We start from the raw sequence: 144,179 nt of genomic DNA on the forward strand, positions 1-144,179 counted from the left end.
TAGATAGATATTTACTAGTATTTATTTATTCATACTATTGAAATAATAGATCAATAGGTTGGGGTGGGGGTTGATATTGAATGTTGTTGGGGTGGGGGTTATTGTTGGTCTTTAGGCTGTATAGATTTGTTGTGCATGAAGATGTAGTTATTGTTGCCGTATCTGTTCTCTCTTTCTGTATCATTCCCCCTCTCTCTAATTCTCTCTGTGTCTCTTAATCTCTCTTTCTTTGTCTTTTTCTCGAAACATATGGCTGCTTTTAACATGGAATTGCAAATGTTGGGGATAGTGTTTGATAATGTAGAATTTAATTCAAAACATTTCATTTTAGATAACATGTAAAGAGAAATGGAACTTCTTCAAAGACTGTAACACAACAATGAGCCAGTAAAATTTATTTTTGTAACTACACTCGTCCAAGTTTAAAAGAAGGAACCTGTAAAAACTATAAACACTGGCCAGTATTTTACATGCAGATAATTTAAAATATTAGATACTAGGAAACTTCCACCGGATATGTCTTTTGATAATTTTTGTTAAATTTGTTACCATGGTAACAATATACAAGAGTAAAAGAAAAAATCCTTATTATCAAGTTTCTTTTCCCTATGACATATCTTTAATGAGTTAAGTCATGGTGCATTTGTTCCGAAATTAGGCTTAAATAAAAGTTCAGCAAATATTTTACTTTTGTGAGTAAAAACAACTCATGACTATGACGTCATTATGACGTCATAGGTGAGGTAATCTCAAGCTAGCATCAAAATGGAGCAAAAACTGAATTGAAGGCCTCACATTAAAGAGTCATATAACTTTATTATTTATAAACCCATACCTACGGAAAATACCTTTGCTCTTCTATTTTACCCTTTTCGTGGTATTTGAAAACAATTTTTTAAGGCGTCGAGCTAATGCTCGGCAGCCTTCTACCGATTGTCTGGATTGGCAATCGTCCAAAAAATTAACGCTCTGCACCGCCTTTTAAATGCGCATAAGAAATAAGTTCCTTAAAGTATTAAACGTTACAAGATTTTTTTTCTCCATTTATTCAACTAAATTGTGTACAAAAAAACCAACTTTGCCTCCCTGGTGATTGACAACTCATTGCATAAGAATAAATTTGCTTAATCAAGAAATGGCGGATGAATACAATCAGGCCTAAGTGTAAAGATTCACTAAATGTTATTTTAGGTTATCGCTTACATTTTAATTGGAGACCGTGCCCGATAGAAATAACATTTTAGATGTAAATTTATTTGTTAACGGACACGGTCTCCAAATTAAATGTAAGCGATAAACGTATTTAGTAATTTTGTTGCAAAAAGTAAACTCGATAATGCAGTTGGATTGGTCAAACATTTTAGAATCACGTGTTGTGGATTTGTTTGTAAACAACCATACATAAGAAATCTTGTTTCAAACGGGAATTGAAATAAATAAATGTATGTTTTATTATTATAATTAGGAACACACTGTTAAATAATGTATTCAAATTATGAACCTGTGAAAGTTGTTCAAAGACTGTGCAAGGCAGAAAGAAATGATTTATTTTTTAACTTTGAAATTTCTTTGATTTTTGCAATTATTATGAGTAATTGTATTAAAAAAGCACCACTACTTATTTTATAAGAAAATATACTGATTTCTGTTTTTAAAGCAGCAGAAAACATAATTCATATACTTTTCTATTCAAAGTCTAATATCATTTGATATGACAATTAGTACAGAAAATTCAAATTATTGGTATCATTCTATATAAAAGAAAAAAATGTCAGCTCGACGCCTTTGTGGCCGTTCCGGCCTTTGATTTTTGTAACTAAAAAAAAACTCATGATTTTTACAACAAAAATTTTATAAAATCAGACATAATTGAGCTTTTTCATAAGAATATGAACAAAATAAATTTAGTAAGATATTGATTGTTTATGTTTTACATGTATTTTAATCCTTGAGATTAAAGTTTCCTCAATTTATGCAATTTGAAGAGCATCAAGTGCAAATAACCTATATGTTGTTTAGGTAAATTATGACTGGACTGTTTCTTCTGATTTCATGCATGTGTATCAATGCTGCAAAATCCATAATTATGAATTATTGAATTTTTCCAAATTTGGATTCATGGTTCTGTATAGTGTCTAGAGTGAATATATAAGCTAAGAATTGTAAATAACCACAATGACTGTTTTATATTAGCTACCATGCAAGTAAATGATATTTACAAAAACTTGCAATTTATGACGCACGAAATATACGCTAGTTTTATAAAGATTGACAAACATGTGATGTACCACATTCTGTGAAAAATAATCTATTAAAAATTCTTCATTAAGTTTACTCATACATGTTTTATGCTTATTACACATTGTTTTTAAAACATGTAATTTATAAGAAAAGAAACCAAAACCCTCGCTAAATTTATTTGCAAAAAAAAAAAACCCAGTAGAATTGATAAAACATGGTACATTGTATATACCAGAAGCTAATTCATGTACTTTGACGCTGTTCGGATGGGTAATATTCCTTTGTAATTTACGAATTGAAATATATTGAATGTTACACTACAAGAAATAAACTCTCTCTCTCTCTCTCTCTCTCTCTCTCAATTTGATAAGTGTCTAAACCTAAGAAATTTTTTTAATATTATGACTTGATATGCAAATTTTTTATCTTTACATGTACTACCTAAATGTTATGTCATGTATTGGGATATGTCATACTTATTACACTGCATGGTCAGTGTATTTTTTCCAGAAATACTATATATATGTTAATGTAAACACAGCTATTACTAGTACATGTATGTAAACACAGCTAATTTTTTTTTTATTTCAGCTCAAAACGGACTCTTGTTCCCACATGGCACCACATTGCTTTTACCTGTTGATTCTTGTGGGTCAGCTCTTGAGATTAATCTGTCACCTCTATCCACATGCATATTCTTTGTGTTCTACAGACTTTAGACTGGTAATTCAAATTAAATCGGATAATACATGAACAATAATGGAACTTGAAGAAAGCATCATCCCATGTTGTGGTTTGTGTTTGATAAGAAATTATGAAAAACAAAATTAAGACAGTTTAAAGAAATTCATAATTGTTGTGAAAATTTGTTTTTCAATAAAAGTATGCAATAATGTTTCCTTTATTTTTTATTTTATAAAGATATTTAGATGTGTTTACATATTTGAAAAATCACACCCCCCCCCCCCCCCCCCCCCCCCCACAAATCATACAATAAACAAATAAAGATCAAATTTTAGAATCATTGATGATTGTTTTTAAAAATGTGTGAGAAATGACTCAAGGAAATTGCCATAAGTTTCATAAAATTAGGTAAAACAGTTCAAACCAATAGACTTTTTATGAAAATCAAAAGTTAGAGGGGGGGATACATGTAAGGGTATTTCTAAGTGATGTGAAGCTTTTATCATGATTATATAATGTAGATGAATGTTGTATTGAATAAGGTTTCTTTTTAAAGGTGGTTGAACAACAATTGACCTCTAAAAGGTCAGGTAAAGATGTTTTACTATGGAGAACCCTGTAAATCTGTGAATTATTGAAGGATATTGGAAATGGTGGGTTCACTTAAATGGCCATATTTTTTAGTAAACCTCAATGGAATTGGCAATATTTGGTATTCTTTTCCTCAGAATTGCATTAGCTTTCTTATTCTAAGACAAACTGTCTTTTCATAAAATGTTAGTGTACTAAGTTCAAGGTACAAGGAACAGTTTCCGATAAAGTACTGTCAATATTTTTGTAAAATTGAGAGTGACTGTACTTGAAGGTTTATCAGTGTTGCGTAGATTCATGAAATGAATTTTAATGATTATCAATAGGTAGAGGGATGTCTCTTGTTGGAATTGGTAAGCAATATTAAGGCCCCTAATTTTAAGTACATGAGAAGCAGTAATAAATTGTGAAACTTGCAGCTTTGACCGTTGTGTTGACTTTACCCAGTGATATTGAAGGTTACAAACGGGAGGTTATATTACATGAAATGGAGGTGGATGGGATATTATATGCCTATTTAGTATCTACTGGGTATGAGGACAATAGTAAGTTTATTGTCCCCCAAGACAGCAAATATTTAATGAGGCAAAGCCAAGGGAAATAGTAGCTGTGGGTTGGGACAATAAACTTGCTATTGTCCAAATAGTCAGTTAATTGGTATATTATTATACCGAAGAAAACTTTATTTGTCAGCGATGCAGAATTTCTTGATGATAAACAAATTAGAGTTATCAAACTTTGTATTTAATGCGTAATCTGATTAGGTCAGAGGTGTTCCGAGTTTAAAAGGAGGGAAATCAAATTCTGCTGATGAATGGTTTTGATGACTATTCACCATGGGCAGATAGCATGGATACTATTTCAAATTAGATAGAAAAGCAAGTTTGTGTGGGCGCCTTCTAGTGATCAGTTTGTCTGTCTGTCCATCCGAGATCGCTTGACCGGAGCATAGCTTCTCTCCCCTTGGCCCAATCTGGCTCATACCTCATTCACAGGGTTCCTTTGGGTTAAGGATGTGCAGTGACCTTGAACCATGTTGTTAGGTATAAGGTTAAGGTCATAGTAGAATTACATATATAAAATCCTTGTCTGGGGCATATCTTCTCTTCCTTTGGTCCAATCTGGCTAATACTCACAGACTGTCTCTATCGTTAATCAATGTGCAGTGACCTTGCATGAAATTTCTAGGTAAAGGGTGAAATATCATATCGGATCATGCAAAAATCCTTTTTTCAGAGCATATATACTTTCTACTAACCCCTATTTGGCTCAGACTTCACAGAAGCAGAGCTTTTGAGTAAAGGGTGTGTAGTGACCTTGAATCTATTTTCAAGGTAAACTGTGAAGGTCATAGCAGAATTATATTAAAAAAATCCTTGTCTGGAGTACATCTCCTCTCCCTTTGCTCCAATCAGGCTCATACTTCACCCACATGATGCCTTTGATCAAAGGATATGCAATGACCTCGAATGATATTTGTAGATCAAGTGTCAAGGTCATATCAGATCACACAAAAATCCATATTTTAAGAGCATATATATATACTCTCCTTTTAGCCCCTAATTGGCTAATATTTTGCCTAAACAGAGCTTATTGGTTAATGGCGTGCAGTGACCTTGAACCATGTCAATGTGAAGGTCATAGCAGATCTTAATAAAATTAGTTTTAGACAGTAGATTATTTCCCGGATATGCTTAATCTTGGTCAGATTGAACAAAAATGCCTGTATGTTAGGGGCAATGAAATTGAATTAGAAGTTCTATGCCAGCTGGAAAAATTTCAAGTTATTGGTCAAGATCAAAGCAAAATTCTCTAAAATAACATCAGCGGGGCCGTTTGAAATGTTCACCATTTCAATGTTGTCTGGTTCATAGTAATTTTAAATAAAAATATTCACAGAGGAATAATAAAATTAAGTAAACTATACATCGATAAGTTTCTGACAATTGATGATGCAACAAGCACATAGTACGAAAGGTCAACCCTTTGAAAAGCAGTGTAGAGGAAATGTTGCTCAGATGTATGTTTTAAACAAAATTGATTTTTTACGGAAATTTTAATTTTGCATTCTGGGTTAAGAAATTAGATCTTAGTTCCAGGTAAAGTTAACCTTTACCTAAAATAAAGTCAAATTTGTTAAGTCGTACTTAAACACATTCGGATTTGTTTGTTAACTCGGTCTTGAAATGGTTATGTTTTTTTGTTAATTTGTACTTAAAACCATTCGGATTTTGTTAAGTCATGCCAAGAATCATTCGATTTTTAAAATCTTTCTGTACTTAAGTTACTTTTGTCATTACATTAAAAACACTACTTCTTAGAGGTAGTTCTAGCATTACTTTCGACATTAGCGGAAAACCCACTCGTTGCTTTGCAACGAGCTTTGCTCTAGTTTTTTTTATTTTTCTAAAAATAAATGAATTGTCAGTTATGAATTAATGGAAATATTCATTCTATCTATTTTAATTGGAATTCTTTTACTTGTATGTGTATTCTCGATAAAATTCGTGTGTTATTTGTGTGTTATTTTTATACCTTGATTTTATCCCCCTTCTACACTTACAACAGTTTCGTCCTGACAAGTACTAGTATGTTATAGATAATCTTTCAGTAAATAACACAATAATTTTATTATTTAAGATTCGAACCGTCTTAAATTCGCCTGCTGACAACAAAGGCAAAAGGAGTGAAAAAAGGGACTAATATTTTCCTAATTACAGTATAAAATATCACATATTCCTCAAGTTTTTGTCGTGCTAATTTATGTTAAGTACAAAATATTTTAACATTAGATTGATAAAAGATAATTCTTAGATTTGCTAGATAGTTAAACATTTAAAATGCACGTTTCCATTGTCTAATGTTACAATTGTAAATATTTATTCTTCTTGTGGCTTGTGAACAGCATACTTTACTCTAACTCTGCAGCGAAAGGTTTTCTTTAAATAACAGAGATATTCTAAAATGTTAATTACGGAATGAATTTAATTTTGACGTATGTTATACGATTTGACATAACTTGGGACTTTTACGCTTTACACCCGCAAAACGTTTATAAAAAAGCGTAAACTGTCTCAAGTTATATTATATCGTATAACAGACGTCAAAATTAAAATTATTCCTTATAACTTGATACATTCAACAAAACTAACTCTCCGTACAATTTTCATGCTTTCGTTTTAATCCTAAAAGACATTTTAAACTACCATTAGAACATCCTAAGTAACAGGTGACCCAGATTAGAACGAAGCTATGAGTGGCGACCATATTTAAATTTGGTGTTTGGACGCTGGTTTGCGACTTTGCGACATTAACAGGTTACTTCTCCAATTTAAAGGTGCATTTGTTAAAAGTTAAATTAGACTTAAACTCAAAAGAGAGTAGGTTTGAAGATTGCAGGGACAGGTCTATTGGGGCCGTAAATGTAGCACATGCGGCAAGTTCATGTTCGGAGATCGACTCGGGATTGAGAGTGGTGTGTGAAATGACCGAACATGTTGAAATGGATTGTTTGTATTTTGCGGTTTTACAGTAAGTCAACTAGGTGTCGTTCATTTGTTTTGTCTGAGCCGGCGAGCAATTCCAATTGTTACTCCTATAACAGAGGATTCATATTAACAGTCTATGCTTAGATCTATTGTCCCGACATCATTCTTCAACAGTCTATAATATAGCTCAATCAGATGGAAATTCTGTTTGCTCGCAAATGTTTTTTACGAAAAGAGGCATCAAAACGCAGAGAGCTTGTTTAGAAAAAAATTGTTCAAAAACTCGGTACCTTGGAGAGCAAATAAATAAATTAAAATATTTTTCCTCCAACGTACATTACCAACTTTTTTAACAGTTTTTTTTTACACAAGCCCCTGTGATCAGAATATTAAAACTACAGCAAAATACCACCATTAATCTAGGAATCGCTCTGAAACGAGAGATATGGGTGCAATTCCCAATTACAATGTGGTGTTTTGGTAAATTATATAGGCGTTTATTTCAACTGTGGTATAAAATTTATTAACATTTTTTTTCAACCCATATCTTTGATATGTGTTATTTCTATAAATACATGTGCATTATTTATTTTATTTTGCCTTTACACTGAAAAAGATTCAACAACCCCACCCACCCCCGTTTTGTGCTTCTTTTCCTAGACATGCAATTTTGTCTGTCTTGAAGTTGTTTCAGTTTCATTTATGAGACATTTTTAATTTCTTTTTAGTTTAGAAATATTGGGGACATTTTTTTTAAATTAAACAAATTAAAGTATTTACATTTAATTTTAAATGCATATAATGCAAATGGAAGGAGATCAAACTTAATCATTTACTATAAAATTATTCACTTTGGTACACACATGCATGCAAGTATACATGTACATGTAAGGTTAACATAATGTAAAAAAGTAGTTCCGGATAGATGTTGTCAAGGAAGTGTGTCCCCATAACAAGGTATCTTATACAATATAATACATGTCCCTCCATATGCATCAGCCAACCAAATGAGGCGTAATTACCAAAATTAAATTATATTAATTTAAGTCGATGTCTTTTAAACTGTAAATCATCATTGATTATATAACAAAATATAACAAAATATCTTGCTTTCCCAAATTGAAAATCCTATTTAGGTATTCTATTGAAGGCGAAATACCTTGAAAAGGGAAACACATATTCAAAAACAAAACAATCTTAACTTTTTTATTATTAAAATGAAATTTAGGTTAATAACATCGTCATTTTATCGCTGTATACAACCAATATCAAATCTAAAAAATGGGATCATGTGTTTATTCTTGATAGTCACTTTCTGTCCCCAGATGGAGGCCTTAGCCTGGGAAAACGACGAATATTCCGTCTCTTCTTCCTGCAGGATAGATTCTATCTATCCAATTTTCCCCTGAAATGTGTTAATGAATGAAATATAGCTTAAACTGTCTTTCAAGAAGTACGATATCGTACATATGCAACTGGTGTTGCATTAAATGGAAAACAACATCGTAACAATGTCAATAAAGATACATTTTCCAAAAATAATCCGCATTAACACATCGTTTTAAAATTCACACGAATGTAAGTTTAGCAGCAGGCAAATGTTTTTAAAGATATCAAATATTGAACTACATGGCTATAAATAATTCATGTCAAAAATTATGAATTCATTTTACTGACACTGTTTTCTTAACAGAAGAAGATCAATGAAAAAAAAAAACGATATCAAGTGTTTCCCTAACAAAATAACGATGGAGCTTAGTGATGTTTTGTCAGTGTTGTATAATGAACGTGTTCCATCTTTAAAAAAAAGAATTATGAATGTTAAATGAGAAAACATCAATTCATGACACGCCCCTCTGTATTTTCAAAACCACATAAAGAGGAGTCAGCAACACCCCCAGCATGAACAAAAGTACAACACTGAATCGCAAAGTTATCATGGCTGAAGGCTAGCGTCAGAATGGAGATCAATGCAAAAATAATGGCGAAAAAGCCCGACTCACGTGACAGTAATGTTCCCTGTAATCTTACCACGAGGTTTACTTGTCAACAGGAAGACACCATTAGACTATCATTAGCAACACTTTTTCTTTTGATGTAAAGTACAATATATTTTGAAGAATGGATTGCCGCTTAAGTGTTTTTGTATAGTTTATTCTGAAAAAAAAAACCCAGTAAGAATAAAAAAAAAAAGTCAAGTAGAACTCCTGTTCATTGGCCATCAGCAAGACACTTTGAATTGCACTATAAAGAACTAATTAATACATACAGTGTTTGTATATATATAGTCAATAACAAAATTATATCTGTCATTTTTTAAGCTTATAACCTAATCCAAATCATACATACATCCTTTTGATATCCCGCTGACACGATAAATGCAAATAAACTTACACAATTTATGTTGAAATAATATAAATTTCATATACGATGAGACAAGGGAGAACCAGTGGCATTATAATAAATGATGCCGCACATTTATACTTCCTATAAATATAAAGTCAAGAAAAAATCTAAAACCGTCACTACCAGAGTTTTGAGACATAACATTAACCTGTCTGTCGATGTTCCGATGATGACTGAAAGTAGCTCGATTCAACACCTTTTTCAACTGAAGAAGTCTGCCACCGATGTAGAAAAAAATTGATATTGGCCTGATGGACACAAAATTGGTCGGTCTACAAAAAATAGAGTTCGATACCGGCCATGACAATCGCTAGTGAATTGCCGACTGTCACCCGAATAATCCCATTTTTGCATCAAATTAAAATGGACTTATAAAGATGATTCATTATCACATTTTCATTCATAAAAACATATTTAACGAAGATATTGTATACATATTCACTCAAAATGTAGACAATATCAAAATAATTGTCCCTCGAGACAGTTACTATTTCCTCGAGCGAAGCCGATAAAAGTTCTTACCATCAATGGAGACATACTACTTTCATTATATCCAGAAAATAGGTACTTTATTATACCAAAATAAAACTGTACTTCTCTGCAATGCAGATTATTTTGGTGGTTAAAAAATTAGAGTTATGTCACTTTGAATTTAACGTAGCGACTTATATTACCCAAAGGTGTTCCAAGCTTAAAAAACGAGGGAAATCGAATGCGGCCGGTGATTGGTTTGACAATGACTTTTCAGCATAGGTAGATACAAGAAAACTAGTTCACGATTAGAATGGCATGTTTATGTTTTGTACTTTTACATAGAAAATATTCACAGACGTATACATGTAATAAACTATTTTATCTCGTTATTTGGGCCATTGTCGATCTCCAATATATGCCATGTTGTACAAATAAATTAATTAAATTAAGCTGACGCACAGAATTCTTTCATGTCTGTGCTTAAGGACCATGTAAAAACAGAATCCAACTATAAATCAGCATTTAATTGCCATAAAATATAAATAAGATGATGCACTTGTTTAATTTTTGTTTTGAAAAAAAAAACCCACACTATTATCTTTGTCAGACAAAAGTTCAAATAACCAAAAGAGTGAAATCTTCTCGACTAAGTTTAAAAGTTCAATGTATGCCACACAGTATTATTCCACCATGTTGTCAGGAAATCCAATATCTTGGATACACTTAAATGGTTAATTGTTTTTCTTCTAATCCCCCCAAAACCATCCTCCTCTCCCTATCTTCGTACAACTTCCATCCCAAAATCTGTTTATGCTTCGTCTATTTCTGGTGAGACTTTTTCGAAGGATATCTTTGAAGACTGAATAAACAGAAAACAAATGTTAAACCTTGCCATTTAAAGTACATATCATGCAGAAATCACCAGTTAAGTGCCAATACTTAAAAACCTATTAAAACACATTTGTGTTTATGGATTCGTCTTCATTTAAATACTCGTTTCAAAAATAACCCCTTTCCTCTTCTTCGTTCAATTCCTAGATTGTCACTCTTACCTCGGGATTGATATAGGTCATTTTCTAAAACTCCTTCCACTTGGTGAAAATTCACCATTATTCCAACAATGCACACAATTAAAAGAATTTTCCAAGTCATAATATCTTAGCGTTAGAAAGTGGAAAACAGACGATTGCTACAGCTTATGTAACAATTTTTTCTTAAGGAACTTGTGTGACATGGATTTACATAGCCAAGCAAAATACCACAAAAGCTGAAAAAACGTCATCAAGACTCTCCACACGTGTTGTGATCTTTGCAAAAATTTTGAGAGCTTTTGTAGTAGTTTTCCTTCTTTCTGACTTCAAATAATCATTGTCGTTAATTGGACACCAAATGACGTAAAGATGTTGAATTGCAAAACAACGTCTGGAATCATCTGTGGACCTTGTACTATATCATCCGTTCTATTTGATCAACTGGCCCAATTTTAGTCATTTTGTCAAACATGTGAACAAGCGAATTTCAGTGAATAAACATTAAATGTTTATGAATAAAGATCATTTTTCACAGTTGCGTACGAACATGGTAACCAAAATCATCAAAATACGTAAGATGTTTTCAACATTTTTTTTCAAAAGTTTTCTCAAATTCAGTCTAATCAAAGAGATTAGTCAATTTAGATACAATTCAGCAGATGGGTCACAACCTGATTTTACCCAAATTATTATATACATCATGGTTTGACAAAACAGAAACCACCGAACAATGTGTTTGATAATCTAAATTACTGTGGAATCATTTTTATTCGTTAGGAGCCAATGCTCGTGGTAGCCAAAATTTTCCTGGTAAGTGGGGACGTAATTTTGTCGGTAACAAGTTCTAATTTGTAAATAAATACTACATCAAAGCTTGTATAAAATTGCATTAGGTTTAGACTGAATAATATAATCAAAGTACTGAAAGTACTGATAGATGGAGGCATCATTTCAGTGGAGATTAAACTAATAATCAAGGTATTGAAGTACTGACAGGAAGTGATTTTATCGATTTCTATTTATTTAAATATCAACGATATGTAATTTGGCATGACAAATAGTTTTTAATCCGGGTTTGAAATACGCACATTTTTAAAAAAATGAATTATTGGGCTTTTCCTACAATTTTAAGAATTCCGGGTAAACACCATATAAATCATGTTGTGTAATATTTAAAGAGAGAATTAATTCAATCAAACTATGTATCATTATTTCTCGAACAGTGTATGGTTCCAAGCAATATTTAACTCCAGTCTACTTCAACCAGACGCACGGTTGACCCGTTAATCTCCGACAAGCAAGAGGGACTCTCTGCTTGACGGAGATTTACGGAGACAAACGAACGTCTGTTTGAACGATACTATATTGAACTCTGGCGTAGATACACATACTATTACAAAAAATTATCTAAATTGTCCTTACCATTTAAAACTGACTGTTTTCAATGTATTCATAAAGAAGTTTCCTTAAAAAACAATAATTCAGAATACATTACATCGAATTTATCGATTATTTCCGAGAACTAACTTAAAGTCTTGTAAACGGCGATGATTTGTGCTTAGGTACAAACACAGTTTCACTTCCGATATGCCAGAGTAACTGCATTGGGGAGTTGATTGAAATAAACTCCAAAAATATATGGAGTATCATAAGAGTTTGCAAAACTACATGTAGATACTACAGGATAAAACTACTTTTGAATTGCTTACATATTCATGCTTTTTTATGGAATATGCAAAAATAAATATTTTACAAGAGAGAAAAATAGTTTTTTATTACGATTATAAATAATGATTCACAATACATACTAAAATTTATGATAAATAATCGGTAAAAACTCATAAACAGCAATTTTTTTTCATAAAAAAAATCGTCCCTGCTCGAAAATCCTTAATGTTACTTAATGCATGCATGCTCTCAATCTCGCAAAGTTGTCGTTGTTTTGCAGAATGTATGGATTCGATTGTAGAGAGTAATCAAATATATTTACAGTTTTCCACTTACACGAATTTTAAAATAACGCTTTGTAAAATTTGAAAATTCTCAATTTACCTTTAAATCAATCATTTCAAACTGTCCAAACAGTAAATATTGATAGCTCAGCCTATTGATCAACATCTTAGCACATCGGTTGCATTTAAACATTTCAGCGTAATTTTCTGCAAGGGAGTTAAAATATTACGAATTTCTACAGATTTGACATATGGTGTAAACAAAATTTTTAAGAAATAAATTTCAAATTCCGGATATATCTATAACACGCAACTGCAAGCTTATTATTGCAGTAAAAAGATGCAATCTTTTATAACATGAATGACTTCTATTCTTTTATTTAACTTTGTTTAAAACGGGAAATAACCAAGATAAAGAGAAGGGGGGGGGGGGGGGTCGTCAAAGTGTAAATGGTGAAATCTGGATGTTAAATGTATTTGTTTCATTATCATCATAGTAGGATTAGTATGCATGCCAAACGCTTTACTGATTACAGTCAAAATTAAAGAAGGTCATCTTAAAAATTAGTAAAGTAAATCTTTAAAAAAAAATACGCAATACTACGATCACGGCTGACGGAACTTAATTGGGGGATATTCAAGCTTCACATAGCAGTGGTTCAACTTGGTGAATAATCAGTTAATTGGATCGATACTGGGATGGGGGGGTAGCTATACATAAAAAGTTACGTCTCTGCAGGAGATTAATTGATAATGAGCAAGTAATATACGATACAGAAAAAGAACCACGCCATATCCATTCAATCACATTATTATTCAATATTCCGTCCACCTTAAACTCATGCTTATTCATATTACTGGGAGTTTCATGTATTGGCCAGAATTAACAAGAAAAATAATTTTCATTGATTGCCACATGTATAGTTCTATTTATTGTATATTTTGTAATTGCAAATACATGTAAATTGTTACTTCAATAATAATATTGAAATATGAATCCTTAACGAATATTGCGAATTTTGGTGCTATTATGTGTCCGTTGAATCCACCAAGTTCATTATCGACGTCACATGCAAGCTGACCGGTAGCAATAGAGGAGGCTCGTAGAGTCTCCGTCTAAAAAGGAACGGCAATCGCTCGATTGCAAATTAAATAAATTTAGTTGCGAATTAAAGTCACATGTGTTTCCGCACGAACCATTCCATGATATTTTACGCGGATGTGCAAAGTCAAACTAGAAATTAAATTAACATGTACATCTTTTTAATCAAATAATAGTTATGCCGTGTTTATGAACCTCTAAAGTAGATACATACAATAAACTTTATGTGCAGTATTGGAACTCGTCGTTAACATTTGTTTACAAACATGTAGTAAGGAATTGTCAGCTCTGTAACTCACTTATAACTCAACGAATAACGCTCAAATTTTGGTTACATATAAAAAATGCCTTACTTAATTAAACATTGGAAATCGGAAAAAGAAAAAATTGACCAAAATCGTGACCATGCCCATTAATCATAGGTAGCATAAACATGTTTAGACATTATAAATTTACCACCACTGAAGTGGGCCAAATAGCATGTCTTATAGCTGTTTCCTAGTTAATGCATTTGCCTAACATGGCTCAGAAGAGGATTGTCACTCATTCATGGCACCTGATTCCACCTTTATTTCTCTTTCAGAGGTCCGAGTTTGCTCTGCTCCTATTATATCGTTGGTATTATCCCCGCCAGTCTGTACAGACAAGCTTCAAAATCTGGTAAATCTCGGTATTATTTTTTTTCCGAGACCGCCATATTTTAGGACCAAAGAGAATGAGAAAGTTGTTTGTTAAACAGTTTCTTTTTTGGAGTTTCAAACAGTTATTGGTAGTTAATAAAAACATTAATAATAATTGATAATAAATCAGATGCTTTATTAAAAAGCTTTTATTGAGGTGATGACAATAATTTTCGTAATTTTCGTATGATTATGTTCCAAATGTATAAATTAGTTAAATCTTCTCTGTGGAATAAAGGTTTTGTTTCTTTATTGTGGTACATTTCGGCTTTATACGTCGTGGAATTAAGCTGGCAAGGTCAGTGTACTCCTAGCCCTGTCTTCTCCCGGGCCTTGTCCTTGGACGCGGGCCCGTGTTTATGATGCCCCCACGTCTTCTACTGACAGAAATCCGTCCGGATTGTATACCTTTTTTTAATAAATTGATAGATCAAACACTTGTTAAAAGTGTGTTTTTTATTGAGTTTTTATTGGAGGTCTACCGAAAAATTTATTTGATTTTAAAATAAACGCTAAAAATCTGTGTTACATGAAAACCTCTTAACCACTTTTATTAACGTTCATTTTACATGATTTTCAGATCACTGCTAAACGTATCTATTGTTGGTAATAATTGAAAAAAAAAATCAACCTGATCCTATTATAGCAGAAAATCTTATTATCATTCCTGCCCCTTTCGATAAAAAAATGAATTTGTAACACGTACCTTTGGACTGGGATCGTACATTTTCCACAGTCCCTTCAACTTGGTAGAGATTCACACATATTGCGACTATAATCATAATGAAAAGAACCTTTTTGGTAGCCATGATGCTCAGCTAACGTTAGAAGAAAGAGGAAAATATAAACATATAAACTCTAAAAATTTTATCACGGGACAATTATGTAATAAGCATTTTAGGCAAAACAAAATACTTGTAAACAGGAAAAACGTCAATAGCTTAGTGTAAAATAGACAAGATCTTTGAAGTATTTTAAAAGGTTACTGCACCAATATAATCTCTCGATGTCGTTGTCGTTTATTTTTCACAATAACGCTGATTATAAAGACAACTCCTTCAATCATTTGTCGATGTTTAAAGTTTCTTATTTTGCTCCTCATTTTGACCACTGTCCAAATTACAACCAAAACTGTCACAAACAACTTTTCTGATAACGGATTTTACATTTTTATGAGTATTAAAGGTATTGTTAATTGCAAAATAAATCGGTATCAAATGATATCAAACTCATTAATATATAAATATGTACGATTTTTAAACATATTTATCATTCAAGTTATCAAGAGTGAAAAATAATTAAATATGCATAACGGGATCAAGTTGATGAAAAGATTTCAGCTATTAAAGGTTTTGGCCATCGAGTGTCACCTATATATGCATTAAAATTTTCTTTATCAAAATATGAACCAAAATGAATCATACACCGCAGATATCTTGAAATTTCGAATTTTCATCCTTCCATATCTCCTCAAAAGAATTTAAGGTGCAAAAAGGCCAGTCTTTTTATCTTGTTAGTCATTTGAATTTGCTTTATTTAATGTTCATCGTTATCTAGCATTACATATTAAACTAATTATATATTATTTAAAATGTTCATTCTTCTTTTATCATGTATGGGCTATGGACTATCTTTGTATTGAGTCTCACTTTTTTTTGTTGGTGAATGTTGTTGATAAGTGTCCTTATTATTCACATATTCTTAAATAGGTGGGTTTTTTCATAAACATTGATAAGACTCTTCTTCAAACGCGATACCGAACCTTCATTTTACAGTTTGTTGAAGATCTTATTAATTTGCTAATCGTTGTGTTTGAAAAAAATATTTGTTCCACTGCTGATATGAATGTAGATATTCTATAGCTTCAAAAGTAGTTGGGAAGGTTTATAAATATCGATCCAATATCCCATTACTTGTAATACTAATTACATGTAACTAATGTTATGTTACAGGCAACTAATGCATGTTTTAAATGCCGTGTTTACTTTACGTTATAGGAGGAACTTATTTCAATCCTGCTTTCAAAGTTCTATCAATACTTTAAATGGTAATTTTTATGAACAAAAGACATGTTTTATAGATTGAAAGAATATGTTCAAACTTATTCTACATTTGATCTTTAGAATATTAAGTCTTATTATCACGTGTCCTTCTCTGTTGAAGAAACACAGTACATTTGTATTTTAAAATGTCTTACTTGAAAAAATATTATGATAAAATAAAATATAAATTCCATTTTTAGGGTAAGTATTATTAGAGAATTATTTTAATGTATTATAAATATAACAATATATTTCAACTGTTTTATGTTTTATATCTATCTCTAAAAAAGTATTTCAAAGAGCGACATGTTATCGATAATTTTGTTAAAAAGATTATGAAGTTAATGAAACTGTTTCAAGTACACCAAAAGATATGCAGTGTGTCTTTATGACAATATTGTAATATACCTTACTACATATCCTGCAGAATACTTATATCTTTTAAATGTCTACATTATAACAAGCCAAGCAAACCAAACCGCTTATGATTGATCTTTTATACTTCAAAATAAGAACACCAACTAGAATTTAAAAATTGTATACAAACAAACGGTTCATGTTATTTCACTGTATCTGTATACATGAACATCTTTTTTTAATGATTATAAAGAAAACATTCCACCTGGTTTAAGGTAAAACTAAATAATTACATTGAAGACACAGACTAAGAATGGACTTATCTTAAAATGCATGCATGAATTAACATAAAATATTAAAAGTATATGTTGTTTATAATGTAATAAATCTAATCTTTAATTTTATTATATGTTAGTTATCATTTTTTTTTTTTGTTGGGGGGGGGGGGGTTCTTTTTCAAAATACCCATGGATGCTTTTCGTCTGGTACAGAATCACTTAATCCTGAATCATATTTTACACCAGGAGTTGTTGCTAAACTATGATGATCATACGTTGGCAACATTGTATCTTTAAAACGTTCAGACTTATGTTGCTTTCCAATCCCATCGCCATGTTCTTTATACATTTTCTTTCGAAGCAATTGGGACTTTCGATAATGATTAATATTCGGGTTATATACTCTTTTCTTTCCCTGAATATACCAGGTTCTATGACTATATCTTGTAAACGTTTTGCCGGAGTGTTGCAAACCAGTATAAGCCTTCTCATTCAATGATACAGATTGTGCTCTACGATGTGGAGAATGGTTTGGACTATATCTATGAGGATTTTCATAATAACGTCGACGCTGTTGAATACTATGCTTCCTGTGTCTCAACTTGGTATATTGCCGTTGGAATCGTTTTATCCAGTTTATGTGTTTCGCTATTCTCTGTGTCTTTCTATGCTGTTTAAGTTCATTTTCCCACCGTTTATCTATTCTACGACGAATTGATATGACTCCCCGTTTTCCAAAACCACGTAACCAGCCAGAAACATGTCGAGTCGTGGCAGAATGCAACAATCTTTGCCTTGCTTTATAAATTGGAGTTGCTTCCATTCTTCTTTGCCTGCTTTGCTTGTGCCAGTTTCTTTTGTAATGTCTGTGGACGTTTTTGAATTGTTTGCGCCTTCTATGGCTAATTTTTTGGAATCTGTATTTTCTTCTATGATAACGGAAACTATGCCGAATCCAAACTTTGTGGTATATCTTACTAGATATTTTTCTATTCCTACGCCCATTGTAATTTCGGAATCTGAATTTACTTCTACGTTTCCAAAATACCTTATTTATTCCTTTTTTGTAGTATTTTCTTCTCAATCTGCTGTTCTTATATGTTTTGATATTTTGAAACGCATATATTTTTCTTCGATGCCAGGTTCTCTTTTTTATCCACAATTTGTGGGATCTGCCTCTAAATCTCCTGTGTCTTCGTCTACTGTAATGTCTGGTCCGGTATTTACGTCTACGATTCACTTTGCGGGAGTATTTTCTATATCTCTTTCTGTATCTTTGTGAACTGTGAAATCGCCTTCTGTACTTCCGTCTACCATTTTTACGATAGAGGTTTATTTTTCTGTTCCGTTTTCGATGGTTTCGTCTTCGACGTCTTCTAAATATACGTCGATGTTTGACAAATTCTTGATGATGCCCTGTTTCTTTTCGTCTTATCTGTTTTTTCCTATGTATAAATGATTGCTTGTCATTGATCGTGTGTTTTCCACTCCAGACATCAAAATGTTTGACTTCTTTAGGAGACTTTATTGGTGAAGTAAAAATTCCCCTTGACTTATCCAACGCTTTAGTGTATTCTTTACTCTCCGCATGCTTCTCAGTATTGCTTACCGTTGGTTCATTTTTTGTTGATACAAAATTATTCTAAATAAAAGGATATCTTATCAAAACGCTCATCTTCGCTAGCCAAGGGTTTACGATCCACTCTGCTCCTCTACAACCCTTGGCAGATTTAGCCGGCAAAATCGAAACTCGCGCAACGGAATCTGATTGGTTGCGAAGCCAGGCGATCGCAGGGAATCTTCTAATTGACGTTGTAGTTCGTTGTGTTTTCATACAGAATTTAAATACAATAATTATTACAATTTTTAGGTGATTGATGAAAAACACGATATATAATTACTAAGATATGTTTTTTAAATTATTCTTATTATTTTTCTATTTTTTCCCGACCATTTCTTCTAATAGCTGTATATCAAAAATACGTATTTTAGCTACTTCAATTTACACCAATCAAAATCCATGGCTCATAAATAACAATGGCTGCGGCCAACTGCAGAACATGTTTTTGTGAGCTGGATAAAAAATCCCGCAGAACTATCTTCTCTAACACATTTGAGGTTGCACAACAGCTGTATGAAGTGCTGGGACATGTGCCGCATGAGGACGACGGTTTGTCAAAGTATGTGTGCAGCCACTGTTATTCTAAATTGAAGAAATTATCAAAAATAGATTTTGATTTAATTAATAAGTTGGAGGAGTTGAGGAAGGAGAAGAACGAACTTATAAAGTCTATGCGTGAAAATTTGAAGAGTATACAAACTACATGTACGAGTAACTGTGTGAGCGATGCAAGTGTGACCAACGATATAAATGTTCAAGAGGATGGGTCAAAGAGAAGTAGGCCTATACTACACTCACCTACTCCAAGGAAAGTCAAGAAGTGTAAGCAAGGTGAGATAAAATAAACATTATATTCAAAATAGCAACTGCATATTCATCTTCACTATAGTTAAGGGTTTAAATTCCTCTGCGCAGAGGAGCAAAGTTGATTGTAAACCCTTGGCTAGTGCTGCATGTAAAAACTGATGTAAATCATTTCGTCATTCATTTTTTAACTACATTTAACACAGTAAACCCTGGCACGGTTCATTATAAGTTTCTTATTAAGTGTATAGACTAAAGTTGCTATTTCGATATGATTGAAACATCGGCAAAGCCGACAAAATCTATATATTTTCAATGTATTTTCAAAGGTTTTGTGAAGACTCCAGAGAAAACTCGCAAACCATGTATTAAATTGTTTACACCTAGCAAAATTAAAGTAAGTTTTTCTGATTTGTTAATATTAGGTGATATAGCTATTAATCAGTGTAAATAGTGCTTTAATAGGCAAGGTATTCTGAAAAGCAATTAAATAGATATTTATTCAATTCAATTAATTCAATTATTTATTTATTTGGATGATTTTTACTGATTTGAAATCCAAGTTTAAAAGAATATTGCCATATTTCTTAAATTCTTCTTCATATAAAATCTGTAACAATTTAGCTAATCAATTTGTAATCACAAAGAATATATTTTTGCTGTTTTATACTTTAGCTTTACTTTTGTTATTTTTTCCTCCACATTATTAACAGTATGCAAAACAATGCAGATATATATGTAGGCTAATGTACATAATAAATTGAATTGTAGGTTTTATTTAATACTGGAAAACAAATCAAGTCTAGAACTGTGAAGGACGCTGAACTTAAACGAGTTATCAAAGCCATATCCAGTGGACAACCAAAGAGGAGCATAGCAAAGTTTGCCTACAATTCTTTACTGAAGGATGAGCTCATAATGTGTGTTATACATGACATTAAAAAAGATATTATGAACCTTGTGTCCAAGAGGTCCAATTGCTGCCTGAGAAGTGCAAAATGTGAAAACTTATCAAATTTCAAATTTGATCAACTGCTTTTTGAAGTACAATTGTATGCTCCTGTGTTTTATAAAACTTTGTCGAACACTGTAAAAGGCTCACATGAAGTAGCAGTAATAGCAGCAATAATTACAAGAAACAATAATATGCACATGTCTGCACTTCATCATATTATTGCTCAGGTTCTGGACCACAGTGGAGCAACAGATGAGGTAAAAATCATTAAATACTGTTGAATTTTATGTTTTTTAAACAAATCCTCATAGATTAATCATTTATGGTTTTGAGAATCTATACCCTGAAGCGTTAATGATATTTTGAGGTTTGTTTACCTGATAGGGTTTTTTTTTCTATGGAATCATCATTGTTTGTGGGGGACCAATGTTTGTGCTTTTGTGGGTAACTTTTGCCCACAAATTTGCATCTCCACGAAATATACAAGCATTTGTGTATTTATTAAAATTATCCCGAACTTGCTACCAACAAGATTGCCAACGAGATTTCATTCCCACATACCAGGAAAATTTTGGCTATCCACAAACATTGACCCCATGAATAAAAATGATTCCACAGTATTGTTATTATTATAAGCAAGAATAAAATTAAGAATTAAACAGGAAAGAAGATAGCTTGAAATAGGGTCAAAGGTGCACCCTTGTTTTGTTTTTTATATTTAATTACATTTCAAAGTCTGCTCACTTTTTTTATCATACATGATACATGTGAATGCTTATAGTAAAAATTTGATAGCCAAAGGGGAACATTTTCATGACTAGACTCTCATTTCAGTGTATATACTTGTTCCAAAAGTTGGGATTAAGTGTGTCCTCCTCAGCAGCAGCAAAGAAGAAGGTAGATCTAGCAGAATACCAAAATGAACACATCAACTCAACAGTTATCAATGAGAAGAGGGTACTTGAAACATCAGGTACGAGAGATCTGAAAACATCAGAAATAATTGGGGATAATTTTGACATTTCCAAATGCCCGTCAAACATGAGCAAAGAAAAGCAAAGGAAGAGTCTGCATTGGTTTTTGTTGATAGGGCTACAGAAACGGATTATTGGCAACAGTTTAAGCAATCAGCCACCTTCTTTGTCCATCAGTGATGTAACTAATGGGGTATTCATTCCAACACATTTAGATTGTGAGTTTTTGGAGCAGAACTGTTTGTTTCATATGATGAAAATAATTGTCAAGTATGTAGCGTGTTTCAAAAAATATGCCCCATATTTACCAGAGGTCATTGATCATCCTCATAGAGCTGAAATGTCTAGGAAGTCTGACTTCGTGGTTCTAGATTTGTTGGACAAAAGTGAAAATAAAAGCGAAGATATGATATCCATTTTAGAGCATATTCATATGAATTATATTGCGCACACATCAGATGAAAATCCAAAGGTTATTCAGAAGAAGGTATTTGGTGGGGATGTTTTGACTAATGAACGGGCTTACAGTGCTCAACTAGCTATGATGAATGGCAGGTCCGAATTTGATCAACTGGCAGGTGTCATTCATAGACCAGAGGGGTTGCATCGTATGATGAATCTGTGTTTGGTAATAGCCAAAAAGTTCTGTTTGTTGCTGTTTATGAATGAAAAGGTATTTGGTTTATGTTGATTCGTTGAGTTATTTAGTAGAGGAATCACAGGTTTCCAATCATTATCATTTGATCTTATCATTATGTATTTGCAACCAATGTCTTTATTTGGAGATCACTATATAAGCTTTAGGATAATAATTTTAGTTTTATATTGCACTGTGAGTCCTTTGCTATTACATTTATAGTCTGTTGGTCGTTACTTGTAGCATTAATATTTGTTTAGAATAGAAATTTATACCATTAAAATTAAACATATTTTGGGAAAATAATTTTATCCATTAATTTATTTACCATATTGACAAAATTTAATAAGTGTAGATCATGAAGCCAAATTATATACAAATATCATATCTACATGGTATTACTACCCCTTTTTGTTTTCCCTGTTTATTATCTACTTTTAGAGTCTTTAGTTTTGTTACTATTTTGTTACTTTGATTCAATTTTCTTTAAACCACTTGTTTTGATTTATGTACAGTAAAACACATAAAATGCAAACTTGTTTGGGCAGCTGAAAACACTTTATTAATAGAATTGCAGATTGTTATATCTTATCAAAATTTTGACTATTTGGGGGAAGAAATATTAATATTATTCTTTAGTTAAAAGTCTGTTTTACTGTATCTTATGTAGTTCAGCTTGGGCCATCTGTAAAAAAAATGTTTTTACCAATTGGGGAAAAAGTACATGTACCAAAATCAAGATTTCTTTTGTTTACAATTGATGAGCATATTATTTATATTTTCAAAGGCAGCCTTAAAACCCTATTAATTTTTTAAAAATATGTATATATATTTAAAGTCTATTTATGGTATATGATTATTAAAAATTTGTATCTTTCATAGCTGTTTGTAAAAAATCAAATTCTCTATCAAAAAAAGTTGTAAAAACATATTATATTCAATTATATTTAAAGAGTAACGTTTCAAATACATGTAGTAATGTCCAAACTTGATTTGTTTATTTCAGCTTGTGTATCAACAATTCTACAAGCCAAGTTCAGCTGCTGAAGTAGGAACTTTAAGCCAGTTACGGAATTTTGTTCACAGAATTGATGTCCATGGTGGAGATGAAGTTATTCAGAAGTACAGGTATGGATAAATGTATTTGTATAACATGATCAAATTTTGGCTGAATAAAACCTTGTGTTATAGTATTATACACAAGACTTTACAGTACATGTAAAGAAAAAATTTCAATGCAAATACATGTAATAAAAGGAGTTCTAATATACGCACACACACATACACAAGTACACATAGTATTGAGAATATTGATTAATCTTTGATACTTATATTCATTTAAGAGCCCACTATGCATTTCTTATGGATTGCCTGGACGGTTTTGTCACAGGAGCATGCCTACATCTCCTGGAAATGGATGACTTGGATGCACCACCAAGTCGAAAACAGGAACTTTTTGATATACTACCTCCAGAGGAGAAGTGCAAGTTCATCAGGCAAATTGCGAAGGACATTCTAGATAAATATATAAACCTTAATCTGGGTGAGATATTGATCATTGGAAATAGTCGTTTCATTTTTTTTTACTAACATGATGCAAAAAACTACACGTACATAAAATTGCCTGTTATTAGATTTTACATATATGTACAATACTAAAGGTCTGTAATGTTACATCCATTTCATTGAATAATTTATTCATTTCATTTAAAGATAATATGAAAGTTTCACAGTATCAAATAAACTTAAAACACCAGTCTAAGTACATGGTTAAATGTAGGTCTGTTGTGTATGAATGATTTCAATGTAGGTGACTGTTTAGTTTTCCATGTCTTTATAGATTTGGGAAGATTTGAGGAGAGAGTACAGGCACTAGACGTCCAAAGTCAGCAAATCCGAGACATGCTTGATCCTGACCTACAAAAGTATATATGTGTATCTTGTGGCAACAAGTATAAGACAGTGGGGCATTTAAGAAGACACCTCAAGGACAAACATCTGTGGGATTTCATTGAAAATGATACTGAAGAAGACAAGAAACCAGATCGAATTGCGATATACAGGGCCTCATTAATGAAATGTCTACTACTGCTTAAGGACACCAATGATGGATACTCTATGGGTGATGGTGACAGGATAATGACCAATGCAAAGTTTCAAATGTTACTTTCAGGTGTAAGTCGCCACACCAAATACCAAATCTGGTTGTTTAGATTCTTGGCATATTACTCTTGCATACTAAGTCCAAAAGATGCTTATGAATATAAGTGGAACTGTACATCAAATCTTTCTGGTGGCACCGGCCGTAACATTCCAAATGATAATCTGGTGGAAATCATGGTCCATAGATTAAAGGAGAAAGTGCGCTCACAAGGAGCAAATGTTACATTTCAAAGTGCGAAAAAAGCAGCCTTATCACTGCAGGTGCAAGATGAAATAAAACAGAACGTGATGAAAGAGATTAACATGAAACCAAAAGGGACAACTCGAGCTGAAACATCCAAGAAGGCTGATGTCGAGTTAATTATTGACCAACTCAAGATGGCTGAAGTTTTTGACAATGTGCCTGGAAGGCAATTCGATGCATTTCCTAATTTTCAGGACCTATTTTCACGTGTTAAAGTTTTTGAATTACATAAATGGATTCAAAGCCAAAAGGAAAGATTATCATACGAGATTGTATAAAAGAAACTGACAAAAAGAATGTAAAATTGCTATCATGGTATTTGAATTTTTGATTTAAATGATAATTATTTTGTTTAGATGCATTTATGTTATAGTATACACAAAAATTTAATTTGTAATGTACCTGGAAATATAATTTCAGTTTATCACAGTGCCAATGGTTTATACTCTTATTAAAGTTAACTCAGTAACACCAAACTATTGAAAATAAAGCATATTTATTCCCAAATATCAATCTGACTCTTCAGTGTCTCCTGCAAAATTATACATATCAGAGTCGCCAACAACTTCAGAGATAATTTTACTGACTTCAGTAGCTGTATCAGTTGACCATATTGGAAACTTTTTCATAACATCATCAGGTGTAAATATTGAATCGCTGCTTTGCACCAATTTGTTGAGAACTTCATTTGTTAGTCCGTGCACTACTTCAAAATCTATTATACAATCTATGGACATTTGTGATTTATAAAACACCAGTTTATCATGTATTAATTTTTTTTCTTTATCGCTAACAGATCTGGTCATTTCATCTTCAGAATCTGAAGCACTATCTTCATTTTCTGTTTTAAAATAATCATGTTTTCGAGGACACAGATCACTTTTACAATCACAACTTTTTTCACAAACTTCACAACAGTCATGAGATGGTAATATTTTTTTATTAGGTGAAAGATATGCTTCACATAGGAGTTCATGTCTACATTTACTATCATCTTTAGCCAATCGAACAAGCTCGCTTTCAACCCTTTTAAGGTGATTTTTGTTACTTTTATACATTATCAGTTCATCAGATAAATGTCCATCCCTCCCTGCTCTTCCCATCTGCTGCACAAATGTATCTAATTTTCTAGGTAGTTTATAATGGACAACATGATGCACATTGTGAAAATTAACGCCCATACCTGCAGCATTTGTACAGATCAAAACCCTGATATTGCCATCTTTACTCATGTCTTTAGAAATAATTTCTTTTACTTTCTCATCAGTCTTGCTATGAAACATTTCAAATAATTCACAGTCATTTCCAAAATGTTTCACAAAGGTTGTGTAGATTTTTGATACATCAGAAATACTTTCACAAAAAACTACATGTCTCTCAGTTTTAACTTTGTTTAACCTCACACTGTCAATTAGCCATTTGAAAACTTTTTCTAAATTGTCAGAATTAGGAATACACACTGAAGTGATTTTAATGTTCTCCCGATCTGGTGAATCTAATATGATATCAGAATTTGAACGAAAGCATAACATTTTCATTATTCTTCTACGCTGACTAGGTCCAGATGTTGCAGTTAACGCAAGTAGAGTTGCCTTTGGACAGATTGACCGTAACTCCCCTATGTTGGCGAATGCCTCTCGAAAGGGCTCTTCATCTTTATCACCTTCACCCCTAAAACAATACAAAAGAATGAAAAATCTTGCTGAAATGTTTATTGTAAGAAACCACATCTTCGCTAGCCAATGGTTTACTATCCACTCTGCTACTTTAACATGTCTAAGTAGCAGAGTAGATCGTAAACCCTTGGCTTGCAAAGATAAAGAAACAAGGGCTTGAGTCTATTCTGTATACTACATATTTCAAAAAATGATAGATTTGCGTGTATAATTATCAGAATTTTTAAGTCGCAGTACTTTACAGATGTACATTTCTAGAAAAATTCTATTTGACAGCATTTTAAAGACTGGTTTTATTTCCAGTAAAATGAAACTCCGAAAGGAAAATTAATAAGATTATATTTGCTTACCATTGTGTAACAGTATGGGCTTCATCAACAGCAATCAACTGTAATTTACTTTGGTAAATTTCGGACTTCAACATCTCTCTCCAATTGCTGTTATTAATGAAGGACTCTGGACTGCCAAACACAAAATCAAACGCACCTTGTTCTAATGCACCGGATTCTCGAAAGTCTTTACCGATAAAAGTAGCTTTAAAACCCAGATTGTTGAGTTTATAACATTGTTCCTGCATGACACTTAACAAGGGGGCCACGACAACAACGCATTTTCCTGGATGTAGCACTGGAAAGTACTCGTAGGTTAACGACTTTCCACTACCTGTTCTGGTACATAGAAACACATCTTTTGCTTGTTCAATCGCACTGATGGTTTTTGATTGTTTATCTGTCAAAGACTGTATTTTAAATCGTTTGCAAATTATTTCTTGATATTCTGTGGAGGCCGCCATTGTTGAATACGTCATATTTTTTTTACCTTATGTTACGAAGATTTTCATTGGTCAAACAATGAAAACATTCAAGGGACATAACTCGATTACGACGATAGGCGGCGCATTTGATTTCTTTACATAATCGGCTAAATCTGCCAAGGGTTGTAGAGGAGCAGAGTGGATCGTAAACCCTTGGCTAGCGAAGATGCAAAACGCTAAGAACATATTGGAATTAGAAAGAAGTAACGGTGTAAGTCTGAATAAACAATCTGGTTAAAAATGCAAGTCTTCAAACTTATGTAACCATTTTGAATTCAGTGAAAATTATTCACATATTATAAATTACAAGGATACTCTTAATATTATTCTGGTTTTTTTTACCAATACATGTACAGTGACATAGCGATAAATGAATTTATATGGAGTATATATTAAAATGTTGTTTTAAAAAATAACTCATCTCCTAATAAATGTTTCAATTAACAGTTTTTCGTTCATTATTTCAAAAATTACAATAACTGTTTTAACAGTAAGAGAGTTTAAAATTCTATAAACTGAAAATTATTAGTGACAAAGCGATAAATTAATTCCATGTGGAGTATTTATCATAATTTTGTTTCAAAAAATTAACTCATCTCTAAAAAAAAGTTTCAATTAATACTTTAACATTCATGATTTCAAAATTACAATAATTATTTTCAGATTATTAGATTTTATTCTAAGAGTGTTTAAAATTCTTTGAACTCATAATTATTAAATTGTAGAACTGGCATTATGATTCCTATTATTGCATGTACTTCTTGAAAGATAGTTTAATTTTTTGATACTTACGTGCAGTTTAGATATATCCTCATCTGTAAAGACAAATATTAAAAGTAGTCATCTTATTTTCCTCGTAGTTTGAACGTCAATTACGTTTAATTTCATTTTAAATCAAATATGATAAATTAAAATACCTTCATTCTTCTTTTTTCCTTCACATGTACCTGAACATAATATTAATATACAGACAGGAATAGTAATTGATAGGGGACCACTAACCATAGTCACCCTATATCATAGAAATGAGGCAGCTGTAGTGAAAGAACAAAACTTCAGTACAATATACAGATAACAATGCCTATTGGTATAGACTGAAAAAGACGTTTCCGCTGTGTAAGGCAAATACCAAAAACAAATGCATTTAAACTCCAGCAACCTCGGATAAAAATATTACGCTTGTATTGTTATTACTGATCGGGAGAGTTGGTTACAGGTATGAATATTTATAAGTATAATGTAAAGCTATGTTAATTCACTGTTCATTACTCTATGATTCAATTTATGTAACATGTGCAGGAAAAATCGATACAGCTACTGATATATTAAGCAAAAGCCTTATAGTTTGCTTTTAAACAATGATGCTCATACTTTTAATGTGATTAAGAAATTTCATTGCGTTTCTCTTCAGTATAAATTTAGCAAGTAAATAATTTGAATCAACAAAAGAACGAAATCGTTAAACATGCTTAAAACCAACTTTGATATTTGAGAGAGAGGACATTTCAAAGTGAACTTCCTGTTACATAACAAATTTTGATGTATTACAAGTTTTTTTAGCTTACACGTTTTAAATACTTGTTAAAGTAAAGAGTCTTAGTGATCTACAAATATTGATTTTTACACGATTTCTCCAAAACGTCAATTATAGCATTGAATGATTTATTTTTGACGTCTTCGTGTCAATAACTGCCGTCAGGTGAGCAGACAAATTGAATAACGCGTGAAAGCGCGTTATTATATTTTGTCTGCTCACCTGACGGCAGTTATTGACACGACGACGTCAAAAATAAATTATTTTATGCTTATATTAATATCCAATACTGATGAAATCAATATAAAAATCGATTTAAATTGCAGATCACAGAGGGAGTAAATTATTTACAGCAAGAACAGCTGTTTAATAAAATCTATTTAAACTGGTTATCACATAGAATGTTGAGTTGAGATCGACCAGAATGACAATATAATCCAAGAAAAATAACTCTTGAAATTTTGCTTTTAACTATAAAGTCATCTTTTTGTTGAATAATTGTAAAACATGATGTTTTGATATAATTCATGAAATATATTCTTTTAACCGATAACTTAGAAATCATTGTCTGAGAACTACTGATGCAAATAACATGTAAATTAATTCATACGCAGTGATTAGGTGTTGCATTTAGAAGCATTTAAAGATCACATATTTTAATGGGAAAACACAGGTAGAATGTAAATATAATATATTAGTATTTCATCTAAAAGGAGGAGTTTTTTAATAATAATGATGTTAAAAATGAATGAATTTAATTATAAAGATAAATGAATTTTCTCATTTTGCCAACAAACAGTCCAGAATGCGAGTTAATTTTTCATTGCGCTTACACAGAAATCCCCATGGAAGCGTATGATAATGTAAATATTGCAGTGGGATAACGATTTTTGGCAAGACGCCTCTTATTAAAACCTGATTACTTCAAAAACTAATATTTTTGTATATTTATAAAAAAAACATTGTTCATGTATATTTCTTACTACAGACATCAAATAACGTTCTTATTGTGTCAATCCCCCTAATATTACTTTAAGACAGCAATTGCAATCACGACGTGACACTCAAATCAATGTCCAAAGCATGATCTTGATTTGTTTTTAAAAATCTTTAAACGACTTGTAAACTGATGTATGATGACTTACCTGATATCCTGCATGAGACCTCCCGTATGATAACATTTTAAATGTATCATCTTATTTCCCTTTTCATAATGAAAAACAAAAAACATCTTTTTGAGTCACCGGTTATTTTAAATAACAAACACTTTGTTGAAAAAACTTAATATAGGGAAATGCATTATGACGGATTTCAAAATGACGTCATTTAATTTGATTAATCAAGTTAATTTACAGTAGTTTGTTTTAAAGAGGGCAGGACCAGGATAGTTACATATACTTTGGTAACCCTCTAGTCTTCTTTAAATATTTATTTTCTTTTGACTCTGGTTGGGTAATAGCTTTACTATTACATTGTTGTCTTAAAAGGGTTGATTTAAGGTCAAAGATAAATGTATTTGTATTTAATGTTAAGGCAATAATGTAAATAAAAGATAGTTAACTTGTTTACACCCTTTAACCAGTTTATATTTTACCTTTAGGGGTTATTTAATTTATCTAATGTTTGACATGGTACTTGCAAACTCCGAGATTCATATTGCATACATTTTTAAAAGACAACTTACAATGATGTACATGTAATTAAGCTTTTAAAATCTGAAAAAAATTGATTAATACTTTTTGGTTTTGTCATATACATTACTACCTATTGAGCACTGGCTTGCGTTTGGTCTATTTTGATACAAACCATACTTGACAAAGCATTCGATTCTTGAAATTTAATGATAATATCTTAATCTAGATTAACGATATGTGTTTCACAATGAACTCTATCAACATCTGATGTGCTTTAACTTTAATGTTGGTCACCATTTTTAGACTTTTAATTTTATATACATGAAGAGCTCAATAATTTTTCTTGATAAATGCCAATTTTGTAATGGAAAAATATATTTTCTCGTTTCGAAATAATATCTAATAGCTACACAAACGATATTTCAAAATTTTATGCAGATCTGATTATTAATTTTTTGGACCATCCAGACTCCTTTAATGAAATAAATGAAGGATGCATCGAGGTATATATATATATATATATATATATATATATATATATATATATATATATATATATATATATATATATATATATATATATATATATATTTCCAGTTAATTGCTGAATACCTGAGATTATTTTGGCTATTCATTCAACTCATTGTCTTTATGATCCAATTAAAATATAGCAAGCGACTTTTTTTTTACAGACTTATGGTATTTCTTTTCATCCTTCTTCAACATTGTTTGCATACAGTATATTTGGTGAACGACCCCAAATAACCCTGTTAACGCCTATAATAACATTTACTGACTTAATACGGATTATCTAGGTGAAACATATGGTATATAAGTACAAAATAGGATTGTACTACCTAACGAAGCGATTGTTTACAATCAGAGAATGAATGTTTCCAGGCGTTCTATTCTCTAGAGGGTTTTTATGGAAATAATAAATAAGGATATATTAGCTGAATGAGTTGGTCTCTGTTTACAACCAGTTTCCAGCTATGGAGACCAGGACTATACTTAGGCTAGTCACCATAGCAATATTTTTCTGTATCTGCATCTTAGTACTTTATCCAACAAGCGCAGAAGGTAAAACTGATTTTGCAAATTTGATCATTTCTTGCATCTTGATCATTTTAGGCAAATTTTACCAAATTTATGGATAGAATATTGATTAAAAAGGAATTTAATGGCTAAAAAATATTAAGGAGAAAAAAATTGTCTTTTTTTCTTGCATCGAGATCCAGATTTTGAAAATGATTATGCACTTTAATCCTTTAAAACTGAAAAACAAATGTGCAAAAACGTGTTCTTAGACGATGATAGAGAAGGAACTGTTTTAACAAAATATGTTACAAATATTCGTGTAATTGCAGGTGATGTTATGGCATACATATAGATATGCAAACTACGGAGTATTGAACCATGTTTTAGCAAAACGTATTCAAAATCTCAGCATAGAATTTGTTAAAAAAAATTCATGTCTCAGAATGCAATTGTTTGCTTCAGGTTTTTTCGTTTAATCTGGTTTCGTGTATCTATTATTTCTATTTAATTGCGATACTGAAACCCCTCCACAATTGTATCTTTTTTTATATAAAACCTGTGTTTTTCGAAGTACCCGTATTTAAATTTTTGAAAATATGTTCAAATGTACCAGTATTTGAATTTCATTTGTATTTATATACATGTTTATGATTTTTCGACAATATTAACGCTATCTTCAAATAGTCCAAAGAACGTCATGTTTTGGAGTGTTTTTTTTATTAAGGAACATACCTTGTCAGAAGAAGAGTATATGTACGCAAAGGATATAATAACCACAGAAATCGCCTTATCATCAAACGAAAATTCAGGCACCGGATAAAACGAAAATTTAGGATCCGGATGAAACGAAAATTTAGGATCCGGATAAAACGAAAATTTAGGTAAGGAAGACGTTGCAAGAGGTGAAAAATGACACATGTAAAGGACTGCGAAATATGTTTGTACATTATTTACCTTAAGTCACATCTAGCCACCTTTCCAAAATTTTGGTTATCATTTAGTTAATTAAATTGCACAGGCTTCTCTTGTATATATACCTAACGCACCCGTAATATATCATTATATATGTAACCTCTTGTGTTGCCCATTTTTTTTATTAAAAAAAATAATTATGCTATTATATTAACGTTTTAAACTATACATTTTACTCAAATTTATCGACATTTTGCTTTATAGAAAAAAATTCTCAGAAACAATTAAGTTACATGTACCGCGTTGTGTACGAAAAACGATATTGTTGAAATGTTTATACACTATGGTCAACCCATCTTAACCATAGCAATTGCATAGATGATTAAAAAGCCCAGTAAATGATTCTGAATAAAAATAGCATTGATAAGTAAACATAAAATAAACATGTTATATATTCTGCTACATACAAGCTTTTTAGCTGATCAAAATTATTGGGGGTTTTCAGGTCTAGTTCGTCTGGGAGCAATAGAGTGAGAAGGCATTACAAAGGCCGCGTTTGGAGAAAATACCAAAGGAGGTTAGAATTTAAAAGTTTAAATGTTTTATCTAACATTATGTTGTGTTCATACAAAAACAAATATTCGTACACGCTGGTCAAACGTTCTGTGCCGTAACAAAGTTTTAAACAGTTAATCCTAGTGAAAGGGAAAAAGAAACACTTTATAAAAATTGACATCAAGTTGTAAACAGGAATCGATTGATTAAATCGGGCATAAGTTAGGAGAACTAATTAAGGAAATATAAGGAGAAATAAAGATGTTTTCTTCATAAAGTTTGTTATATTTATTTGATAATATAGCACAATATTATAATATTGTACAATATTTGCTCACCTATTACAAGCGCCCTCGGTTATTATGAATACACTACAAACGACCCCGCTGGAAAAATATAATGAGATTAGAACCTATTAATGTTAATACATTACTGAATTATGTCCAAAATACATGTAATATCAAATGTACGTTTTACGCTAGTCAAAACTATACGCTACAGCTAATATTAATCAGTTGATTGTAAAATGATATTAAAGAACATTTCATTAATATGGTGATTAAGAAATAAAAAAAGAAACGTTTGAATAGCGAAAACGTTTGTTTAGAGAAGAAAATAAGGAAATGTTTGAATATTAAATCCGTTTTAGTTTTCTTCTGTTTGTTCGCGTGACTTCGCAACATATATTTGATTACATAATGTGTGTAATTTTGTAGGTCTAGGAACAAAAGAGTGAGATTTGGGAGAAGACGTTACAAACGTCCCGTCAGGAGGAAATACCAGGGAAGGTTAGTCATTTCATGAAAGCCACTTATCAATTGGAATGTTGATTTTGGTAATTTTAATCATTTTTTAGCTTGTCTGTTTTATTCAGTTTCAACAACATATTTGAATGGCCAAAGTTTTTCATATCGTAATGTTTCTTCTTTTTTTTTAAATCACAATTCAATGCTTTAGCTATGGCATATTACTAGTAGATTCTGAAGCGTAGCCTTAAATCATTTATAATTTCTAAAATTCATTTTTTCAAATCCTTCTTAAATGAACTTTAGCTATCATAATGGTATATCACTAAATAGATTCTGAAGCGTAGCCTTAAATCATTGACAGTTTCTGGAATTCATTTTTTTAAATGTTTACTTTTTTAGACCAAGACACATTATAGTGCACAATCGTCCTTCAACAACCATACACGTCCACTACTACATCCGGCCGTCGTATTTACCGCCTTACCTCCCACGTGGCTGCGGTGGTCGATGTGGCCGAAACGCTTTCTGTTGGAGAGGTCACACGTGCGTTTGTAGACACGGTTATAAAGGGAATCCATTGAAAAGATGTTACCCAGGTACTTTTCATTAACAGTTATACGTCACACATTAAATTTGTTAATCAGATTTGATTTGTAAGATGGTCTTTCAACACTTTAAGTACTCATCTTGCTTTGAACCGAATAAAGTGTATCATAAAGCACATTTTAAGTTTGGCAACAGTACGTTAATGAAGTTTTTTAAAAAATAATTCTTTTTTTTCAAAATGTGAAGTCATCAGTTGTCTTTGGTTAAAAAAAACTTCGCCACGAAAAGAATCCGTTGAAAAAAGTATTCCGGAAAAAGATATTTAGAGTTTATTAATATTTTATTTTTCCTTGCTACAAGGGGGAGGTCCATGTGGCAACAGATGTGGTAAAAATGCCGTCTGCAGTGCTGGGAAATGCACGTGTAAGAAAGGATACTGTGGAAATCCGTTGGTAGCTTGTTTCCGAGGTAAACTGTAACAGTTGTAAACTACTGGTTTTTCAGTTGTTATCCGTGTTCTGTTGAATTAACGAAAGTTTGCTATATACTCTATATATATATATTAAATACATATAGGATCTCTCATGATTTGCTATGGTATATGATTTTTATCCAACGAGTTGTGTGTTTTCTATCCCCGAGCCTTGGCGAGGGGATAGAAAACACACAACGAGTTGGATAAAAATCATATACCATCGCAAATCATGAGAGATTCTTTTTATCACATGTTTTACCAAGTATTTTGTTAATCCCAACTTTTTCTGTAAAAATTGTGATTGTGAGCCGCACAACACATTATTTACAACACGTCAACAACGTTACGCATGAAAAAAAAGTTCCTTGAAGTTTAACAAACAGACATTCATTTTCGAACATTTTTTTATGAATTCATGACAAATAACTGAAACAACATTAAATGTTTCAAATTTATATCTCAACACCCCTCAACTGAATTAATTATTTACTTTTTCATTCTACGTCAATCAACCGTCTTAACCTACGTAATGATTAACTATGACGTCACGTGGCGTAAGAACACACGGTGGAATATCAAAAATTTATCCCATGAGTGATATCCACCGTATATTGGGATAAACATGTGATACAATAACTTTATATTTCATTTTTACAGAATATAGATGCAAGAAAGGCTGCGGTGCCAATGCTGTATGCGATAAGCGCACAGGAAAATGTCAATGTAAACCCAAGTTTATTGGTAACCCACATGTACGCTGCATCTCGCGTAAGTATAATTAATCCAAAAGAGAGGCAATTACATGTCGTACAAACGTTTTAAAATTATTACGTGTAATAGAGTCACATGAACTTGTGTAGTTGTAGGCATGCGCAGTGACCTCTCGTCGTAATAATTCTCATGTGTTAGTTGATATATAACTGTTTAGAAATAAGAGAACTGTGTAAATGTATAATATTACGTAGTGGTCACGTGACATTCTGAAATTGATGTTAATATGTAAATCTGATTTGCTATATAATTAACAATATGAAGTTTTTTTCCACATATTTGTACAATGTTAACAATTTTGACATTGGTGGTTCACTAAATAGAACAGACGTTGGTTTACGTAACTGTATTGCTCTCTATGACGTTGATGGTTTATGTGTGTGCTTGTCTCTAATATTCATTTTTTTTATCAGTGTACGGGTGTACAGGAGGTTGCGGCCCTAATGCCGTGTGTAAGAATGGTAAATTCTGCGCCTGTAAGCCAGGCTATGGTCCTAACCCTGTCATTGGGTGCAAACCAGGTACTAACTGTTATGCGTATAATTTCTATTTTCAAGCAGATTCAGGAAAATGTCAGCAAAGTTTATAGAAATTGGATCTACATATTTTGGCGATTTTTGAAATCAACCAATCAATATTGCATTCTTGGACTGTTGAATTTTTTAAAAGTGCCCGGATGTGTCAGGAAATGTGGACTCCATGCATATTGTGACGCACCGAACCGGAAGTGCGTGTGCAGACCTGGATACGTGGGAAATGCCTATGTCCGATGTCGACACAGTGAGTAATGTTACATTCGAGCTGCCTTAATAACATTTTTCCACGCTTGCGACATTTTTAAATGGTTTTTAAAGAAGTAATTATGCAGAGGGTAATTTTTTTCAACTTTCAGTTTACTCAATTCCTTGCGGAGGGAAGTGTGGTGAAAACGCCTTCTGTAGAAAAGGCGTGTGTGTCTGTAAACCTAGTTGTCATGGCAACCCATACACAAATTGTGTGAAAGATGCGAAAATAAAAGGTTAATCACGAATCAGAAGAAATACTGTGGTCTGTAAAGATATTAGAGCAAAAATAGTTGTAGCAAAGTTTATTAAGACTGAAAATAGTTTCCTGTTTTTATAAACATATTTATTTATTGTTTTTCATTCGAATTGATAACCTATCTTGAGATGATGTATCTCTACATCATACTGTTGTCTTGAATACGTTAGTTTTAATAACAGTGTAAACCGAATGTTAAGCCAGTAATATAAATATTGCAATTGAAAAAGCATTCATTCTGTTTCAAAATGTATTTAAATAACAATGTCATGTAACATAGTTTTATTTCGCATTCATGGTTTTATTATAAACATAAAGACATCAATATACAAACTCCACTTCAATATACAAATTTCACTATACATTTTATATCAACAGCGACATAAACAAGTTTAAACATATAAACACAAACGTCAATTCCTCAAACATTGTTCTTGAGAACGTACAGCAATAAAAAGACTATTCTGGTGGCGTTTGAGATTAATGTTCCCATAATTAAGCTGATTAGGTGGGTTTTGCAAATAACAAAACAAAAATCTCAAAATTTAAATTCATGAAGAAAAAATAACAAATGCTATCTTTTAAAGATTATTTGTTTGTCCTCTCATATGTCTGAAAAATTAATTTCGTTCTCAGTTTGGGGAAAATATCTAAGGTTGTTCTCAGAATATCTATCAAAATACTTTTATCTTAGTCGTCTACTGTGGTTTCATTAACATTCAAGGGTATCAATTTTCGTGGATAAAGTGAAAATCACAGTTTCAAGGATACGTAAATTCGATGACAATGACCCTTTCAATACAAAATGTTAATAGAAATTGCGTTTCAATGTACATTTTATTTCATGGATCAACTTAACAACGAAATCCACGAAAACTGTTATTCAACGAATCTTGATGAAACCACAGTATTAGAGAACAAAACATTTATAGAGGAAGAGGAAGACATGTCGTATAGAATCATGGTACGTTGAACACAATGCATTATTTTTAAAAATGAGTTGACTACATATACATGTTAATATTTTATACATAGACATAAATAACAATGATGGAATTCTAGAAGAACATGAATATTACATGGTATGGTTGGAGACATGCGTCCAATGGATTTATTTACTTTTGTTTCCCTTTTAGAGGAAAATGTCTGCCCTTGAAAACTACAAAAGGAAAGTGTTTGTAGTTATTAATAAGCTTAATGTTGAAAACACATTCTTTTAAATATTAACCACTCCTGTCGAACTCGTCATCCATTGATTCTGACCCTGGAATCAATTGTATTTGGAATGTCAATAAACTGCGAATCTTTGATTTCGTAACAGACGTCCATTTCACCATTACAAAGATACACAATTGCAATTAAGACTGAATACCCGGTAATCACTAACCACAACACTGCACTTTTTTCCATAAATATTTCTGCGGAAGACAAACGTGATAATCCGCGCGTTCATGCAACCGCTTTGAATAGAACACTTGCATAGTATTGCAATGTTAATCTCACTTGGAAAGTCTTAAAACAACGTGGATACGTCGTATCACCTTTTCACAAGGTAAACAATGCAAAATGTCGATAAAACCAACAAATACGAAACTATCGCGCTGAACTGCGTGCTAGCTGCATTCACTCCTCGAGTGCTCATAGAGTCAGATGACGTAGTAGTCTCTTCTTCCACTTTGAATAAAATTCTATCAATAATGTGAATCATCCCGTTATTTGCCAGGATGTTGGATTGGATGATCCTTGATTGTACGCCGTTCCATTCAAGCACAATATCTATAAAAGTAAAAGAAACATATATTGGAATTCCGCGTTGACAAAATATTTAAAAGTAAATAAATACTGTAAAGGACTATTTTTCATAGCGTGCGTGATCAGGCTATGCCAACACCAACATTTTAAATTACTGCTCAAAGTTCTAACTTTAAGATCTTAGTGCATAAGTTTGAATAATTTATTGAATAAAAACAAAACACTTGAGGCTGTGTACAGAGTTGACAAAGGTTGATATTTTTTTACCTTCTGTGTCGTCATCCTCAAATATGACGTTGACACTTAGAACACATTCGGTAGAATTTTGATTGCCACAGATGGCTCGAATTTTCTCGATACTTAGAGATGTTCCATTGACGGTGTGCCGCTCCAACAGCTAGAGAAAAAAAGAACCTCATTAGATATTTTTCAAAGCATTCTCGTTTTTTTTAATGAAAAAAGACAAGGATCTTTGGATGACACAATATCATAAAATTGTTTTTTTTAATAGCTCTTTTTCAACTCCAACTTAGATAAAAATATATTAAGAATGTCCTTATCAAAGCCAATGTCTGTATATATTTTGCAATCCATAATTAAATGCATATGTTTTGATGATGGTTTTTCCTTCTAAATTGTATCCGAAAAAAATAACTTTTCTGGGTTTTTTTGCATCGTATCCCTAGAACATTACCAATGAAACATTAAACTTTCGAATAAACGCCTTATAATAAAATCAAAGAAGTTAAAAATACCTCATATTTCTCTGTTGAGTTGACAAGGTTGTGTAGATAGAGTATCTCTGGCTGAGACAGATAAAGGAAGGCCTCACTGGCCGGCATGAACACAGTGAACTCGTTGTTAATGTCCCGGAAGTCCTCCTCTACTCCCGGCGGGAAAATACCCATGATATTTTGTAAGGAGGCCCTGGAAACGCAAACTCATTTGTCAAACACTTACTCATTTAACAAGACTATATCATCGACTTTATCTAAATTTATTTATATCGATAAAATTGAAGTAACCTGCTTAAGCCTAAATATTTGTTTTTGGGTATGATTATCATTATAACATAACATTCGTTCCTTAGTAAGCATCCAGCTCATTCAGATTTTAAAATAATTAAAAACATAAAGCAATTCTTTTATATGAACAATGAATATTTCTTCTTTTTTTTAATTATTTTCATATACACATCTGTTGGGGTTTTTTTTTTTTTACATTGAACAGAACTACTTTGTATAATATACTGCATATTGTCAGTGGCAAAAAGGTAGTAACTTTTGATCTTGAATTCCTTCTTTTCAAAACTACTACATTAGTATTTTCTATATTTAATATAATGAACTTACTTTAACTTATCCTGGGCTTTCATTTCGTCTATGATATTTTTAAACGAGTAATCCAGGAACCCATCTATGACGTATACGACCCCGTTGCTGCAAGCGAACCCATCCCTGTTAATGTCAAGGTCGTATCTAAGGTTACTGTAGCCAGCATCGATGGATGTACCCGCAACTGTGGGAAAGGTTATCAAAATAATAATTAAGTTATTTATCAATCCAAAATTCATACGGTTCAAAAATATCATGAAGATATTAATTAAAGTTATAACACTTTTAGCACTTACCAGTACTTTGTTTCGCAAAGGTGAATGGAATTCCATACATTGAGCGGAAGGTGAATCTGTGTTGCATGTTGGTCCGGACAAATTTACTGTCCAGAATGCCGTTCGGAATAACGTGACCCTTGAAAATCTGTAAGAAAAAATATTGGGGGAGTTGAAATCCGAATAACATCGTGTTTATCAATGTCAATGCATTGAATTATTGTTTTGGACTGTTTTCAGCAAATCCGTGCATGCCATTTATCTCGAGAAGAGCCAGAAATTTCTGATCTACTAACGGTGTTAGCTACTGTTGTTTCGTAAATCTGACTACGATATTTATACTCACGGTTCTCAAGGCTTGGGGATTGGCTGATATCCTCTGGAGATCTCCGGGTGATAGGGAGGAAAGGAAATCGGAGGATGGCGCAAAGACCGTGATACTACTAAACTCGTCCTGGAGGAGATTGGAAAACTCTGAGAGATTCTTCATCAGGTCATAGAAAGCCCTGAAATCACAAGGAACTCTGACACTAAATATTGATTGATGGGTTGGTTGCTTCATTGAACTTTTAAACTTAACAATTCCATAATACAAATGATAACTTCGATAATTATTTAACACATTAGTCCCTATTTGTTCAACTGCATACAATTATTTCCAAAAACCATTGCAGATGGTGATATTTACTATTGGAAAAGATTTAGTCTGACAAATTAACTTTTACGAGTTATGCACCATAGCACACACACTGTCATGTAAAACTATTGATAGCATTTTATGGGAAACCCACTTCCTTTCTATAAACTCTTTCTTACTAAGATTTATTTTCAAGCACAAACAACGTTATACGAATTCAGCAAAATTCCATTCCACAGAGATATCCGTTTATGTATATCAACTAATATGTCAATAACTCTTTATCATTAAATTTTCTTTGTTAAAATTTAGTAAAATGAAAAGTATCTACTTCATCTTTTTTAATCTTTCATGTTTTGAATAGTATTCACACTGACCTTAGTTTCGGGTTGTTGTACATGACGTCAGCAGCTACGTAGAAGGGAAAATACATGATGGTGTCGACCACATGGATGATTCCATTGATAGCAGGGATGTCAGACCGAATAATCCGGGCCTTTACGTTGTTATTTGTTATAAACACTGAAATGAAAGTTAGGAGATGATTATTATCTTTTAAATGGCATAGTAGATAATAAACGTACATGTTTTTAATCTAAAATCATATGATTATATTTATATGAAGAAGCATTGAAGTGAAATAAAAAAAATAATAACTTAATATGATATAACATTGTTGTTAAATTTTATTTGATGTCATTCGGAAATATCTATAGAAAAAAATGATTTTCACGTAAACGTTTAGTGTATAAAAATGATCAGATTTAAAAATTTAAAATAAAAATACTTAATGGTAACACAAAACTGTTATCTATATATTTACCATCCGAGGAGTCACGAGAAATGTGAAGGAATTCTTCCTCTGCTTTCATACTGATGCCGTCATAGAGATCATTTGCATATTTACTTCCGGTTGATGTCACGTGAGCTTTCAAAACCTTTGGAAATGATAGGTTTTACTGAGTGAATATCAGAAGAATATAATTTAAAAGACTAGTTATTACTTTATTGGTACATTCGAATTTATGACGGAATATGGACTTGTTATCAATACTGAACATAATTAAGACTTTAAAACCGTAGTTATAAGGATGCGTAAAATCATGAACAAAATTTCTTTCAATACAATACCGGTATATTATTAGAAATTGTAATTTAAGAAATATTTCGTCTATCAACTCAACAACAAAATCCACCACAACTGGTATTACTCAAATATTGATGAAACCACGGTATACAGCATATCACGTACATTTTGGAAAAGGGTAGAGTTGGCGAACAGAGTGTCTGCACGTGCCCTCGGAATGCTGGAAAATGCGGAGTTGACCGGGATGAACAGGGTGAAATGATTGTTCTCGTTCGACAAAGATAAGGACAGCTCCTTCATTCCTTCCAATCTCAAAATGTTAGAAATCGAACTGCAAAGACAACCAGAGGTACATTTTATAAGAACTGGCATGTTGACTGCATGTGTCTTCGTGAATACATGTCAACTTCATATTTTAAATTTAAAGATACCGCAGTATAAAGTCACAATTTGAAAATATGACAAAACAAAACCCCAAAAATAAACGAAGTAACCTTTTATAAAACCACTATTACTTTTCTTCCCAATATTTAAAAAAATGTTAAATATTTGTTAATAATCAATAAAAACAATCGTGTTAAAGTTTTAAAAATGAATATTTTTAAGTCAAATAATAGTTCTTTGCCAACAAAACTGTATTTGGAATCTTGATACTGAGTAAATAATTGGCCCGTCGGATTTCTATAGATAACCCTGTATACTGGGTATTCACACGGTTTGATCCAACTGTTATTGCACTCTGATTACAGCTGGTTTATCAATAAATACAATATTATACAGAGTTCAAAGTTCAGGTCGTGTAACACTCAAAGAAAAGGGTGATAACCTAGCACATTGAGGTCAAATTTTGGATTTCAAAGAATATTCTATATATGATATGTGTGTGTTCTAATAGATTTATTTCTGGTACAAATATTCGTTCTGTCCTGTAAAACGAAAGAGAAAGATGCAATATTTAGATTTCTAGCCTTAGATGACTCTAATGTTATAAACATGCATAAAGTGTCTGCAAAAAAGTATCCTATAAATTTACAAACCAACGTTTTGGGCTCTTTTAACTTGTTTTTTGGCATTCAGGTTAAAAATAAAACCATGTTAAATAAAAACAACCATAAACATCTGATATTATAATTATCAATAATGCCAGACAATCTAAATTTTCTAAACAATCAAAGATATCAATTTTTCTCTCTCGGAATATTAGTCTTTTATCAATATTTGAAAATGTCAGATATTAATTTTATCAACATAAATTAATAACATGTTTTTGGACGTTCAGACAAATGGATGTATACGTCTATCTTTTTAACTTGGTCCGTGAGTTAAGTGGTGATATGAGAGGAAGGGTGTTTGATGACACAAAGTGTGATCAAAGGCTACACGAGATGTGAATCTAGCCTCTCTACAAGCCGTGTCTAAAAATAAATCTTCCAGGAAAAGCATTGTGGGATAGAAATTTTAGTTTCACTATTAATCTAAAAAAAATAAAGCCATATAACTTTAAGCAATTTTTATACGTCTAACTTTCCTTGAATTTTAATCGAAAATTTTACGAACAGCTATTATAATATTCCGAATTATTTTTTTTTAATATGTTAAACCTTTGATATCAGAATTGAAACACAAATATCATTAATCGGTTAAGAAAAAATGGTAATCAAAGTTATCAAACACAATGATAATCAATTAATTTACAAGCATCACTATTAGCTTATCAGATTTATATATATGATTGTATTAATTAAAATCACTCCAAGTTTTTGCCTTTTGTTTTCAATGAGTTCGTTAATTAGCCTTTCCCGGAAGATCATGATCAACCATTACATACTTACAACGAACGATGCACCAAAATTCGACACGAGAGTAAATATTCTCTGAATATGCTATAAAAACATACACGTAATTATTCAGTTTTTTACTCATCTTTTAGAAGGCTTTCAATGTAATATTTGTCAACATTTTTTAAAGCGTTTGTCATGCAACGATTTTAAGTAAGCTCAAATTGCGTAAATTTTAATAATGAGCGTGCAAATGCAATTGTTCTCCTTATATATACCAGCTTGTGTCGAATGCTCTAGGCGTAACTTTACAAATCTTTAATATCAGGCTTATCTATGTGAAATATTGTGGGTTTTTTAAATAAAAACAACTCAAAAGCAGAAATAAACTGAATGATACGACCATAATTTAACACGTGATATTAAGTGTAATTTACACAATTTACCTGATGTCCCCATGACGTGCCATTTCGTCCATGATATTCCTTGTAGGTATGTGTAAAATATTGTCTATGATATGTAGAACTCCATTCGAACACCAGACGTCGCTAGTGACGATATTAGCCTCGATATGACTTCCTTCAATGGTGAACCCTAAAATAAATACCTAACATGATTTTATTTTGACCTTTTTTTAAACAAAGCAATTATATAATGCACATTGCTCTGAAATAAATAATTAGCAGTCAATGTTGTCTGCAGACGAGAAAGATTTTAATATTGCTTACCACTGTCCAGATTCTGTATCGTCACTCGTTGTCCTCCGTAGGTATACTTTAGAACGACACTGTAGATTTCTGTGCTTGACAGAGATTCTCCTTCAATGATATGTCCTTTTAAAGCCTTTATAAAAGAAAGTATTATGATATTAATTTACGAAAAAGTTTGTCTTTAGTATTTCCTTATTTGATTTTTTTATTCAATATTGCTTACATACATCTAGCATTTAATATTTAGCTTGCCTCGAATTTAATTTTTACTTTAACTCATATTATTTTTATGCAAAATATCAGCTACCAAATCTAATATCTAATTAAGATTCGTTTTTTCATCAACTTCTAATTTTTTTTACATCGCTTTTAAATGTCATTTATTTTTATTATCTGATTGTGCGTGAGTTTTTATGAAGACTAGTTTGTGAAATGATATCTATCTAATTTAAGTTTCTTCATTTCGTTTAATCATCATTATAATCTGTGCAGTCTCACCCTCAGTGCTCTGTCTGAGTGCTCCACAAAAATGCTTTTTCGCGTCTCATTGCGCAGACTCATCATGGTAAGGTCAGAGGGCATGAAGACGGTGACCTTGCCCCCAAGGCTTGTGCGCCCCGAGAGAATCCCCTCTAGTTCCTGGAAGTGACTCAACATCTCGCTAATTCTCCTTTTGATCGAGAAAAATAAGTTTTCAAATAATTAGAAATTCACATTGTTGCGACATTTTTTATGAATATCCTTTGAATTGTTTTTTTTTAAATGTACATGTATAAAGAACCGTCATAAACATAACTATTATCAGTCCTTTTCTTTTGACATAAAAAATTTAGATATCATCGTTCATGTGTCATATATCATGAAAACAAAGCAAAAATATAACTGTAAAAAATTGATAACTTTACGTGCACAATAAAATGATAATTTGCAAATTGAATTGGCAGATATGTAAATAAATAACATCTTTATGCGAAATGCAAGCTTACAACAGCTGGTTGTTTCCTTTAATAGCGTCAAGAACTGTAAATTGGTCGAGCCGAAACACATTGGACACGATGTGAATGACACCGTTTGTACATCCGATGTCAGCCTGCTCAATTTTAGCCAAAACGTTTCCATTTTGAATGTAGATATCTGGAGCAAAAAGTGAATTTGTTACAAACCAAGAAAGGCAATCCTTAAGATATAAATAAAAAACCGTAAAAACTTCAAAAATATAAAGTTTCAAGGTAGTACGAGGGTGTGTACACTAATAAGGAAATTTAGTAACTGCCGAAATTTGCTTGGTTTCTCACCATTATTAAACTTTCGGACTGTAAGGGTAAAGTTGTTGATGGTCTTCAAGGTTTTCCCGTCGGTGAGGTCTGCAAAACTGACGTCGACTCCTTTAACGATGTGAGCTCCCAGAACCTACAAAAGAATCACAAGATTCAACAATATTACAATAATGTGAAATATTGTTCTATCTTTTTTTTTAGATTTCTAGGGGGTTTTTTTAAATAAAAATTCCGCAAAAAGCAATATTGGGCAAAGTAGCTTTTTTCACTTTATTATCCGTCATAAGTAAATTCTACATATAGTTTAATACATAGAAGTGGCAAACATTTTCCCCGTACTGATAATAAGGTTTACATTATACTGTAATGATGGTGTAATAATTAAATCATTTCATGAATGCGCAAAATGGGTGGGTCGCGCTGTTGTCTTTTTATTCAATATAGGTATATAATTCTACTGCTACTATCTCCCTGCATAAATTTTAGGTGGTTATATATGCATGGTTTTCATTTTTTGAATGGTCCATTCGAACACCGTGTAGAAACGATCTTCCCAGATGGCTCGCGATCTGATTGGATGGAATCCCGACCTACTCACCTCGCTTCGTAGTCGATCGTCCTGCGCCATTTGTTGCTGTAAGGTCCTGGGTACCTTAGCAAACGCGTCGTTGTTTGGCGCAAAAAAGGTGAAGGTCTCAACGGTACTTTGTATGTGGGACAATAGGTCCCCAGGAATCCCATGAAGGTGGCTGGCAAAGATACTACAAACAAAGAGAAAGCCAGTTTTGTTTATTAATTATAGAAAATGACATGGTTAATTGTAACTATGAAAATATTTGCGACGATCGAGGGGGGTGGGGGGGGGGTTCTACATATCTACTTATGTTTCGTCAAATCTACCAATCATGCCAATAATGTTATTTAAATGAGAGTCTGCTATTAAATGTGAAACTGCAGAACTGTTGTGATCAATAATGACCCCTCTTGAATTACGAAAAGAGAGATTTTAATCATCAGACAAAGGTTTAATCACTTTATGTTTGAATCTACATACTTCAACAATTCAAGCATCGTTTAAATATGTATCTGCTTCGGTAGTCTAATCCTCATCCGAAAAAACATGTATAGATAGAAACCTCTCGGACCTACCTTAGTGACTGAGTGGTGTTTGTTTCTACAAATACAGTCTTATAGATGAAGTACAGGATGTGGTCGATCACGTGAACAACGCCATTTGCAACCGGGATGTTAGGGAAGGTAATTTTGGCGCGAATCCTGTTGCTCTGAACAAACACTAGAAAAAAAGACAACACATTTGGCAAATAAGTTTGTGTTTTTAAAGATTAAAACTTATCTTGGTCATATTTTCATTCAAAATGGTCTTTATTTTCAGACTGATAAGAATACTGTTTGCATAAACGCCTCAAATAAAATAGTTTGAATATTAGTAGCTGCATACCATCCTCCCCCTCTCTGACTAAATGGATCGTTCCTTTCATGCTTTGAAGGTCCTTCAGCTCGCCTCTTGCGGGGATAAACAGGATACTGTCTCTCACAAGATGGGCGTGAATAGTCTGTAATGGCAGTATACATCGGGTGAATCATAAAGTATTTAATATTCATAAAATGTCGAAATAATGTATACATGGAACCCCCCCCCCCCCCCCCCCCCCGTATAGCTTTCGCCCCTTTTGTCTTCGTTGTCAGCGTTTGAATTTGAGACAAGACAAATTCCAATGTCTCAAATTATCTCTCTTTAAACAGAACTTTATCTGAGCGAATTCAGAACACAACCGATTGCAAGTGTAGAAGGGCGAAAATAATCCTGTATACCGTATCAACGCTTATAAAAAGGAGACTGAATGGTAAATAAATTAACCATCAGATCTGCTTTAAAAAATTCAAATACGACAGAATGGGCCATGAACTATTATTTGGTAAAGAAAATTTCCAAAACTTTTAGCACTTACAGAGTTCGTCCAGTAAAAGATGTGAATACGGAATAAAAATGGCCAGACCATCCTGTCGTTTTGATATAAACGATGTTTGAAATAATCTAAAATAATCTAAACTGGCGCTTATTTTATACATTCCAGGCCTATACGACGTACATGTACATGCAAAAGAATAGAGGACCTCACATATTACTTCGATAATTAGGCCTTTTTAAGCTTTTAAGATACACATTTTCAAATTTTAAGACTACAGCCAGGGAGTAGATAATTTTTCATATGAAATATACTTGTAGATTAATTTTCATGTTGGACAGATTTTTAGAGATCCATATGGTTGCAAAACCTAGATTATATTAAAATTGTCGTAATAAGTTATGGGCTTTTTTCTACATAGATAAACTTACATAGTTAAGTAACGTTGTATTGAAAAACAAAATATCCTGGGCTTTGCTTGGCATTGGAAACAAGATGGCGTCGGGCGGGACGAAGGCGGTAAATTGGTGATCTATGCTATTGGTTGCTGCCTTAGTCTCCGGGGCGATAATGGAGGCCCTGGCAATTGACCTGTGGAACGAAAATTATGTATATGTCATATCATATTTGACCATACTAAGAACAGACTTTTATCTTATATTGTATTCCTGAATCAATCTAATGATACGAAATTATGCAATAATTATGAAGTTGACACCTATTTTTATAAATCATACTGTTTTCCGAAAGCTCCGCGACAGTGTTTATTCTACATTACTACTTTGAAAAACTTACTGAAATTCATATCCCGGAATATCCGGATACAAGAGATAATCGTGCAGAGTTTTGCCACTAGAGACTGGGGCCAACATCCGGTCTATGATGTACAGGACGCCATTACTGCCGACTATATCCCTGACCAATAATTCGGCGCCATTTACAGTGATAATCTAAAAAAAATAATCTCATAATTACATACAGTAGCATATTAATGTTATCTTAATTATAGTTATTTTAGTAGCTGGAATTTGGGTTTTGTGTGTGTGTGGGGGGGGGGGGTAAAATAAAATAATGGAGTTTTGGAAATCTGAGATCAATGTTTGTACGCAATACTTTATTTTGCAGCGAAAGAGCGTTGAAATTTAGCAATTTCTATAAACTTGAATAGTGAGAATTCAATCATGAATTTTCAGCATATTAAGTTTTGATGTTTTGATAATTCTATTATGAGGAAATATCAACAAAAACCGTAAATATAATCCAATCCATGTAATGATGTATTTTTTACAATGTTTTACATTAGATTTCGGAATCCATAAAGTAAAATGACATCAGAATTTTTATGTTCCAGCATCCAATAGATATTTACTGTTCACTAATTACGAGGTTTTTTAATGTATCGCCATCCAGTGAATTTCAAATACTTTAAAGAATGACATTTAACACGTTTCCTCAATTTGCAGATTTCTTCACGCCATTGTCTTGCACTACAGACCATGACTTGTTGAACAGAAATAGACTTTCTTTCAATTCTGCAGTTGTCTTATTAACAAGCTGCCAGAAATCTGTCATATTGAAGGACTCGTGTAACATCTCTCCCCCAAAAATCGTCTAATCTGGGCATAGAATATGTATTCATGTGAATATGAAGGATAAGAGTGTTTTAATATTTGTAACATCTGAATTTTTAACGAAAATAAATTTGCATTCTTTAGAAAAAAGCGCAAAGTGTGACGTCAATTTATTCATTTATGCGGATTGTTGTATTTTTTAAAGGTTGTTCGCATATTATGTTTTACCTATTAACATAATTAAAATAGCAGTAAAATAGAAATTAAAATGTAATACATGACATTTTTATAAAACCAGGTTTCAAATTGTCGCAGTGACTCTGAAGTTTCCGTTACTTCACGATGCTAATTCTATTAACCCTTCTCGTATGCGGGGTTTTTTTTCATATTTCACAATTATCCCTATGTGTCTTTCCGCACTCAGGTCACGTAATACGATCATAGTAAAATTTGTGTTTCTATTACATTCAGTTGCAACTAATAATTACGAAATGCAATTATGATAATTTCATTCCTTGAATATTGATCGATATGAAATCATATACAAAGCATCTATGTTGCATTTTCTTTCAGAGATACTAGTACATGTAGTTATGTAGTTGATACAACGAAAGTCAGCGAAATCCTTTTGATATGTTTTGACTCAGTTTTTTCAATACAATAATGATATACGATAATGAATATTAAGAGGCATTCAAGTAAAATTTATATTCAGATGGTCGTAGTTTCACGATCTCTCTGAATTGAAGTATTGGTACTGTAGCTATCCCCCCCCCCCGGGCCCATTCTGCCTGACCCGGACACCCCGAATGTGTGTTTGTAAGTGTTACCTTCTCACTTCCATCGTAGAACAGGTTGAGTCTAAGGTTGTAGTTTGAGGGGTGTTTGGATATTACGGTCTGACCGTCGACGATTTCATCCGCAAAGATTTTTCCCCTACCTAAAAAAAATAATAACACAGATACTAGTAATCAATTGATAAAACTTTTTTTCTTTCAATGTTATCTTAACGGAACATCATGGATAAAATAAGGAGTTTTTAGTGCATTATTTATTAATGTCCTTTGCACACAAAAAAAACCAGAAATTAATGCCAGGTACAGATTATCAGATCGGTGTGGTAAAGGACATACATGTAGAGCAATGTAAACGTGATGAATGGTCTTCTTTGTCATTGCATGCATTGTAAGCCAATTAACTTACATGTACTTATTCTTAGTGAACGATAAATAAATAATTTAAAAGATAAAATTCCAAAAGGTCGGTCAGATTTTTTGTTATATTTCGAAACAACAAAAAAAAAAATTAAATGACAGAATTTACGTCGATTATAAAAAAAAATCATAATTTTATAGTTTTAGCATTGATATTTTCTTGTGCTGATTTCCTCTTTTAAAACTCAGGCGTTCCATTTATCAGAATATAAGACATATATTTCCTTTTTTAAGACAATTGATTTGAACATCATTAGTCCAGCTTTTCTATGTTTAATAAAGAGGGCCATTTGTAGACGGTATTGATCTCCTTTAGATGGAGAGCTCTATTTAAAAGGAATATGTACGGATTTTGATTTTTTTTTTTCTTTACTAAATAATAGATTATCGCTTAACAAATCATATCTTCCAATTTTCGGCAAATCTGATGGTTAATTCGATGACCATCTCTCCTCCTTACTTTCAGCAAAAACAATCATGTGTGAATGAACTTGACACGTGTCTTTCCTCTAAATTCATAGTACCTGTTTTTTGTATTCTTGTACTACTTAACCTTAGATTTTAACACAGCAATTAATTATCGCTAATAATTATGTCCATACATTAAAAAGAAAAATAATAATTAATCATGTAGGGCAAAAAAAATTATGTCACTATAGTCAATGAGAATAACACGAATCTGATGTGGGTCATTTTTATAACATCATTATCAAGATAAAAAAAAATCATTATTGATTCAGCGATCATTTTTTAAAGGCAAAATGGTCATAAAATGTATAAAATAAAACACAAGAAGAGTATAAAAAAATCAAATATATGTAAATGTACATATGCATCATAGAGAAATTCAAGTCAAATATTTTTATAAAAAGAAAACATTTCTTATCCCATGGCTTTGAAAGCGCTGTAATATTTTTTTAGATGATGCGTTTGACTTAATGTGATAAATTTGGTCATAAAAAAGCAAGAAAACTCAATTTTATGTAAATGTACATATGTATATACATTTTAGAAAGTCAAAAAGGTGTTATAAAAAAAACTGTCTTTATCCAACGCAATTATAAATTTAACAGGTGATACATTTTTAATTAAAGTCATAAATTATAACATATATATAATAATGTGACCGTTGACATTTTACACGCTGTGCTTTATCTACATTTTTTTTCTTATATACACCTCACAACGCCAATTTATCACAAAATTCCAAATCATTTCACCTTTAAAAAATAAATTAGCATTACAAGACATTTTGGTAAAAGAATTATAAATATTTGGTATTATTTTTTTAAATATCATTCATACAGAATAAACACGCAATTGTAATTTTTTTATCCCTATCTGTAAATGTGATATGTGGAAGATGCACATCACTAGTTTGTTTTTTGTGGGTTTTTTTTTTTTTTTTGTTTTTTTTTTTGTTTTTTTTTTTTTTTTTGGGGGGGGGGGTTGTTTGGGGTTTTTTTTTTAGGGGGGGGGGGAGGAGGTGAGCTGTTTAAAAAAGTTGTAAGCAAGATTTCTTTTTTAAAAGATAATGTCACATATTTTTGAGCCTCTTAGCTAATATATAACGAAAGAGCAATGTTTTTGGTACATCTTTGTCAGTGAATAACTATAATTCAAAACTTTCAAACTTTCGTTTATAAATATGAATAAAGAGAGAGAGAGAGAGAGAGAGAGAGAGAGAGAGAGAGAGAGAGAGAGAGAGAGAGAGAGAGAGAGAGAGAGAGAGAGAGAGAGAGAGAGAGAGAGAGAGAGAGAGAGAGAGAGAGAGAGAAGACGGGTGTTGAGGCTGTTAAACTTTCGAGATTAAATGATGTCAACGAATTATTCTACAGTATATAAGCTAATGTGGATAGTGCACCAGTTTAAACCTTACAGACGTCAGTCATGTCACACAAAAAATTAACGACTCTTGTTTTTTTGCAAGAGATTTAGGATCGAGTATTTTTTTTAGCTGGGGGAGGGGGTGGCTGGGTGGGTGAGTGGGATGTCTTACCTATATGGTATAACATTAGCGTCGTCACGCTCTCTCGGTCGTCGAGATTGTAACCATATTTTGATTGGACGTCTTTGAATTTCCAGAACACTTCAGAGGAAGGTATGAAAGCCGTAATGTCCGGCTGTTCAAATTGACTCCCCAGGTTATTCTTCAGAATCAGATCGTCTGCCTATATGGAGAAAGATTTGATAATTTTTAACCATACTTAAGAGTGGCAAAGACAAAAAAATATGTGAAAATAAATTTACGGAAGCATTTAAGTGTCGGTATATGTTTTTCGTTATCATATTCCACAAGAGTTTGAATTGAAAGGAAGCAATACAAGCACATATGTATCAAACAGAAATATAAGGGCATATTCCTGGTTTGATAGACCAGTCGTGAAAAGCTGTCTTTTTGGGGAAAAAAATTTCAATGATAAAACTCTAGAAACGGTATTATTCATTATTCAATGTAATTTGAGCGAACTCTATACTTAAATACATGAACAGATAGGTTAAACAGTACATGTACGCAATGACCGCGCACAAGTACATGTTTACACATATTGTGCATGTCCAAAATTAATATCTAAGTAAGTGAAAAGTCGGTATAAATGTATTTTGGTAGTATTTATATACAGTGTGTACGCTTTTGTCACTATATACGTCTACAACAGTTACTGAATATTTCTGATAATTCTTTATATTCAGAAAGCTTTTAGCGGACAAAGAACATGGCAGCAATAAAGGATAAAACATAAATCGTATCTGGTATGTTTTTTATGTCCAGTTTAATAGCCCGTGCCTCGTTAAAACCCTTGTAATTAATTAGTGGACAAGTCACTTTTGACAAGTTATGGACGGGCAATCATCACCGACGCCGAACCACGTGACCTTTTGACTGGTGGCCTCGCCCCTCACTGGTGCCCATTCAGCTAGTGACCGGTTCGCGCCGTACGATGATTGGGCATTGGCCAGAGACTGGCATGTTTACATGTGGTTCTTATTACACTTTTTTACGCTTTAACAATTTAGTTCGTACCAGCACCTTATTAATTCCAACGGAATATGATATTCTCAAGGTGTTGCAATTGAGTGCATAGATAATGAGAAAGATCCCGACTTACTTAAACGGCGTACATGTATATACTCTACATGTATGAAAAATTTAATGAAGCCATGATATTTTTGAGGCTCGATGTCAAAAAATTGATTTTAAAATGCAATTCAATAGAGTAATTTCTTTGATTGTGATTGTTGAAGGGTTTAATAATTTTGCATCACCCAACCTTGAAAGACAGGAGCATTAATTATCTCCTGCTTTTTGGTAAACCGTTTAAACGGAAATCATTGGAAACGCTTTATTAAAATAATTATAAATTTAATGATGAATTACGATATTTTGTTTTTCAAATTCAGTTTGATCCTGAGTTCAATTTATGAATGCGTGATACTCCATACTCAAGTTTTTAAGTGAAATGAATACTTAAAACTACGTAAGAACAATTAAAAAAGGTATTTTTAAAATACAATTGGACGGTTGAAACTGAATGCAGATCTCTGCATAATTATACAAACTTGTACTGCGAGGGGTATTCTGTAGGATTTCATTGTTATATAAAGAAGTAGTTGATAAGTTTATCGGTTTGTGTGGGGTTTTTTCTTCTTTTTTTTTTTTAGATTTGAAGTCATTAAAAAAGAGCACTCAATTAAACCATTAAACAACCAACGCAATCATTATAATACATTTCGTAACAAAAAAGACCTATACAATAAGATACAACAATCGAGAGAACGACGCTAATTGGCCAACAGTGACAAGGTAATTCGCGCCACCTGCGAAAACAAGAGAACCTGGCCATCCCACAGTGTGTCCAAACAGACGCGCGGCACCAGCTAAAATCACTCAGGCCCGGGCGCCCAGTACATCTGTGTGACCTTACAGTAACGACCCTCCGTCGTAAAGCTATTGGTGGTGGGTGATAAAAACACAGGTGGTTCCTATCCTGTCTTCTTTGACTTTGGCCTAATTCTTGGTGGTGTGGTGGTGGTGGGGGGGGGGGGGGGGTTATTAAGTGAATAGAGGATAGTTCAAATGTTATGCATCTGGTAAGGTTTTTGATTAAAGCAACAAGTGCTGGATGAAGAAATTTGCGATAGAGCAAGCTTTCAACACTGGGTTGACAATGCTGAAAAATGCATAACATCTCTGCTCTCTACTATACTTCTGTTGTATGCCTGAATGCAGATTGTCATTAGTTGTATTTATGATGGTCGATCTATATTTTTACAAATTCCTGAATAAAAATACTCCGGGTATACTATCCAAGTATGTTCCTAGAACTTTGTCCGCGATGAAGAAGTATGAATTTGGATTTGAATTTGAATTCACGAGAGAGAGAGAGAGAGAGAGAGAGAGAGAGAGAGAGAGAGAGAGAGAGAAGGTTATTTAATGTATGTATTACAAACGAATTATGGTCGGGAGAAAGGAGGGGGTGTCTGGAAAGTGAAGCGTAGGTGATGACAATTTGTGTTAATTACTAATTCTACATTTTTGGGTTTTTACACTAAATATACATTTGTTTTCTCTAGTTGCTCTTGCTGGAAGTGGGCATATACATGTGTATGCGTTCCTTCGTGCACTACAACTTTGTTTTTCAATTACGTTAATTTATTTTTAATTGTCAGGAATTTTTGACAGAGATATATAGCACTACATTCCATTCGCTAAGGATTTGAACGTGCTCATTAATGCGAGCAATTGAAGTTGGGCTTTTTTCCCCTGTGTGTCCAAAATAAGTTGCTGTCATAAATTATAATGAAAATTGATTCTTAAGACATTAAAGTGCTATATAACTGTCCCTTGTTAAGATATTTATTGTGAAGAGATTGTCATTCATTTACAAATGTCATCTGTCAATCATGCAGTTTTTTTTTAACCGATGCAAAATAATTAGCTTTGAAATATGTGATCTCTGTCAGAAATCAGCATCTTGCACATGCCTTAGATATTTTGAAGGGATTTTTTTTGGTAGGATGTATTTTTGTTGTATCTTTTTTTTTATGATACCGTATCTTTATAATTACTAATTCTCTCTCTCTCTCTCTCTCTCTCTCTCTCTCTCTCTCTCTCTCTCTCTCTCTCTCTCTCTCTCTCTCTCTCTCTCTCTCTCTCTCTCAGCTTATATCCCTATTGTACAATATATCAGACACACGATCTCCAAATTATTGTAGCCCCACACTTTCTTTCATCCCTCCACTCGATTAAGTAACACCAACAAGACAATATTTATCCACCAGGGACCGATAAATCGGAGACACGAGACCCCGGGGAAAGATAACATGTCAGAGTATCACACAGCATTAAATTGATTGGAGGAACCTAACGCATTTATAAACTGTTGTTAAGAGTTCCTCAAGAAGGTTTATTTTTTCTCTCTCTCTCTCTCATCCTTTCTCCCTCTCATTTGAAAGGGCGGATCATGGTACTGAATAATCAAATTGAATATTCTTTCAGCTAACGTGTTGGGTGTTTCATTCACCTCTTTACCACACGAGTATATTGGTGTCTTTTGATTTTCTATTGTATGCGTATGCGATTTTTTTTTTTTTTTTTGGGGGGGGGGGGGGGTTCCCGTTCGATCAACAGTGTATATAATCATAACTTTTATAAATAGCTGCATGTATAAGGATTATTCAAATAAAAAAAACTCACCCCTCTCAATCGATTGATTTCGCTGATCAGCTGACGTATGGTCTTCGATCTGGTCACATCTGATGATGACGTCACGATCCCAAATAAAAACACCAACAGACAGACGGACGTTGTCAAAAACTCCAAATACCGCATGTTTTTAGAACCCATTTTTGCAATTATCTCACAACACTCTCAAAACTGGCTCTCAAAATTCACAAAGGAGTTTCATCTTCAGCCATGAACGTTAAGCAGAGAAAAAGCCCGGATGTGATTTTTTTTCTACAGCGGATTTTTGATTTCTTCTACTGCTTTTATCCCATTATGAAGTTACACTGTGTAAAGTGACTTGAGAATCTACCGCCACGCGCTGTGTCAATAACACTACAGTGCCTTCTAGGAACGATCCTCCTAAACAATGGACGCCAATTAATGACCGCATGTAATTGTCTAAAGATATAAAGTATTCTCTGGTGTCACAGTGGGGCCTCTGACCTTGTATGTAGGTCAAACGGCAATAATTCTCTGCGAGGGCACACAACAGCTGGGGTATTCTTGTGTTCTTCTTCTTCTTTTTCCAGGAATTTTGTTGATGAAGAGAAGCGGAAAAATGGTATATAATGTATCCTTAAGTGTTCTTCAGTCTCGAGGGTTGTAATTGCCTTTAGTTGTCTACACGCCGCTATTGAATGGAATTGGACTGGAGTGTACTTTCTGCAATGACAGAATAAAACTTATTTATAGCCAGACTAACAATTATGAATTCCCTTTCAAACACACCTACATGTAAATCACCCAAACAAGCAAAGCTGACCTTAATATTAATATGAATAACAAAATAAAAAATAATTTTTAAAAAATATTTCGTGCGAGCATTTGGGCAATTGATAAGTAGCTCGAAATTCTTCATCATTTGATTTATGTGTATAGGTAAATAGGGACATTTTATCAACCTTGGAATAGAATAGTGCATCAAATATAGATTAGATCTTTATGTCTGTCGCCATCGATCTAATTGGGATGCAAGAAAAATAATTTTTTGAGTGATAAACGGTCTGAAGTTGACGCATTTAACCGAGTTCTTTCTTTCATGAGAGGCCTTCAGAACTCTTCAACCGCACTCTCGGCTGTCTTCGTGCAATTCCGACCACATTTTACGGAAACACCCGACAACTCTGTTACACAAAACTTGCTCTCCGGCATACCTCGGCCGATTCATATCTCATAATGTAGGTTACGGAATCGGCAAAGATTTGCCGAATGCATAACTTGTTGCGTCCGTTATAATTCCGCTACTACCGCCATTAAATATGATATACTAAAACCGCTTCCGGAAAACCACGAGTGTTATCCGACAGCTTACACGTTCCTGCATGACGCTCTCTAAAATACCCGTGCAATTCAAAGGACTCGGGTATATATAACATATCTTTCTTTTCAAGATTGCACTCGTAAAAATGTAGGTACCCGTCTAAGTGTCTACCTTCTTTATCTATCTTTTAAAGAGACCATGAAATGGACCTTATGCTATAAAATTGCTATAACAATCTAGTGCAGGCTTTTAATGTGCAATTAAATAAAGATCTCACGCATTTTGATGCTCCCTTCAAATATTGCTGGTTTTATTTAAAGTTATAAAATAACCATCTGAAAATAATAATTAAAGAACTATGCATCCGAAAGTTTTGTCCTTTCCTTATCATAGTCATAATTTCATGTAAATTAAAAGTATTGAATATGATTTATCTTTATAAAATTTGTGCATATGCAGTAATCATTTTATCTTGATGTTGATCAGAGAAAATAAAACTTTCAAATGCGTTCCACAAAATTATGCGCATATCATTGCGCGCTCCGGATTCTGAAAATATTCGGAAATTCCCGCATGCGCCAATCTGACCGCTGATTCGTGAAAATGAAGGATACATTTTTTTGTCCAAAATGTATATTTCATATCCTCGTTTAACAGGGGTACAATGTCGAATATTTAAATGCATACCATTGAAATGCTGTAATTGTAATCTTTGTCCCTGAGGTTTTGGGTTGTAAGGTAGTAAAAGGGGTATCATTTTAATGCTTGTTCCTTATAGTTTGTCATGAGTTATGAGCGTTGAGTCCGTATTATTTTTGAAATATCACACCCGGCTAAGACGTGTGGCGGGCATGTCGTAATGACGACAGGGTGACACTAATTGAAGGAAACTTTAGACATTACATAATACCTGAAGAGACGCAGTTTATACTCAACCTGTAGTATCACATGCATTTATAATACCTCCATCGAAGTCTCTCTCTCTCTCTCTCTCTCTCTCTCTCTCTCTCTCTCTCTCTCTCTCTCTCTCACATATATGAAATAATTATTTTTTGTAAAATCGCTTGTCCATCTCACTCTCATTCCTCAACATTTGGATTACTTTTAACGCCCCCTTTCAACTTTCAAAATATTTTAACGACATCCCCATTTTTTATTCCTCTCTCTCTCTCTCTCTCTCCTCTCTCTCTCTCTCTCTCTCTCTCTCTCTCTCTCTCTTTTCGTGTACATCGAAGTACATCCTGCAAATGTTTTGCTAACCCTGTTGATGCTCCTATTGTTTCAGAAATTCACAACGTTAGAAACAAAACAAAACAGGAATTCCTTCGCTGAATGTCTAGCATTTCTGTTCATTGTTATTGTGGCAGGAATATGCGGCGTTACACATAGTACAATTGTTTGCATCAACAGATCTTGTTAGCGTGTTGATGATAAACACACACACATGCCAACAGATGCCGAAAACAATGCACCGGCTTCCCTATACATCAAAAGACAGCAAATTTTATCAGCTTGTGTGTGTGTGTGTGTGTGTGTGTGTGTGTGTGTGTGTGTGTGTGTGCAAACGTTTATAAATATTTGACTTATTTTTACTTGTTTCATTCATTTGAGATCCATTTCCAGTATGTTGGTTTCCTTTTTAGTAATGATGTAAGCAGTGGTGGTAGGCGGGGCAGGTTATGTGGCAAGTTGGGGGAGGGGGGGGGGGGGGTAGGGGTCAGATTGGAAATCACTTCCAAACTTTATGAATTAAAGAAGCTTATAAAAATTTCAAAAAAAATTCATTACCGCAGAATATAGAAATGTTCAGTAATATACTGAATGCAAGCAATATAGAGAAATCATTCGAGCATTAAAATTCTTGTTAGATATTATATACATGAAATACATCAGATCAAATAAAAAAAAGACAGGTATGCGATAAAAGGTAATTGAATATTTCGACATTTGTAGTGAGTTAATATTGATTTTTTCTTTCTTTTCTATACAGGTGATAATTTGGCAGTTGATAAAATCCGGGCCATGGGGCTATTTATCTTATATTATGGAGTCCCCGAAGTTTAAATGACAAATCGTGCTAAACTTATATATGAAGTTATCTACTGGAGTTCAATTGTAAGACGTTTGAAACGAGTTCTATATTAAATTCTTTTTCTTGCATCAGGGCAATTATATTTGTACAAATGTATATTGCCCTATCTCTTAATAATCTCTCTATTGAAAACTGTGAACGGACGACCAGAAATAACGGTGGACTTTATCTAGGCTATGAGGCATATTCAATTCAATTTGAATGTATGGCCTCGAAAACAATTCATTAAAACTGCATGATAGCATGCAAACGACCGCGCATCGAAAGCCAAACGTTTCATATATCTACGTTTAAAACTTCGAATTTACTACTCAATGTATGCTACAGTATTCATATGACTAAAATATGTGTTCAAATGGAACTTTTACTAGTTATTTTATTACGGGTTTTACATAACAAAGATTTTGCTACGGGCACTGCATATATACAAATGTATTATTTAGTCCCCATAGATCAAATATACGGACAATTGTTGACAATTGATAGAAATTGTAAAAATGTTTTACATGTTTTTATGAAAAGAGATATATTCAATATGCAATATATAATTTTGTATATTAGCCACTTAATCTATAGTTTCGCTAACAGAACTGATAAATGCCTTACCTCAAAGGATGAATTCAGAATATTCACTCCAACTTATTTCTGGCAAGAAGCACATTCAAGTGAAATTCCCTCACAAACATACGAAATCACTCCGTACCCAACAAAATTAACAAAACATGGACAAGAACTGCCTCATAAAAATAAACCGTAAAACGTCCCTTCTTCTTTTCAGGTGGAAAAAAAAACGTATACATATATCTACCCCCACATACCAGCACCAGAAAAGAGCTACATAGAGATCTCCATACGGCTTTAGAAAATCAGGGGGAGAGCCAACAATGGGCCTATCTGTTTACAAACAGGGGGTATGTACACGCGAGAGTATTTTTCAACAGCACGTAGCGGGTTCTGTTTATGTTGGGGATTTAACAGACCCAGGTAATATTACAGGTGATTCCGCCGAACAGCTGCCGGTGTTTTAAGCCTTCCGTGTTTTTCTTCGTCATTTCACGGATTTCATTTCAAAAGCTTTTGGACGAACTGACGTGAATGTATATTATATATATATTGAGTCAGGCACCCGTGGATTTTCTTTAAGGGGATTTTAGCTTCGTCGTAATGATTTATCTAGCATGGATGGATGAATCCATATTTTGATTTCTTTCTTCTCTCTTCTTTTTTTACCTTGAAATTGGTTTAACAAACAAAATATTCATTTTCAACTTATTTTCTTCAATTACTATTTAAGAAATTGAAATAAATGGGAAAGTATTTGATTGTGTGAGCATTCATTCGCACGAAAAAACGAAGACAGTGTAAAGGGAAAATATTTAAATCACAGGTGCTTTAAGATATAAACGTTTCTTGCAAATTCTATCATTTTGTTTTCATTTATTCAGAGCATATGGCCTATGACATCCTATTCATCTTTACAATTTTTTTTTATTTCAAAGTTTGTTCATTTTTTCTTTAAAGGGACTTGGAGCCGATTTTAGATCAAAATTTTAATTTTTAATTTTTATGTATGAAATGGTTTACCTGCGCATTTTAAACGATTAACCAAAATTTAAACGTTAGAAGTCAAGTTTTAAGAGAGATACTGAGGTAAGAATTCATTGTTATGTAAACAAAGCTCGAGTCTTATATTTGTTTACAAATAATGTAAAGTGTGGAATTACCATTTCTTTGACAAAATGACTCATGGCAAACAAAGTAAACTATTTCAATGTGTTCATAAATAATATTATCAACAGAAGAAAGCAACATTTCATTGAAACTCATACCAATAAACCATACATGTAAACAATAACAAGGCTCGAGCTTTGTTTACAAAACAAAGAATGTCAAACTCTGTATCTTGCTTATAACTTAATATTTGACTTTCAAGTTTTGACAAAAGATTTAGAATGGAAAAACAAAATTTAAAATTTTGAGCTCAAATCGTGTCCAAGTCCCTTTAACTGTGGATATCGGTGTTTTTGAAAATCGTAACTTCTCGGATCTTTCCGGCAAATCTGCCGAGAACCAAAGGTTGCGAAGTGTGTAAGTGACTGGCCTTCTATTCTCTACTGCCTACATAGTAAGTACAGTAATCAATAGATTATGTATATGCACTGGTAAATTACACAGAGCACTGCGACTCTAAGAGGGCAATTCGATCTATAAAAGCTATCCCAATCCGTTTGAGATTTCCTGACTTCTTGTCAATAACAGAAAGACTCCATTGGCAATAAGTGAGCACAGATAACATCACGTGATCTCCCTCTGTAGGTGATATTGGCAGTCTGTCTTGTATATTACATAATTACATTACTACACTTCGTTGAGAGAGAGAGCGAGAGGGAGACATAGAGAGAGACAGACAGACATTGCAATTAATTGTATTTTGCCTTGCAATTCGGTCAATTAATAGTATTAACACGTATTATCAAAAGCCATTTGATAATTTCGTCTTGCAAAAAGAAGTGAAAAATGAGGGGTGTTCGAGATAACTTTTTTGCGACATAGCAACCCCCAACTCAACGCACTGAGTGACCTCCTCTCGATGAATCATTCCCTAATCATTCTACTTTTTCCAAACATTCAGGATGGAGACAATTTTATTTAAATCGGAATTGATCCATCTCATAAACGGCTTTAAAACTGAATTTCGTAGACAAATATTTTTAAATGACTCAGAAATGTATTAAAACCCATGCGAAAGCGCTTTGTTGTGAAATTGGGGTGGGGCCGAATTAACCTATACAAAGTATGTTTAATTTTCCATTAAGATTTATGGCTTCATTTTATTCTTTATTGCTTATGATCTCTCTCTCTCTCTCTCTCTCTCTCTCTCTCTCTCTCTCTCTCTCTCTCTCTCTCATTTGGATTCCTTTGAATGCCCCGTTTCAACTTTTAAAATAATTCAACGACAGACTCCCAATTGCATTGCTCTCTCTCTCTCTCTCTCTCTCTCTCTCTCTCTCTCTCTCTCTCTCTCTCTCTCTCTCTCTCTCTTCTCTCTCTCTCTCTCTCTCTCTCTCTCTCTCTCTCTCTCTCTCTGGAAGTGATTACTTTGTATACTTTACATTTAAGCTTGAAATTTCACACCTAATCATTAATCTTCCTGATTTTACGTTTCAAAATGAACAACAAGGAATTCAAACACACTAAAAACACGCGCGATTTGCAAAGAAACTATTTGCAATTTCTTTCCCCTTTTATAAAAAAAGAAACTTCAATTAAAATACTCTGCGTTAAAATAACACAGTCTTTTTATAGTACACCTGGCCACCTTTCTTTGATGGCATTGGTTGAGAGAGCTGTAATCAAATGAAGAAAAAAAAACTCCTCGCTTGCCATATGTCGAGGGCCAAGAGTAATTTATTCGCACGCATAGCCTTTTTTTTTTGTAAAGAGATGATCATGCATTTTCTTCTTATTTTGTTTCCACATTGGCAACACTTAATACATGATTTCAAAGCCGCGCTAACCCCAAATATACCCAACCAAGCCCAACGGAAACTATTGATGACTAGTAATGCATTGTATGATGTATTTTTTGGCAGATTGAAAGAGATCGGTATATAATTAACCATTGCATTGCATTTCTGGAGTGTTTTATAGGGTTTTATTTGTCTAAAAAAAATTAAATAAAGATAAATAAAAAAAAACAAAAACTATAGTAAATTAAATATTTAAACTAAAAACATAACATACCATCTTTCCCAAATTAATCCCACCTCTGAATATAAACGTATATGTGAAACCGTATCAATTGTATTCCCTTTATATACAAACCATGTATAATTATTTTATATATAAGACGAACTTTCATTAATTTAGTCTTTAAAATATGTATTTATTTGTTTGAATTTTGGCCTTCCTTTCAGTCATCTCGTGCTCATTCATTTATTTTCTCTGATTATTCAGAATCTGTTTCATCTCTCTTTCTTTTTGTTTGATCTTTTTCGCATTTATTTACTTATTTGTTTAATTATTCAATTGTGTATCAGCAGAAAACTGATCTATATGTACCTATATTACCTATTTACATAAATTTAAACTGCACTCAAACAATTATGGCGAACAGCGTATAAAAAAATGTGTTAAAAATTCTTTAAAATAAAACAGATCACTTTACTCACGAAAACCTTATTTTGGCCATTTTTACACCAGGACAGCGTTGCTTATGGACGAGTTCTTAAATTCTTTTAAATCGGTGAACAATAAAATTTCGAACAAGATCTACTACAACTTTTTGCGTGTTTCGGAAATGCTACTGATGACTCGTCATCTAACCTAATTATGTCCCTGACCCCCCCCCCCCCCCCAACCAATTCTTCACCTGGCTACCTGAAGAAATACACACCTGTCAATCTGAGAAGTTTTAACACAGAGGCGAAAATGTCTTGAAAAGCCATAAAGGGCTCTCAAGAGAGAATGTTTGGACATTTTACACAGCCATAAACCAAGTTTAATTACACCGTAGTTCCACGTTGTTGATTTAAATGGAGTTGATATTTGAGTCATTTCAGGTTAAATGTACCCATTTAATGGGCGAATTATTGGTGTTTAATTTCTTGAGTCAGAGTATCAGAATTTTGATTTTCAACATATATTTTGGGGAGTTTTCAAACAGTTTTTTCTAATAACATTGAGTGTGACATGTTTTATTTCGCCGTGGACATAGGTTAATTTTATAAAAACAGCTGTAGCCGCGTGCATATTGTTCATTCATAAAAACTGATGTTCTTTTATTTTCGTCACGAAACAATGCAAGGTTTTTTATTTCAATGCTCTCTCTCTCTCTCTCTCTCTCTCTCTCTCTCTCTCTCTCTCTCTCTCTCTCTCTCTCTCTCTCTCTCTCTCATGCTTTTAAATAAGAACTGGGGCTAGATACTAGTAAGTTTTTTGTACGAATTCGAATGACAAAAAAACTTATTCAAAATCCTTGATCCGTCATGCATTACATTACCAAAATTTATTCCTTAACATTCTGTTATCCGCGAAATGTCACAAGAACGACAAAAAAGTTCTGTGTCGAACAAGAATCGGTGAATAATAAATCAGCAATAAGAATTGTCAGGAAAAATGACATGCTGTATAGATCAAGGTTTGTGAAGTCGAATTCGTGTGCGAATTTCTTTTTTAAGTTTTGGTTACAAGAATTCTAAACATCAGCGGGCACCTGTCGTAACTTTTAAAATTTTTATACGCGTGTCGGATGGTCTGATTGATATGATAATTGACACCATGCATGTTCTCTCTCTCTCTCTCTCTCTCTCTCTCTCTCTCTCTCTCTCTCTCTCTCTCTCTCTCTCTCTCTCTCTCTCTCTCTCTCTCTCTCTCTAATCTCGAATCAATCATGTAAAGATGAAAGTCAGTTTACGGGAAATAATGTATACGGATGAATATCAAATCTCGTCCACATTTAAATTTTTAGTACCAAAATGACAGTAAAAACGCTAGAAATGACAGAATATCTTGCCCTGTTTATTTACATATTCCAATTAACAGTTGGCAATTAACAAATCATCGAATTCATTTGGATAATTTACTGTTCTATACTTTACTTTACAATGAACATGGAAAATTTTAACTAAGTCAAAGACCCTAACTTCTCGGAAATTATAATCGATTAATATACATATGACCACCTGTTTCGTGACAAATATTAAAATTTAACACACATGTATAATGTGTCTTTTCCGAATAGAGACCAATCGATAATTTCAAACTGATGCAGGTAAAATAAAATCGAACTTTTTAGCCTTATTAAATTTAAATATGCATTATGCCACTGCAGAGAGAGAGAGAGAGAGAGAGAGAGAGAGAGAGAGAGAGAGAGAGAGAGAGAGAGAGAGAGAGAGACATTGCAACAGTAATAATTTATAGTTAAACAGTTAAATACATTGTATTAACTCATATCCAGTATCAATTATTTATACAGAGGATACACGTTATAAATAATAACAATACATTTTTAAAACGGCAATGCATTATTGTCATCGATATCAAAACATACAGGTGCACGTGCACGAGCATTCGCGTGCAGGCAGAAATAGCTTACCTTTATAGACGTTCGTCCTCTTGCTGTATTAAACTCCACAAAATGAAAGCATGAATCTGAATGTTCACTGTCCTATGATGGTATATACAACACCTGTACTAAAAGGTCACTGCCATTACTAGGTAACTAAACCACCAATAAAGCGAGAGAGAGCTAAGCTGCTCATTCACCATAATAAATATTCATAAGTAAAAAATTAAAAAAGTATAAAAATACCAATCCCGTGAAGGTGTGAAATTACATGCGAACGTTCATTAATAAATTTTGTAGAGCAAGTCCGGAGATTTAACAGGCCCGGAATACAATTGTCCGATCTCGATGTAGCAATCAGTCATCCCCTTTCCCGTTCCGGTCCACCGAGTCCGTGCATCGAATGGATACAAAAGAATAACATTTGTAATCGGTAATCATAGATGCTATCTGACAGAATTTAAAAGAAATATTTGAACAAAAAAATTGAAAGTTCTTCGGTTATGTGAAGACTTTAATTTGTAGCTCCAGGGGGTACTTCAAGTTTTGCCATTTAGCGATCTAATCCTTCGGAATACGCCCGGGTTTTATTGAAGGTGTCAGTGTTTTTGTTAAACTTCCGTTCCGCTACCTTGGGTTTGGAGTGAGGGTTCTCTTTGTCTGAGTAGGGTCGACACACTCTCCACTATTCCGTAAAAACAACTTTTGTTGACATCCCGAGAAATTATTCGGGAAATTGGACGTTCGCTGACGCACAAAACGACCACCTTTGAACGTACCCAGGATAGAAAAATCAAATCAAATTGCACAAAAAGGGCCGGAAAATGGAATTTCAATAGATGTCGTTCAGGGGAAGCAAATATTACCAATACATGCGCAAGAAATATACTTAATATCTAATCATTTTTCTTGTTGCACAACAGTTTACAAGCTTGAAGGAAATGTACTGTTACAGGGCGATGAAATGATTAATTTATCGTCGTTTTGCAGCAAGTTTTCAGAATGTTTACACCAAACCAAACACCGTCTTAATTACATCCTTAATTAACAGATGTACTCTCTAATAGGGAAAAATTAAGCGCGGGACACAGTTGACTAATTAGGTGTCTGCAGGGAAAAGAATGCAATTTTCGCGACGCTTTAAGTTCTCGCCTCTCTTCCTTTTCTTTTGGTCTTGTGTTCTTTAAACAAACCGTGCTCCTAGAATGTAGACATTCTATTCCAAGCTACAATCGAAGTACTGAAATTCGGGTCCTTTTATTTCTGATTGTACATACGGTACAATGTACACATTTGTTTTAGTTTTAAATTGCTGGTAAAATAAATGAAAATATATTTAGGTTACTTCATTTGCGTATGAGGGCATTGACATATAAAGCACCGTTTAGCCAATCAAAAAAGTTGAAGGGAAATTCCACTACATGTATGTTGCACCCTTTTTGTTAAGTTCGTTTGTTTTTATGGATTTTAGATATATTTGCCTCGACATAGATATCTAAAACTGAACATATTAGTATATATATCGACACATTTTGCGATACTGTCAGAATATGCCGAGAAATTTTCAAGATAAAATCCTAGATTATGTTCATGTACACGCATGGACTGATGATGCCTTTAATAAAAAGTTTAAATGCTATTTTAACGGCTTTTTTTCCTAAGAAGTGTTAAGATCCGTCTAACGCAATTTCATTGGACATTATTATATTTTACCCCGCCCACATGTTAATTTTCCCGCAGCATCCGCAGTCGTAAACACGTTGCATGATTTCAAAGTGGGGGTTCGATTTGCGTTGTGCCTTAGGCCGAGAAAAGGATACACGTACTTTCTTATTTGATCCAATTGCAGTTTTGTTTTCGTTGCATGCCATTAATTCTAATTGCAAAAGTTTCATTATGTCTACAGTGTAATTTTAGAATGAGCTTAAAACAGATTTCAATTACCCTCCTGCTTTATCCATATATTTTAAAGTCAAAACTTAAAAAAAACCTAACTTAAACAGTCCAACAACCTAAAAGTAGCTACATTTTTTTAAATTGAAAAACAGCTTATCTGCTAACTTATTCTTACTAAAGGATTTTTGACCAAAAGAAATCGATGTATAGATACTGGTCATGAATCTGAAGTATCCAAAATACGCCCCACACATAGATTTTCTTTTTTAGTCATATTATGACATATGTGTTCCTTTCAAAATGTGAATTATTCTTAATAACAGTCATGATTTTTATACTACTTGATGTGTAAATTTATTTCTTGTACTCACAACTACATTTAAGCTTCTATGCGCTTTTGTTCACAAATGCCAGGATGCTAATGTCTCATTTTTCAAGAGGGTTGCTTGCATGGGTCGATTTAAAATACTGCCAACCTTTATTGTATGTGAATGTATTGTTACTAAGTTTTGCAAATGCGCGGTTGATCGAGTTATGTGCATATGTTTTAACAGAATCAAAGAAATAAATTTAAAAAATAAGATGCTATCTTTAGTGATTCATGCGGATTGTGTAGATTTCTTCTGCAATGATTGTTATACCCTCGTAATCGAAAGCATTTTATTATTAATATCGACATCTTTCTTTTAACAAATTAATCAACTGTTTGGAAAGAGTAAGTAAAATAAACTATTGTTAATATACATCAGTATGTAAGATAAAAGAAATAGCCAAGATCGATGTCTTACATGGGAATTTGACTCTAGCTGACTTTCATCCTTTTGATTATTTCGTGCAGACCATGATTTTTCTTAGGTAGCTATGTATTTCGACCGATCGCTAAACGGGTTGTATAGATGTCACTCTGGCTGTTTTTATTAAATAGCGCTGTGAATTATAATCGGTTTTCTCAGAAATAGAGGAGAAAACACTCACAATACATGTAGTTGAAAATTTATTATGGTAAAATAAAAATAGCTCAAAATTTAGTTTCCGTATACATACTTACTTGTTTCTCAGTTTCATTTCTGTAATCTAGAGTTTTATTTTCTACAATATTGATAGTACCTGACATGGTATTTTGAAGAGAGTTTCAATAAGACATTATTTTAGTAAATCAAAGATAAATTCTCATATTAAATGGTTTTTCTTTACTCTCACATATGTTCCATGCAGTTGTCTTATAAAGCGGGATAACTCTTGGTAGAAAAATAGCCTCTGATACAATGGAAGTACCAAGAAAAAAAAACGTATTGAAATACAATAGCAGCTTGATCGTAGTAATAGTTTTGCACAACATCACATTCTCGAACGAAGGGAAAAATGTGGTATTCTAAAAGGCTTATCGGTATCATATCATTTAATCGGTTTAGAGACCATGTTTACTAGTAACGATATTGATACTGTATGAAAAGTGTGTGCAAAAGGTGGGGGTGCAGTGCGCAATGATATTTATTCTTATATAAATATATATTTGAATATATATAAGAAAAAGGTCCTAATAAATATGAATTAGTCCACCTTCAATATACAAAGAAACAAAATGTTAAACGACAAAAAATCAAGGGGTCATTTAACTGGTGCGTTCGGTTTTCTAGATAGAAAAAATATTTAATATATAAAATACATATTTTTTTTTCTCAAAGTTGAGGGGCAGCCCCTCTCCCTATTGTAATTTGCCAATAGAGCTTATGTGTGTACATATGATCGAGGTATTGCTTGATATGTAATGATCATTGTAATCTCTGGAATAACGATGTAATTTGACTTAACATTCATTAAAATACATATTTGGTGTTTGAATACTACATATTGTGAGTGTGTTTTGAGAGGATGTTTATCCTTGAGAGGACCTATGATTGTAAGACATAGTCCTAGGCACCTGATCCTACCTCAAATGTAATGGAGGTCCGTGTTGGCTCAAGGTTTGTATTTTGACCATCACAGACAGACCAAATCATTGGCATTTCGTTTTCTACCTATTATGACATTTCCCAATTTTGACATTTACCTCGATTATGACATGCCCAAATGTGAAAAGGAGCACACGGCGGGTCGGGGTGCGACCGGTCAGCGGAGGATGCTCACTCCTCCTAGGCACCTGATCCTTCCTCTATCTATTTGGAGGTCCGTGTTGCTCTTCTTTGAATTTGTATTTCGTTTTATGGACTTTTTTAATATGGTTGACAGTTTGTTATTGTCATTTTTTTCATTGGTACAATAATTGTATTTCGAAAATGACAAGTACCTTTCAGATGGATTTTTTTTACACTATAATATTATCATAAATGTAACATACACATCAGCGTATTTGTTAAATGACTTTGTAGAAGGAAAATAGAAAATGGTACAATATTAACCCCTGTCTCACTCCAATAACAAAACTATCGTGCATTTTGCAACTCGGAATTACAGTGATTTTAGATTTACAGAGATACCTATAATCAGTTTATATTCAGTTAAAAGGATAAGTGTTTTTACTAATATACAAGTTTATTTTCGTCCCATGTTATTTTCGCCCTTCATCATGTGCAAACAACTCCTTCTCGTTTTGAATTCACCCAAACAAAGTTGTGTTGAAAAAGAGATAATCTGCAATGAGTGACATATTCAATCTCAAATTTGATGTTTGATTCATATATTATTTTTACTCAGCAAAAACCTAGCTGCAGTGAGTTTGTGCAGCATGAGAAAACATAAAAGATAATAGGAAGATAAGGAGATATACCCAGACGTCAACATATGTATATCCTGGTATAGATAGAGGATGGGAACTCATGAAAATATAACAATAGGATATACATATAAGGGAATAGTCAACAATGAAAAGACAAGGATGAAGAAACAAACACGCAGGAATGGGACTTGTGTGAACAGAGAATATAATTATGATGACAACACATAATTATAAGGAGTTGGACATACACACACTGTACTATACTGTTTAAGACACAAACAACACGCAGTTCCTTCAAAAGTACACAAAGGAATATACGTATATATATGTGTGTTAATACGACATTACATGTCTTTCCGTCTAACCTTTGAAAGTAGAGGTTTTGAGAATACAGATGGATTCGTGTGAATATATAAAGATAATCAGCATATAGCAAACACGTTTTCAAAGAGAATACATCCATTCGAGGCTGTTCGAATACCATAGTTGTTGGATCCAAAGAATAATATGAAGTTCAAAACATGCATGACTATTGCATGAACAATTTTGTAGAGTGTCTTATCAGTAGGTGTACATGTACCTATCAAGTGCCTCTCATTGAAAGGACAAGCAGTCACTTAAAGAAGGGAGATAAAAATTGATAAGCGTCCAAACAAGTCGATACGCACGCGACCGAGAGATACCGAAAGTCTTCTGTTGCATCGTCAGAGAAGTTCCAAACGACACTGGTCGCTATATTACCATAGCATCAAAATATTGTGGCGGTGCGTGTTTATAAGGAACAGTTCGGCATTGTTTAAGAATTGGCGATTACCGCACGATTAACAAAAACGATAAGGGCGCGGTGTCATATTGTCCACTATACTTCAAGAGGAATATCTCCTCCATATTTCTGGTGCCTGGGTAGAACTGATCGACCGAAATGGATAAACTTGTCAAAAAAGAGAAAACCAACGTAATCCTTGCACAAACATGTTAATCTCGGGACATTTTTGCAAATATGTACGATTTCACCGACCAATTTTTCTCCCACTCGAACATATTACTCATCAAAGAATTAGATTGTCCACTGACGGACGTGAGGGTGGAGTTTTTTGACGGCTGTTGAGTTTCCGAGGAGACAACTTGGGTCGAAGCACGTGAAGGCACGTCTAACCCCTCTGTGATAACCGGAAACCCCTCTCTGTCTTGCTGATAAGAATTACTCCACAGTTCAATGATAGATAAATAGGCTCAAGCAAGTACACGCTTCTATTGTGATATATTCTTGAAGATATTCTACCATTACTTATTTTTTCTACTTAAAAGCTGGGAATAAGCATATTATTTTCGGAATTTAAAAGGAACCAATGTGATTCCGTGAAATATTCTTCCATAAATTAAAAAAAAACTTTCCGAGTTTTCCAACCAAAAACTTTTTTGCGAGGACGTTTTTTTTCATTGAAATATGGACCACGTGGTGTTGGGTTTGCTGGTCCTCTGTACTTTGCTGGTGTCCGTTAGCGGACACGGTCGTCTCTTGGACCCACCCTCCAGGTCCAGTATGTGGAGATTCGGACTCAGCTCCGCCGTCAACTATAACGACAACCAACTGTCCTGCGGAGGGTTCGCGGTAAGTCGTCACGATTTCCTGCAATCGTAAATCCTGGAACCTTTTCGGGTCTTTCTAGCACAGCTCGACAAAACACATCGACAGTTTTTACTTCGATTATAATGAAATCTTTAAAACACAAAATAAAGTTTCCTTTTATTAAATTTGAAAGCATTGACTTTTTATGCATAACTCTTAATAAAAATAACCTATTTTACTTAATACATGATGCTATGAACAGACTGTTTAGACCCGGCTTGGAGTAAGACTCTTGCATACGCACTTTTTCGACGTTTTAAAACTTCGTAACTTAATGATGATAACAATGAAATTTTACAAACCTCGTTACTTACTATTCACTTTTACAAAAATTTGATTATTGTACATCAGGAAGAACAATAGCCAAATAAATATTGAAAACGAGACATTAAAACAAAAACAATGAATTTATAATCAACGTTAGCTCGTTATATATCTGATAGGTAAACTGTAGACCACCCAACCGGCTTGACTAAACATATACTGTATACAGAGAAATATTCGCCCCTGTTTTATTTTCGCCCCTTTCGCCCTCGTTGTCAGCGGGCGAATTTAAGACAACGCAAATTCCAATGTATCAAACTATCTTTCTTTAAACACGACTGTGTCTGAGCGAATTTAAGACGGAATGAAACTGTTTGCAAGTTTAAAGGGGCGAAAATTACACGGTGGGCAAATAACTATTTTTTTATTGTTTATATTGGGAAGAATCGACTTTGAAACGGAATGATAAGTAGGTATGATAGGCGTGAAGAATAAAAGGTGCCAACACCAGAATTTCATGTTTTATTTTGTAACAAGACGCAAATTGGCTCACATTTCTAAATAAAATTGGAGAACATTTCCATTTAACTTATGGCGAAAATTTTTTACGCTGAATGGTCAGTGAATAAACTGTTGGATCCGAAAACTGTGCTCGGGGGTTTTGAATCTCAACATCATCAATAGGTTATTTTTATATTTTTTATATATATATAAAAAAAACCAAATAATTTTACTCCTAACATGGTGGATTTTAGCACTTACAACAGAGGAGTAAAATGACCAATATCAATTCAATAGAATTTATATTTTACGTTACATTACATTATTTTAATGCTCACAAGTAGCACGTTTCTGCTGTTTTGAGATGTTGTCAGTTATTTGTCAATTTTACGATTATGAATAAGAGATTCTGAACAGATTGAATGCCTTCACGTAAAGGTCACCATGCATGGGAATCCTGATAAGAAAAATTCTCTTATTTCTATAATTAATCGATATTATAACCTTCTAAATAAAGATAATAATTAAAACTTTTTTTTTATCTCTAACAAGCTTTATCATCTAGAAGTTTTTTTTTTTATTTATTCTTTGAAACATCCCATCATATTCAGAACAAAATAATTAAGGGAACTGGGTACTCATCAAATTACCCATTAGGTATACCAATGCTAGAAAACATTTTTAAATACGATTTTTTGCCATAAAATTTATCATCTAGTAAAAATAAGTCAAATACAAATGTATTTTCGGTTTATTATTTGTTTTGTTTTTTGTCTATATCTTTGTACAACTCCCTTCTCAAGAGTATCATTACATCCTAACAATTGTGACCCCCCCCCCCCCCCCCCCCCCCCCCAGATAATTTCACTTACTAGTATATTGATGATTATTTTACAAAAATCACTTTTACCCATTAAAACCATTGGGTTTATCTTATCTTAGAGTGTTGTTGTTTAAGGGTTAGGTATTCCACACCTGATGGTCTAGGTCCGGGATTAACAGAAATGTAACCGTCATATGGTAAGGCGTGTGAACAACACGGATTTGTGGTGATTTAAAGGTTTGAATATACGCAATCTGGGGATTTTTTCTTTCTAAACAGTGGGATACAATGATTGCACTATGATAACGCCCATATGGTATGGGTGATATGTTTGTGACGAATGTTTAAGAGATTTGGATAATAGTGGCTATTTTTTTAACTGTATTATGTGTAATATCATTATAATAATTTCCACTTTTGGAAAATTTTGGAATTTATTCAAATTTTTAAAGTTATAAAATATCAGGATTTTTTTTTTTACTGAATAACAGTTATGGCTAAAAAAAATCATTTCTAAAATTCAAATTGACGTTATGTTTGAATTTTGTACAATTTTACGTCATAATAAAAAGGTCAAATGACCGTTTTTATCTACAATGAAGAGTAAAAAAATCAAATTATAAGCTTTGAGTTCAATATTTATTAGTTTTATACGATTGAAACTGGTTTGAAACAGTTAACGCTTTTTTTATAAACCGCTGCGCGGTTTATACAGCGTAAACTGTCCCAAACCATTTTATATCGTATAAAACAAATAAAAATTGATTTCATTCCTTAAATAGGTTAGTTATCATTACTGGATTTTAAAAGACATGAAGTCATAAAACTTTTAGTTTATAACAATTTCTATTCTCAAACAGAAGTGAATTAATTACAATACGTAGCCAAAACAGTTTGTTAAACGCTTTCTCATTGGATGCTATTTTCTCACTGACAGAACCAATGGATGTACCATCAAGGAAAATGCGGCGTGTGTGGCGACCCCTATCAGGGACCACGTGACAACGAGGCTGGAGGGAGGTTCGCCAAGGGGATAATCGGGCGCCGTTACGTGGAGGGACAGACGATCGACCTAGTGATAGAGGTTACGGCCCTTCACTTCGGGTTCTTCGAGTTCCGTATTTGTCCGAACAACAATGTTTCCAGTCCGGTGTCCCAGGCTTGTCTGGATCAACATCTGCTGGTCCTTAGCGACGGCAAAACACAGTGAGTCGATTGAAGTAACTGATTTGTGAAGCGTGTTGCTCTTCTGAGTCGATTCAAGTAACCAAATAGCGAAGCATATTGTTTTATTGAGTCGATTCCAGTAACCAATCAGCAAAGCATATTATTCGAGAGAGTCGAGAAAGAAACCAATCAGCGAAGCGTATTGTGTTAATTTATAGCTTCCAGTCTTTACATATGTAAGAAGTCTAATTAATGTCCAATCAATTTTATTAGCAAACATCCTCGCTAGCCAAGGATTTTTGATCCGCACCGCTCCAGTTTTTTGAGGGACGATGAGGATTAGAAACCGGCCTTGACTAGCGAAGATGAGTTGGAAGTTGTACATGTACTTAAACTACTTGTATGCCATGCTGAGAATTCCTGCATACATTATGACGTTATTTTGTCTTGCTCAGCATTTTTTATCATCGCTCAGAGATCGCGTTCATTATTTTATTTTTATTAATCTTTTCTTTTTCACAGTAGTTGGGGTTCAAAAATCTTGCAAGCACCAATTTAGCTGCAGGTCTGTAGCTCCCGGTCTAAAATAAACAAACTCGGATGGACGACCATGTCGTCCATCCGAATTTTTTAAGACCGGGAGCTACAGACCTGCAGCTAGCACCAATTCTGTGTGGAATCCTTTGACCCTTTTGTAGTATTTAAGACTTAAGTATACGAACTTCGCCAAATCTAGACTTTAAATGGTCTTCTTGACAGGTACGCAGAAGTGACAGCTACTGGCAGGTACTTGCTTGAAGCGCAACTTCCGCAAGGTCTGACATGCTCACAGTGCGTGATACAATGGAAATGGCACACAGGTAAACATTGGGTCAACTCAGGTTATGCAGTGGTGATTAGATGTATTATATTACAGGCAAATAGCATGAGAAACCAGAACAAGTTTGACTCATTGGTAAAAATCACTGTTTATAAATGGTTAAAAGTTAAGCAGGTTGGCCAATCTTTTTTTATGATTTCAGGCAACAATTTCGGTTTTGGACCTGACGGACGCAGTTGCAAAGGCTGTGGCCCACAGGAAGAATTCTACGGATGTGCTGACGTCACAATCATCTCCAAGACGACCTCTCTCCCTCAGGTACAGACGTCGCTCCCCCCAAACACACCGAGACCAGTAGTAATCACAAGACCAACAGAAACTCAGCCACCACCGGTCACCGCGAAACCAACCACAACCACAACCACCACAACCACTCCCGTTCCTACGACAACAGAAACAGTTATGACGTCATCAGTGAAGCCAACTTCTGGTTCCGGTTGTCGCGCCATTAATTTGTGGGCGGGGAATCCCACTTTGGATAAGTGGTGCATCTCCAACTGTGCTAAAGGAAATTGTCCATCGTCCGCTTGTGCTTGTTCATAAACAATTTTTGTCGTTTTGTATCTTCAAAGTTTTATGCTAAAAAATTGATGTCTAGTTTCATTTATTTATAGAGGACTTTAAAATCAAGACTTTTTGGAGAGGCCAATTTTTCTAATAAATTTTGTACAATGTACACATTCATTTATTATACAAAGCTGTGTGATTTGATTCATTTTGTTCAATTGTACTAAACTTAACATATTAAAATTAAATCAAAAATAGTCTCGATTCTCTGTTGTTAAAATCTAAAGATGCAGTAGATGTAAATGAACAAGATAAATCATTTTCAAAACCTTCGTTTTTCACTTTTATTCCCTGCGTTCCAAATAAAAACGCGACAATTCATATTTGAGCGCAATATAACATCTCTTTCTCTCTCTCTCTATCTCTCTCAACTTGAATCCAAAAAGTATATTAATTCACATTACTTATTTTATTTTGACTTCTACATGAATAAATACCTAATTATATACATGTTCATGTTAACAAATGACAATGACCTTAAACGGCTACTTGTAACACACTGCAACAGTTGTCTAATCTGTCAGTAAAGATCAGCCAACTTACCATGCTCCTACATTGAAATTGGTTAAAAGGGTACATAATTTAAGGAAACATCCCACAACAAAAAAAAAGCCATAATAATTTGACCAAACAATGTCAGTGGTGTCCAAATTTAGCTTAATAAGCAAGAGGACTTAGATATTTTTTATTAATACTGCATAGAAGATTCTGGATCTTTCATTCCACATTAATTGATTTTTACCTCATCTGAATTGAGATTTTTTTATATTGACAATAAATATACATGTACATAAGCTTATCGTAAATAAGGATAAACAGAAAAAAAATATATATATTTAACCGGAGATGAATTCTTGAACCGTATGATTTTTCCCACGAACAAATAATTTCAACCTCAATAAAATTTTGCATTAGTGCCATAAATTTTTAATAGAAATCGATATCTAAATTACAATAGGAATGCACACAACCTTAACGTACATTTAACTTGTAAGACCAAATCTTGACAGAAATCCATTCATAATTTTATTTCAATTTTAGAAGACATGTACATTTGACTGAAATAATCTCTTGATTTGAAAAATTCAGTAAAGAGTTCTCTTTCCTATCAAAGGGTTGTACCACCTGAATTTACATACAAAGGCATTCACACTTGTGTAGTGAATGTTCCTGCAGTGCAGTGTCTGTGTGACACACATGTGACACATGTTCTATTGTAGAAAGAGCAAGCTTCAGCAGAAAATCAAAAGGTGGCAGACCCAAGCTCCAAGGAAACAGAAAATATTGCACTGAAAAAAAAAACAATAAATGGATTTTAAATTTCATTGGCAATATATATATCTTTATTATTGGAAGTAAAAATATTAGGTCTTGTATTGATGAAACTGTAAATAATATTTTTGCTCAAAATTCAAAATTTTTGAAATTTTATTAAAAGTTTAGGAAAATTATTTGTTCTTACCTGATGTATTGAATTGGAAAAAATCCCCTATTTTCTCTGTGGAGTTCCCGCCTTGATCTTTTTCAGGTAATGGTAATTCGGTAAGATCTTGGCGAGGAAGTCAATCTGTAGAGACTGCGCCTGTGAATAGAGAAATACTCATTGATTAAATACATTAACCAGCTGAAGGAGAAAACAGTGGTTATATATTGTATAGGCTTTCAAATGTACATGTAGCACAGAGTTAAAGCCGTTTTAACGAGCTTGGACATTTGGTGGGATGTTACATGTACTAACTAGTTTTCTCATTAATCCAAATTTTCAAATATTGACCTTCTTTCTTTTAATTTGCTAAGAGAAGCATATTAATATTCATAGACTGTCAAAATTGAAAGATTTCCTCCCCCTGGATCTGAAATTGGCATTGTTCAACTGAAATACACAAGTGTCATTGTATTCAATGCATTCATATCAATGACCATGATGACAGGACAATTACACGAGTAGACCCCGCCTTCATCAAATCAGAGTTTTTTTTACATACTGTCCAAAGTCCAAGCTCTTAAGCTTGCTAAAATAGCTCTAAAAGTATAACTACTAAATACATGTACATCAAAGAATTATGGAATATAAAATAAAATTTAGGCAGTTTTTATTTATTTCTTTTGTCAATTAACTGCTGGCTGTAGTATACAATATCCTTTCTCTGAAAATTTGTTTACACGAATTTATATTTTGAGAGGATTTCACATGAAATGATTTCACTGCTTATCAAAAGAATACAGTGGGAAATAGTGTAAGTTGCGAAATGTGGCATAAAATTTCTCTACAAAATTGTTCATGCTTACCGGCGGTTTATCTGCAGCGACCCTGCGGTGACACTCTGAGCCGTAAATGATCGTGTTTTCAGGCAGGACTTCACAACTGGAAACCTCACACTTTGACCCAATAATACAGCCCGAGGTCAGCTCTACTTGCCGACCTACCCTCGCTAGAAGAAAATGCAACATAGTGAAATCTTTCCTTCATATCATATTGTAGAAGTAGAAATTTGCTTTGTTTTAAATTTCATTGACTTCTGACCAACACAATGACATGTGTGGATCAAGGGGAAGGGGAGGTTGGTTGTTGACCTACTTTTAAAAATTTAAATACATGTAGTAAGATAGCTGACGATAGGCCTTCAACCCCCCTGTCCCCTTTTTGAGTTATCAATGTTTTAAAAAAAACCCACACTAAATCTATTACCTGATGAATTGAATCTTCTTGTAATTACATAACATGCACTAAACATTCTTACAGACTGAGTACATTTAATATAATGTATATATTTCTAAACAAAACAGAATATTATAATTATCTGCATTTGATGTCTATTTCATTCATGAACATGTATTAAATGATATGCATCTATTATATCTACGAAGTAGATTGTTCTATAAATTTTCATGTATATGCTGGCCCTATGAGGACACTTTATATTAAAATTCAATGAGCAAACAAAGATAAAATAAAAAGAAAGATGAAAGAGTTGAATAGGAACAAACCTTTTGCCTCTACAACATTGTGGTCTCCAATTTTTGTGGCTTCTACATCTGATGACAAAGTTAAGGGAAAATTTCAATAAAACATAACCAGTAAAACATTCAGCTTCAGTAAACCTGAAATGCAGACCCTTAACAACATTTATCTCATTATTTATTTAATCAACCTGAAAGAACATTAACTTGAATACATGTAAACAAAACACTTAGTTCAAGAAATCCAGACGCTAATAATCCAGATGCTTCACCTTATGGATGAATCCTGATTCAAGAGAATGAACTGATTATTAGAATGATGTGAAATCTTATACAAGGAGCAATTTAAAATTAGCTGGATGCTTTAGTTGAGAATGGAGGTGTCTCTGTCTGTCCCAAGATATCCTTGATTCACATTTTGCTTAATTACTCGATATCTTATAAATACCTCAGGGTTCAAACGAAGTCCATTAAAATGTATGAAAAATTTCCAAGATTCCTCAGTTGTAACACCCTCGTTAGTTTATCAAAGTTTCAATACATGGCTAAAAAATGTGATGTCTATGGGGATTTTGTATTGCAGCTAGCCCGGATGATAACGTTGAAAAATTGTGCAAGGTATTCCGAGTGCCTTCCAAAGGGACTAAAGATATAAACATTCCCCATAATAAATCTCCGTAAGAAATCTTGTTTTGTTTTTGGATTTTTTTTTTAGTAAAAAATAATAACGTGTCAATGAAGATATCTAGACTTGGAAATTTTCCCTTTCATCGATTTCAATTGCACCTCTTTCACAGGCATGTATATTTTTATTTACAAATCATCCTAATGTGCTGCATAAATATGTTGGCACAGACTATGATTTAATATGGATCTGCTGTACCTGGATTTGGAAAGATTGTTTTACCTACAGATGTATTCAAAGGTTGACCTACATTGATATCAACTAAAAAGAAAATAGAGCGTTTCAGGGACTGTATTAGAATGATGTGAAATATTTTACAAGGAGCAATTCATTTATCTGGATGCTTTGGTTGAGAATAAAGGTGTCTGGATTAATATGGATCCACTGTGCCTGGATCTGGAATGATTGTTTGACCTACATGTATTTAAGGATCCTTGACATCCCATGACTACTACTTTTTTGTCACAACATGGCAATTCTAACGCTTTGTGAAACAGTCTATATTGCCAAAAATTGGTATCTATTTCTGTGGTGCAATGGGTGTAGCTTCGGTCTACCACCCCACAGGTTCCAAGTTCGAATATGACAGGGTTTTTTATTTTCATGCACAGCTGTAAAATTTAATCAAAGTACTGAGGTACTGACGGGAGTTGATTTTATCGATTATTATTTATAGTAAAATCAACGATATATTATTTTGCTTGGCAAGTAGTTTATAATCTCTATTTGAATTACGCACATTTTTATAATATGGATTCTCGGACTTTTCTGACAAGAATTTCGAGAAAACCTCATATGAATCATGTTGTGTAATATTTGTGTAAAATAGAATTGATTTCATCAAACTATGTATCGGTATTTGAAATATAGATCCAACCAATAATGAACTCTAGTCTCTTCAACCAGATGCTCGGCTGTCTCCGTTAATCCCCGACAAGTAAGAGATACCAGGTCACGTGAAAGCTTGATGATGCGACCTCTAAATATAGACTGACTCTGAGCTTGTCAGAGATGTACGGAGACAGCCGATGGTTGAACGAGACTATATTGAACTCTGGCATAGGAATACACACGACTAAAAAAACTTCAAATTGTTCGTACTATTTAAAATCTGACTATTTCCTAGGTATTTATAAATAAGTTTCTTTTAAAAAAATGCTTCAGCGTACATAAAATAGAATTTATCGATTATTTTCAAGAACTAACTCTTGTGCTGATGATTTGTGCTTAGGTCCAAACACTGTTTCAGTTTCGGTTTGCCAGAGTAACTGCATAGGAGAGTTGATTAAAATCAACTCCCAAAAAATGATTTCCCCACCCCCCAAATTGAAACAATTTTTAGCCATTTTCAAGTCTAACACATGATAAAAACCTTTATCTTTAAGTAATTTAGAACAATGGGTTTAAATGCAGAATTTTTCCCCGGTGTGTGGAGGACCCTTAAAGGTTGGCCTACATTGATACAATTAAAGGATACAGGAATCCACTTCAAACACATTGTTGTTACCAATTATCATCACTTGCTGTGTTGTGTTAGTTTTTCCATCCGGATTCCTGTAAAACAAGAACATTAATTGTACAAGCCATAATTTCAAATCAGAGAATGAAATTCAGAATTAACGTAAATGTACCATACAGGAATGTGATTGGCAAACAAAATAAAAACAGAAAATCAAATCAGTTAGGAATCTTTTACTGCAATGGGGTGCGTCTTTTAACCCCAAGGAACCCCAAGGAAACCCCAAGGAAACCCCAAGGAACCTCAAGGATACCCCAAGGAACCCCAATGACAAAAATTAATAAATTTTAATACCCAAGGGGTCTTATTGGACTTCAAGGGTCACCTCTTGTACCCCAAGGGTACCCCAAGGAACCCCAAGGAAACCCGTAAGAACCCCATGGAACCCAAATGATAAAGTTATTAACCAGTGATACCCCAGGGGTCTCATTCGAATCAAAGGCTCACCCCAAGGTACCCCAGTGATAGAAATTAATAACTATTTATACCCAAGGGGTCTCATTTGAATCCAAGGGTCACCTCGTAGTACCCCAAGGATACCCCAAGGAACCCCAAGTATACTCATTAGAACCCCAAGTAACCCAAATAATAGAAATTAGTAACTAGTGCTACCCAAGGAGTCTCATTATACCCCTATACCCCCACAAATGAAGTTTAAGGGGGTATATTGGTTTCACCCTGTCCGTCCGTCTGTCCGTCTCTCTGTAGATGCAACTTTGTCCCCCCTATAGAATTTTTTACTACTGCATGGAACAGTCGGAAAATTTGTACATATGTTGATCACCATCTGAAGATGTGCACCTGTAATTTTTTTAGGATCAGACAAGATTTAATGATTTTATGGCAGTTTTCATTTTCCTCATTCTATATATTGTTCACTGATGTTGAAAAGTAAGGGAGGTAATCCTTACAGATTTTATTAATTAATTTATAGCATTAAAATACCCTAAAATATATTTTTATATAAATACATTCAAATGGAAGTTTTTTGTCTTTATGTGTTAACTAAATTTATCTTTTATAAGTATTCTATCAACTGCAGACAATGCAGAATTTTTGTTTGTCAATGATAAATTCTTAGGAGCTGGCTGAATTCATTTGTCCCAAGGAGGCCATTATCTGAGCCATGGTTAAGATGGAGCATGTGTGTATGGAAAATTGATAATCTGTAAAATGGGCAGTGGCTTTTGGGCTAATTTAAAAGGAAATAAATAATAACATTATTAAAATAAAGAAGTGAACTATTTTTAGAAGTTGTTTAAATTTATTAGTCATGCAAGTAAATTGATGAAGTGACCCTATAGGGAATTTAATTTAAATTATAGATTTAAAATTACTGATATGATAATTGTAGTGTTTCCGCAATTTTAAAATTGCTTGTAATATTAAATTTTCTTTCTTACATATTTTTACATAGTATGGTAATTATGGTAATGTTTTGGGAGTTTATTAAATTTAACAAGCTCATCAAATAAAATCATATATAAAGTCCTATGGGATCAATTTTCTGATATGGAGTTCCATTGTACCATAGCAGAAAGTGAGGAAAATTTGAAACAACTAACTGCATCTGTTAAGACTCTTATTAGAAAGATATTCAAATTTTTATCAACAGAAGAGCATTGCTTGGCTACCGGTATTTCCATTTACTGCAAAGGGTGGGATTATTGTCATTTTGTTGGTTTTTCATTAAAACAATTAAATAAAAAAAAATATCATCAGATACATTAATTTGTAAATATATTACTGTTATACATATGTATTTAAAGTGATAAGTACCCCAAAGAACCCAAATGAATCCCAAGTATACCAATGAGAACCCAAAGGATACCCTTGAGAACCCCATAGATACGTCAATGGTGGAAAGTAAATTTGATGACCAAGGCCGGTCTCATTAAAAATCAAAGGGTCACTCCTGATACCCCAAGGATACCCCAATTATAAAAATTGATAACTATTGATACCCCAGGATACTCATTGGAGTCCAAAGGTCAACTATTGGTACCCCAAGGATACCTGTAGGAACCCCAATTGCAAGGTACCCAATTGATACAATTTAATAATTAATAACCACTCCAATGGTTGTACTGTAAAACATATTACTAATTAATACCCAATTACTCAATGGAATATCATAAAAACATCTGGGCAACCCAAGGAACACTTGTGATACCCCAATACATACTGGTATGATAAAAATAATGTTTCTCCTGACTTAAAATATCTGTTCACTTTGGATGAATTTAACAATTAGTGTTGTCAAATCAGTTGAAAATCATAATCGAGTACCGTTAATCAGCAGAATTTGTTGTCTCTTACCAACTGATGATCAGCCAATATTGAATCAGTAACAAATTATATCAAATTCATGAAAATAGGGCACTAAATTTTATGTCACCACAAGGAAGTCTGCAATTCTTCCGGTGAACCATTCATATGAACACTTAATATGACAATGTTTCTTCGGTGAAATTTTCAAATAAAGTGGAGAAAGATATTGTTCAGTTACAAAGACCCAAACTTGTTTTACTATTGACATAGGGGGTGTTACCCTTATTGGAGTACTTTTGAGAAAAGACAAGAAGTGATCATGGAAGTGTAGAGTGGGGTTATCTCCCCTTCGTGGGTACAACACAATGGATTGACCCATTACGCGTGCAGAATGTTCACCTGAGAGGCACCAAAATACCTGTTAATTGCAGGTAGACACCCCGTTGTATATTGGTGGTAGCTCTTGGACAGGGATTAAAGGGCCAACATAACCCTTTACATGTATACACAATGGTTTCACCATCACTGTTGCAATGTATTTACCTACACCTACATCTCCTTGTTTATTGGTAGACAACCCTTGTGAATTTTGGGTGTCTTCCCACTTTGCTATAATTCTGAAATTTTTATGAGACTGCATGATTTTAGCTAAGAGGGAATGGTGCTCAGGTAAGGGTTTCAAAGAACAAAGGAAATTAATTACAGGTAAATTATAGTCTGTTCAATTATTGACCTTCAGCAAATTTTTAATAAAAAAAAAATAACAGGCTGTTTTTTGAGATTATGTTTAAAATAAAAAAATTAATTAGATACTTGTAATAGAAGTAAATTTTGATAATTAAAAAGGGTTTGTTCTATCATGATTGATCGTACAAGCTAATTTTTATTTCATGTAAAATTACTTAATATTCATTCTTTTGAGGAGAAGGAAAACTATGACAATTCTACCCCTTCGATGTCCCTTATCAAGAACCTTGAAAAAATAAACATTATATGGTTCAAGTTTTGGGCTGTTGATTTTAATAATGAAAAAAACTATAAATGTTAATTTTATCAGAAATGCAGAGGAATTATCACACGCATCATACAAATTTGGCTATAGTGGTTATGATATAAAAGAATTAAATGCTCAACAACATGCATGTACATTTAGGACTACATTTTCAGACTGATGGAACTATTTCAATATTTTACCCCTGAAATTCAGAAAAATTCTTGTAAAAGGACTATATATATGATATGGGCCTAAAATGGCCCCCTAAAATGAACATCATCATTTTTCTTTGTACAGATATATATGTGATGTTTTTACATAATGTTTATTTTGATTCAACTGCCTAGAATTTAGAAATATGACATCGTAAAGACAACCTTTTCCTGCCATTTTTGCATTTTTAGCATAAAACAGCCTGTTTTCAAGCAGTTTTTCTTTCAGAAAAAATAGAGAGCATGCTTGAACAAACAAAATATTTTAATCAGAGATGTATCTAGCCAAGGCTAATAAGTGACAAAAAATTTTTCCCTGTTCAAGCATGCCCTCTATATTTCCCATTCATAAAAAGATAAGAAAAATGTAAATTTTTGACTGATTTTGATTGAAATATAGAAACAGCGTCACTTATGACGTCATTTTCTGCCAGTGAGTGCAAAAAAATCAAAAAAATAGGTGAAAAATAAATTTACATCAACTCTTCTAAAATATAACATAACATATTATTGTACCTGAAACACTTTAAAAAATTGCGAATAATGGGGGCCAAATTTAACTCATATCATATATATAGTTCTTTTGTACTTCAAATCACCATCTACCAGTTGAAGTGGGAAGATGGGCAGGTATTCCATTAAATGAGAGATCTTGTCCTCTCTGTTACAAAAAACGTCTAGCCGATGAATTTCATTATATTTTAGAATGTGATGCAATATCACAAGTCAGAAACAAATTTATAGACAAAAATTTTTCGGCTAGACCAAATGTGTTTTAAAGTATTACATTTTAGGGTATCCTTGGGGTTGTATGGTGTATCAAGAGTTATAAATCTGTATGATTAGGGTATCTTTTGGAGTTCCTTGGGATTTCTGTGGGGTTCCCTAGGGTTTATAGAGGTTTTTAGAGGCGTGTCTGGGATACCAATGAGTCCCCAGTGGTATCAAGAATTTTTAATTTGAATTATTAGGCTATATCCTTGGGGTTCCATTGGGTTCTATGGGGTATCAAGTTTTATGAATCTGTATTATAAGGGTATCCTTTAAGTTCCTTGGGGTATCCATGGAGTTCCGTGGGATACCTAATGGTGTCTGGGATATCAAAAAGCCCCGAGGGTGTATCCAGAGATATAAAATTGTGTTATTAGGGTATCCTTGGGGTTCATTTGGGTATCAAAAGTTATATTACTGGGTATCCTTGGAGTTCCTTGAGGTATCCATAGGGTGTGTCAGGGATAACAATGGGGTATCTGTATTATTACTATTAGAGTACTATTAGGGTATCCTTTAGGTTTCTTGGGGTACCCATGGGGTTCCCTGGGATACCTTGTGATTTGTCTAGGATATCAAAGAGACCCAAAAAGTATCAAGAGATATAGTGTATCCTTGGAGTTCCATAGGATATCAACAGTTATAAAATTTATATAACCAATACATATATAAGAGTATCCCTAGAGTTCCTTGGGGTATCCGTGGGTTTTGTCTGAGATACCAATGAGTCCCTACGGGTATCAAGAATTTAAATTTGTATTATTAAGTTATCCTTTAAGTTCCTTGAGGTATCCTTGGGGTTCTGTGGTGTATCAAGAGTTATGAATCTGTATTTGTAGGGTATTCTTGGAGTTCCTTGGGATATCCCTGGGGTTCCCTGGGATTCTTAGAGGTGTATCTGGAATACCAATGAGTCCCCAGGTTTATCAAGAGTTTTAAATTTGTATTACAACGTATTACGGTATCCTTGGGGTTCTATGGAGTATCAAGATTTATGATTCTGTATTATTAGGGTATTCTTGGAGTTCCTTGGGATATCCCTGGGGTTCCCTGGGATTCTTAGAGGTGTATCTGGAATATCAATGAGTCCCCAGGGTTATCAAGAGTTTTAAATTTGTATTACAACGTATTACGGTATCCTTGGGGTTCTATGGAGTATCAAGATTTATGATTCTGTATTATTAGGGTATTTTTGGAGTTCCTTGGGATATCCCTGGGGTTCCCTGGGATTCTTAGAGGTGTATCTGAAATACCAATGAGTCCCCAGGGTTATCAAGAGTTTTACATTTGTATTACAATGTATTAGGGTATCCTTGGGGTTCTATGGAGTATTAAGAGTTATGATTCTGTATTATTAGGGTATTCTTGGAGTTCCTTGGGATATCCCTGGGGTTCCCTGTGGTTCTTAGAGGTGTGTCCAATGAGTCCTCAGGGGTACCAAGAGTTTAAAATTTGTGTTATTAGGGTATCCTTGAGGTTCCTTGGGGTTCTATGGTGTATCAGCAGTTATAAATCTGTATTATTAGGTTATCTTTGGGGTTCCTTGGGGTATAATTGGGGTACCAAGGGTAAGGGGTGACCCTTGCACTCTAATGAGACCCCCTTGGGTATCAATAGTTATTCATTTCTGTCATTGAGGTATCCTTGGGGTTTCCTTGGGGTTCCTTGGGGTTCCTTGGGGTTAAAAGACGTGCCGCTGCAATGACCATTTTGAGCTTGAAATGCATGGAAATCACTTTTTGACAGACAAAATTACATCCCTGACTATACAGAGGGATTTAAAATCTGGATCTGAATGAACTGGTTTAGGACCTTACCTATTGATGATCTGGACAAGTTCCTCAATGATGTTGTTCTCTCCGATTATAATTGGGCCATCCTCGGCTATAATTCGGGCTTTTGGGTGTATCACTGTTCGACTTCCTGTGGGCATTTATAAGATAATATTGAATAGTTATGTCGACTTACTAGCAGATAATTCCATATTGTTACTCTAGCATTACTCTGAGCAAAGTAAGGCTTCATTACTTACAAACACAAATGTTCATGTGTCATATTTCTTAATTAACTGTCAAAGCAAAATTATTTTGGAAAGAATATTCATTGAATTGCAATCCAAAACAGCCTTTTAAGGCTAAGGCTTATGGTAATTTATCTTTTATTAATTATCATAATAATAATTTGGGTCCAAACCTATTGTGATGTCTCCAACCAGTTCACTTTCCTCACATATTACAGCTCCAGGTTGAATCTTTATGCTTCAAAAACAAAATTTCATATTCCTACATATACAATGAATCAGAAACAAAAAATGACTCGTAGAATATATATCCTCAGAGGTCCATGAGTCGTTACCCTATCAATACGTGCCACATTAGTCGCTTGGTTACACAGAACAATAACAACATACATGTAAAGGATTTCTTTGTATGACTTCACATTATAATTTATATTAATTTTTTTCCATCAACATCGGACTAAATCTCGCAAGACATGCGAGGAAAACAAAAAAAGGACATGACTGATATGGGTCACTCTATGACCCTAACAAATTTAGGGCCGCCAATGATATGATAGTGTCAGTACCTTACTCTACAAAACCATACTGGCGTGCGACCAGTTCTCGCCGAGTACCATTTCTCGCCAGTACATTGTGACGTCATTTTATCAACACATAAAATTATAGACGAAAAATGACGTCACAATGTACTGGCGAGAAATGGTACTCGGCGAGAACTGGTCGCACCCCAGTACAACAGTTATGGTTATTTTCCAACAAATGCGTTTCTAAATCTGTTAATAGACAAAGAAAATATATACATCTGCCGTAAGCACAATTGCCATTTCTAATTTTTTCTTTGATATTCTATTTCACTTAATCAAATTAATGATTATATCGAGGATAGAGATACAAATATATAGCTGGGTTGATTGGCAGAGAAAATTCGAGTCAATAATGTAAACATCTTTTCTTCGCTCTCACGACCTACGCTGTTTACTAATATAATTTTTACAACTATGAATGTTCAAGGTTATACACTGATACAATGACTAAGTGATATACAGCATTAATTTTGCGTTACCTACCTCGATCGAGACATTTTTTGCAATTTGGTACATAAAAAAAAAATATAAGAAATTTCGAGCCCGATCATAAATTGGACTTGACATAAATCAAAGTACTGAAAATACAAACGGGAGTGAATAAATAAAATGTTAAGAGTTTTTTTCTGGTATTTTTCATCAATAGTCATGACGTATAGAAAAATCAATGAAGATGTCAGGTTCAAAATTTTTGGTTCAAGAAATGAATATTATATTTCAAAATTGTACATTTATAATATGTATATAAACGGTGTGACCGTTGGACCGAGCGCAGATTTAACACCGTGCAGTTTAATTTTTGTTGAACAAAATTTATTTGAAACGCACTCAGTAGGATCCGCCTGTTTGCCTACTCAAATAATTAGCCAAAGTTTAACTAAACGTCGCGTGTTCAGTCTACATTATGACGTCATGTTTCAGACGTAAAACGTACACGCTTTGTCTTCGGAAATAGCCAAAGAGAGTTACTTTTTTCCGAACTTTTTTTTTTATTTCTTCTTTCATTGTTTATCAATTTAATTCATATAAATGCCGCGCTAATAAAATTGAATACCTTATTTAGTATCTAAAATATCAGTTCCTTGATGTTAATGTTTTTATTTTCCATCTGATAAATTGATAAGACATACATAGAACTAATCGTGTTTCTTGATTGAAGCACTATTGAAACTTATCTTGAGTCATCTTTTATTTCCTTCAATTAAAATTACCTTCTTTTGAAACACTGGAACATTTTAATCCAGTTTAGGGGCAATAAACATCGATAAGTACCAGTCAATCAATGACCGAACTAACTTTTTAAAAACAAATGGCTGCCAATATGGCAGCGACCAGGGCTGTCAGATTTTTTTTTGGCATTAGTACCCCTGATTCAACTTTCGTTTTTCACTGAATTTTTCATATATACGTGTTACCATTAATCCTCGCTTCGCGAGCGGGCTTCGCCCGCCTCTCGCTGCGCTCGATATTACTCATGGCTAAGGTTTCAATGCCCCCAATGTATCATGGAACAAATCTGTGTATCCTTAATAGTATAGAATGTATACGTACTATTTTAAAGAGTTGAATATGTATCTCCAGGTGAACTCCATAAATTTGGCAACCGCTTACAAAGACTTACATGAACAGTAGGAGGACAAAGGTGTTGAGGGAAAAAATGGCGTCGCTATAACATATCGCACAATCTTGCAAAATAAATTTTGTTTACACCGCTTTGGAAATCCCCGTGAAGTATTAATAGGCTAGTACATGTATGTGTCACGTGCCTGTGACGTATATTTTTCGTCTGCTCAAAGTAATTTTGTCTTTCTATCGATATAAACAAAATGTAGGCGAGACGTCGGGAAATTCCACGACACATGAAACATGAGTCATCGTAGAGCTTTATTCAAACGGAGAAAAGGTGTCAGACATTGCACGTGTTAGCAGATCTTTAGCTTCTGTTTACCGAGTTATTAGTAAATTTCAAAGAACCGGGTCGCTTGAAAACCTACTGAGATCGGGCCGACCCCGATCTATTGGCGATCAGGAATATCGGAGGCTATAGAGGATCGTTAACAGGGATCGCCTGGCTCCACTAGGAGAAATAACAGCACGAGACCAACGTCCGTATCTAAAAAGGCTATCAAACGACGATTGAAAGAAAACGGATTCTACAGAGGTGTTTACAGGAAAAAAGTTGTGATCAAAACTGTCAACAGAAAGAAACGCTTGTCGTGGTGTAGAGAAAAGAGGCGGTGGACTGTAAGTAATCAGTGGTCAAAAATGATATTTAGCGAGGAATCTCAAATATGTGTCGGTGAAAATAACCGTGTCTATGTGTGGAAAAAAGCCGGAGAGGGTTGGAGACCTGATCAAGTTGAAGTGAATATAAATTAAGAGAAGTACATTGATATCTTGGACACAAACCTTTGGCCTGTTATAGCTCGCCATTTTCCAGATGGGAGTTACCTTTTGCAAAGTTGGCAGGATATTGATTTAAATTATGTTTGAAATCTTTATGAATCCCTTCCCCGAAGAATCCAACAGGTCAATCGTTTGAAGGGACACTTAACTAAATACTGAGGTGAGTTGTTTTATTCATAGTAGGCAAATCAGCTGTAAAAGCGTTTTTTTTGTACGAGTTGTCCTTCTTGCGTTGGAAACGTGAGGCCATTTTTTTCTCAAGACTTTTGTCACCCTACTGAACATGTCAAAAAGGCATCTTTTCATCAGAGATGTGGATTATTTTTATGAGTATTGAAATATTGCTTTCAAAAGATTTCTCTCACAGAATCATACAGCATCGAATGCTAAAACAATGATTTAGGAAACCTTTTGTTACACATGTAACAAAAAGTAAGTCAGAACTGCATACGAGGTAATGTTGATAAAGATATATGTAACTTAGGGGTTACAATGTGTGACAGAGCGCCGGTGTACCCCTTGCGAGTTGTGCAAAGATGTGTGAGCATGGCGGCGTGTTGTGTAACGGGACTCGTTTTGAACGCGCTAATGCGCTTTTGCATTGACCCTATCCGGAGACATCACTATAGTATGTGTACTGTTCTGTGTAACTGACCCAGTCCACACAAGGTTAACACCTGCACACTACCCTGGCCAGAACAAAATGTGCACCTGTGGTAGTGTTGATTTTGCGTGTGTTTGTTTATTAAATCAAAAGATCAATATGTGTGTTTAAATAAAATAAAATATGTGTTCATGTTCATGTTGTTTTCATCAAATCATCATTTCATTCTATATTCATCTTCTTCTATTGCGTGTTACTATTAATAACTAAACGACCTGATCGACAAGACAGTTGTATGTATATATATCAACGTATTTGATTGGCCTAGCCACTTTGGCGGGTCGTGCATTTTATAAAAACCAGTTAACAGGTTCTGAGAGAGACCAGACCAGTTACGACTCAGGGCGTAGGCAGAGCATATTCTAGCCATTACGTACATATAAATAGTTACATACAGAACGCACAGTAAGTAGTTTTTATCTCCTACTAATATTTCCTCTTTTGAATGAGTGAATGAATGAATATTTTTATAGTCTGCCAGACGTATATATTAATTTAGTATTCTGATAATTTTACTTTATAAATAATGAAAACGTAATGTTGAAGTTTACTTGTAACGCTGTATTCTATCCTCTAATATTTCATGTACTTTTTAATTGAAATACGGCACTGTTCCAGGTATATGTGACAGCTACATTGCCCAGATATAGTTAGATTCAGCTCGATTCCATAAATCGGTACGATATCCTTAGATATGCACATTATTACATTTATATTATATGTAATTCTAGAGTACTATTTTATAGCCAATTATAGCAAGTAACTGAGTATATAGTTGCTGATATCATTTTAAATTATCAAGTTCAATAACATAAACGTAATTATTTTAATATGTAAACGGTGTGACCGTTGGACCGAGCGCAGATTTAACACAGTGCAGTTTGATTTTTGTATGATAAAATCTATTTCAAACGCACACAGTAAGATCCGCCTGCATGGTTGCCTACTCAAATCATTCGTAAATATTAAACTAAACGTCGCGTGCTCAGTCTACATTATGACGTCATATTTCAGACGTAAAACGTTCAAGTTTTGTCTTCGGAAAAAGCCGAAGACAGTTACGTGATTCCGAATTTTTTTTATTTCTTGTTTTATTGTTCATTAATTTAATTAATATGAATGCCGCTGTAATAAAATTGCATACTTTGTTCAGTATCTAAAAGATCAGTTCCTTGACGTTAATGTTTTTATTTTCCATCTGATAATTTGATAAGACATACATAGAACAAGTCGTGTTTCTTGATTGAAGCACTATTAAAACTTATCTGGTTTCCTTTTTAATTTCTTTTAATTCAGATTCACTTCTATTGAAACACTGGAACTTATTAAAGCGAGTTTTGGGGCAATAAACATCGAAAAGTACCAGTCAATCAATGATCGAACTAACTTTTTAAAAACAAAATGGCTGCCAATATGGCGGCGCCCAGGGCTGGAAGAAATTTTTTTTGGCCTTAGTACCCCTGATTCAACATTCATTTTTCACTGATTTTCTTATATATACGTGTTACCATTAATCCTCGCTTCGCGAGGCGGGCTCCACCCGCCTCTCGCTGCGCTCGGTATTACCAATGTTAGAGGTTGTGGGACTGTGTGTTTTACTTATATAACAAATACATGTTAGCGTGCGAATGAAATTATTGTTTGTCATATTGTATATTAATATTTATGTTGATTATTGTAGGGCTGATCCCATATATAATATAGTCCTGGGGTCAGGCAATAAAGTGAGATAACCCACAACCGGACTTGTTTTCCTTAATAAAACACCGGCTACACACCCATTACCTTTAATAACCTGTAAACTAAGTGCATGGGTATGGTTTTTAACCTTTTACCATTCGCAAAGTATCATAATTTGTATTTGATATTAATTCTGAACAAGTCTTATGCAACTGAAATGCATTTCATAGCTTAATGCAGTACCTTACATAAACATAATAGTATCATGGACACAATATCTACAGCTGATTCGACCTCCGCTATGTCTATAATCAGATCGTCGGATACAGATCCAGACCATCATTGTGTTCAAAGTTCTGACTGGTCACTCCAACCTGAAGTCAAAACATTATACATGACACCATTTCTCTTTTTTTTTTATAAGTTGTTTATTCTTTACATACAAATACATAAACATAAGTTAATAGATCTCGAAATACACCAATTTTAACAAGAGAACCAGGGGCCACTACGCTGACCTACACAGCAATAGCCATGACTCAAATCAAATTAAAAAAAAAGTTTTCTGTTTTTTCAAAAGTATAAACCCTACTTATCCCCAGACATCATGATTTGAACAGACTTGAATTTATTTCACATTTTGTCTAAGAAATGGTAATTCTCTACATTGCATTTTTGTGAACAATTATAAGACTCGAGCTTTGTTTACATAACAATCAAATTTTACCTCTGTATCTCGCTTGTAACTTGACTTTAACATTTCATATTTTGGTGAATCATTTAAAATGCACCAGTAAACCATTTAGACATAAAAATAAAAACATTTTTTTAAAACTCAAATCGTGTCCAAATTCCTTTAAACCTCTCAACAGTGAGTGACCTAGAATCTGAACCAGCGCAAACCCAAGCACAAGCTTGAACCTGGCATTTAAATCAATAAATCAATCACATGATTTTGCACAAGTAGCAACCGACCAGGAAGTATTTTAATACATGGAACCCGCCATATTGTATCGTAAAGCTTTGTAGTTTAACAATGAGATATTAGCAATAAGGTAAGTTATATTACACACTTTTTCTTTGTGTGTTATTTCTTAATTATTAAATATCGTTAATTTTTTATGGTTAAATTTATACCTTATTTTGAAATCAGCCAAGAAAACGTAAATAAAAAAAATATATTTTACAGCTGTATGACCACAAACGAACAGTCAATGGATGAAATGGAATGTCAACATCCTTGAAATAGAAATATTAATCAAACCATGATAAAACATGAGTACACCATAAAATACATATTGAATTTAACTTTTCAGGTTAAGTTCTCCATGTAGTTTCTAGATTTCCTTAACTATGGACAACCCTTATAGCACAAAGGATGTTGCACCTTGCTCCCTGTGTCAAATACCTGAGGCCTCCATGTACTGTGAGGTTTGTCATATACATCTGTGTAAAGCCTGTAAAGGGGAGCACTTATCTGATTCCTCCAAAGAACATCGCGTGGTGCCAGTTAAGCAATGCCGGACTACACTGAATTATCCTTTGTGTAGGAAACACCCAATCTACAAGTGTAGACATCATTGTGAACAATGTGACACTGCTATTTGTAAAAAATGTATTCGCAAACATTCAGGACATAAACTTGTTGAAATATTGCAAAACTCTGAAGACAAAGAAGAAGGCTTACAAACAGAGCTGCAAGAATCAGAGAAGTCCATTCATCCAAAATACGAAGAGATTGCATCTAACATCTCAGTGCAGATAGATGATCTTATTAAAAACTCCAAGATACTGAAAACAGCCATCAAGCAACAAGGAAAAGTCTGGCAAAAAGAAATAGAGGCCATTATCACAAACCTGAAAACTGACGTGGGGGGAAATGAATCCAGGCACATAGTAATCCTAAATAAACAAGAAGATGAAATAATACGCACTATATCTGAAATCACACAGATCATTGCTGATCTGATGAAATTACTGGACTTCAAAGACGACAGCAAATCCAGGAATGCAGAACTCAGAAAACGGCCTCCTGATCCTAAACTGTCTTTATCAAACTTAAAACCTCAGGAAATCGACAAAGATCAGCTGATTGACCAGTCCAGCTCTCAGTCAGAACAAGACAACAACGTGCCGACTCAGGGAGCCGAGTCCTCTCCCACAGACCGGTCACTGCTGGATGTACCCCGTATCATCACAGCTATAGACACAGGGTACGAATATCAATACGGTGTGGCTTGTCTAAATGATACAGAAATATTGACGCATGGTAATAACAATATAATAAAACTATACAACCTCCATGGGGAACTTGTGAGGTCCATCCAAACCGAGTCAAGGAACCATCCAAGTGACATAGCAGTGACAAGGAACGGGGATATCGTTTATACTGATTATAAAAACGGAACTGTAAACATTGTAAAGGATACACGGATAGAGACAGTGATTAGACTAGAAAGGTGGAAACCTCTCAATGTCTGTAGTACCTACTCTGGTGACCTCCTGGTTGTCATGAACAGTGATGATGATAAACATACAAAAGTTGTGCGTTACTCTGGTTCCACAGAAAAACAAACAATTCAGTACGACAGACGCAAAAGTCGACCTCTCTATTCATCTGGTGGATTATTTAGCACTAAATACATATGTGAGAACAGGAACCTTGATATCTGTGTGTCAGACCGTGAAGCCAATGCAGTAGTGGTGGTCAATCAGGCCGGGAAACTCCGGTTTACCTACACTGGTCCTCCCTCTACTCCCAAAGAATCGTTTAGTCCACTTGGCATCACTACAGACAGCCAGAGTCGGATCATGATAGCAGACTGGGACAACGACTGTATCCACATCCTGGATCAGGACGGACAGTTCATCCGCTACATTGACAACTGTCATGTACTCGGTCCATCGGGTTTATGTGTAGACAGCAGAGACAACCTCTTTGTGGCTGATGACGCATCTAAAGTAAAGAAAATCCAATATTACATGTAAAATAATTAACTTTATATATCAAACGTAAAAAGTGTAAGGAAGAACTTTTCTTGATATCTTAAAGATATGTGTTGTTAAAGTTGTCCTTTACAATGATCTTTATTATTTATTTTGTGTGAATCTGTGTGTGAATGGTCTTTAACAAAATCATGGACGGTAGCTCTTAAATACGAAAGAGTAGGTTGAGGTTCACACTTTCTTTGTATACTAAGTATATATTGGTACTATAATTTATTTTCAGTCGGATATCATACAAAATAGGTTTACAATGATGTGTATAATTTGATTTATAATCACGTACTGTATACAGGGTTATTTTCGCCCCGTGTAATTTTCGCCCTTTTACACTTGCAAACGGTTTCGTCCCGTCTTGAACTCGTCCAGACAAAGTTGTGTTCAATAAGGGATAATTTAAGACATTGGAATTAGCACACTACAACGAGGGCGAAAGGGGCGAAAACAAAAGGGGGTGAATATTTTCCTGTATGCATTCATTCAGTATTTCACTCATTAAAAAGTGTTCATGTTAAATATTAATTGCTGCTATGTATTCCTTACATTACATTGAAATCAATATTAAATGCGAAATTAATACTTTTGGAATTACTTTTTTTAATAATGGTGAAAGAGGGGTGAAGAGTGTTTGCTATTGCCTATATAGACACATATAAATCTACTAAACAATCTATGTAAAAATTTATACAGAAACCAGGAAAGTTGCCAATGTCCTTAAAGCTCAGTTAAGCTGAACAATGAGATATGATTGCAGCAATAAAAAGGAGGTACATTCTAGTAAGAAGAAAACACCAGAAATCAAAATTTTATTACCAATAAAGTACAATCAAACTAACTTCAATTAGAACCAAGATGTAGAAAGTACCCCACGTCTTGAGGAAATGGATGTGAATTGCTTGTATTTATTAATTTTATCTACAATGGAGGAATTCAATAGAGATATACATGGGAGTGTTTTTCAAGGCATTGAACTTATTTTCCGATATAATGTTGCCGTATATTGCCCGCAAAAAGATGAAAGAGTGCATTATTAATTAGAGCCGGTGTTATATAGTGCTTTTTCCCCCTAGCCATCTTTCCCCCCGGAAAAATGGCTATATAGCAGTTCTTCCCCCCGGAAAAATGGCTATATAGCAGTTTTTCCCCCAGGGAAAGCTGACTATATAGCTGGCTTTCCCCCTTTTTATAGCCAGATTACCCCCACGGAAAACCTACTATATAGTGGATTTTCCCCCTTTTTTTACATTCCGGCCATGTATATGGTGGACCATTCGTGGCAATAATTATAATTTGCAATAATTGATATGATATTAATTTCTCATAAAAAAGGATAATTATGGCATTTATTAATACATATAATAAAATAGTATTTCATGGTTTTTTAACCCCAAATATGAACTAAGGCACGCACCTCAATAACATTCATGTGTCATCATCGTTTATAGAACAATGTCAGTATCTTTGCTGGTTACTTTGGAAAATGTGTAATGGAGCCTAAACTAACCTTATGTATATATTTACACTCAGTATTTGTTAATTTTCCACTTTTAAGTTTGCAACGTGATTTATAAATAAACAATTTTGAAAACGATGCCATATAAATCAAGATATACGATTCACTTACCTAAAAATCGTATATTACTATCTGTTTCATATTTTTGCAATAAAGATTTACTTGTGTACCATATTATTTCTTCGAACAATGAAACAAGGGTAATTAAAAAAAAAACCAAACCCCCCCAAAAAACCAACACATCTATTGTGATGAGCTGACTTACTTTTTTTTAAACATAAGCTTGCATGGTCCTCTAATCAACAAACAAGTTAAAAAAGTCGTATACATGTATGCGCTTAGGTTGGTTATTTATTGTTGATTTTCGGTTGCTCCTTTTATGAATAAAAGTTTATTGATTTATTTATCTAGTTATTTATTATATTATTTGTCATCTTATGAATTGATTAAATGTTTTGAAGAATAATGAATTTACCTGCGTACCTTTTTAAAAAAATTGTTCGTAAACGTTGGACTATATATGATCTGGGCGCCTTAGATGGCCCCCTAAAATGAGCATCGTCGTTTTACTTCAATTCTTTTTTTTCTTTGTACAGATATATATGTGATGTTTATACATAATGTTCAATTTGATTCAATTGCTCACATGTAAGAAATATGACATCGTAAAGACAACCTTTTCCCGCCATTTTTGCAATTTTAGCATAAAACAGCTTGTTTTCAAGCAGTTTTTCTTTCAGAAAACATAGAGTGCATGCTTGAACAAACAAAATATTTTAATCAGAGAAATATATAGCCAAGACTAATAAGTAACAAAAAAATATCTTTGTTCAAGCATGCACTCTATATTTCCCATTCGTAAACGGATAAGAAAAATGTCAATTTTTGACCGATTTTGATTGAATTGTAGAAATTGCGTTACTTCTGACGTCATATACTGCAAGCGAGTGCAAATAAATCAAATGAATAGGTAAAAAATATATTTTAAATCAACTCTTCTAAAAAATAACATAACATTTTACTGTACCCGAAACACTTTAAAAAATTGCAAATTATGGGGGCCAAATTTAAATCATATTATATATAGTTCTTAAAAAAGAAAAGCAGAATCGTAATTTTCAATCATTTTGATAAGGAAATATATGAGCGATTGTGTATTTTTAAATGATGTTTTTACTTTTAAATGACCGTAAAAATATGTTCATGTGGTCATCTTTAGTTTTTGAGATATGGGGCCCTAAAAAATACATTTTCTTTATAATTGGATTTCAAACATCGGGCTCGAAAACAACAAAGGCCCCAACCCTGCAGGGGGGCAAAAATTTTCAGTGTCATCTACTAGTGGTATAACACTATCACTGTGAAAATATGGTTAAGTGGTCATCTCTAGAATATGAGATTCGGATCCCCACTTATAGAACACTATTCAATCATTATAATGGGGTTTTAAACATCGGGCCCTAAAACATCAATGGCCCCTACCCTGAGGGCTGAAATTTTTAGAGTCATCTACAAGTGGTAAACCACTGCCACTATGAAAATATGGTGATATGGTCATCTCTAGTTTATGAGACATTGGACCCTTAAGAATATGCACTATAATCATTATAATAGGATTTTAAAAATCGGGCTCTGAAATTGGAAACAAAATCTCTTTAAAACAGAGGTTTAGCCTGGATGAAATTTTCAAAAACAGACAGCCAGTCTGATAGATTTATCAAAAGATTCTTAAAACATTCTCGCATAGTACAATTTCAGAACACAGAATTATGCATATAAGTGTATAACTTGTAAAACCAAGTATTTTTTTTTCCAATTAATTAACTAATTTAAGTGTAGAAGTGTAGAAACATTAATTTTAATCCTGACTGGAATTCCATCAATATTTGTTATAAAATCTGAACCAAAAACGTGAGGGAGAAACCCTACTATGGGGGAAAAGCTACTATATAGTAGCTTTTCCCCTCAGGGGGAAAGGCTACTATATAGTAGCTTTTCCCCTCAGGGGGAAAGGCTACTATATAATAGGTTTTCCGGGGGGAGAAGCTACTATGGGGGAAAAACTGCTATACAACACCGGCTCACAAAAGACAAGCCGAGTAAGCACATATATGAAATAAAATAAAGTATGCATGAACTATCTAATCTTTTTCATATTCTTAAAAGAATATATATATCGTCAAGTTCTTGAAAGTTTTGCAACAATATTACACTAAGTAAATGCTTGTGTACAGCATGTGAGGGCGTTAGAAATACAGGGCCGTTCTTGAGAATAATGGGTAGTATAAGTATACATCTGCTTGTCTTAATTTTACAAAACATTATTCTCATGCGACAAGCGAATATGGAGACTATTTCCTTCAGATTTTTGTCATTTTCATGTAAGAAAGTCAATGACATCATCGTGGAGAATAATGACGTCATTTACTCGCTTACGTCACGGAATGTATCTCAATATTCTACAGTTTGTCTGGAAAGCCTTCGATGTGTCTCTTTTGTGTTTAACCGGGGCTATTTGAATTGTACGCTCATATCTACCTCAACTTCTTCAAAAACAGTTCCTACCGGAACCTCTGTACAGCTATACGGGAAATGTTTTGTTCGAAGGTACCTTGAACCTGATTTGAAATCAAAAGCTTTAACGACAGCAGGTAAACGTGTTAAAGTGCTAATATTTACATCCTTCTGTGCTTTTCCTTTAAATTCTGTGATATTCAAACGCCTCTAAATGCAACAACAAATCACTGGTACTCAAATGTTGAAATGACGACCTAATCATGACGTCACAAAAGTTGAACGCTGAAAACTGCAACGTGACAAGCAAAATCAAAGTACATGCTTGTGGCTGTTACTGTGGCTCTTCCATTAATATTAACTTACCTTTTGGATAAGATAAAGAAATTTAAAGGTATACATGTAAATCACTTTTGCAGACAAGGCAAGAAGTTAAAGAATGTAAATATAAGCATTAAATTATGATTTTTTGAAGTATACACTCTCATAACTGCGGCGATGTGTGCATACAAATTTTCATAACGCACTTACGCGCGTTACACAATTTGTATGCACACACGCTGCTGTTATGAGCTTATATACTTAAAAAAAATCATGATTCAATGTTATATTATACTTGATGTAAAAAAGGCCACATCATGCATTTACAACATATTTTTAAAAACTAGCTTAAAAACGTCACCAACATATGTTTAACTTTTAATTGAAAGAGACAGTACGGCTGGAAACATATGTGTGAATAATTTCAGATTTACCTATTGTATCGTTAGGAAATAAGAAATAACGTTGATTGTAATAGTTGAAATACATTAAAACCCCTTTCACAAACTTAATTAACGTAATAATGAGAATCCGGAAATTTAAGGGGTCCGTACAAAGGTCCACTAAAACTTATTTAGATCGAGATACTCAACAAATGCTACTATTTGATTAAGTGTTGTCTTTTAAATGGGTCATTTTAAATTTTAAAGAATGGCTGCATTGTGAGACAGTTCATTGGGGCTCAGCGCATAAAAATCAGGGGGTACCAAAAGTCCTTCAGGGAATTTTGGTCTAAAAATGTGCATTCAGAACCCAATCTTTTGGCGCTTAGTCAGAGCGAACAGCTAATTTTTTTTTAAAAAGCACCTAAACAAATACTTCTGTCATTCATGTTACATGTGATTGGACCTATTTTATTTTTGTTTACACATAAATCCACATACACACATATTTCAGACATATTTCATACATTTCAAGATTCTACATATTGTAATATTTTATTAATCTAAAGGAAATAGATTATCCGTGTAGTGTGAAAACGTGTTTTCTTGCCAAAAAAAAAAAAAAAAATATATATATATATATATATATATATATATATATATATATATATATATATATATATATATATATATATATATATATATATATATATATAGCAATAAATGAAAAGAGAAAAAGGGAGATATAGAAGATAAAAAAAATACAATAGAAAAGGGGGTACATGTATCAAAATATTTGTTCACAAGTCACTATAATTAAAGAAAAAGAGAATAGTTTAAGCAATCACATATGTCATACCACTTGTTATAATTTCTCACAAATAGTTTGCCAGTGGTTTTCATATCTGAGTATCTACATTTTTTCAATAACATATATTTTTCAAGCAGAATCCTGTTTTTATTATTTGTAGTTCCAGCTTTTTGACATGATCCAAACTAGTCTCAGTGGACCTTAGTCCTATATGATCAATCTCTGAAACAGAGAAACAGCCCTATGTTAAACTTCCCTATTTTTAGAACCACCGCATAGTGAAGTACCATCATATATTGAAGTATCAGCATGTAATGTTGAACTATCAGCACGTAATGTTAAAGTACCATCATGTAATGTTAAAGTATCAGCATGTAATGTTAAAGTACCATCATGTAATGTTGAAATATCAGCACGTAATGTTAAGGTACCATCATGTAATGTTGAAATATCAGTATGTAATGTTGAAGTACCATCATGTAATGTTGAAGTATCATCATATTATGAAGATTATCTACATGAGGCAGTTGAGGCGTTCCATAGACTACGGTCATAATGGTATTATAGGTAAAAGGGACTCTCTAAACGGAACATCCTCACATACTCGATGATTTTTAAATGGTTTACCAATTGTGGTTTATTTTAAAATGAACCATAAATATGTCAAATAACCCCTCAAGGGGCCTCATTTGCAAAAATTGTAGCAAATCCTATGATAAACACGTAACTTACATGCTTACACAATAATAGTTGTGGTTATTTTAAAAAAAACTTTGAACAAGTATTACCTGGGAGACGTAGAAAAGACATATTTTTATCAACGAACATGTCCAGGAGGATCTTCGCGAGCCCTGCATGTGTTTTGTTTACAGTAAATACGCATTTGTAATAGTATAGAGGGCTGAACCCCATAACACGTTGCGATGTAAATATGTGATAGGCTATACGTGATTATTGATTTTATTGAAATAATTAGATTTATTTCATGGAGAACTTTGTAATTTCTGAAAGTTTATACATTCTTGAGTATGATCGAACCCGATCGTAATTTTTTTGTTAAGTCGGTTTTTTTTATAAGATGCGCCGTACTGTCTCTTTAAGAATAAATTAGTGAAGACGCTGTCGTTCAATGTGTATTTGCATACATAATAAAAAATTTTACTATTCGCGAGAACTTTAACGTTGCAAAAATTTAGCAAATAATTCGCCATGTGATGTTTTTCGCTAAAGGTAAGTATGAAAATAGTTCGGACTTGAAAAAAAATTTGATCATCTTAATTGGAAATAAAATTACCCGAATTACCGGCCTTTTCAGGATCACAGTGGGCGTATTTCTTGTGAAAATCATTAAAATATATGTTTTGAAAAAAAGTCCTTAAAAATAAAATGGGGCATACGTTTATTATTTCATCACTCTAAAAAATATATTTAGCGCATTGTCAAATAAAAAAACAAGATTTAAACAAATCGTTGAATAATTTGTATTATCCAAATCGCATAAGATGGTTTCTTTGGATATCGGTAAGTATTATGATATCGAGGAATTGGAATCTACAAGCATTTTTTTTTATGTCGATATTTTAATAATTAATAAAATTAGTATATATGATAAAGATCCGCTTAAAGTTTGACTCTATCAAGGCAATAACAGTTCCAATCTTTATTGCATTTCATTTCTTGCGACACTTTTATTGACTATAGCAAAGACAACAGTGTTCAAATTTTGTCTCAGTCTAAGACTGCTTCGTGGTCTTGAACAATGGCTTGAACGGGTTAATTTATTTTGTATGCAACTGTGTTTATATATAACTTTGTATTTCAGATCGACAGTACACCTTCTTTTCCTCTCCATTTGTACCAAGAAATATTGCTAATGTAACATGTCTTTGATTAGAAAAGCAGTACATTTCTCAAAAGAAGTTTAAATAATTTAATGTTTGAATCAATGAATTTCTATCACAAGAAATGTGTATAATTATCAAATTTTGATATCAATTTGGATGTTAAAATAAAATATTACTTTCTTTGTTGTTTTTTTCTTTTATCAAAATAGATGTTTATAATTAACATGATTATTTTGAGGTTTCATTAAATAATCCTTATTGGTTTACATTCAGGATATCTGTGGATTAAGCGGATCTTATCTTCTAGAAATCGATTCACAGGCTGAGTGGGATTCGCTTCTAGTGCACGGTATGAGCAATCAATGCCAATGATTTCTTAGAGATAAAAATATCATTTTTCCAGTTTCCTTAGGTTATCAACTTCACACAGTCATCATAGATATATTTCATAAAGGGCGTTAGGATCGTTAAATTCATAATCTTATTAAAGCGAAAAAAAATCATATTTTTATATACATGTAAAAGTAGATCAGCCCAAATTTTAAACAAGCAAAAAAATTAATAAAAGTAACAATCAATATTTTTTTGCATTATAATCAATTGCTCTAACAATGAAATGAAACAATCCTAGACTAAAGTCAAAATTTGTACACTGTCTTAATGCCCCAATTAATATAACTGACACAATTGAAATTCTATGAAATGTGTCTAGATATATGTTGAACAAATTTTGACATAAGTCTGCTTTATGATTCTTTGACCTGCAAAACTTTTGTTAAGAATGATAAAAGGGAGGAATTTTTAAAAGTCCTAACCATATTCTTAAATCCAAATTTTCGTCTGATTTAATAAATTGCTAAGAAGAAACTGCGAATGTTGATGAAATCAACGAACATGCGCAGATCTAGAGGGGAGGGGGGGGGGGAGGTTAGGGGGGTCCGGACCCTTCCTGTAAAATTTAAATTTCTTTAAATAATATTATAATATTACCAAAAATATGCCAAATACCCCCCCCCCCCCCGGAAACATTTTCTGGATCTGCGCATGACGAAAACCGCTCACAAATCTTAAATTAAAAGCTAGGATATATAATTTGATCATTCACCTAATAAATCAATAATTCATCTTTTGTAGCTCTAACCGGGTTCTTCTTCACTGGGACCACAGATGAAGAAGAAAGAGGGGTGTTTAAATTGGAGACATCAGGTCAAACAATGACGTTGTTGTATACAAATTTGAACACAAGCAACCAAACAATCAACTGTATCGTTTTGGGCAAATACAACAGTTTGATGTCACTGCTCACGTTTGAGTGTACAATACATATACCGTTTGCCTGCGAAAAGGACATATAGTCAACAAACATTAAGCAAAGAAAAAAAAAGTCAGCAGATTTTTTAAATATATTTTTTATACAATTAAAATTTGATGTTCGATATTCATGTTTAAATTGAAAAAAATTACAAACATGCAATTAAACGTTTACAATCAGAAATTGAAACATTGTTTTTGTGGCAAAATATTTATGTATGTTCAGGACATTAAAGATAAAAGTTAATGTAGATTTCGATACAACACTGGACAATACAAAACAGTAATTCTAAGTATAGGTGCAACTATTTGTGCAAAACAGTTTAGAAATCATTACTAAAATCATGTTAAACTGAATCGAATAAATCCAGAAAAATATATTATCATGTGACAAAAATGTTTATTCTGTTCTTGTGTATGCTAAATGTGTACATTTTCAGTCACGGATCTTTTCGTTAGGCCTCTCTTACCTTACATACGTTTATAAAAAAAATATCTGCTATTGTAGATTAAATATTGAAATAATCATTGCTGAAATGCTTTAAACAAAACATGATCGATTTTAAAAATTATTACAGATAAGTCCTCTGGAAAAGGTAAATATAAAATATGTATGGCGGACATAGATAGGTATTTATCTTTCCATGATTTAAACTCTAACGTTCCAGCGAATGTAATAGCCATCTAAGAGCGTCGATCGACCGCCGACCCTTATTTTAAAAAAAACAATGCAAAGAAGTTGAATTAAATTCCTTTATTTACAATCTTAATTCTACATAATCAGATGAAGGCTATTTGGATCAGTCCTCCAAGCTACTTGTGTTCTCGAGGCTCTCCGCGGATCTTCTGTACCTTTTCTTCTCTCTACTTCCGCTAGATCTACTTCCGCTAGATCCGCTTTTTTTGTTGCTACTGTTGCTGTTTGATCCGCTCCCACGTTTGTGATGGTGGATCACCTCAACACGTGTCCGGATGTGTTTCAAAATAGCCGACCTGGGAGCTCCCTAAAAGCGAAGATTTAAAGGGGCATGGTCACGATTTTGGTCAAATTTTATTTTTCTGTTTTTATAATTTGCAATGCTTTAGGAATGCATTTCTAATGATCAAATGAAATTTGGATGCCAGTCGTTGAGTTTTAAGCAAGATACAGGGCTCACAATTTTTCGTTCTGTAAATAAGGCTCGTGCCATGTATTTGTTTACATAGGTTCAATGTACCAGTAAAAAATCTTTTTATAAAGGTGGTTTGTCTATCTTATTATTCATTTAAAGCATAAATAAACAGTTCCAAATGATTAACACATTCATTTTAGGTATAAAACTTGAGTTTTCCCTTCAACATTCGAAATGTAAACAAACGCTTTGTTTACATAGCGAAGAATTGTAAGCTCTGTAACTCGCTTATAACTCATCAAATGAAACTCAAATTTTAGTTGCCTATTAAAAATGCCTTACTAAAGCATTGAAAACATTAAAATCGAAAAAATACTTTTTGGACCAAAATCGTGACCATGCCCCTTTAAGGCATGTGGAGTTATTGTGTGTTACAGGTATAACAGTGAAGTTTTTTTTTATAAAACACACTAAAGCCAATTTGAAGCATTTAGTTAAAAAATTAATCCATAATGTACTACTACCCCGTCACATTATATGGAAATGTCTTTTTCTTTGTTATATCTACATTATTTTTTAAAACTCGTTCAATCATACCATCTCTTGCATATTCTAAATACATGTACTTGTATGATTGCTTTCTCATCCAAGATGTATGGATTTTTTTCCCGTTATTATTAAATTAAAATGCATAATATAAGGTATGAATTTAAGAGTTTGTGGTTTTTTGGTTAATTTATTGATGGGAAAAATTGCCAAAATTAGAGAATCATCCCGGAATAAATGATAAAAATTTCTTATTTAAAATAAATTCAGACTTACCTGTCCATATCCTGTAAAATGAAAATAAAATGTCAAACATAGAAGTACATTATAAGCATACAACAAAAAAGAAATCATTCAAATTGACATGAAACTGAATAATTCATTGCATTGGCGCTTAAATATCAAAGAAAATATATAGTGCAGTGATAAAATTTTCGCGTTTTCCGGTCTTTCATATTTGTAAAAAGTAAGAGTGTTCGACATCCGTTGCTATTTTTAGATTGTATTGACCCCTTTTAAAAGACGAGCTCAATAAAAAATGTAGATAAGATCCAAATTTTAAAGGTGAAATTTATAGATTTATTTCTTGACCAAATAATGGTTTATATATAGAAAAATCAAATCTAAAATTTTCGGTAGATTTGATCGCTAATATCTTTATCATCGAGCCTGTTTGAAGTAATTTCTTATAAATCAACTGATATATCAATCATATCAATCACAACAATGCCGCTTTAGTAATTTCTTATAAACAAACTGATTTGGTAAAATTTATGGTTTAACAATCTTAACACTCTATAATAATAATAGTAGAACATTACAAAATGCAGCGACAATAAAAATCACTTCATGTTTCTTTTGATTTGTAAACATACCTCCTGCTTGTACGAGTACCAGTGAAAGGCACAAAATGGCGACGATAATTTTTAGATGCATTGTTTCGTATTTCCTAAATCCCAGCTTCGTCTATACCACAGTCTCCTGGTCTCCGCATTTTATATAAATACTAAAATTAATCCCCCATGTGAAGACTGGGCTAACATACTAATCGCTCTTTTGATATCGTGTTATGCCTGCATAAGCAATCGACATGGCGACAAATGGACATAAATTCTAACACCTATTGATCACCCATGCGTGTGTAATGGGTAACTTGTTAAGCCATTCAATCCATACTCAGAAAAAATTCATGGCAGAGTGTTGCCATATATTTATGTTGAACATTTGTTATTGTTAAAAACGTGCTTTGGAACTAAAACATAATTCAAAACAAAATTCAGGACAGAGTGTTGCGATATATTTATGCTTCACTTATGTATTGATCAATACAGTGCTGTTGAGCTAAAACAGAATTTTTAAATAAGATGACTATATTTTTAGTAATACATGAAATGCGACAAAAACGAAAACTGTAATGAAATATGTAAACGGAATGACCATTTGGTATAGCGTAGACTTCCTTACTTAAAGTTACCTCACTAAATTTCAAATTATACAACATAAGATGGCGATTTAAATGTTTTTGTTTTATTGTTTGAATCAACAGATTTGGCCGGACATTGTCTAAGCTAAGTGGTTAAAGAATCGTGCTTGTGAACCTTAGGTCATGAGCTCGAATCCGCGTCTGCTTTTTGTTCATATTCCCTGAACTAATATTTTGGAAAGATATTTCATTAAAAATCTAAAAACATCTTATACACCGTGCCTTTAATCATAACCAAATATTTTTTCTGAATAGAAAAACTCTTTCAAGGTGTATTAAGCCACTTCAAAAAGATATTCCAGTTAAAAAAAATAGATTAAAATTTATTTGTAAGCACACAATAGGACCAACTGCATATTTTGTGTTATGTGTACAGTGCTGCTACTATGAATATCATGAAAGTTAACAATACGATCTTATTTTATCCTATGATGTGAATATATGTTATTGTGTAATTACACAAGAAGATTGGAAACACGTTTTTACAACTTACGTGTTCCTCTCCTAATGATAATACATACAATACATGTATACACAATTATTATTTTTATATTACATGTTACTTATAGTTAATAACTTTATGATAGTAAGATTCATAAATATACATTTACAAAGTATTTGCAAATATATAATAAATAGTGTTGATATACAGTATAAAATAGCATAAACAAGAAAAATTAGTTATTAAATCTTCCAGACTCTTTAATAAAGTTATAAACTGCTGAAAAAATAAAGCAGTGTGTATTATAAGACAAACAAATGTGAATTAATTAAGATAGTTTCTTCAATCCTATTAAAGTAGTTTAAATAGATTGTTTTAGCATTTACATAATTCTTGCATACAAACAAAAAAATGATAAACATCCTCCTTTTGACCACAAATACAATTGGGTGATTCAATAATGTTTGTTCTGTACAGATCATAATTCAAAATGCAACTCTGTCTCAATTTGGTATGCAAAATATTAATAAAGCGATTACCGAATGAAAAGTATTTCGGAGGTTGAGGAATACTTTCAATAATATTTTTCTTGAATATGTTAAGAGACTATGCTTCCCTAACTTCCAAATTGAGAGAATTTCATTTCTGAATAACGTCAGGTACAAAAGATTTTTTTTATAAAATTCTAATCTCCTGGTTCGAAAGGATGACAACTCCGTTAGTCTTATGTAATGGAATTACCTGTGTCAGCAGTATATTTACAATGCATGTACACAGTCTTTTATCTTGTTCTCGTGAGAGTGTGAAATGTGAAACCATATTAACAGGGAACTGTTGGTCCGATAGAAACATTGCATTACTTGTCCGAGTAACTGACGCCAAAAAATCCGTTGAATCAATGTGCATCTAGTCCGAATTCTCCATTCACACACGCCTTGTCGGTAGAGCTCGCTTTGCTCGCCGGTGTAATGAAGAATAATGACCCCCGTAGAATAATGACCGGGGGTCATTTTTCGACGTAGAATAATGACCCCCGGTCATTATTCTACGTAGAAAAATGACCCTTTTGCCTGAAGAATAAGTGCCATTTTCATAAAAATGAGCACACTCCACATGAAGAAAAGTGACCCCTGTAGAATAATGACCCCCTTGTAGATTAAAATTTTTCAGTATATTTTGTTTTATTATTTGTGAAATAGTCTTTACAATATTGTTATTTTTACTGCTGCAGTTTACAGAAAGTAACAGAAATTATAATTCAAATTCAAAAAAAAACTTAAAGTGAAAGAAGGGGTATATCTTAGAAATTAAAAAACCTTCCGTTATAACAAAACACTGGCGTGTTACATCGGGGTATGGTTGTCATCTTAAAGGGGCATGGTCACGACTTTAGTCAAAAATTATTTTTCCGATCTTAATGTTTACAATGCTTCAGTAAGGCATTTTTAATAGGCAACCAAAATTTGAGTGTCATTCGTTGAATTATAAAAGCAAGTTACAAAGCTTGCAGTTCTTTGCTATGTAAACAAAGCCTTTGTTTATATTTTGAATGTTGAAGTGAAAATTCCAATTTTAGACCTAATGAATGTGTTAAACATAATGAACTGTTTACCTAGGCTTAAAATGAATAAGAACGTTTTTGAGGCATCACCTTTATGAGACTACCTTTATCATATTATATGAAAACCATCCTTTATGATTTTGGATATTCATGGATTCTGTTTTGACACAATATCGTATATCATCTGTTAGAAAATTTTATGATAATTATATGATCATATGTTAATCAATACAATAATATAAAATTAAAAATTGCATCCTATCATAATTACAATATATATCTATTAATAATAACATAAAATACCGTACAAAAATTGTGTGATATGATATTGGAACGTATGATATGACATTGTATTGTTTTATACATTATTGTTTTTTTTTTCAAATAATACAATATCATAAAACATAATACAATATAGTATTAAATGAAACAATATCATATTGCAATAATACATCATAACATGGAAACATATGTTATAATATTGTATAATATAGTATGATATTGCATAGTATGATACTGTATCATATTTGATAAATAATATGATATGATAATAGATTGATTAATGCATCAATAGTTTGTATGAGCATTGGTAACTTTGGATACAATAAAGATCGTGTGATCAAAATCAAGGGGGATATAAACCCCTAACATGTGCCCTAACCCTTTATAAACGCTTTTAGAAACAATCTTTTCTTATTATAATCGATTAGAGTTTATTATCTATTAAGATTTACTATTGTCGGGTACTCTTCACACATTTGCTCTAAAAGAATAAAGTCTATTCATAATTCAAATACAACATTACAACAAATGTTTAGAATATTGATGTTCATGTATTACGTAGAAGAAAACAAAACTAACGCAAACTGATTTTTTAAAAATCACTTTCCTCAACAAATGTAAATGAGGAGAATTAATATTCCTACGTTACCTGCCCCCTTAGTCTTTTTATTAAGATATATACCTTCATCATTCTAAGATTCAAAATTTATTCACCATTAAATATTGCTTATATTATTACAACAATTATTCTTTCATGATTATTGTTCGTTAATTATCACACAATATCCTTATTTTGTATGAATCTTTCTTTATTTGCGTCATTTCCCGCCGTATGTAGTCGAGAGAAGTGACGTAACTGTTAACGATCAATTTGTGGCAATGTAAGAGTGTTTTGTGTGTGCTTGCTACGGATGTGACAAACTATATACAGCGATTTATTTACAAATTCGGTGTTTATAACTTCAAAACCAGTTGAACAGAGTAAAAACATAAGTAATTTCAAAGTCATATCTTTGATATGGGGTAATCAATTTCTATTCATATTTACGGGGGGGGGTGTCATTTTTCGATGGGGGTCATTTTTCTTCATTTTTAACATGAAGAAAAATAACCCCTGGGTCTTATTTCTTCAGAAAAATCTAATTATTCTTCAGCTAGGGGGGTCATTATTCTATGTCGAAAACTGACCCCCGGTCATTATTCTACGGGGGTCATTATTCTTCATTACACCGGCTAAACAATCTATGTAGAAATTTATACAGAAACAAGGAACGTTGCCAATGCCCTTATAGCTCATGTGAGCTGAACGATGAGATATAGTTGCATAAAATTTTTGTTAGAAGAGAACACCATAAATCAAAATTTTAATACCAATACAATACAATCAATCTAAATTCAATTAGAAGCAAGATATTGAAAGTATCCCACGTCTTAAGGAAATGAATATGAATTGCTTTTTTTTTAAATCAATTTTTATCTACAATGGAGGAAATCAATAGAGATTTACATAAGAGTGTTTTTTCAAGGCATTGAACTTGTTTTTCGATAATGTTGCCGTATATTGCCCGCAAAAAGATGCAACGGTGCCTTATCAATTATCGCCAGCTCAAAAGGACTCACAGCATCCATGAAATTAAATAAAGTATGCATGAACTTTTAATCCTTTTCATATTCTTCAAAATATATATATCTTCAAGTTCTTCAATGTTCTGCAACAACATCACGTTATATGCTCGTGTACAGCACGTTAGGGCTTTAGAAATACTGGTGCTCGAAAAATAGTCCTTTCTTGAGAATAATGGACAGTATGATTATAAATATACTTGTCTTAATTTTACAAAACTTTATTCTCATGCGACAAGCGAATATGGAGACTCATCCATACAGATCTCTGTCATTTTCTAGTAAGATTGCCAATGACGTCATCGTGAATAATAATGACGTCATTTACTCGCTTACGTCACGGAGTGTATCGCAATGTTCTACAATTTGTCTGGAAAGCCTTCGATGTGTCTCTTTTGTGTTTAACCGTGGCTATTTGAATTGCACGCTCCTTTCTAGCTCAACTTCTTCAAAAACAGTTCCTACCGGAACCCCTGTTCAGTTGTACGGAAAATGTTTTGCTCGAAGGTACCATGAAGATGACTTGAAATCAACAGCCTTAACGACAGCAGGTAAACTGTGTTAAAATGCTTATATTTACATTCTACTGCGCTTTTCCATTTCATTCTGTGATCCTTAAATGCCTCTTAATTTAACAACTAATCACTGGATACTCAAAGGTTAAAATGATGACTTTTATTATGACGTCACAAACGTTGAAGGCTCTTAACTGCAACGTCACAAGCAAAATTCAAAGTTAACGCTTGTGGCTGTTACTGTGGCCCTTCCATTTATATTAACTTACCCTTAGGATAAGGTAGGAATTTTAAGGTATAAATCACATTTTCAGACACGACTAGAAGTTAAACAATGTAAATATAAGCATTAAATCATGATTTTTTAAAGTAAACAGTCTAATAACTGCAGCGATGTGTGCATACAAATTTCCAAAACGCGCGAACGCGCGTTACTCAATTTGTATGCACATACCACTGCAGCTATGAGACTGTATACTTAAAAAAATCATGGTCCAATGCTATATTATACAATATATATATATATAATAAGTAGAACAAGACTACAGAATGCATTTATAACCTATACCGGTATTTAAAACTAGTTTAAAAACGTCACCAACATATGCTTAACTTTTAATGTAAGAATAAATTTGTAAAGATGTCGTCGTTCAACGTTTATTTGCATAATTACATCTATTAAAAAATGCTTATTATTCGCGAGAACTTTAACATTGCAAAAATGTCGCAAATAATTCGCCATCTGATGTTTTTTCGCTAAAGGTAAGTATGAAAATAGTTCGGACTTGAAAAAAGATCTGATCGTTTTAATTGGTAATAAAATTACCCGAATTACCGGTCTTTTCAGGATCACAATGGGCGTATTTTTGGTAAAAATCATTAAAAAATATATTTTGAAAAAGGTTATTAAAAATAAAATGGTGCATATGTTTATTATTTTACAACTCTAAAAATATGTTTATGTTATAAAAAGAAGATTTAAACAAATTAATCTGTATTATTTAAATCGCATTAGATGGTTTCTTTGGATATCGGTAAGTATTATTGATTGAGATCGATATTGAAAAATTAGAATCTACAAACATTTTTGCTTTATGTCGAAATTTTAATTATTAATAAAATGAGTATTAATGATAAATTTCTGCTTAAAATTTGTAACTATCAATTCAATAAAAATTCATATCTTAAGGCATTTTATTTATTTTTTTTTGCGACTCTTTTAATGACAAGCAAAGACAAAAGTGTTCAAATTTTGACTCAGTCTAAGACTGTTTCGTGATCCTGGGGCAATGGGTTAATTTACTTTGCAAATGTGTTCATATGTTTTTCAGATCGACAGTACACCTTTTTTACCTCTCCATTTGTACCAAGAAATATTGCAAAGGTAACATGTATTTGATTAGCAAAGAAGTACATTTCTCAAAAGAAGTTTAATGTTTAAATCAATGGATTTCTATCACAAGACGTGTATAATTATCAAATTTTGATATCAATTTGGATGTTAAAATAAAATATTATTTTCTTTTTACTTATATCAAAATAGATGGTTATAATTAGCATGATTATTTTGACGTTTCATTCAATAATCCTTATTGGTTTACATTCAGGATATCTGTGGATTAAGCGGATCTTATCTTCTAGAAATTAATTCACAGGCTGAGTGGGATTTACTTCTGATACATGGTATGAGCAATGATTGCCAATAATTTCTTGATTTTAAAATATCGTTTTTTGCAGGTTCATTAGGTCATCAAGTTCACAAAGACACCATAGGCATATTTCTTGAAAGGGCGTTAACATTGTTAAATTCATTATCTCATTAACACGCAAAAATATATTTTTATGTATGTTTAAGTAGATCAGCCCAATTTTTAAACCAAAAAATACATCTATAAATGTAACCATCAATATTTTTATTTGCATTATAACCAATCGGCCAAGATCTAACAATGAGATGAAACAATCTTAGACTAAAGTCAAAATGTGTACACTGTCCTAATGCCTCAAATGAAATCAATGACAAAATTGAAATTCTATTAAAGGTGTCTATTATTACTTATTAGGTTAGTTACTGACACACTACGGAAATATATTGGGTTGATCAATCTCATAGATGGCGAGGCGAAGCCGAGCCGTCTATGAGATTGATCAACCCAATATATTTCCGTAGTGAGTCAGTAACTAACCTAATAAGTGGTTTGTTTTCCCGAGGACTATCAAGCGACATATCTATTCACAAATAGCGATGATCTACGTAAAGCCATGTATACTGGTATACAAGATGCCTAACATCTCGTCCAATTTAACTCATTTAAACTCTTCAAAATTTTCAATCTCACCTTTCAAATATTCTTTAAAAATCCTTGCTTCATCCATGTTTACTTACAATGTTTTGTTGCTATTCAATTTTATATGTTTTCTCCCTTTCCTCTGCAGAGATTTGAGCAAAATTTCGACGCTGCCATTTTGTTCTGCTCCAGACAAAACAATATGACGTCAATATTCTAAGGGCAGCTACTCTAATTTTTTAAGAATTCCAAAGGGCAACTACTCCAAATACTTTAAGAACTTACGGCATGCGGTTTATGTATTAAATACTATGAAATGTCGAAATGAGTAAGCGAAGCGTCGACCAATGACGGCCATATTGCCTAATATTATTTCTCACAGAACAAATATAGAGATATATGAGGCAATCACGTGCTACGTTTAAACCAATGAAAATGTGACATTTCAGTCCCAGGGAAAACAAATATATGTATTGAACAAATTTTGACGTCTTACTGTTCCATGATCATGGAGCCATCAAAACCTTTGTTAAAATGATAAAAGGGAGGACATTTTTAAGCTCCTAACAGTATTCTTTGATCCAAATATTCGTCTGTTTAAAATAAATTGCTAAAATGAAAATACGAATATAGATGAAATCTACGAAAATCTCTATCTATTATGAAATAAAAAAGAAGTATGCATTTTGATCATGCCCCTAATAAATCAATAATTCATCAATTGTAGCTCCAACGGGGTTATTTTACACTGGGGCCACAGATGAAGAAGACAGAGGGGTGTTTAAATGGGAGACGGCAGGTCAAAGAATGACGTTCTTATATACAAGCTTGTACACAAATAACCGAACCATCGACTGTATTGTGTTGGGCAAATACAACAGTTTGATGTCCCTGCTCACATTTGAGTGTACCATACAAATACCGTTTGCCTGTGAAAAGGAAATATAGTCAACAACAGTAAACAAAGAAAAAAGAGAGTTATCAGGTTTTTTAATACGATTGCAATTTGATGATGTTCAATATTCATGTTAACATCCAAATAAACACAGAAGCGTTCAAACATACAATTGGACGCTTACAATCATAAATTTAAGTATTGTTTTTGTGGCAATATATTTATGTATGTTCAGGACATCAACGTACAAATTTTATGTATACTAGCGGAAAAAAGAAACTGTGCATTATAAAATTTAGTATAATTTTTCTATATGTATTGTTTGTATTAATGAAATTTAAACAATCGATAATGGTAATGTTTTCGACAATATCGGATGGTAACCGTCCGGGTGCACGGACTTTTTCATGGTTAGTGAGCACCTGTTGTTTATCGAAGAATTTGTACGCACGAGTTTTAAGGGCCAATACTGTTTGGAATAAGAACTGTAAAGAATTTGTTTTAACTTTTTTTGTTAAATAAATCACTTTAGTTTCAACAAAATTTACCCCTATGTCATGCCACGACTAAACGAAAACCAACGTAATCGTGCTGTTGGGATGCTGAAAGCTGGAATGGCACAGAATACTGTAGCAAGACACTTTGGAGTTCATCAGGACACTATCTAGTCATTATGGTGACGTTTTCAACAATCTAGCAATACTCAGGATCGACCGCGCTCTGGGCGACCTCGTGTGACGTCACGTCAACAGGACAACCACATTAGACTTGTGCATCTGAGAACTCCTTTCCAGACCGCAAGTTTGACTGCCCAAAACATTCCAGGGCTTCGACCAATTAGTCCAAGAACTGTGCGTAATCGTCTGCGCGAGCAAAACATCAGACCAAGACGTCCAGCGGTGCGCCCAGTTCTGCTTCAACGCCATTGTACCGCCAGACTAGCGTGCTACACACGACATCTGCGATTCAGAATACATGACTGGGCCAATATTCTGTTCACTGATGAATCCAGATTTCATTTGGATACCAGAGACGGCCGTTGTAGGGTGTATCGTCGCGTTTGGGAGCGTTACCAGGACGCTTGTGATGTGCAACGTTGACAATTTGGTGGAGATAGTGTTATGGTGTGGGGTGGAATATCAGCACGTGGAAGGACCCCTCTACAAATTGTCAATGGAAATCTCACCGGCGTACGCTATCGAAATGAAATTATTCAGCGTCATGTGATACATTCATACAGAGACACAAAATCACATCACTCTGCAGCAAGACAATACAAGGCCACACGTTGCACGTATAGTCAGTGACTTGTTTGTTCAACAGAATGTCGATGTCTTGCCTTGGCCAGCTGTTTCCCCCGATTTGTCGCCGATCGAGCATATCTGGGATGAAATGGAAAGACGTTTACGCCGTTAACCTAATCAGCCAGTGACATTGGCTGATTTAGGCCAGGCTTTAACCAACATCTGGAACAACATCCTTCAAGCATTTCTGAACACTTTAGTGGCATCAATGAGGCGTCGCTGTCAAGCATGCGTGAACGCAAATGGTGGTCACACGCCTTATTAATTTTGTTAATTCAATTTCAAATAACAGTGACTTTCGAGTGTGCTGAGTATTCGACGTTGACATTAATGTTTTATGAGATTTTGTAACGAATACACGTGTTTACAGTATTAAAAAAAAATTGTTCATTGTAATTTTTAAATTTGTTTTCACATATTAAATAATGCACAGTTTCTTATTTCCGCTAGTATAATTTTCGATGCAACAGTGGACAATGCAAGACAGTTACTCTTGTATTCTTTGGTTAAGTATAGGTGCAACTATTTTTTTTTTTGGGGGGGGGGGGGGGCAAAACAGCTTTGAAATCATTACCGAAACCATGTTGAATTGATTTGAATATATCCAGAAAAATATATTATCAAGTGACAAATATGTTTATTCTACTGTTGTGTATGCTAAATGTGTACATTTTCAGTTATGAATTTTTTCTTTAGGTCTTTTTTTTTTACCTTACAGATATTTTTTTTAAAAAATAGCTTCTATTGTAGATTAAATATTGGAAGAATAATTGCCGAAATGTTTTAAACAATACATGACTCAGTCGATTTTAAGAGTTATTACAGACACTTCCGGATAAAGTAAATATAAAATATATGACGGAATATATTTCTCTTTCTATGCATGATTCAAACTCTAACGTACCAACGAATATTATAGCCATTTGAGAGCATTGACCGCCCATCCTTTTTAAAAAACAATGTAAAGAAGTTAAAACTCTAAATTGTACATAATCAACAGTACAGTAAAACTCGTTTAGTACGAACACGGATATTGCGAATTTACGGATATAACGAAGTCATCTTGGATCCCCAACTATGTAAATTTAATGAATTTCTTATACGGTTATAACGAATTACGGATATAACGAAGTAATTTCCTAGGTCCCAGTGACTTCGTTATAACCGAGTTTTGCTGTACACTTCTTAGATTATATAGGATTTTATAGCATTCAAACTCTAACGTACCAACAAATGTTATAGCCATTTGAAAGCATCGACCGCCGAGCGTTATTTGAAAAAAAAAATGCAAAGAAATTGAGATAAATTCCTTTATTAACACTTTTAATTGCACATAATCAGATGTAGAATATTTTGATCAGTCCTCCAGGCTACTTGTGTTCTCGAGGCTCTCCGTGGATCTTCTGTACCTTTTCTTCTCCCTGCTCCCTCTAGATCCGCTTCCGCTAGAACCACTTTTTTCGTTGCTGCTGTCAGATCCGCTCCCACGTTTACCATTGTGATGGTGGATCACCTCAACACGTGTCTGGATACGTATAAAAATGATTTAAGACATGTGCTGTTATTGTTTGTGTGCGATTGGTATAACGGCAAACTTTGGGGGTTTTTTTGTTTGTAAAAACACTAAAGACAAATTGAAACATGAATTTTAAAAATAAAACCGTAAACTACTACCCCCCCAATAAAAAAAAGAAAAAAAAACCCCCAAAACCATATAAATATATATAAACCATGCTCTGAGTGATATATAATGATATAAAATGAGTGGTATATATATATATATATATATATATATATATATATATATATATATATATAAGAATCGATATTCTGTGGACGTGTTTTATTCTGTGTTATATCTACATAATTTTTTGCTTATAACTCATTCAATCATACCAATTCTTGTATATTCTAAATACACATTTATTGATGATTGCTTCCTTATCTAAGATGTATGGTGGTGTCATTCCCGTTTTTTAAAATTAAAGAGCATAATATAGTGTCTGAATTTTAGGGTTTGTTGGTTTTTTTTTGGGGGGGGGGGGGGTTAATTTATTGACAAGAAAATTGCCAAAAAATGAGAATAAAAATTAAAATTTTAAATTAAAAATAAATTCATAATTCTGACTTACCTTTGCATACTCTAGAAAATTAAAGTGAAAGGTCAAAAATATAAACTTTATAGTTTAACCATCTTAACACGCTGAAAGACCAATAGTAGAGCGTTATAAAATGCAGCAACAATAAAAATCACTTTATAGATTCTAGTTCTATAGATTTGTAAAAAAAAAAAAATACCTCCTGCTTGTACAAGTACCAGTGAAAGGCACAAAATGGCGACGATAATTTTTAGATGCATTGTTTCGTATGTTCTAAACGTCTAAGCTTTGTCTATACCACAGTCTCCACAGTCTCCTGGTCTCCGCATTTTATAGAAATACTCAAATTAATCCCCCATGTTAAGACTGAGATAACATACTAATCGCTCTTTTGATATCGTGTTATGTTTGCATAAGCAATCGACATTGCGATATATGGACATAAATTTTAACACCTATTGATCAACCATGCGTATTGTTAAGCCATTCAATCCATACTCAGCAAATATTCAGAGCAGAGTGTTGTCATATATTAATGTTTTACTTTTGTATTTATCAATACAATTCTGTTGAACTAAAACAGAATTTTTAAATTAGATGACTATTTTTTAGTAACACATGAAATGCGGCAACAACGAAAACTGTAATGAAATATGTAAACAGAATGGTCATTTGGTATAGCACAGACTTCCTTAGTTAAAGTTACCTCACTAATTTTCAAATTACATAACATAAGATGGCGATTTAAATATTTTGTTTAATTGTTTGAATCAACAGTTTTAACTGGATATTGTATAAGCTAAGTGGTTAAAGAATCGTGCTGGTAAACCTTAGGTGTTGAGCTCGAATTCGCGTCTGACTTTTGTTCTCATTCCCTGAACTATTATTTTGGAATGATATTTATTTTAAAATCTAAAAACATTTTTTAAACCATGCTTTAAGTCATAATCAAATATTTTTAGCGGATTAGAAAAAGTCTTTCAAGGTGTAGAGAGCCACCTTAAAGACACAGTCCAGTTCGATTTTTTTTTTAAATAGATCAAATTTATTTGTAAAAACTTAAGGAACTACTGCATATTTTGTGTTCAGTCTACAATGCTGCTATCATGAATATCATGAAAGTTAATTATACAATCTTATTTTACCCTATATTCTGTATCCTGCATCTTTTCATGCAAGTAAGCTTGATCCTAAATGAATCTGAAGTTTTTGGATTTAGTTGTTGTTGTTGTTGTTTTTTATTTAAAATAAATCCCAACAGAAGTCCAGATTTACAAATGGGAAATAATACCATACTGTGCACACCTTTTGCTGCAAAAATGTAAAACTTGTTATGAACGAGGCATGATGCATATTGTTTCTCGTCCTTTTCCGTTCAAGATAACAAGTGTCGAGAAATTACTTAAACATCATTTAAGGAATTTGAATAATCAGTAAGCCTATATAGGGCCTTTAAAGCCTTTTAAAGACGTTCAATTGTGTCTCTGCTTTTGAGTACATAAATGGTTACATTTCATTAACAAAAATATGAATAATTCTACTACAGTTATTGCCGAGATCAAAGAGATGCCGCGGACATTATTCTCCAAAATACCACGAACGTCATCGGTAAATTATCAGATCAGAAATACCTATTTATCTCGCACTGATCATGAAAGTACAACTTCAAACCGTAAAAAGTTTTAAAACCATGTCAATTTCACGTGTTAGTTCCAGTCAAAACGATGTGTATTTCCTCAAATGTTTATTTTTAAGAGATCAATGCGGCTGTTCCTAGGACCTCCCTAGCACATTTTCACTGCGTGTTTTTGCATAAATATATATAACATATAGTAGAAATAATCGTATTAAATTGCCCTTAAAATATTAGGAATATGATTCAAAGATATTTTATAAATAAAAGAAGAGTATTAAAAATCCAAGAAAAATTATGTCGTCTGCATGTGATTCCTCTGATCGATACACATGTAAACATTACTAACGAAACCGTTGGGGTTACCCGGAACAGCCGTCAAAATGACCTAGATTCGCTCTCTATAGGAGAAACGATCTGTAGAAATACTGGGCTGTTAGTAGAATAGAAATAAAGTTCTTGTTATCGTGAATGTTGCAGAATAACCTTCGAGGTCGAGAAATGTTGCTTTGAAATATAAAAGCCGAGGCGTAAGCCGAGGCTTTTATATTTCAAAGCAACATTTCTCGACCTCGGAGGTTATTCTGCAACATTCACGAAAACTCGTACTTTATTTCTTAAGTTGATGTGACTTAGGAAATTTCTTTCAATTAATTTTTTTTCATTTAATTTATATCCAATGCTAGTAATTTTACATTAAGTACCACGATGTATTTCGATGAAAATGGTGGGAAATGCGATTTATCTGTAAGTTGCACATTCAGTGTAAAAAAGTTATAATAAATGTTTCGAAAGAAGTTCATTTTGAGTTACATGTAAGTTAAGGTGAGTGTATACAGTTTTGAAAGCTACTTTAAAAAAAGGATTGATTGCATGATTCAACTCCCTTAATTACTGGCCAAGGTATATATTTTTTCTATATTTTTTTAATATCGTCGTTTAGCTATGCTAAACTAATGTATTAAATCAAATTTCAAAATAAATTAACAAATTCAATGTCAGTTGTCAAGTTACAATTGATATGCAAAAATACATGATACACAATTCTGTATTAAAATGAAAAGTCTGTGTGCCTATATTTAAACGTACATACCCCCCCCCCCACACACACACACGCGCACACCCACCCGCAAAGGAGAGAAATAAAATACAAAGCAATTTACTATGTAAATGATCAAATTGGGAAAAAAAAATCAGACACACTTTAAGTAATTAAGAGGTCTAATAAATTGACGTTGTTGGTTCACAAATAACGCCATTCACATCTGCTACGTTAATACCGGTCTCAATAAGAGCAAAGCCGTCGACCGCAAGAATATCTCCAAAAATAAAAAGCGAGTCCGCCGCTATCATGTTGTCGTCAGTCAGCCACAACATCAAGAAGTCGTAGAATGGTCGTCCTTGAATAGCGTAATTTCGAAGGAAATTTTCTATAATAATGATAATACATATTGAGGTAATGACAATAATTTCTGATATTAATGATGATGATGATGATGATGATGATTATGATGATGATGATTATGATGATGAATGATGATGACAATAATAATGATAATGATAATATTAATAATAATAATAGAAGTTATAATAATAGTTCATGATGATAATGGTGATGAATGAATGAATAAACAGATCTTTAGATCAATCAATCAATCAATCAGAAAAAAATGTTGATACATAAAGTATTTTCTACGTTTTGTGATGGCATAGGATTTTTCTCTAACAAGTTGTGTGTTTTCTATCCCCAAGCCTTGGCGATGAAATAGAAATCACTTAGCGAGTTGGATAAAAATTCGTGTGTTTTCTATCCCCAAGCCTTGGCGATGAAATAGAAATCACTTAGCGAGTTGGATAAAAACTCGTGTACAAAACAAACTGTTTAACTGTTTCTTAAATAGTGAGGGGTTCTATTTATCACGTGTTTTGATAATATGTTGGTGTGTGTAAATCACTTTCTTTAAGGATTTGTATGCCAACCTCTTAATTTTAATAAAAGAAAGAAAAATATATTGTGACATCACCGCAGTGTATCATAAAATAAAATATAACATCTGCGATATTCAATGCTTTTGGAACTAAAAGTAAATTACATTTATAATGTAAACAAAAACATCACCTGAACTTTATTTAAAAAACAAAAAATAGTTAATTCTGTATTTCGCTTATAACATAACAAATAACGCCAAAATTTTGGTTGTCTACTATAAATGCCTAACTGCAGCATTGTTAGAATTAAAAACGTAAAAAAAATAAACAAAATGAAATCCTGCATTGTGATTCAAAGTTGCATTTGTTCGTGCTATTACTGTAATCAGGGTTATTTTCATCCTTCTGCACTTACAAACGACTTTGCCTCGTCTTGAATTCGCCCAGACTTAATTGTGTTTAAAGAGAGATGATTAAAGACATTGAAATTCGCCCTGGCTTAAATTTGCCCTTTGACAACGATGGCGAAAGAGGCAAAAATAGAACGGAGGCAAATATTCCCAGTTTACAGTACAATAAAACTGCATGTACAATGAATCTTACCAAAGGCGTAGGTCTTAAGAATATGTGTTCGAAGGAATTGTAACTGCTCAATCCGGTACAGTTGTCCACCAATATCCGTGCATTCTTGTTTAATGTCTCCATACGTATTCAAGGGATTCCTCCGTCTTTTGTGGATGATGCAATGACCACGAAAGTTTAGAAATGGAGGGAAACAGTGATTGACTACAAGAGTATCCATGTATAAAAACAACAGTTAATTGTAATTGAGTGATTGTATGAAAGGCAACGTAAAAGTTTTCATGCAAAGTAACAGTACACGTAATACATTTTACCAGTGGAAAGGTTTGGAGGAACAGTTACGTATGAATATTATTAAGCTAACGTGATTAAGAAAATGCATACTAGTATAAATGAAAGATTATTATTTCGAAACATACATCCGTCTTCACCAAAAGACTATACAAGGACAAGTCATTTTAGTTAATAACAGCTTAGATTTCTTTATTTATGATTATTTTACTAAGTAATTATCATGAGTACCAGTACAAGAATAGCAAAACGGCATCTTTTGATTGATGTTTTCATGATTACACTGATCATATTCATAATAACTGTTGAGTACTGTGGTTTCATTTATATTCAAGGGTATCAATTTTCGTGGATATAGTGAAAGTCACAATTTTAAAGATACGTAAATTAGTGGCCAATGACCCTATCAATACAAAAGGTAATAGAAATTGCATTTCAATGAACATTTAATTTCGTGGATCAACTTAACAACCAAATCCAAGAAAACTGGTATTCAACGAATCTTGATGAAACAACAGTCTTAAAAAACAAAAAACAAAAATAAATAGTGTAAAACTCGGTTATAGCGAAGTCCTAAGGACAAATGGATTTACTTCGTTATATCCGTAATTCGTTATATCCGTATAACGAATTCGTAATAATAACTCTAGCGAATTCACTATATACATTTTTACTTTCACTAGACTATAATTTTTGCTAATTGAGGCTTAAAACATAAATTGCATTACTTTGATACCTTAAATAATCGGATTGTGAATTGAAAAAATTATATGAATAAAAAAGCATTCAAACTATTATGTTAATTGGTAGTGCAAAGTTTTGAAACTGTAAAGAAATTCGTTATAAAAGTGTTAAATTTTGCTATTATTCACCGCTACGGGACTCAATATCAGTTCACTGTATCCGTAAGTTCGTTATATCCGAACTAGTTAAGACCGTAAAACTTTGCAAAGTTTTGTTAATAATTTTACCGGGGACTTAACAAAAATTCGCTATATCCGAGAATTCGCTATATCCGTGTTCGTACTAAACGAATTTTACTGTGTAATGCACTTTATTTTACTGTGTAATGCACTATATTTGGGTCCTGTTCCTTAATCATCAGTTTTTTTAAAGGATTGATTTAGCCAAACTAGGATATGTCAGGAAGTATATCATATTAGTTTTTTTGTGTCCTGTTCCTAGAACATCGGTTTTTTAAATCAGGAAGTATATGATATAAAAATTGAAAAATAGATTGACTATTCTTAATGCATAAACAGCATTCTCTGATTTTAAATGGATTTGAAAATGAATATGTAAATTGAAGCTGTTATGGAAAGTTAAGTAATTCTAATCCAAAAAAAAAAGTTGTTAAAGAATCTACAAACTGAAAAACACGCAACATTCCTTTAAAATAACATACCTTGGTTGAATGGTGCGCAGAACCAATCATCTTTTTCGACATCAAGGTCACCATAGCTTAGCTGACATTCTGACGTAGTTTTATCATACCTATACGATTTACAGGTTGTCTTTATGCATTCACCTGCGCATCTTATAGAGGACCTACACCTGACCGTTGTATAGCCAGGTAATACTGAAGTCGATCCATCTTGACAATTTATTTTAGTAAATGTTTGAGTTTTTATACCTGACAAAGCTTGCATGTTGTATCCCGTAACGAAAGGTATTAACAACAAACAGCATCCAAATATTCTCATCATATATTTCCTAAGATTAATTGTGATCATATTTGCTTTACAACTGTCAGCAACATCGATGGCGTTTGAAGGGCAGCCACCAAACATGATCCTCTTTATAAACATGTGCAATGAAAAGAGCAAAATTAATATTTACATAAATAGGATATATGGAGATGTTCTTTGATAATTAGACTTTTCATAATAATGAAGCAGTGTTTGCCTCACATGATAAATCTTCTTTTTCAGAATTATTGTACGGGAAATACGATTATACATTACTGACGAACTTAATGTTGATTTTTTCTCAGTTTATTTTACTTTGACTTTGATAAATTGAAACCCTTTTTTCTATGAGAATTCCACAAGAAATGCTAAGAGAATATAAAGAGATTTTGTTTCAACCCACTGATACAAGCTAATTCAGATATCTTTGAAACCATCAAAAATATGATATGAGATTCATAAAAATACAAGTGTGTATGATACTTCTTGGAATATTTAACAATCTAACTTTTGAAAGAAGCAAGTAAGATGTTCGAGGAGGAAATTTATTCTAGTACTGAATGAACTTAGAAAATTGTTGTTCGTGATATTTTACACTTCGTTTTTCAATTTATTTGTATGATAAAAGTATATGCATTGCAACAAAAACCCCGCAAAGTAACGGATTTTATACAGTTAATGTTTTAATATACTGTTATCAGGAAGATACGTCATTTTATTTTCCCGATCTTTCTGCTTTGGTTTGAGGGAGAGGCTTCTTTCAAACAAGTAGCTCTTTTCAAACATAATTCTAAGATTTTGTTCAAGATTTTAACTTTATAATCTCTTACGAGAAATCTTAAGGGGTTTTTTTTTTTTGACACGAACACATTCGTATGAAGTTTTACTTAAGATATTACTTAAAATTTTGTCTTTCCCTAGGGGGGGGGGGATCTCAATTTCCTCAATTCCTATGAAAGATAAGAACATATAAATAAACCAAAACTCTCATTAACAGGACACACAACTGAATTTAGACATCACTTACATTATTGACTGAAAGTAATGTGATGTAGTAGATGTAGTAGAAATCTACACATAACGTCAGAATCACCATGTGTCTTTGGCGTGACGTAGGGCATCTTACGAAAAAAAACTTTATTTGCTGTGAATTATTAATTGGAGAATTTTTTTGTGTAGTTTTGACAATTACTGTGAAATGCGAAATAACTGTATTGTGTGGCCAAAACGTGTTAATGTACAGCTGTGTTATTTGTTTATTAGATATCATTAAATAATTTTCAACAGTTTAGATAAATTTTACACGTATGAAAGAATCTCATAAAATTTTTCGTGAAAACAAACAAGAAAGTTTTTACTAAAAAAATCATTATTTCATTTTTGTGAGAAAGACAATGGAAAACATTATAGGTTTCCCGCATTAAAGGAAATATATTCTGCTCCTGCACTAAAGGAAATGAATTCTCCTTCTTAAATTGTGGTAGCATCAATCAAAAAAATGTTTGTTTTGTTTTTCATACCACTATATGTTTTGTTTTTCATTGCATTGCTTTCTTATAATCTCATTTGTGTTATCTTGTATGACACGATTTACCTTTTTCCGTTTATGAACTCTTTTACTGTAAATAGCAACATATTGTAATTTAGAAAGGTTAAAAACGTTCTATTTGAATGTTAATTCATTTTTTTAATAACTCCAAAAAAGTACAAGTGCATATTCCATGTTGGCAAAAAGAAAAAGAAAAAAAGAAGCATTTTATTATTAATGTTCATTTTGTTCTAGATACCGTAACTTTAAATATAAATTTCACAAACTGCATTTTAAAGCGATTATACTTTCTTTTAACTAGCATTCTAATAGGATGTACACTTTAAGATAAAATTATTTGTGAAAGTGTTTTTAAAGAAAACTTCTAAGTTGGTAAGTTTAACATGAAATCTGCTCGTGTATTGCAGAAAATAATGTATAAACGATAGGTATAAATGTGTAAACAAAGTGATCAACTGTGAAATAGTATTTTTAGTAACATGTTAACGCATATATTTACTAGAGTGATATTTGTCATATGCTGAGGGTGTTTTGTTTATTTATTCATAGCATCAAAACTTATGTATTTTTACTTTGTATTATCAGTTAATCACATCAAGTCACATGACATGTTGTTACATCAGATTATCTGCATACTAGCACTTATCAATGATTGAATAAAGATGTGCATTAGCAACAAGTTGCCTATTCTTAATAGTACTCAGAACATTGAAGATGAATACTAAAATTGCACGAGAAATATGATAGGTTTAAAACACAATTTCGAAAAATTTAGAAATATGTAAAATATAAAATAACCAAAAAAAACCAGATTTTCAAAGTGATTTTTTCCAGGAAACCCAACTCCCCTGTAGATCAATTTAATTGGTATCCGTAAAAGATCCTTTTTATTCTTATTGGTGTCTAGTTACAATCATTATATAAAACGTTAAAAATGATCAATTGGCGCATTAGACGTTTCTGATATATGATAAAGGACTTCCAACGCGCTAACATAATGATATGACTCCTGCTCATTTCGAGGCTGACTGCAGCAAACAAAGGAATCAATGTAACTTAAGCGTTTCTTTGTAAGTATAGAAATCTTTTTATAGAATATATTTTGGTTTATCCGTCTTGGTGACACAGAATCTTCTTAAGTTGAAAAAAGAGAAATTATAATGAATTTGCAGCAGAATTCCTATTATTGTGCAATCGAAAATTGAAAATTCGAATTTAAATTTAAATTCCAATTCGTGGGGACCAGTTTTGTAATTTTGTGGGGATGTAATTTTTTAGATGCGTCGGTTTTCAGTTTCTGTAAGAAAACTTAATCTTTTATAATTAGATTTGGTCGAGGAGGTAGATTCGTGGGTGAGGGCTACCCATAAATACCCACAAATACCACGAAAACTGGTCACTAAGAATTCTAATAATTTAAATTAAGTAACAAACAATGTTTAACCAGTTTTTCTTTTCTTTTGATGCTGTTTATCATAGTTTTTTTTTAATAGACCAATTAAATTTAGTTATACGAGGGATGTAATAATAGAGAATAAGAACCATTTTCTTTCTCCTTTTTATTCTTTTTTATTTAATTTCGATTATTTTTCGATCTATAAACTTTTTTTTATTCAACAAAGCCCGAAGAATTTAATGATTTTTTTTCTTATAAAACCCCGTCTGTAATGATAACCTCATAATACCGAATAAAAGAATAGTTATAACTTACATATATATTAAAGGAATAGTCAGCGCCCTAATTAACGATACGCCATTTTGGTCATTAAAACAATTTCAGGACTATACGTTATAAATTTGGTTAAAAACGTTACAGACAACGACAGTTTCAAACTACATTTACTGTATACAGGGTGATTTTCACCCGTGTTATTTTCGCCCTTCTACCCTTGAAAAGGGTTTCGCCCCGTCTTTAATTCGCCCAGACACAATTGTGCACTACAGAGATACCTTGGAACATTGGTATATATCAAGTCTTAAATTCGCCCGCTGACAACAAGTGCGAAAGGGGTGATAATAAAACGGAGGGGGGGGGGGGATATTTCCTGTATATATAAAAAGATATTATAATATAGTTCTCTTTGCTATTTTGTTGTTACCCGGCTTTATTAGAGGTTTTTTACGATCAAACAATAAATGAATACAAACTGTGGGGTTAAATCAGTGATTATTCTATGTTTCACAAACAAAAACAACGTTTCGGGTTTAATCGCTACTGTATAGAATCACATTCATTGACAACTTATAATTGCCTTTATTTGGTACACAAACCATAAACACGTCCTCTTTTGAGAAAATCTGGAACCAAACTTTTTAAAGTTATGTACTAATAAAGATAGAGTATATTTAGATGTACAGTAGGATTGTGTGAGATGTCGGTCTTTCTCTCTCAGAGAACCCTATCCCTCCCAACCCCACCCCCTTAAAAACAATACAAAACAAGAACCCCCCCCCCAAAAAAAAAAAAAACAAAACAAAACAAAAAAAAACAAAAAAAAAACCACACACACCAAAAAAAACCCCAAACCAACAAAAACAAATCATAACAACACAATGGGGGTGTAGCCAAGCCGGGTTCAATCACTATAGATTTACATTATTAATTGATTAATATGCTATCCATGATGGAGAAAATGCACAACCTTTGATTGTATTGATGAGCTGGTCATGTTTTTTTAAAGTATTTATAGGATAATAAATATGATTTGATTTGAAAATGATTCTTTCTGAACAAAATTACAGCTAGGATTGGGCACAAGTTTAGAATCTTCGGGTCGTAACAGGTGGAGTTTGAACACAACAAAGCGTTGTATGACGTTTACTTATATAACCAAGCTATTTTGAACCGAACTCTTTTAAAACACGCTAAAATAGATACATGTAATGTCTAATGCGCACTGCGTCATCAGTTTTAGAGAGTGGTGTTACGGGATCGGAAGCATACTGTGTGGTGATCCGAAAAATCTGATCACACTCTGTGAAATTGACATTATCAAGAATGGAAAGTTGATGGGTATATAATAAAAAGAAGGTATTGAATTTCTTTGAAGGTAAACACACTTCAGGTCTTCCGTCATTATGAAATAAAATATATGAATAGGTTACTATCTATTGCGAAGGGACTGATTTATATCATCAAATTTACTAATGAACTGACATAGTTAAACTGATATTCACGTAAAATTACAAAGAATAAGGGATTCAAACATATTGGTTCAAAATCGTTGTGCTTAAAATACATTTTTATATAAGACATATTCAAGAAAGCCTCGTATTTAGTTCAATCACTCTTTGTTGTAAAATTCAAGGCTTTGATTAGGTAATGCTCGTGTAAGCTATGACTTTCGCAACAATGAGGACGATTTTACAAGTATTGTTTTTTAATGGTACCGTCTTTTGTGCAACCACTAAACAGAGATTGGAAATCAAAGATTTTCATTTGTATAGCTGAAGTTTGCATTCCTGTACATGCCAGGGATATTTTTTTTCAATGTGCTGTTTTAGATTAAAAAAAAATTATGATACGAAAACAAAATGTTTGTTTAGTAAGATCGAGTATAGAAGAGAGTGATATCCCAAGGAAAGATGTATTATTTTAATAAATTAAATCTACTTTTACTGAATACATACACATATAAAGCGTCATTTTCATTTATAGCGACTAAACTTTGGCGCGTGCGTGCACGGGATGACATTGCATATGATATCGGACATTTACAAAAATAATACATCGACACATCGTATTTTTGAATTTTACATAATAAAGCTATAAGCCTACAATTATGGTATTAATTTCACTACACTCTGCTTAGTTAGAATAATCTGTTTCTCGGGACAGCCCTTCACCACAGTTTAAAATACCTCCCATATACCCGTAATGTAGCAGAAAATTGCAGAATCACTCCGAAATGATTTTGGAGAAAATTAATGAAGGTGCATTGAAAATAACAGTCAAATTATTTATAACAAACAATTTTGAGGCTGTAAATACTTTACATTTAAAGATTTAATTCATATTATTGAAGAATTCAACACTTTTTCACCTACGTTTTTTACTCGCTTCAATGTACACACCATGTTGACATTCGGAACTCTCGGAATTTTTCCATTTTAAATGCACTGAGTTATCTCCCTATTTTCTTTAATGAACAGAATATATAGCAAATTTTCAATGAAAATTTACACGTATTTTTATTATCGTTTATCCATGCAAATCTGACGTTGTGGAAACATTTAGTAAAGAGCCTCCCGTGTTTTAGCGTGAATGTAACGCGCATGCGCAAGATTGAAAATTGGAAAAAATTCTGTTGTTTGATAAATGTCCTTGCTTCAAGCTAGAATGATGAATGCCTACATTTATGATGTTGCAAACAATGGAATCTGCTGGTGTTGCAATGCGTTGTTTGCTGATGTTTAACGTGAAATCAATTTTCTTAATAACGCCTTTTATTTACAAAAATGAGATTTTACTTTGATAGAAACGAAAGCAACTGCTTCAAGCCGTATTGTTTATGCTACTGTATTTCATTTTTTTTCTTCAGAAAACTGTGCTATAATGATAACACTCAGTGTGTCTTTTAATAAATAATCAAAACCTTGAAACTCTTTTAAAGATATTTCCAGCTTCGCATGAGACAAAAAACTGGTCTTTGACTGCAACTGTCGAACCATTTAAGCAAACACTTGGACTTTTTGCGAGATGTATTAAACCAAAGTCCCAAAGGTCTGATACATCTATGTTGTGTGAAAGATACCGTGTAATCGTCAATGCTTGCGGGGGACAAATGTTCGTGGCTTTCTTGAGTAACCCTTGCCCACGAATTTTCATCCCCACAAACGTACATACAACGTATTTCGTTGGAAGCGCATTTTACTGTATTTTTATGTCGACTACACAATACATAAAATGTTGAATACACATAAATAGGACTTGTTAAAAAATGGGGGGTTTTTCTTGAGAGAAGCTTTTCGAATTTACACAGGAAAGCATTTCTTTCTTTTTGAAAAAAAAATTAGCCTCTCATTTTATGAAATTATGCGTGTAGTTACCATCTTTGCTATTTATATTTTTCAGATACCATGGATTTACTGTTCTTAACCATTCTTATAAGCTTCATAACAAGTTCTGGGACCAAAATACACCATAGGGTATCGTCTACTACGTCTATAGCGCCCCCTTTGATGCAACACATTGCCAGGGAGTCTGGTGGAATCACTCAACAAGATCATCCTTTAAATCACCAGGAAAAATTAGAAAACTTGACAAACGATTATCCATTTGATGTCAATCAACCACTCTTTCGGCATAATATGTCTAGGTTCTTCAATCTAACTGGTATTTTGTTTGAGTGCTTTCAAAGCTTTGACCCACCAAAGCACTGTAAAGATTTTGACATCCTGCTTTTTCGTGACATTTCAATTGGGGATGTTGTTGACATAGCGTGTATCTTTAACAAATCTAAGTTGTCATTCTTTTCCAATGTTACTTTACAAGACCAATCTATTATATCGATAGAGTACAATTCATTTGACGCAATCCAAATTTGTACTCTGGTGATATTTATCTTTGGGTTCGTGGCAAATAGTATTACCTCACTGATGATAATAAGATCACCCAAACTTCATAAGCCATTTTACGTCAGTGTACTTTTTGTAGCACTCTCTGATTTGTTCTGCATTCTACAACTCCTTGTTAGATATGGTTTACACATAATGCTGGGATTTTGTCAATTTCAGTCAATCTATAAACTTCTAGAAATAATAAAGTATTCCACGAAGCTCAACGCCTCGCTGAACGTGATGATTCTCTCTACCGTCCGCTTCGTCATGTTCGTATATCCTCTCAGAAGCAGAATATTTCTGACGAATCGGAAAGTATGTTTGGCTGCCGGAATGAGCCTCGCTTTGAGTGTAACCTATGGCTTTTTAATCGTGTCTTTCATTTGGAATGCGGCGTTTACGAATCTTAAAATCATTTTTATAGCTGACGACATTGGTCTTCTTCTTTGCTTTGTTCTGTTTAATATATATTTTTTCGTCATCCGGATCAAAACAGCGAGTGCGTCACGGGTGGCTAAGGATCTAAAGACCCGGATGACTTTAGTAATGCTCTGTATTCTCAGCTTGAATGCCGCAAATGCCCTTTCTACAATTTTAACAGCCCTGATGTCGTTTGAAACCGGTTTTCAAACCGACTTACCTAAAAATAAATACCTTCTGAAAGTCCCCGATACACATGCCAAACGTGTATTTATAGACAGAATTGTGTATTTAATATTTCATCTAGTCAACCCATTTATTTATTTTTTAAGTTTATCACATATGTACAAAAAAGTGTTGTCCAAAAGTTGCATGGCAGAGTAACTTTACTTTATTAACAGTGACATACTAGTACTTCATTCATCAGTTGACTCGACAATATTTATACTTATTTATACATATAGAAAAATGACAATTATTGAAATTACACCTCGTGTTCAATTGTTTGTCATATAGCAAAAAAATACTTTTTTTAAAGGAAGTTAATTCCTAGGTCGAAGAAGTTTTACTTTAAAAAAAAACGTTGATCGTATCCATAAAGAAATGCTGATCCGGGAATATACCCATACTATCATTCTTAAAGGGATGTATTTATTTTTTCTCCTTTAGGAATATTGTGAATGAGATCGATCATCTCAAAACCTTCTAAAAAGTGAAAAAAGATTTCTACTTATTGCAAAACGGCTGTTATAATCTCTTCTTTTACTTTATAGTTGATATTTCGATTCTGTCAAAAGAAGGTAGCACCATAGGGCTGTGAATATTAAGAGAATTTTGCTTTGATCTGTGCAAAAGAATTTATATTAAGGTGATTGCACATTATTTATCCAACAGTCATTCTAAGGTAAAGTATAATTTATGATAAGGCAAGAGAATGGGTCTATTATGACCTTGATTTTTTATATAGAAACTTAAAGCGGTTAAACGGGTTTGGCCCTGGGTTTTTTTTTTACTATTAATGTATCAAATAATTTTTCATTTTAATCAATTATCTTAAAATGTTGCAGGCTTTCACCTATTACCACCAGCTGAATCGGTCTCCTTTTAGCGGTAAAAGCATTTGAAGTAAACAATTTCTGAATTGGAACAGCAAATAATAAATGAAATACATCACGTGTGACCAAAATCGTGACCGTGCCCCTTTAAGGTAAACCCAAAGCCAGTCAACTTTGTGTTGAAAATAACATTTTAATGTTAATGTTTCCTTCATATGACGTACATGTATTTCATTCTATACAGAGATCAATTGAGTGTGTAATATGAGAACCCAAACTGTGACGAATCCGCAATGCTAAAAACAGTTTACAACAGAGATGGGTTGAATTACGTTCATTACTACATTAATACAATTATTACATCACCACATGCCACAAAGTTCTCATCGATTTTCCCCCTGTTATTACCGTCCTCTTCCGGTCAACACTTCCGATAAGTTCTACCTTTATCAGCGTGCTTTATATATTGACGTGCCAGGTGTCAAATTCTATGAAAAAATATTCTTAAAATTTGACCCTAAATAGTTGGCGCGGTTAATGGTGTCCTTTGAAAGGTAGCTACTAGGGCGATTTTAAAAGACTGTGGATTAAAAACTTACCAGACCCTATGAAAAGCACTGTCAAGTTAATTACAGGTTTTTGTGTTTTGGTCTTTGGTAGAGCTTTTTACGTTAATGTTTTGTTTTCATAAATCAAATTAATGATCAAATCGACAATTGTTTAATCAGCTGGTAATTTTAGTTTTTTCTGAATGAAACAGCTAACTTTAATGGGGTTGAATGTGAAACATTTTGGTTTATCTGAAAGTCTGTTGAACTGAGACATTTAGCATTAACCCATGTGCACTTTGCGCTAAGTTATATATTAATTTATCGCCTGAAAAGTGAAGCAAAGAAATGACATTGAAACTCCATAAACATAATTAAATAAACTTTGATTGACAACGAGGATGCCCCTATTTATATCATGTTGTGAGTGTATGTCTTGTACACAGCATTGTGAATTGTTGAACTAAAACGGACTCCCAAAACTTAATTAAGGTGGCTCACTACACCTTGAAATATTTTCTCAAATCAGCAGAAAATCACTTGATTATGAGAGATATTATAATGGATAAGAACTATTTAAGTCAAATAAGCAAAAAATATGCAATTTTGGATGAAAAATTACATTTTCAAAAAATTAATTCAGTTAACATGAACAAAACCTTCAGGCGGATTCGAACTCATGATCATCTGCGATTCAGAAGCCCAGTACTTTATCCACTGAGCTACGACGATATACAACCCAATCGAACGATATAAACAGTTTAACAAAACATTTAAATTGCCACCTTATGAAGTAGTGTTTTAAAAAGTATAAGTCTGAGTGTAGTAAGGTACCTTAATAGATTGTTAGTTTTTTTTTCGTCATTTTTAAATAACTGACATATATGGAAATTACATCACGTTTAGTTGTTTGTCTTCGAGGGAAAAAAAATCAAACTTCTTTGAAGAAAGTTATTTCCGTTGTCGAAAAAAAAGTCGTTGACCATATGAATAAATAAACGTTCAACCGCGTATATATATGAATATTATCATCAATACCACCAATATCATCAAAAGAGATATAATTAATTATTTCTCATTCTCAAAGAATGTTGTAAATACGGTCGACCATCTCAAAAAACAATCTAAAGAGTGTAATATGATTTCTGCTTATGGCAAGATTGTTGTGATAGTCTTCACTTGTACTATTTAGTTGATATTTCGATATTAAAATTTTGGGGCTAATACATTTGAATGACCTGCTTTTGATTTTGGCCAATAATGTTTGATGACACAGTATAACTTATTGTTTTATCAATGACAGTGGTTACTTAACCACACTAAATCAATGATTGTATATACATGTATATGTAATGTTTCAAAATTTGTATGATTGTGGAGTTAGTTGTTGTTTCTACAAAATAGGGTCAATGACAAATATATGTTTTTGTACATTGTGGTGATAGTAGCAAGTTGATATAGGTTTTATTCCCAAATTCTTACAATGAAATAAAAAGATTTACAATTTGTTTTTACATTACATTTTTGTGCGTTTGTGATGCAGTAATGATTTGGTATAATTAAGCAATGCCTCGAAAATCCTTCTTTTTATTTGTAATATCTCGATCGTTGATATCAATGATATTATTTAAGATCTAGAAAGCTCGATGGTCGTTGCAATTTTTAGACTGTTTGAATCTTCTATAAAAGAAGAGCACTTCAAGAAATATTAAGAAATTCCCAAATTGAAAATGTAAAATATATGAACTTTTTATTTACTTAATAATATTTTATAGCAAAAGACATCATATCTAAAAATGTAAGGAATATCTGTTGGAATCATTAGAATTCTTGGTGGCTAAATTTTCGTTGTTTTCGAGGGCAGCCCTCCACCATGAATTTACATCCTCAACGAAAACAAATTTTGAAAGAGTCATGTTTATTGCTGACAATGAAAACTGACGCATCCACGAAATTACATCCCCACGAATAAGCAAAAACCATACAATCCACGAAAATTGGCCCCCACGAATTTGAATGATTCCACAGTATCTGATGGATAACTTGTTGAATACCAAGCCTCATAAATTGTATTACTATATTAAATCTAAGTGAATAACTGTTCTCTGTGAGATATGACAGCCTTATGGAAATCGGTCGTAATTTGGTATAATTGGCCTCGTCTTTTATGTTTGATTGTTTTTGATTTGTCATACTATTCATGTTGTCAATAAATTTGTTCTTAAATATTGTTGATTTGTTGCATTTTAGTTAATATTTAAGTTAACGTTGTGTATTATTGAAATCATTGATGAAGAATTGTGTAGAATATAAAGTGTTCAATAGTTTGATTGTTATGATCCTATTTTTTGTGACGTTGTGTATTGTAACAATAAAGATGGTAAAATGGTAAATGAACCTGTTATTTGCAATGATTCCTTATATCAGACGTTAAGCGGCTTTCATCCAAAAGGAACGTTTGAGTGATCGTATCACTATAATGCGATTTGATTACATAATCGATTATTAATTTTTTTGTTACCGATTTCTGTTATCAATGGTACACGTATGTGTATAACTGCTTCAGATTAACGTCTGGTACACATCTTTCAGCTTTGGTTAAATTGGTAACAGTTGGTACATTTATTTCTCCCAGTTGGTAACATTTTTTTTCATTCTCATCCTTTTTTTTAAATTGATGAAGTTTTTTTAAGGAATCAGGAATCCTGTTTGAGTCGTATGATCGAATGCAGTTGTAGTTGATCAGGTCAATATATTCTAAAGGGTTTTATGTTAGATTTAATGACGACTGACCGTTTTGATCATCTTATGATTACCTATGGCATGGTTCCTATGATTTTTAAGCAACAAACTGTTTTATAGCAGAGAATATTTCCATAAATTTAGCTGTAATATTTGAATATTTTTCTGTATCAAAGCTCTTTTTTATGAAGATTTGATAGTCCCAAAATGGCCAAGACAATCAAACACTTTTAAATGATATTAAGAAGTCTCACTACACCTTCAAAAAAATCTAGCTAAAAAAGAAAGGAAATGGGATATACATATATAAAAAATATCCAGAAGAAAAAATAGTAAGAATGTTTGAAGCAATGCTAAAAAGACGCTTTTAAAAAAATGTCTACGATGATTTTACATTGCAAGCGAGATGACATTACTCAGTTGATAACGTTTTAATTTGTACGAACAGAGAAAATATGACAACATTTCCCATTAAAGATCGCCGTAGGAAATCTGTTTTCGTTCCATTGAATTTTTTCGAGTAAAAAAACGATAACTTGTTAATGATATCGTGGGTATTTTATATTTCATTGATTTCAGTTGTGATAGATTCTTCCATATGTATGTGTATTTTTATTAAAAAAAAAAAAATCATCGAAATGTGCTGTACAGATATTTGTTTGTTTGTTTGTTTGTTTGTTTTCGTTTTTTTGTCTTTTGATATCTATTACTTTTGTTTTTGATAAAATAACAAAGCATAATACATTAATGGTCATCGTTGCGAGCACTGGGCTTTGTGTCCAAAATATTAGTGGGGATATAGAACGGTCACAAAACACGAGGCTCACGACGATATGGGCATAGAATGAACGCAAAACCTGTGGCTTGCGATAATTAGTAGTGGTATCAGCTTTGATAAGATCAAACAATAAATCAATATAGAAAATATAAAAAAAACAAAAACAATGAAGATTTGAACAAAGATACAAACATAAAGGGAAAGGGAAGTAGCTCAATCCGGGGGTTCTTAGACTTGTATGTATGTATCAGTTTACATTAATCCATTAATAAACTATAGAAGGAAACACGACAGCGGACTTCTCATTGGTATTGACCGTGAAAGTGAATATACATAATTTTTTTTAATTAGTTTTAAGGCATTGGATTACAGACGTTGTGTTAAAAGAAGCAAAATTAATGTCTTCCTCTTTGTATAATGTTTTATATTGACATTAAAATGAGAAAAAAAATTGACATAGATATTCAACTGTTATTTTTATTCATGAATCTGTTTCATGAAATACCTGCACCAATGTAAGATGTGAAAGCACACACACACATAAGAGAGAGAGAGAGAGAGAGAGAGAGAGAGAGAGAGAGAGAGAGAGAGAGAGAGAGAGAGAGAGAGAGAGAGAGAGAGAGAGGGAGAGAGAGAGAGAGAGAGAGATGGTTGTGAAGAAACTTCTCATTATAATTCAAACAAACGAGACTCTACAACTAACCGGTGACATTATCAAACTCATACTGTTGTACTAATGCGTGTGAAACTGTCTCTCATTCATATTGCCTAACAGCAATATATACCAATTATTTAGCTATAATTGCCTCTTATTTGGGATTGGTCACATCAAAGAACAAGCATTCCGAGAGTATTGCATAGGAAATACACGTCCCTTACCGGTTTGTGGAAATAGTGAAAACAATGCACTGTTATGCAGAATATGGAACCCGAACATTAAAAAATTGGAATACAAAAAATTAATTTTCTCGAAAATATGTCAACCAGACGCTACAGAAGTGTAAACTTGATATGTAGTTTGACATTTTGAAGCTGTTCAGCAAATTTCATATTATTCCTCAAACGAAAAAGTGTGGAAAACTGAAGTGGAACAGACAGACGGACGGACAGACAGACGGACGGACAGACGGATTGACGGACAGAGGGACTGACGGACGCAAAGGAAAACTATAGTCCCCTCCGGTGAAAACTGGTAGGGGACTAATAAAAGATAAAATATAAAATATTGGTGATGGCTCATGAAACTACAATCAACAATAGATCTAAACTGTTTTTTTTTTTAGCAAAGACATATAAAGAGTGGTCAATTCGTAATTGACCGGTATCAGGTAATGTATAATTACATATGTTTATAATAGACGAACATCACATATATAGCGGGTAATATGCTTTTAGATTACCATTTGTTTAAGGATAAAAATGAATATACAATCTGTTGATTTTGCTATTGGAAAACAGATATCATGACCTGTTTTCTTTCACAATGCTTTATTTTTTATTTCATTGGTCAAGGCCGTGAAACAAATAAATGTTTAAAGATGTATATTTAAATCTACCGGGTATAAGTCCTTCTATTTCTTACGGAAACTTATAGTTCATCCATAGCTTTATAGCAAAAGCCAGATTGAAATCTACACACCCCGCTTATCGATTGGTCTAATTCCACAGCGGCTGAAAGTGACAGGACTGAAATTTACACCCCCGTTTAGCGATTGTTATAAACCTACAGCGCCCTTAGAAAATTCACGGACTACACGAAATATTCAAAATGATTTCAGTTTCAAACTCCGAGAGGAGGCGATTTGGCTGTCTCTTGCAGCTAATGTACTGATGTTTATTGGTGTATATAGTAATTTAGTAAATTTTGCTTTTTGTATTAATTAAGTTCTTACTGGTTAAAAGAAAGGATAAGAGTTAAACCAATAAAACGCTTTTTTTATGATTCATGCGGGCTTTGAAAGAAATTACATATGCCGCTAATCAGGTTTATATATTTTGCCTGCAATATCGCTAGCTTCACATCCACCGTGAATCACCAAAGAAACACTCTAATGTTTAAGTAAAATGGGTAATACTGTTGATTCTTAATTAAACGCGAGGAATTAATATCTGCGTACAATCGCGAGAAACACATACCGCAAATTTTAAAATCTCCCTTTTATTTTTCGGAAAATATTTGATAAAAATTTCGCATTCCGGATTTCATATTCTCACAATTTAAAGCGACACCTTTCTATTGAGGAATTAAGTACTCATGTAAAATAAGGAATATAAGAAATCCACATTATAAAAATTTGAAACAGATGAAATTAGAACCATTTTGGGAGAAGAATATTTGATTCGAAAGAGTTGAAAAATCAAGAAATTTGAGTAGAAGGAAGCCATCTTGTAAAGCAATATGAGCTGTATTTTTTAGAATTTTATTTTGCTGCAAAAAGCTGCTAGCATGATAAGTCTGCATACTCCTTAAACTTTATGATAGATAAGGTTTGAAAAAATCATTACTTTTTGTCAGATGAAAGACTTCTCTTCTAAGAAATATATACATATGCAGCAAATCAATTTTTATACAGGACGACAATAATTCAATTATGCTCCAATTAAGGCTTCTCAACAGCCTTTCCACACAAAAATATGGCTAAAAGATATTTAAAAACCATGAAATTTTTCTCATTATAGTAGACAATAACATTTTCGTAAAAAAATTTAAACATGAAAATTGCAGCTCATATTTGTTGAACAAATTAAGCATATGTATATAACAAGTAAAGCATCATATATTGTACATATATTATACATATATGTAAATATAAAATTTCATATTTTTTTTCTTTTCTTTTCAATGTAATCTGATTAAAAATGATATAATCTACCATCTTCTATTTTAGCTAAGAATACTATATTTCAATTCTGTTTTAAAAAATGTATATGTTTTTAATGGTTTTGTTTGCCTGTCTTCAGAATGAAATAGTCATTTTCAAAACCGAAAAGCAAATGGCGTTGTTTTCAGGCAAGTCTCGATTGATCAACAGTAAAATATTTGTCTTGGAAAAAATAAACTGAAGCAAAAAATGGAGCATATTATCATATATATACAGGTATTTGCGAACCATATTGAATGTAAAAATCTGTTATCATTTTCATAGCATTACTTTACTTATTTGCGAACCATATTGAAGGTTAAACCAATTTATCATTTTGAGTTTACAGTTGCTTTGTTTAATAAAAAAATTTTATGGCTTTACTATGCTAATTCATACAATGTCGTGATTCATTGATGCATTAAACAAAAATATATTGCTATAAGAACGTGTATTTTACTTCTTAAAATCTCTCTCTCTCTCTCTCTCTCTCTCTCTCTCTCTCTCTCTCATTATGAAACCACAGCACAGCAAATCAAATTGTAACTTAAAATGTAAAAGAATGAATTTTACTCCTTGGTGCAACAGTTCCAATTTCAATTGTAATGTTTTACCTTTTAACATTCAACATTTTAACATTTTTTCCTTTTAATTTATTCCCATGTTGAAGTGGAATTATTAATTAAAAACGCAGACATCTTAACAGTGATGCGATTTTTTATTTCATGTCTCTGCTAATTTACATCTTGAATCAGTGAGAGTATCTATTTCTATCTGACAGTTTGTAGCTTCTAAACTGCTGCTAAATATTCCTAATGTCATCTTGTCAACATTTATATACCAGTCACTGTCTGAAGCCCGTGTGTTTTATAAAATTCATTATGCAGTTTTAAATACGCATTTCAGCTCTGAAAGGACCATTCAGGTACGCAAAATTCCAATCTTCTTCTGGAATCAGATTTAAAAATTGTTTAAACTTGTTAACATAAACAAGAAAACCAACTGTATTTAAACGATTAATATGCTCTGTTGAATTAATTTTTTAAAACATGCTTTAACTCTGTTTTTATAAACAAGGGAAAAACGTATTAATTGGAACAAAAAATATGCTTAAACATAAATAAACAAACAGCATATCATTTTGTTGTTTTATAAGAAATCAATAAATATTTACATACATTCCAACAACACAAGCTTTAACAAGGCATTTATACGTCACTCCTTGCAGTACGTCATGGTTTCCTGACGAAACAATAGAACAGCGTCCCAAAGTGTTGGTCAAGCGACTTGAAAACAGTCCTCACGACTCGTGAATTTTCATCGATTTAAAAAAACAATGCATTTTGAACACTCGACCAATTAAACCATGCTGCCAGAGCTAAACAAGAAAAAAGACACGTATTTTTTCTCAGTTTTGTAATCTCGTATTTTGCACAACATTGTCTAGTTTATGATATGATGATAAGAAAAAAATCGAAAATAATTAAACTGTCAAATCAACGATAACGTCATCGCTACTACAAGATTGTCACAATTCTAGTAACATAATTCGACTGGGAATGATCACGGTGATTTGGCGTACTGGACAGCTCCATTACTCGGGCCCTTGCTAGAGGCGGGTCTAACTTGTGGTATTCCGAAACCAGTGCTTCTGAATCTGAATCGCTGGTGATATTCTGGTGCCCGGTATAAACGCGGGTTGCTCTGGACACCCATGTCTGGCTTAACTGTTGTCGTTGACTGCTGGACTTCAGCTGGTTGTTTTTCTAGAAGCTGCTGTTGAGGAGCCTCCTTCAGGATTTGCTGTTTTTTAACAGGCGGGTCAATCACCGCCATTTTTACTGGTGCTTCTATGGTCTTGGGGACCGGGCGCTGTTGTTGTTGACCAGGCTCTGGTTGGTTATTAGGCTTCGGTATAGGTTGAGGGTACGGATTTTGGTTCCTAACACTATTTCGCGATTTTTCAAGTTCCATAGGCAGAGGTCCATTCGACAGAGATTGTTGTCTCGGAGTCTCAATGCTCGGGACAACCGACTGAGGCTGCTTCTCTACAACAGTGTCTCTTCGATAGAACCCGGGAACGGGCTTACCTTTATCGGCGATAGCTTGGTTCTGCAAGGCTTCTTGGTAAATTATTTTGGATTCAGCCGGTGTCGTTCGTACTGCCCAGAGAACCTGACTGTTCCCGGCGGACGGCATCGATTCAGCTGGCTGAAGAGCGTTTTGATAGCTTCCTAAGCGATGAGCTCGCTGTTCTCGGCCAAAAACATTACCAAGGTCGGATAACTTTGGGCTTTCTGAGGGCTGAAGCCGTTCCTTAGCTCTGCTTACAGCCATAGGGTGTATTTTGGATGGCGAAAGTCCACCGGACAAGACACTGAATCCTCCATCATTAGACGGGTACCGCATATGACTTGGATAAATGGCATTCGGTTGTTTCAATTGACTTACAGTGTTACTTGGCTCAACATACTCCTTTCTGACAGGAGTCTGCAAATTGGGTCCATGTTTTTCAATCTGATTTTCGGCAGCAACCCCAGTTTTATGATCAGCGCCACCCATCAAGAAAGCACCAAATGTGTCTGTCTTAGGATTATATACTCCAGGTTTCTGGACGGTCTTTTGAGGATACTGTCCTTTGATTTGTTGTGGATTCCTATTAACGGGTATAGGAATTGGAGCTGGCTGAGGATTGCTCGACCTTTGACTTTGCTGTTGGGCTCTTTGTAGAGGTTTGGGTCCACTCACTATAAATTGGTTAAGTCTGGAACCAGTTGTGGGAGCAGGTGTGTTTGGACTCTCTATTAATACCGGTCTTGGTTTGTTCTCTGGGATTTGAGATTGTCCGTTTTGTACAGAAAACATATTAGGGTTGTTTGGCTGTTTATTCCACTGGTGATGAGGCTCGGATTGCTGTCCTCTTGTAGCACCTTGATATTGTTTAGAAGGTCCCTTCCAGTTGCTTAATTGAGTACCTGATGACATTGGGTTTGACAGGGAGGGTTTTTGTGGATACTGGTTTGACTGTTGTTGGCGGTTTCCGAATCTGTTCTGTGTTGGTCTGCGAACGTTTGGATATTGTGGAAACCTATTTTGTTTTTGGTTTTGGTTCTGGTTGCTAAATCTGTTATATTTGCTAGGATCATATGGGGCTTGTGTGATGGGAGATTCAGTAGTAGTTGGAACTGCTCTATCCCATATAATAGCATCTAAAGTAGTCATTTTCTCTGGTGGGCCTCTTCTATTAGGTTGTACATTTTCTGATGCAACACTTTGCTGTTGGGACAAGCCCGTTTGTGGTTTGATTTGTTTCTGTTCATTTGCAGCATTCCTGGTCTGTTGTACAGTTTTAACCTGTGGCATCTGATTTTGAGCTAATGCTGTGGGAGGTGTATTTTGCATTACTCTTGGATAGATAGGTCTCTGGTTGTTGACATTCCGTGGGGGGTACCTTTGTGGATATCGCTGAGGTAATTTGCGAGTAAATGTCGGTCTGAACATTCCCCTTCCATGTGCAGAAAAGGTCTCCTGTCTGGCATTGATAACCGGCGGAGATGGGGTTGTTGCTTTAGCGGCAGCAATTACTGCTCCCTGCAAATTCTGAGTTCCCATTCCGATGGCTGCTAAACTTCCCATTCTATATCCTTGGGTTGTGAAGGGATTATTTGTGGTAGGTGCCGGTGTAGAAGTTGTGACAACTGCTCCTTGAATGAAAAGAGAGCCAAACTTGTTTGCCTGGTTGGGAAAGCCTTTCTGAGAACCGAGTGGTCCAGTTGGTCTTTGTCGATTTGGCAACGGTCGGGGTGATCCAAGGAAAGGATTAAAAGAACGAGGCGCACTGGTTTTTTCTGAGGCTTGTGGGGCAGGAGTTGAGGGCATTTGTTGCTGACTTGATTGTACAACGTGTTGCGACATGGAGTTCTGTTGTGAGTTTAGCATAACATTGTTACTGTTTGGCTGATTTGGTACCATGCTGGACTGCTTTGGTACTATTTCAATTTGTTTGGAAGGTTCAGACTTTTTAGAGGAAACCATAAGTGGTGAACCTACTACATACAATGGGTTCTTATTACCTTTAAAGCCCGTGTTATATTCACCGATGTTTAACATTTTATCAGTAGCTTTCGTGACGGGGGGAGCTTCTGTTTTATCTAAGTGTTTGTTGACGTCAGCTTTGGATTGTAGAACAAATAAAGGAGAATTGATTCCTTTAATTTTGGTTCCATGTAAATTTGTATCTGCCAACACTTTTGATCCTTTGTTCTGTATTGGGGTTGAAATAGTGGTAGTTGTTTGAATTGCA

The 144,179-nt window shown here is 33.2% G+C and overlaps 9 protein-coding genes, 5 long non-coding RNA genes and 2 pseudogenes across 22 annotated transcripts in view; 7 read left to right on the top strand and 9 right to left on the bottom strand.

The window, feature by feature from the left end:
• LOC128170756 (uncharacterized) overlaps nt 1–388 on the top strand; it is a 4,139-nt gene extending 3,751 nt beyond the window's left edge. Inside the window, exon 3 of the long non-coding RNA XR_008241892.1 lies at nt 332–388. This is a non-coding gene — a long non-coding RNA (uncharacterized LOC128170756). The remainder of the gene's footprint in view (nt 1–331) is intronic.
• A 9,858-nt stretch (nt 389–10,246) lies between these two features.
• Nucleotides 10,247–12,131, bottom strand: LOC128170848 (uncharacterized). Its single transcript, XR_008241925.1, has 2 exons — nt 10,937–12,131; nt 10,247–10,743 (listed from the first exon to the last, which is right to left on the bottom strand). It is a non-coding gene; the product is annotated as an uncharacterized LOC128170848 (long non-coding RNA).
• A 2,651-nt stretch (nt 12,132–14,782) lies between these two features.
• On the bottom strand, nt 14,783–15,991 carry LOC128170847 (uncharacterized). The gene is made up of 2 exons (XR_008241924.1): nt 15,356–15,991; nt 14,783–15,057 (listed from the first exon to the last, which is right to left on the bottom strand). It is a non-coding gene; the product is annotated as an uncharacterized LOC128170847 (long non-coding RNA).
• Nucleotides 15,992–19,004: 3,013 nt separating this feature from the next.
• LOC128173986 (uncharacterized) lies at nt 19,005–21,717 on the top strand (the record flags this gene model as incomplete). The annotated part of the gene is made up of 4 exons (XM_052839637.1): nt 19,005–19,778; nt 20,081–20,148; nt 20,523–20,963; nt 21,541–21,717. Coding segments are annotated over exons 1-4 (1,101 nt in total), but the record flags the coding sequence as incomplete, so codon positions are not given.
• Nucleotides 21,691–24,900, top strand: LOC128171206 (uncharacterized; annotated as a pseudogene).
• A 111-nt stretch (nt 24,901–25,011) lies between these two features.
• Nucleotides 25,012–27,361, bottom strand: LOC128171205 (ATP-dependent DNA helicase RecQ-like). Its single transcript, XM_052836943.1, has 2 exons — nt 26,751–27,361; nt 25,012–26,395 (listed from the first exon to the last, which is right to left on the bottom strand). Exons 1-2 carry the CDS (start codon nt 27,206–27,208, stop codon nt 25,234–25,236), a joined length of 1,620 nt encoding a protein of 539 aa, XP_052692903.1. The 5' UTR covers nt 27,209–27,361; the 3' UTR covers nt 25,012–25,233.
• Nucleotides 27,362–31,303: 3,942 nt separating this feature from the next.
• Nucleotides 31,304–36,458, top strand: LOC128171207 (multiple epidermal growth factor-like domains protein 10). 6 transcript variants are annotated; one of them, XM_052836944.1, is made up of 10 exons: nt 31,304–31,462; nt 32,145–32,301; nt 32,838–32,909; nt 33,604–33,675; nt 34,036–34,232; nt 34,543–34,650; nt 35,315–35,425; nt 35,842–35,949; nt 36,098–36,208; nt 36,321–36,458. In XM_052836944.1, exons 1-10 carry the CDS (start codon nt 31,375–31,377, stop codon nt 36,449–36,451), a joined length of 1,155 nt encoding a protein of 384 aa, XP_052692904.1. In that variant the 5' UTR covers nt 31,304–31,374; the 3' UTR covers nt 36,452–36,458. The 6 variants fall into 6 exon arrangements, with proteins under 6 accessions (XP_052692904.1, XP_052692907.1, XP_052692906.1 ...); XM_052836947.1 differs by having other exon boundaries at nt 34,042–34,232; XM_052836946.1 differs by having other exon boundaries at nt 33,610–33,675.
• Nucleotides 36,459–36,705: 247 nt separating this feature from the next.
• On the bottom strand, nt 36,706–65,524 carry LOC128171204 (uncharacterized). 4 transcript variants are annotated; one of them, XM_052836941.1, is made up of 24 exons: nt 65,211–65,524; nt 55,731–56,423; nt 52,032–52,203; nt 49,649–49,758; nt 48,043–48,197; nt 47,679–47,838; nt 46,779–46,893; nt 46,469–46,613; nt 45,918–46,080; nt 45,338–45,452; nt 45,029–45,176; nt 44,541–44,712; nt 44,061–44,175; nt 43,779–43,926; nt 43,387–43,437; nt 41,720–41,885; nt 41,291–41,405; nt 40,845–40,989; nt 40,177–40,336; nt 39,852–39,978; nt 39,574–39,739; nt 38,977–39,148; nt 38,489–38,618; nt 36,706–38,245 (listed from the first exon to the last, which is right to left on the bottom strand). In XM_052836941.1, the coding sequence occupies exons 2-24, from the start codon at nt 55,878–55,880 to the stop codon at nt 38,007–38,009; spliced, it is 3,339 nt and encodes a 1,112-aa protein (XP_052692901.1). In that variant the 5' UTR covers nt 55,881–56,423; nt 65,211–65,524; the 3' UTR covers nt 36,706–38,006. The 4 variants fall into 4 exon arrangements, with proteins under 4 accessions (XP_052692901.1, XP_052692899.1, XP_052692900.1 ...); XM_052836939.1 differs by lacking the exon at nt 65,211–65,524 and adding an exon at nt 59,720–60,092; XM_052836940.1 differs by lacking the exon at nt 65,211–65,524 and adding an exon at nt 59,720–60,092 and having other exon boundaries at nt 52,032–52,199; nt 55,727–56,423.
• Nucleotides 65,525–70,565: 5,041 nt separating this feature from the next.
• Nucleotides 70,566–75,821, top strand: LOC128172209 (uncharacterized). Its single transcript, XM_052837987.1, has 4 exons — nt 70,566–71,404; nt 73,948–74,216; nt 74,937–75,037; nt 75,200–75,821. Exons 1-4 carry the CDS (start codon nt 71,240–71,242, stop codon nt 75,598–75,600), a joined length of 936 nt encoding a protein of 311 aa, XP_052693947.1. The 5' UTR covers nt 70,566–71,239; the 3' UTR covers nt 75,601–75,821.
• An 816-nt stretch (nt 75,822–76,637) lies between these two features.
• Nucleotides 76,638–88,139, bottom strand: LOC128173618 (dynactin subunit 6-like). Its single transcript, XM_052839293.1, has 8 exons — nt 88,125–88,139; nt 87,231–87,295; nt 86,855–86,960; nt 80,748–80,824; nt 78,613–78,660; nt 77,914–78,056; nt 77,087–77,206; nt 76,638–76,913 (listed from the first exon to the last, which is right to left on the bottom strand). The coding sequence occupies exons 1-7, from the start codon at nt 88,136–88,138 to the stop codon at nt 77,114–77,116; spliced, it is 546 nt and encodes a 181-aa protein (XP_052695253.1). The 5' UTR covers nt 88,139; the 3' UTR covers nt 76,638–76,913; nt 77,087–77,113.
• A 5,227-nt stretch (nt 88,140–93,366) lies between these two features.
• LOC128172539 (tripartite motif-containing protein 3-like) lies at nt 93,367–95,833 on the top strand. The gene is made up of 2 exons (XM_052838291.1): nt 93,367–93,446; nt 93,708–95,833. Exon 2 carries the CDS (start codon nt 93,745–93,747, stop codon nt 95,377–95,379), a length of 1,635 nt encoding a protein of 544 aa, XP_052694251.1. The 5' UTR covers nt 93,367–93,446; nt 93,708–93,744; the 3' UTR covers nt 95,380–95,833.
• An 8,997-nt stretch (nt 95,834–104,830) lies between these two features.
• Nucleotides 104,831–106,758, bottom strand: LOC128173415 (uncharacterized; annotated as a pseudogene).
• Nucleotides 106,759–112,936: 6,178 nt separating this feature from the next.
• Nucleotides 112,937–114,989, top strand: LOC128170897 (uncharacterized). Its single transcript, XR_008241934.1, has 3 exons — nt 112,937–113,039; nt 113,263–113,338; nt 114,671–114,989. It is a non-coding gene; the product is annotated as an uncharacterized LOC128170897 (long non-coding RNA).
• A 2,449-nt stretch (nt 114,990–117,438) lies between these two features.
• On the bottom strand, nt 117,439–118,343 carry LOC128170598 (uncharacterized). The gene is made up of 2 exons (XR_008241871.1): nt 118,275–118,343; nt 117,439–117,667 (listed from the first exon to the last, which is right to left on the bottom strand). It is a non-coding gene; the product is annotated as an uncharacterized LOC128170598 (long non-coding RNA).
• Nucleotides 118,344–121,006: 2,663 nt separating this feature from the next.
• On the bottom strand, nt 121,007–124,423 carry LOC128170901 (uncharacterized). The gene is made up of 3 exons (XM_052836656.1): nt 124,082–124,423; nt 122,407–122,589; nt 121,007–121,304 (listed from the first exon to the last, which is right to left on the bottom strand). Exons 1-3 carry the CDS (start codon nt 124,407–124,409, stop codon nt 121,096–121,098), a joined length of 720 nt encoding a protein of 239 aa, XP_052692616.1. The 5' UTR covers nt 124,410–124,423; the 3' UTR covers nt 121,007–121,095.
• A 16,136-nt stretch (nt 124,424–140,559) lies between these two features.
• The window catches only part of LOC128173252 (methylcytosine dioxygenase TET-like), a 12,302-nt gene continuing 8,682 nt past the window's right edge, over nt 140,560–144,179 (bottom strand). The window contains exon 3 of the mRNA XM_052838967.1: nt 140,560–144,179. This exon is cut by the window's right edge and continues 2,839 nt beyond it. Within this exon, the coding sequence (XP_052694927.1) occupies nt 141,440–144,179 (2,740 nt within the window). The 3' untranslated portion in view covers nt 140,560–141,439.

The sequence above is a fragment of the Crassostrea angulata genome, chromosome 2 (assembly GCF_025612915.1).
Source record: "Crassostrea angulata isolate pt1a10 chromosome 2, ASM2561291v2, whole genome shotgun sequence".
Classification (NCBI taxonomy): domain Eukaryota; kingdom Metazoa; phylum Mollusca; class Bivalvia; order Ostreida; family Ostreidae; genus Magallana; species Magallana angulata.

Coding starts and splice junctions, on each gene's coding strand:
- LOC128171204 (XM_052836941.1), bottom strand. CDS start 55,880: ATGGGTTCTAAAAACATGCGGTATTTGGAGTTTTTGACAACGTCCGTC. Junction 46,614..46,778: donor AGTCAGAGAGGGGGAGGATG/GTATGCAGCTAC, acceptor CTTTTTTTCTAG/TGTTTGTTCAGAGCAACAGG. Junction 39,740..39,851: donor CTTTGCGAAACAAAGTACTG/GTAAGTGCTAAA, acceptor CCTTTCCCACAG/TTGCGGGTACATCCATCGAT.
- LOC128170901 (XM_052836656.1), bottom strand. CDS start 124,409: ATGATCACAATTAATCTTAGGAAATATATGATGAGAATATTTGGATGC. Junction 122,590..124,081: donor CTGCGCACCATTCAACCAAG/GTATGTTATTTT, acceptor ATACTCTTGTAG/TCAATCACTGTTTCCCTCCA. Junction 121,305..122,406: donor TCTTAAGACCTACGCCTTTG/GTAAGATTCATT, acceptor TCATTATTATAG/AAAATTTCCTTCGAAATTAC.
- LOC128171207 (XM_052836944.1), top strand. CDS start 31,375: ATGGAGACCAGGACTATACTTAGGCTAGTCACCATAGCAATATTTTTC. Junction 34,651..35,314: donor GTTGGTAGCTTGTTTCCGAG/GTAAACTGTAAC, acceptor TCATTTTTACAG/AATATAGATGCAAGAAAGGC. Junction 36,209..36,320: donor CTATGTCCGATGTCGACACA/GTGAGTAATGTT, acceptor TTCAACTTTCAG/TTTACTCAATTCCTTGCGGA.
- LOC128173618 (XM_052839293.1), bottom strand. Junction 78,661..80,747: donor TGTGTTTGAAGTGGATTCCT/GTATCCTTTAAT, acceptor CTTTGTCATCAG/ATGTAGAAGCCACAAAAATT. Junction 78,057..78,612: donor CAATGTTGTAGAGGCAAAAG/GTTTGTTCCTAT, acceptor ATTTTCTTCTAG/CGAGGGTAGGTCGGCAAGTA.
- LOC128172539 (XM_052838291.1), top strand. CDS start 93,745: ATGGACAACCCTTATAGCACAAAGGATGTTGCACCTTGCTCCCTGTGT.
- LOC128171205 (XM_052836943.1), bottom strand. CDS start 27,208: ATGACGTATTCAACAATGGCGGCCTCCACAGAATATCAAGAAATAATT. Junction 26,396..26,750: donor GCCCATACTGTTACACAATG/GTAAGCAAATAT, acceptor GTATTGTTTTAG/GGGTGAAGGTGATAAAGATG.
- LOC128172209 (XM_052837987.1), top strand. CDS start 71,240: ATGGACCACGTGGTGTTGGGTTTGCTGGTCCTCTGTACTTTGCTGGTG. Junction 71,405..73,947: donor TGTCCTGCGGAGGGTTCGCG/GTAAGTCGTCAC, acceptor TCTCACTGACAG/AACCAATGGATGTACCATCA. Junction 74,217..74,936: donor CTTAGCGACGGCAAAACACA/GTGAGTCGATTG, acceptor TCTTCTTGACAG/GTACGCAGAAGTGACAGCTA.